General features: G+C 37.8%; 2 protein-coding genes across 6 annotated transcripts; one reads left to right on the forward strand and one right to left on the reverse strand.

Annotated features, from left to right (window-relative positions):
- Positions 1-19,551: 19,551 nt before the first annotated feature.
- RMP24 (ribonuclease MRP subunit p24) lies at positions 19,552-26,761 on the forward strand (the record flags this gene model as incomplete). Of its 3 annotated transcripts, none has more annotated exons than XM_079717248.1 (5): positions 19,552-19,628; positions 19,713-19,735; positions 22,014-22,213; positions 23,769-23,995; positions 26,540-26,761. In XM_079717248.1, the coding sequence occupies 5 exons, from the start codon at positions 19,552-19,554 to the stop codon at positions 26,691-26,693; spliced, it is 681 nt and encodes a 226-aa protein (XP_079573374.1). In that variant the 3' UTR covers positions 26,694-26,761. The 3 variants fall into 3 exon arrangements, with proteins under 3 accessions (XP_079573374.1, XP_079573376.1, XP_079573375.1); XM_079717250.1 differs by having other exon boundaries at positions 26,545-26,761; XM_079717249.1 differs by having other exon boundaries at positions 23,796-23,995.
- Positions 26,762-49,153: 22,392 nt separating this feature from the next.
- RPRD1A (regulation of nuclear pre-mRNA domain containing 1A) lies at positions 49,154-119,597 on the reverse strand (the record flags this gene model as incomplete). 3 transcript variants are annotated; one of them, XM_079717625.1, is made up of 7 exons in its annotated part: positions 49,154-49,303; positions 80,414-80,589; positions 80,699-80,825; positions 83,963-84,060; positions 84,140-84,246; positions 87,187-87,316; positions 119,447-119,597. In XM_079717625.1, 7 exons carry the CDS (start codon positions 119,595-119,597, stop codon positions 49,154-49,156), a joined length of 939 nt encoding a protein of 312 aa, XP_079573751.1. The 3 variants fall into 3 exon arrangements, with proteins under 3 accessions (XP_079573751.1, XP_079573753.1, XP_079573752.1); XM_079717627.1 differs by lacking the exon at positions 49,154-49,303 and adding an exon at positions 60,224-60,297; XM_079717626.1 differs by lacking the exon at positions 49,154-49,303 and adding an exon at positions 78,867-79,042.
- Between the last annotated feature and the right edge of the window lie 24,582 nt (positions 119,598-144,179).

Below are 144,179 nucleotides of genomic sequence, written 5' to 3' on the forward strand. Positions count from 1 at the left end.
CTTCTCCAATAATTGAGGCTGATTTATGAGCTTTTCCTCCCCATTCCAAATTTTCTTAAATGTCAAGCAAACAGGCAAGTTTTAAAACATAAGAATGTGATTTTTTTTTTTTTAACAGATGTGCATAGGAGGACCCTAGGACCGGTAAATTGAGAAGTGGGAAGGACAGTCAAGTATTGCAGGCCTAACTGGGGCACACAGACCGAATCTGCAGTAACAAATAGCCCCCAACACTCAAATACAAAGAGAGGGGAAATGGCTGCATTGTAGCATAATACATCTCTTCTGAAAAGTAGCTGAACTTGGCTATGTTATTATTTCACTCATTTTCGTGTAGGGTTTGGCAAATGTTTTATTTGATGTTTGCATATATTTCAAATGATTGGAATATTTTAGATTCCTGTCTATTTAAAACTAGTAATTAGCTATCTTAAAAAAGGACACATTCCTGAAATATTTTTTAAACATAATTAGAGTACTACTGCTGCTACATGCAGTATTATTAAGACCTAGAGTAATAAAAAAATTTGTTGTGCTGTTTTGCAACACTTTAATCCTAAAGTCTAATTATTTACACGAAAGGCTTTTCCAGAGATTCCTCTTTGAATGTTCATCAGGGTGTAGAAAAACAAAGCATCTGGCAATTTATCTCCTAATCCAATTAAATGTGTACATCTTATCATTTGACCATTTGTCAGAAGAAAACTTGCTGACATGGTGCACACGTTTCTATCCCTACCATGATAACCTTAAAATACCAGCGATAGCCAGTGGGTTCTGAAGCAATGACCTCCTTCCTCTGACTCCAACAATCTGCTTAGGGTCTGGCTCTCGACAGACAGACGTCAACCCGGACGCACTCCTGCTGCTAACCTGCGCGCCTCACCGAGCTGCGGGGTCCACCTGGCTGTTTCCACGCGGTTCCTTTTCTTGACTTCCCATATCTTTGCTTCTTATCTTTCTGTTCTTTGCTTTCCGTCTCCAATCTCTCTCGCTGCTTCAGCACCCACTGACTTTCCATCTTAAAGATCTCGAAAGTGGTGGCTGTTTCTTTCCAGCCGCAGCTCATCATTTGCCCACGCATTTACTCTGGGGCACAGACCCAGGCTCTACGACTGGTCACCAGATACAGAGTTTAGCCAAGATCCTGGAGGGAATAGTTAACATTCAGCGCTAATAAAATAACCACTCTCCCGCCCCTTTCACACACAGCATCTCAGGAGCATGGTTTATTTTTAAGGCTAATACTGTGAACACACTTGGCAGGAGAATGTCCTTTCCAATCTCCTGATCCCCGCCCTGGAAGACACAACTGTGCAGGCCGGTATCTTGACTCACCAGCCGGCTTCGCTGTCCGCTTCAACCCACTTTGCCCTCTGACTGCTTGAGTCCTATGACCCGACTCTGACCGGGACCCTAGAGTCGCTGGACGCGGGCTCACCTGGTCACCGGCCGACACGGGCGTACGCTCACCTGGCTCCCACTCGGACTCGGGCGCGGGCTCACCTGGTCACCCGCGGAGCGGCGCGCGGCCCCACCTGGGTCCCCCTCCTGCCCACGCCTCTGCGGCCGCTCTGGAGCAGGCTTTGCGCTGCTGCAGCCCTGCATGCAGGGCTGAGCAGTCAGCAGGGAGTTCCAGCCAACTTATCCCGTGTGCCTGGAAAGACAGGGCTGCTGGGACTATGTATATTCTGTTTCGCGGGTCCTTGCGTTCCGAGTGACCTCTCTAGGCCAGTTCCCTCCGTACACTGACCGAGATCTCCCCGGCGCTCTTCCCTTCTTTCCCTTTGGTGAGGGAATTGGCTGCGAGGCGCCGGGATCCATCGGAAACAGAAAACTACCTTTTCCCCCTGCTGGTGACTGTAAGGAACTGCATGTGGTGGATTAAACCCTCAAACAAGGCTTCCTAACCTCCTAGCAGTTAAGATTAGGGTTCTTGCCCACCCCCCACGCCTGCCATATCAAACTTTTGAAAACGTTCCTTTTTATTCATTTTACTGTATTTTAAGTGCCATATTAAAGGAAGGCAACTCATTTTTAGCCTTCGAATGAATGAGAATTAGAAAAATTAAGACAAAAAAAATTAAGACAAAATCCTGTGCAATCCATCTTTATTTCTTTTTGTAATTATAGAAAATTGCTGGGCTTCCCTGGTGGCCCAGTGGTTAAGAATCCGCCTGCCAATTCAGGGGACACAGGTTCGAGCCCTGGTGAGGGAAGATCCCACATGCCCAACTAAGGCCCTGCGCCAAAACTACCGGAGCCTGCGCACCTAGAGCCTGTGCTCTGCAACAAGAGAAGCCACCGCAATAAGAAGCCCATGCACCTCAACAGAGAGTAGCCCCCACTCGCCATAACTAGAGAAAGCCCGCGCGCAGCAACAAAGACCCAACGCAGCCAAAAATAAATAAATAAATTTATTTTTTAAAAAAAGGAAATTGCAAACATAAAAGTATGCAGAAGAGTGTAATAGATTCTAGCTTTTGGTAATGGTGGACTAATCTTCATGCAGATAAAATTTCTAAAATCTGAGCAAAACATTAAAAAAGTTATTGAAGGCCTTGGAGATTGACCAAAAGAAGGTAGAAGCTGGAGAGGAAACCATCCTTGAAAGATGAATGGAAATTGTTGAGATTTGTGAGGTTGTGGATTTTTATCTGAGGGCAACCCCCAATCCATGAGCAGCTCCAGCTGAAGAGAGCCACAGCCTGACTGGCTTGAAGGAGACACAAGGCCAATAGAAGAATGGGAAAGTTAGCAGGAAAATGCACGGAGGAATCTATGGAGAGGATGAACTCCAAAATGTGTTGTATTAGTTTTCTATTGCTGCCACAACAAATTACCACAAGCTTAGTGACTTAAAAACAACACAGATTTATTATCTTACAGTCCCGGAGGTCAGAAGTCCTGTGCAGGTCTCACTTGACCAAAATCAATGTGTTGACAGGCTACACTCTTTTCTAGAGGATGTAGGGGAGAATCCGTTTCTGGATCATTCCAGTGTTTGACAGAATTCAGTTCCTCGCAGTTGTAGGACTGAGTTTCCTGCCTTGTTGCTGGCTGTGAGCTATGGGTCATTCCCAGTTCCTACAGGCCTCTGCCACATTCCTGACTTGAGGCCTCCTTCCTCCATCTTCAAAGCCTACAACTGTAGGTTCAATCCCTTTCACACTCTTCACTGTCTCATCTCTCTGACCCAGCCCAGAAAGTTTCTCTGCTTCTAAAGAATCATGTAATTAGATTGGGCACACCCAGATTATGCAGGATAATCTTCCCATTTCAAGGTCAGTAAGCTTAATCCCATCCGTGAAATCTCTCTTGCCATGTAAAGTAACATATGGACATGTTCTGGGGATTAGGGCATGGACATCTTCAAGGGGCCATTATGTTGCCTATGACAGTCTGCCCTCTGATCCCTCAAAGATGTCACATCTTAATATCAATAATTACATTAAATATGAATACACTAGGCATGCCAATTAAATGACAGAGATTGTAAGACTGGATTAAAAACTAAAGAAGACAAGACCCAATTGTATACTATCTACCAAAAAAAAGGACTTTAACTACAAAGACACAAATAGATTGAAAGTAAAAGGATGGAAAGAGATACACCATGTAAACAGAAAGAATAAGAAATCTGAAGTGGAAAGTAAAAGGATGGAAAGAGATATGCCATGCAAACAGAAAGAATAAGAAATCTGAAGTAGCCAACGAGCACATACATGAAATGATGCTCAATATCACTAATAATAAGAGAAATGAAAGTCAAAACCGCAATGAGATATCATCTCACATCCATTAAGGTGGTCACTATTAAAAAACAAACAAACAAACAAAAACAGACAATGACAAGTGTTGGTAAAGATGTGGAGAAATTGGAACCCTTGCGTACTGTTTGTAGGACTTTAAAATGGCGCAACTGTATGGAAAACAGTGTGGAGGTAGAGCAAAACATTAAAAAAATTAAAAGTAGAATTACCGTATAATCCAGCAATCTCAAAAAACTAAAAGTAGAATAACCATATGATCCAGCAATCTCACTTCTTGGTATATATCCAAAAGAATTCAAAACAAGATCTCAAAGAGATATTTGCACACCCATGTTCATTGCAGGATTATTTAAAGTAGCCAAGAGGTGGAAGCTACCCAAGTGTCCATCGACAGACAAATGGTTAAAGAAAACCTGGTATATACATATGGTGGAATATTATGCAGCCTTTAAAAATAAGGAAACACTGTAACATGCTGTCACATGGATGAAACTCAAGGACATTATGCTCTGAAATAAGCCAGTCACAAAAGGGCAAAATATTGTATAATTGCACTCATACAAAATATCTAAAGCAGTCAAAACTCATAGAAACAGAAAGTAGATAGGTGGTTTCCAAGGGCTGAGGAGAGAGGGAGGGGAAATTAGTGTTTAATGGGTATAGAGTTTCAGTTTTTCAAGATGAAACTGTTCTAGAGATCTGTAGCACAATATGAATATACTTAACACTACTGAACTTAAAAGTTGTTAAGATGAGGCTTCCCTGGTGGCGCAGTGGTTGAGAGTCCACCTGCCAATGCAGGGGACACAGGTTCGTGCCCTGGTCCAGGAAGATCCCACATGCCACGGAGTAGCTAGGCCCATGAGCTATGGCCACTGAGCCTGTGCATCCAGAGCCTGTGCTCTGCAACGGGAGAGGCCACAACAGTGAGAGGCAAGTTGTTAAGATGATAAATTTAATGTTATGTGTTTTTACACCCCCCCACAAAAAAAAGAAATCAGAAGTGGCTATATTAATATTTGACAAAATAGACTTTAAGACAGAATATTATTAGAGATAAAAAGGGAAATTTCATAATTGTAAAAGGTCAATCCAGACAGAGAAAGACAAATACTGTATGATATCACTTACCTGTGGAATCTAAAAAATACATACTGAATATAACAAAAAATAAACAGATACAGAGAACAAACTAGTAGGGAGAGGGGCAATATAAGAAATTAAGAGATAACAAACAATTATGTATAAAATAAGCTACAAGGATATACCGTACAACACAGGGAATGGAATATAGCCAATATTTTATAATAACTATAAATGGAGTATAACCTTTAAAAATTGTGAATCACTATATTGTACACTTGTAACTTATATAATATTGTACATCAACTAAACTTCCAGCTTAAAAAGGGGTTAATCCATCAGAAAAACTTAACAATTATAAGTTTTTATGCACCTAAAGTCAGAGCTTCAAAATAACCTTAAGGAAAACTAACAGAACTGAAGGGAGAAATAAGCAAACCCACAATCACAGTGAAAGATTTTAAGACCCTGCTTTTGATAATTGATTGAATTAGACACAAAAACTCAGTAAATATATAGAATATCTTCAAAACACTATAGTCCAGGGATTGGTGAACTATGGTCTCTGACCAAATCCCATGAATAAAGTTTTATTGGAAAATACCTACATCCATTTGTTTATGTACTGTTTATGGCTATCTATGGCTGTTTTCATAGAACTGAGCAGATGAATCAGATCCAAATGGTTTGCAAAGCCTAAAAATATTTACTACCTAGCTCTTCATGGGACATTTTGCTGTCTTTCTACTTTTCAAGAGTGTTCTTGTTGAAGCATTTGTACTATAGGTACTTTAAAGTCTTTGTCAGATAATTCCAACATCTGTGTCAATCTCAGCTTTGATGTCTGTTGATTTTTTGGCCATGTGAGTTGAGAATTTCCTCGTTTTTCTTAATATATATACCAAGAATTTTTTTACTGTCTCCTGGAAAATTTTAATACTGTGCAATGAGACTCTAGGTCTTGTTTAAATTCTATGGAGAATGGACATATTTTTGTCTTAGGCAATAGACTTGCTTAGGTTTGGGCTACAAGTTCACCCTGCCTTCCGTGGGTTGTGGGTTCAAATGTAAATTCAGTTTTCAAAGCCCTTGCAGTACCATTTGGATAGATCCTGAACATGTGACACTCAGTCATCTGGAACCTGGTCGATTGTCTGTTAGTTCAGTTTTCAAAGTCACAGCTATCCTGATCAGACCCATGTGTGCAGAGCCTAGTGGTGAGCCCAGAAATTCATGTACAACTTTATGAGATTTTCCTATAAAATTAAGAAAGAGCACTTCTTTCTACACAATCTCCCCAGTACTGTGCCATTTTCTACAATTCCCCTTTTGGATCCTATGGCCAGAAAGTTACTTCACTCTGTGTACTCCTGTGACTGCTGCCATCTTTGGCCAAGTGGCAGAAGACAGAAAGAGAACAAAGAAGCAATAGGGGGCTTCCCTGGTGGCGCAGTGGTTGGGAATCTGCCTGCCAATGCAGGGGACACGGGTTCAAGCCTTGGTCTGGGAAGATCTCACATGCCGCGGAGCAACTAAGCCCGTGAGCCACAACTACTGAGCCTGCGTGTCTGGAGCCTGTGCTCTGCAACGGGAGAGGCCACGACAGTGAGAGGCCTGCGCACCGCGATGAAGAGTGGCCCCCACTCGTCGCAACTGGAGAAAGCCTTTGCACAGAAACGAAGACCCAACACAGACAAAAATAAATAAATAAATAAACAAACAAATAAATAAATAAAAAAGAAGCAGTAGGGCTTGGTCAAATTGGGGAGGAATGTTCCCCTTCCTCAGAGTTTTGGCTCCTGCTGGTTCTTGTTGTGGCCTTTGCTGCTGTCACCACAGGTAGGCTTGGGGGCTGGGGCTCCAGAAAATTGGGAGAAGAAAAAACATGGAGAATTCCACACACACTCTCTCTGAGTGTTAGGAGTTTCCTGATAATCAGCCAGAACTAAAAGGCATCCCCTGGAGCTCCCTCTACATGCATCCCAGGCTACATTGCATTCAGGTTAGTAAACACCAAAGGAATAAAAATGATAAACTCACATCTAGCTCACTGGTACTTCAAGTTGTCTTCCCATTTAGCCTGCTACTATTCGCTTTTCAGTCTTCCTGTAGGTGCCCTATGCATTCTGTCCAGGTTTTACAGTTACATTCAGTGGAGGGACAGAATGGAGTGTGCTCACTCAATCCTTACCCAGAACCACAATATCAAAGATTAAAGCAGGATATCACTACAGATTTTACAGACATGAAAAAGATAATAAGTTAGTATTATAAATAATTTTATGCCAATAAAGTTGACAGTTTAGATGAAACAGACAAATTGCTTAAAATAAAACTTACCTAAAGTAACACAAAAAGAAATGGAATATCTGAATAGCCTTATTTTTTTTAATTAAAGTATAATAAACTTCCAATATTATATTAGTTTCAGGTGTACAACATAGTGATTCGATATTTTTATGCTTACTAAATGATCACCACTATAAGTCTAATTACCATCTGTTACCAAATTGTCACAATATTATCAACTATATTCCTTATGCTGTACATTATGTGCCCATGATTTATTTATTTAATAACTAGACGTTTGTAACTCTCTTAGAACCCTTTACCTACTTCACCCATCTCCCCATTCCTTCCCCTCTGGCAACCACCAGTTTGTTCTCTGTAGCTATGGGTCTGTTTCTGTTTTATCTTTGTTCAGTTGTTGTTTTTTAGATTCCATATAAGTGAAATCATAAGGTATTTGTCTTTCTCTGTCTGACTTATTTCATTTAGCATAATACCCTCTAGGTCCATCCATGTTGTCACAAATGGCAAGATTTCATTCTTTTTATGGCTCCATAATGTTCCACTGTGTGTGTGTGTGTACCACATCTTCTTTATCCATTGATCTATTGATAGACACTTAGTCTGCTTACATATCTTGGCTATTGTAAATAATGCTACAATGAACATTGGGGTGCATTTATTTTTTTCCAATCAGTGTTTTTGTTTTCTTTGGATAAATACCCATAAGTGGAATTGCTGGATCATATAGTAGTTCTATTTTTAATTTTTTGAGGAAACTCCATATTTTTTTCCACAGTGGATGTACCAAATTACATTTCTACCAACAGTGCACAAGGGTTCCCTTTTCTCCACATCCTCACCAACATTTGCTACTTACCTTTTAGATAGTAGCCATTCTGACAGGTGTGAGATGATACCTCACTGTGTTTTTTATTTGCATTTGCCTGATGACTAGTGATGTTGAGCCTCTTTTCATATACCTGTTAGCCATCTGTATGTCTCCTTCGGAAATATGTCTATTCAGATCCTCTGCCCATTTTTTTAATTTGCTTGGGTTTATTTAGGTTGTTGTTGTTGAGTTGAATGAGTTCTTTATATATTTTGGATATTAACCCCTTATCAGACATATCAATTGCAAATATCTTCTCCCATTCAGTAGGTTGTCATAGATTAATATAAGCATGGGTTCACTTTGGGCTCTCTATTCTGTTTCATTGTGTGAAAGACACATCTGTGTCTATTTTTGTGCCATACCATACTGTTTTGATTATTAAAGCTTGGCAGTATAGTTTGAAATCAGGGAGCATAATACCTCCAGCTTTGTTCTTCTTTCTTAAAATTGCTTTGGCTATTTGGGGTCTGTTTTGGTTTCATATAAATTTTAGGATTGTTTGGTCCAGATCTGTTGAAAAATGCCTTTGGTATTTCAATAGGGATTGCACTGAATCTGTAGATGCCTTGGGTAATATGGTCATTTTAACAATATTAATGCTTCCAATGCATGAGCCTGGTATATCTTTCCATCTTCAAATTCTTTGCATCATCTTCAAATTCTTTCATCAATGTTTATAGTTTTCTGAGTACACATCTTTACCTCCTTAGGTAGGTATTTTGTTCTTTTTACTGCAATTGTAAATGGGACTGTTTTCTAATTTCTCCTTCTGATATTTTCTTATTAGTGTATAGAAATGCAACAGATTTCTGTATGTTAATTTTGTATGCTGCAATTTTACTGAATTAATTTATTATTTCTAATAGTTTTTTGGTGGAGTCTTTAGGGTTTCTATATATAGGATCATCATCTGCAAACAGTGACAATTTTACTTCTTCCTTTCTTATTTGGATGGTTTTTATTTCTTTTTCTTCTCTGATTGCTGTAACCAGGACTTCCAATCCTATGTTGAATAAAAGTGTCAAGAGTGGGCTTCCTTGTCTTGTTCCTGACCTTAGCAGAGATGATTTCCATTTTTGACCATTGGGTATGATGTGTGCTGTGGTTTTGTCATAAATGGCCTCTATTATTTTGAGATATGTTCCCTCTATGCCCACTTTATTGAGAGTTTTTACCATAAGTGGATGTTGAATTTTGTCAAATGATTTTTCTCCATCTATTGAAATGATCATATGATTTTTATCATCTTGTTAATGTGGTGTATCACACTGATTGATTTGCAGATACTGAACCATCCTTGCATCCCTGGAATAAATTCCACTTGGTCATGGAGTATGATCCTTTTAATGTATTATTGAATTCAGTTTGCTAATATTTTGTTAAGGATTTTTGCATCTATATTCATTAGGGATATTGCCCTGTAATTTTCTTTTTTTGTAGTGTCTTTGTCTGGCTTTGGCAATGCTGGCCTTGTAGAATGAGTTCAGAAGCATTCCTTCCTCTTCAATTTTTTGTAGTAGTTTGAGAAAGATAGGTGTTGACTCTTCTTTAAATGTTTAGTAGAATTCACTTCTGAAGCCATCTGATCCTGGGCTTTCTTTTGTTGGGAGTTTTTGGATTACTGATTCAATTTCATTACTTGTTTTTTGTTTTTAATTTATTTATTTTATTTATTTTTGGCTGCTTTGGGTCTTGTTGCTGGACACTGGCTTTCTCTAGTTGCAGAGAGTGGGGGCTACTCTTTGTTGTGGTGCACGGGCTTCTTCTTGTGGTGGCTTCTCTTGTTGCAGAGCACAGGCTCTAGGTGCACAGGCTTCAGTAGTTGTGGCTCATGGGCTCAGTAGTTGTGGCTCATGGGCTCAATAGTTGTGGCTCATGGGATCTAGAGTGCAGGCTCAGTAGTTGTGGCACATGGGCTTAGTTGCTCCGTGGCATGTGGGATCTTCCCCGACCAGGGCTTGAACCCATGTCCCCTGCATTGACAGGCAGACTCTTAACCACTGCACCACCAGGGAAGCCTCAATTTCATTACTTGTAATTGGTCTGTTCAGATTTTCAATTTCTTCCTGATTCAGTCTTGGAAGACTGTATGTTTCTAGGAATTTAGCTTTCTCTGGATTGTCCAATTTGTTGGCATATAATTGCTTATAGTAGTCCCATGATTCTTTGTATTTCTGTAGTATCAGTTGTAATTTCTCCTTCCAGTTCTGAATCTATTTAAGCCCTCTATCTCTCCCTCTTTTGATAAGTGTGGCTAAAAGTTTATTTTTTCATATTTTCAAAGAACCAGGTCTTAGTTTCATATATCTTTTCTATTATTTCTTAGTCTCTATTTCTGATCTTTATTATTGCCTTCATTCTACTAATTTTGCAGCTTTGTTTCTTCTTTATCTATTCCTTTAGGTGTAAAGTCCAGTTGTTTATTCAAGATTTTTCTTGTTTCTTGAGGTAGGTCTGTATCAGTAGGAACTTCCATCTGAGAACTGCTTTTGCTGTGTCCCATAGATTTTGGAAAAGTGTGTTTCCACTTTTATTTATCGCAAGGTATTTTTTATTTCCCCTTTGATTTCTTCATTGATTCATTGGTTGTTTAGCAGCATGTTATTAAGTCTCCACATATTTGTGGATTTTACAGTTTTCTTCTTGTAAGTGATTTCCAGTTTGATATCATTGTGGTCAGAAAAGATGCTTGATATGATTTCAATCTTCTTAAATTTTTTGAGACTTGTTTTGTGGCCTAACGTGTTCTATCCTGGAGAACATTTCATGTGCACTTGAAAAGAATGTGTATTCAGCAGTTTGGGGATGGAATGTTCTGTATATTCCATCTAGTATAATGTGTCATTTAAGGACAGTTTTCCTTATTGGATGAGTAGATGATCTCTCCATTGATGTAAGTGGGGTGTTAAAACTCCCCTTCTATTATTGTATTATTGTCAATTTCTCTCTTTATGTTTGTTAATATCTGCTGTATATATTTAGGCGCTCCTCTATTAGGTGCATATATGTTTACAAATATTATATCCCCTTCTTGTATTGATCCTTTATTATTATATAATGTCCTTCTTTGTCTTTTATTGTAGACTTTGTTTTAAAGTCTACCTTGTCTGAAATGAGTATTGCTACCCCAACTTTCTGTTCATTTCCATTTGCATGGAATATCTTTTTCCAACTCCTCACTTTCAGTCTCTGCGTGTCTTTAAATGTGAAGAGAGTCTCTTGTAGGCAGTATATAGATGGGTCTTCTTTTTTTATTCATTCAGCCACCCTACGTCTTTTGATGGGAACATTCAGTCCATTTACATTTAAAGTAATTATTGATAGGCGTGTACTTTTTGCCATCTTGTTAACTGTTTTTTTGTAGTTTTCATAGTTCTTCCCTGTTATTTTCTTCTCTTGGTCTCTCCCCTTTCTATTTGATGATTTTCTTTATTGTTATTTTTGGCTTCCTGTCTCTTCATTTTTGTGTATCTATTGTAGGTTTTTTGTTTGTGGTTACCATGAAGTTCCTAAATATTGACTTATATGTATAGTTGTTTATTTTAAGCTGATAGTCCTTAACTTTGAATGCATTCTAAAAGCACCTAAAGTTCTACTCCATCACCGCCACAGTGTTTTATTTTTGATGTCTTATTTTATATCTTTTAATTTTGAGTATCCCTTAACTACTTACTGTAGTTATAGTTGATTTTAGTACTTTTGTCATTTAACCTTCAAACTAGCTTTTTAAGTGGCTGGTCCATTCCCTTTACTGTATATTTGCCTTTACCAGTGAGATTTTTTTCTTTCACATATTTTCTTTTTTTTTTAAACATCTTTATTGGAATATAATTCATATATTTTCTTATTTCTACTTATGGCCTTTTCTTTTTTACTTAAAGAAGACTCTTTAACAAATAGCTTAAAAATACAACTTACCAAAACTAATACAAAAAGTAGAATATCTGAGTAACTTTATATTTATTAACGAAATTTAATTTATTACCAAAAACTCTCAGAGAAAACCTAAGCCTAAGATGGTTTCACTAGTAAATTCTATCAAACATTTAAGGAAGAAATAGTATCAATCTTAAACTCTTTCAGAACACAAAGGATAAAGGCACACTTTCCAACTTGTTTTATGAGATCAGCATAACCCTGATACCAAAGACCTTATAAGATATGAATACAAAAATTATTCACAAAATATCAGTAAATCAAACATAACAATACATAAATCCATCATGAAAAAGTAGGGTTTAATCCTAGGAATACAAAGTTTGTTTAGCATTCAGAGACCAATCAGTGTAACCCACCATATTTAGGTAATAAAGAAAAACATATGACTATCTCAACTGATGCAAAGAAAGCATCTGACAAAATTCAATACCTATTCATTATGAAAAAAATGTTTTTAACTCTCAGTAAACTGGGAACAAAAGAGAGTTTGTTTAATTCGATTGCAGATATCTGTGAAAAACCTACAACTAATTAATTCTTAATGGTGAAACACTAAACACACTTTCCCTAATAATAGAAAGAAAGTAAGGTTTTCTGCTCTTGCCAATTCTATTGTATTGGAGGTCTTTGCCAGCTCAATAAGGGAAGAAAAAAAACAGAAGGCACGTAGATTGAAAAAGAAGAACTATATATACCCCTATTTGCATGTGGCATGATCATTTGTATAGAAAATCCTAAGGAATCAACTATAAAACAAAACCTTCTAGATCTAACACATGAGTTTAACTAGGTTATTCGTAAACTAATGTGTGAGTTTAACTAAGTCAATATATTAAAATCAATAGTATGTCTATATTGGGAAAGTGGAATTAAAGAATAATCTTGGGGACTTCCCTGGTGGTCCAGTGGCTAAGATTCTGTGCTCCCAATGCAGGGGCCCTGGGTTCGATCCCTAGTCAGGGAACTAGATCTCACATGCGGCAACTAAAGATCCCACATGTCACAATGAAGATCCCACGTGCTGCAATGAAGATCCAGCATGCCGCAATGAAGATCCAGCATGCTGCAACTAAGACCCTGTGCAGCCAAATAAATGAGTAAATAAATAAATAAATAAATAAATAAATAAATAATCTCATTTACAATACTGCCAAAAGCATAAAGTATTTGGAATAAATTTCATAAAAGACATGTAAGCCCTATACACTGAAAACAACAAAACATTGCAAAGATAAATTAATGAAGACCTAAATAAATGGAGATATATACTACATTTATGGATTTAAATTCAACATTTTTTAGCTGTCAATTCTCCCCACAGTGGTCTCCCTACAATTCAAGTCAATAGGCTCCTTTTAGAAATTAGCAGGAAAATTCTAAAATGCATATGGAAAGGCAAAGGATGTGGAATAGCCAAAGCAATCTTGGGAAAGTAGAACAAAGCTGGAGCACTTATACTACCCGATTTCAAGGTTTATTACAAAATTATAGTAATTAAGACAGTATGGTATCTACATAAGGGTAGACAAATAGATCCATACAACAGACTAGAGAGTCCAGAAATAGACTCACAGTTAAGTGATCAACTGGTTTTGACAAAGGTGTTAGATAAATTCAATGGGGAAAGGCTAGTCTTTACAACAAATGTTGCTGGAACTACTAACACCCTGCCTTCACACTACACAAAAATTAATTTGAGATATCTCATTGACCTAAACATAAAAACAAAATTACCAAGCTTTTAGAAGACAATATAGGAGAATATCTTACAATCTGGGGCTAGATGAGCAATAACCATACAAGAAAAATAACAAAAATTAACAAATTAGATTTCATCAAAATTAAAACTTCTGCTCATCAAAAGACACCATTAAGAAAATGGGTAGTCAAGACTTTTATTAAAAATATATAATGGGGGGGCTTTCCTGGTGGCGCAGTGGTTGAGAATCTGCCTGCCAATGCAGGGGACATGGGTTTGAGCCCCGGTCTGGGAAGATCCCACATGCTGCGGAGCAACTGGGCCCATGAGCCATAACTACTGAGCCTGCACGTCTGGAGCCTGTGCTCTGCAACAAGAGAGGCCGCGATAGTGAGAGGCCCGCACACCGCGATGAAGAGTGGCCCCCGCTAGCCGCAACTAGAGAAAGCCCTCGCACAGAAACGAAGACCCAACACAGCCAAAAACAAATAAATAAATTTATTTTTAAAAAAAGAAGAATACATAATGGGAAATTCCCTGGTGGTCCAGTGGTTAGGACTCCACACACTCACTGCCAAGGGCCCAGGTTTAATCCCTGGTCAGGGAACTAAGATTCCATAAGCCGCGTGGTGCGGCAAAATGAAATGAAATGAAATAAAATAAAATAAACTCCTACAATTTGATAATAAAAACAAACACAATTTTTTAAATGGGCAAAAGACTTGAATAGACACTTCACAATGGAAGTCACACAAATGGCCAATAAGCACACGAAAAAGTGCTCAATATCATTATTCACCAGTCAAGTGAATATTGAAACCACAAAGAGATATCACTCCATACCATTACAATAGTTCAAAAGTTAAAAGACTGACAACACCAAATATTAGGAAAAATGTGGAGCAACTGGAACTCTCATACATTCTTGATGAGAATCCAAAGTGATCCAAATACCTTGGAAAAATATTTGCCCATTTCTTATAAAGTTAAACATGCTCATTTGACCAAGAAATTCTACTCTTATTTACCCAAGAAAAGTGAAAATATAGGTTACAAAAAGACTTGTGTAATAATGTTAATCACAGCTCTATTTAAAATAGACAAAAACTGGAAACAGTCCAAATGTTCATCAACAGGTGAATAAACTAAATGTAGTATAACCATAAAATGGAATGCCACCCAGCAATAAAAACAGTAAAAGAAGTACATACTATTTCAATCCATTAATGTGAAGTTCTAGAAAGTCATAACTAATTTATGTGAAAAGTGTATATCATATGATTCCACTTGTATGAAATTCTGGACAGATGAAACTAATATATGATAGAAGAAAAGAAGAAGGAGAAGGAGAAGAGAAGAAGGAGGGGGAAGAGGAGGAGGAGGGGGAGGAGGAGGAGAAGAAAAGTGGTGCCTCTTTGAGGGGCAGGTGACTGGGAAAGATCACTACGGGGACTTAGGGGATGAGGAAAATCTTGATAGAGTGTAGTTCCTCTTCCAGGGGGTTGGAAATGTTCTATATCTTGATAGGAGTATACTCACTTTTTAAATTGTACATTTAAGATTTGTACATTTCAACATAGGTACATTTTTCCTTAAAAATGTTTACAATTGTTATTATAATTGAAGGGGAGTAGGGAGAGTTAGAGATGAAACAAGAATGCCAGGATGCTGAGAGTTGCTGTGTGATGTATATATGAAGGTTCATTATATTATGGTGATTATTTTGTATATGTTTGAGATTTTTCATAATAAAATGTTTATAATAAATAAATAAGCATAACAAACTCACTGCCAACAACTGTCAACTCATGGCCAATCTAGTTTTATTTTCAACCCCTTCAACTTCCTTTCCTTCCAGTATGATTTTGCAGCTCCTTATTGAGCCCCTGCTCTGTTGCCAGGCCCTGGGCTGGGGTCCACGTAAAGAGCAACAAAAAGGACAGACCAAGTCCTGCTGCCAAGGCATTCAGGAGGAGAACAGGAGGAGAACAGGTAAACCATGAATGAATAAGGCAATTTCAGATAGTGAGGTTACTATGACAACAGTAACAACTAGTTACGGCAGAGAGTGACTTGGTGGGTGGGCCAGGAGCAGTTCTTTATTGGGTGGTCAAGGGACGCCTCTCTGAGAGAATAATATTTGAGCCAAGATTGAATGAGGAGGAAAAGTAGCCATGGAAAGGATCCTCATTCAAAGCCAAGGCCCTGGGGTGGGTCTGAGCAGGATATGTTGAGTGACAGAAAGAAGGATGGCAAGGCAGGAGCAGTATGAGTATAGGTAGGTGAGACAAGGTGAAGTCTGCGGTGGGGCAGTGACGAGCCACATGGGGCCCTGGAGAGCAGGGCAAGGAGCTTGTGTTCCAAGTGCAATGAGGAGCTTGCAGAGGACACTCCATGTCCCCCCAAATGATTTACATTTTAAGAATGCCACTTTGTCTGCCCTGTGAAGAATGGACTGGGAGAAAGGAAGCAGGAAAAGAATGTAGGAGCCAAGGTAGGGATGCAGGCAAAAGAAGAGAGGATGGCCAAGGTGTGAGGAGAAGTGAGCAGAGTCATGATTTCCCTCTGATTGGGAGCCCACAGAGCTTGTGGGTGGAGTGGCTACAAGGGGTGGGAAGCAGCAGCAGTAAAGACTCTTTGGTGGGGGAAGCCAAGGGTGCTATCTGGGCCCCACGGCATCTAACAAAACAAGTTGTGATGCAAGTAGTGGTGCTGACGAGGCATCTGGATATAGGAGTGCAGTGTTCAGAGCAGATAGAAGGAAACAGCTGAAGGAAAGTGTGCTGGGGGCCAGGGGAGTATGTACACATGTGTATACAATGCGTTTCTCCTCTTCTGCTTTGCTGGCTAGTGAAACAGAAAAAAAATCTAGAAGTAGATGCAACTTTATTTTAAAAAAACTTATATAGATAAACTGACATTTCACCTATGCCACAGGGTTATGAGGATGACGTGAATTAATACAAGTAAGACGCTTTAAAAAGTGCCTGGCACATATGCAGTGTTCAGTGCATATTTTTTTTAACTTCAATTCCAGTAGAAAAAGACTAGTTTAGCTAGTAAAGGATCTTTGCATAACTTGCTGTCCATCTGGAAAAAATTCCAATTATATGTTCTACCTCATATTTAAGTGAAAATACATTTCATATGGTTTAAAGATGTACATGGAAGAGGGACTTCCCTGGTGGTGCAGTGGTTGAGAATCCATCTGCCAATGCAGGGTACACGGGTTCAAGCCCTGGTCCAGGAGGATACCACATGTCATGGAGCAACTAAGCCCCATGACTACTGAGCCTGCGCTCTAGAGGCCATGAGCCACACCTACTGAGCCCACGTGCCACAGCTACTGAGATCCGTGCACCTAGAACCCGTGCTTGGCAACAAGAGAAGCCACCTCACTGAGAAGACCGCACACTGCAACGAAGAGTAGCCCCTGCTTGCCGCAACTAGAGAAAGCCCACACGCAGTAACGAAGACCCAACGCAGCCAAAAATAAATACATAAAATAAATAAATTTTTAAAAAAAGATGTATATGGAAGAAACCAGACTAGAAAAGTATGAGAAAAACATTTGGATGAATAGTCAGTTGTCTAGCTTCAGCATAAACGAGGACTTTTAACACTATACAGAAAACCCAGACCCAATCGTGCAGATTTTGACCCCATACAAAATCTTGTGTGGCAAAAATGCTATAAACCTTGCCAAGGATAAGAGTTAAGTAAGGAAACATTGTGTCATAAATGACAAGCAGAGGATGAATTTCACCAAAATACAAAGATTCCTAGAAATTGATAAACAACCCAGTGAAGATTTCTTTTCACAAAAGAAAATGCAAACCATCAAGAAATAATGAATAGAGGCTTTATCTCACTGGTATTTAAGTGAACTAATGACCTTCGCCTTTTCACTCATCCAGTTTGACCCAGCTCTCTCAGATATTGATGCTGGGAGTGTGAATTGCTACAAACTTTTTTGAATGATCTAGCAAATTAAAATATGGATATCATTCCACTCAGTGATTTCTCTTTTAGGAATTCAGACAAAAGAAATAAAAAGCATTAGCATATACAAGATATTTGCTGGTATACTAGTTGAACTAGCAAAGCACTGAAAAAAAATCGAATGTTCATCAATAGGAAAATAAATTATGGTTCATTACATTTTGTAATATTGTCAGCTATTAGAAAGTACATGTGAGAACTGTATATACTGGAGAGATGTTTGTGGCCTGTTGTTAAGGAAAAAGGCAAGTTATATCGTAAAGGACTAACATTCTATTTTTGGTTTTTGGTTTTTGTGTATGTCTTGGTTTTTTGTTGTTGTTGTTGTTTGTGTGGTGATAGCAATTGGGGATATTTATACATTCATACAAGTGTTTACATGTGTAAGGTCATAGAAGGAGAAGAGACCCAACCGCTAATGTTGATCACCTCACAGAAGCAGGATGGAAAGGTGGGAAGAGCAGACGTAATAACTTTTCTTCTGAAAAATTAAAATATGTCTATATAGGGGTAAATATATAGTTTCTCTTTACAAACTTTTGCATCATTTGACTCCTTCCTGAACTTAAAAATGAAGGATAAATAAGGGTCTAGTATCCAGAATATTTTTTTTAAAAACTCTTAACAACTCAACAACAAAAGGCAAATAATCCAATTTAAACATGGGCAAAGAAGTGGAACAGACATTTCTTCAAAGATATACAAATTGCCAACAACACATGAAAAGATGCTTGACATCATTAGCCATTAGACAAATGCAAATCAAAACCACAAAGAGATGCTACTTCACACTTACTAGGATGGTTAGAATTAAAAAAACAGAAAATGAGTGTTGGTGAGGATGTGGAGAAACTGGAATCCTTGCTAAAAATGGAATTACAGTATAACCCAGCAATTTCACTGCTAGGTATAAATCCAAAAGAATAGAAAACAGATACAGTAGCAAATACATGTTCAAGTTCATAGCAGCATTATCCACAATATCCAAAAGGTAAAACAACTCACATGTCTATCAATGGATGAATGGATAAACAATACATGGTACATACATACAACGTAATATTACTCAGCCATAAAAAGGTATGAAGTTCTGATATAGGCTTCAAAGTGGATGAACCTCAAAAACATTATACTAAATGGAAGAGCCTCACACAAGAGATTCCATGTATGATTCCATTTATATGATATGTTCAGAATAGGTAAATTCATATGGACAAAAAGCAGACTAGTGGTTGCCAGGGGCTGAGAGGGAGGGAAGAATGGGGAGTAACTGCTAATGGGGTACCGGTAGGCTGATAGAAATGTTTCCAAACTAGTAACAGTGGTGTTTGCACAACACTGCAATTGTACTAAACATCGCTGAGTTGTTCACCTAAAATTGGTTAACGTTATGTCATGTGAATTTCAGTGGAAGGAAGGAAGGAAGGAAGCTCGAGGCCTCGCTTCTCCCAGCTGCCCCCCTGCGGACCGCGCTTCCGTCCGCCGCGGCCCAAGTCAGTACCCCAGCCCGCAAATTTAGAGGGCGACGGGAGCTGATGAAATGACCACAGGGGTGTGGTAAAGGAGGCTACCAGACAAAGACGGAGAGGCGGGCGGCACCCTCGGCTGCTGACGCTGCCACCCCTGCCCAGTCAAGCTGCTCCGCCCAGACTATCGCCTGAGGTGATCGCCGGACCCGGGGCGGGGCCAACGGCGGGGGGAGGGTCGCCTGCGCGCCGGACCGGACGCGAAGGCACCGGAACCCTTCAGCCTAGGGCACCTGTTTCCGGAAGGAGCTTTTATCCCGACGTCAAAGTCCGCCACGTTGGGAAGCCGGTTTCCGGAGTCTCTTTTTGTCACCGGGTCTCAGCGGCGCAGAGGTGGCGGTGGCTATGAGGCAGAAGCACTACCTTGAGGCTGCGGCGCGGAAACTGCAAGATAGCTGCCCGGGCCAGGCCCGCTATCTCCTGTAAGAGAGGGAGGGAGGGGGAGCGGGAGGCTAGCCGCTAGGGGGTGTTTCCTCGTCCCTTATGAGTCTCTTTCTCTTTTGCAGGTGGGCCTACAGTTCGTCACACGGTAGGGAGGACGCCCGTTGGTTGTGGGTCAGGCTGTCGTCGCCCCGCTCGCCTTCATTCCCCACAACGCTCAGGATGATCCAAAAGAATCGGATCGACCCACTGCCATAATAAACCCCCTCTAGAGGCTTCTCAGTTTCGTAAAAAATCCAAATTCCTTAACGTGCCTTATCTTGCCTGCCCTATTAGCGGCATTTGACGCATTGATTAGTCTACTCGGAATAGTTTCCTCACTTGGCTTCCGGACCATCACAAAGTTCACCTCCTAGCTCTTTAGCCAGTACTTCTGTTTTGCTGTTTTTTTCTAATTTCCCCAACTTACAAATGTCGGAGTGTCCCAGGACTCATCCCTTGGACGTCTTTTCTAGCTACACTCAATTCCTTGGTGACAGTTTTTCAACCACTCTCATGGCCTTTAAATTCTGCATACTGAGGACTTGCAAATTTATATCCCCAGTCCAGACCACTCCCGCGAATCCTAGACTCATCCAGATACGTTGACAACTTTTTTTGAATATTATGTTAGGCGAAAATTCAAGCTTTATCCCCCAACACGACAACCCGCCTCCTCCAGTTATTCCCATTTCAGTAAATGGTAACCCCATCCTTAAGAATTAGCCCAAAAACCTAGGAGCCACTCTTGACTCACTAACAGCCTTCCTCCCCAAGCCAGTACGCCAGCATATCCCACTGGCTTTAAAATATATCCAATATCTAGCCACTTCTCTCCACATCCAACTTACCACCCAGGTCCAAGCCATCAGTTTCTCTCCTGGATTATTGGCAATAGCTCCCATGCATTTCTACAGTCCAGTCTCAATCCAGCAGCCAACGTGAGCCTAATAGAAACCTAAGCTAGATCATGTCACTTCTCTGCTACCAACTCTGAAATAACTGCCCATCTCAGAGTAAAAGTGAAAATCTTTTAAAGGGACTCCATGGCCCTATGTCACAGGTCTGCATTACCTCTCTGACCTGCTCTCCCTTTTGTTCACTGAACTCCAACCACTGCCAGGCCCCCGTGCTGTTTCACGGCCTTTTCACCTGCCCTTCCTTCTACCTGGAAATCTTACCTCACATATCTCCTTGGATTCCTCCTTCACTTCCTTCTGGTCTCTTGCAAATGTCACCCCACAAAGCCTTCCCTGGCTGCCCTATTTAAGATTATAGCAGCTCCATCGCTACGCCCCATTCCCCTTTTCCTGTATTTCTTTTTTCTCCCCAGCACTTAACATTTGGCATTGTTGTATTCATTGTCTCTCTGCATGAATTGTCCTTTGTTCACGGTGGTATTTCCCACACCCAGAACAGTGCTTGGCACTTAACTGTCACTCAGTAAATATGAATGAATTTTACATTTGGCAGAGCTAAGTTACAAACATGGTCTTTGGCTTTTTGTAGTGCTGTCTATCCCTAGCACTTAACACAGGGCTCACCAATAAATATTTATTGAATAACAGATAGTGTGCCCACCTTCCTTTCCAGCAGCATCACCTTCACACCTCACCTTTCCCTAAATAACCATGCTTGCTTTTTCACTGTACTTGTACCTGAAAGCCCATTACCAATAATAGATGCCATTTCCAAATACAGATAAGAGTTTACAGTCACCTGTGATGACTTTTTTGAAGCCTGTTGGAAGTGTTTCTGGCTAGTCTATGCAGAGTTTAATAATTTTCAGGGCATTTTAATCATATTCTGTTGCAGTTTTTACCAGTCTTATCTTTATTTGTTTAGGGATCCCCAAGAGCGTGAGTTATATAAAGATAGCAACTCCTTTACTTGCATATTTATGTCTCCACAGCCTAGCATGGTAGATGGTCAGTGAATGCTTTCTTGATTGCATAAAGGTCCTGGGACAAGTCTGTTGTCCTATTACCTTGTACTGCAGACAAAGCCCAGCTCACAACCACGAAATTGTGCTAATTGTTTAAAAAAGAAAAGTCACAATATAATTTGTTATTTTGTGATAAATGTGTTTGTAAAATTGATGAGACATACAGCCTTTTTTACTTGGTAGCAAGTAATGAACAGTGTAGCAAAGGGTGGGGACTTACCTATCTGTTGCTAAAAGGAGTGAATGGATAGAATTATAGTGTTTGTAAAATAAATTATTGCTGATTTATGTTTTTGTAAATTCTCATATTTTGAGTGTGCTTAAGGAAAATGTATATTTGCTTGTATTAAATAATATACTCTTTTGCATTTATAATATTGATAGTTTGCAGTAACAAAATATTCTGTTTGCTGACTCGTGAATTTCATTTGTATAATTTTAGATGATAAAAGCACTTTTGAAGGAACATGTCCATACTGTTTCCAGTTGCTGGTTCAGGATAAGTCTCGAGTACGTCTCAAACCCAAATCCAAACTGACACCCAAAATACAGAAACTTCGTAATCGAGAAGCAAGAAATTATACACTCAGTTTTAAAGAAGCAAAAATTTTGAAAAAGTACAAAGACTCCAAAAGTGTATTGGTAAGATTTCAATTCCAGTATGTATAAATAAACCAGAATTTTCTTTTCTTTCACTTAAGATGAGGTTAAGAATTAGCCTGAATATAACTCAGAGGTTTGTAGTAGTATATTTAGATTGTCAAAATATACATAGAATTTCTTTCTAGTGATTACTGTTTCATCAAGAGTACAGCTTATTTTTGTTTTTCACAATTACCTAAAACCAAACATCGTGAACTCTCAATTGCCCAGATCTTATTGCTGAGCACAGTTATTTTCACAAAGTTGAGAATTTGTTGAGCTCACCAGTGTGACTTCACCTGAACTGCAGTTACCACTAAATTATTTTTTCAGCTAATGGTTCTTTTCTTCGAACAGCAGTATGTATTAGGTATACATAAGGCTCTTGCCTTATGTATTAGGTACCAGTGTTACTTCTTCAGTCACCTCTGCTCCATGTCACAGTATGTATTTAAGTTTATGCCCAACAAAGGTAAGTGCATCTTATGTTCATTCATCATTTATTGAGGATCTATCTTATGCCAGACAATGCTGTGTATTGGGGATGTTAAGTGCAATAAAACAACCAAAAGCAAATTACTCTGGTTTACTGTATAGAGATCAGTATCAGATACACTTTATCTGCATGTTTTGTGTTAACATTTATCAACTATTCGAGTGCTTGCTTACTACCAGGCACTGTGCTGGGCATTCTGGACATTATGACAGATTATGTCTGGCCCAAGACTACAGTTGGTAATAACTTAGACTAGAACTGCCATATTTAGGAGTTTACCATAATTGGACAGGTAAATGAATTTTGCTTTGTCATAAAATTGATTGTTTATAGAAAGCATAAAGCACCTTAAATAGACCTCTGTAAATGCATTTTTACCTGCTCATGAACATCAGAGTATTTCTCAGCTAAACTAGTTTCTGTTAATTTTGTTGAGGCCTGGGCTGAACCCTGTGCCTTGTGAGTCAGATATGTAGAAGAAAGGCATTTAGCTATTATAATAAACTGAACCATGTGTTGAAAAATGAATCCTGAAAAGAAAGTCAACCTCTATCGCTAATGAAGTGAAGAAGTATGAGAATGTGAGGATTCATTTGATTGGTTTTATAAATTGCTTTAGACCTGTATTTACAGAATAAAGGTTTGAAGGAGTCAATTAAATTTTCAGTGATATTTTGCCATGTTTTATTGGGAAAAGGCTTGGAGTTTGTCTGCAAAAAAATGCTAAATGTCTACTATTGTTATAAAGAACAACTTTCCAGATGTTAAAGAGTATCATTCCCAGTCTCCTCCATTCCCCCCCGAACACAATTTTACATTGAGAAAGTAAAGACTTTATCATCTTTAAAAAGGTGTTTTAAATTATATACAGGTGTTTAGCCATTAACTTTTTATTGAAGATTTTCTTTTAAATTTGTGTCTTGTCTGATTCCTGCTGCTAGTTTACAAGCTTGCTGAGGGCAGCCTTTGTTACTCACCCTGTAGTACCTGGTTTAGTACCTTATGTATATGAATTTAATGAGCATGCAGTCTATTGGATTAAATTATAAGAGAAATCAGACCCACTATTTCTTCTTTTTATGGCAGTTGATTACTTGTAAAACATGCAACAGAACAGTTAAACATCATGGTGAAAGTAGAAGCTTTCTATCAACATTGAAGAGCAATCCTACCACTCCTGCAAGTAAACTCAGCCTAAAGACCCCAGAGAGAAAGACTCTAAGTTCTGCAAAGATAAATCATGATATGTCTGGTTCCAAAGCCAAGAGCCCATCATTGATTTTCAGGTATCAATCCATTCAGCTATTTAAATTACCAGTGTTAACCCATGAGTTCTAATTTCTCTGTTAATACACCCCCTGAAATTGCCATGCAGTTGAGGAAGTCATCACTGCACTGACTTCCAGGTGTGTCCCTCTACTTCAGTCTCTCCCTGGGCCTGTTCCCAGCTGCCTATTAAATATATCCACTTCCCACCCCTACATGTCCCCACAGGTAACTACTCAAACCTGCCCATCCTCCTAAGTTCCTTATTCTATAAATGAACGTGCCCTTCTAGACATTCTGACCTGAAATGCTGAGTATAGTTGACAATCCTACTCCCTCAGGCTTGGTCCAGTTAGTCGCCAGTTTCTATCCATCCTGCTTCCAAGGTGTCTGCAGCTATTCTTTCCTTTTTCTCCCTGCTGCTGCTATATGTTCAGGTCATTATTCACTCTTTGCCAGGACTACTACAATAATTCCCTGAGTCTTCCTGTTCCTAGTTTCAAGCCCTTCTAGTCTGATAGTTTTTATTTTTATTTTTTATAAATTTATTTATTTGTTTACTTATCTTTCACTGCATTGGGTCTTCATTGCTGCATGCAGGCTTTCTCTAGTTGTGGCGAGCAGGGGCTCCTCTTCGTTGTGATGCGCGGGCTTCTCCTTGCAGTGGCTTCTCTTGTTGTGGAGCATGGGCTCTAGGCTCACGGGGTTGCTTCTCTTGTTGCAGAGCACGGGCGCTGGGCGTGAGGGCTTCAGTAGTTGTGGCACATGGGCTCAGTAGTTGTGGCTCATGGGCTGTAGAGTGCAGGCTCAGTAGTTGTGGCATGTGGGCTCAGTAGTTGTGGCACGTGGGCTCTAGAACACAGGCTCAGTAGTTGTGGCGCACGGGCTTAGTTGCTCCACGGCATGTGGGATCTTCCCGGACCAGGGCACAAACGTGTGACGCCTGCATTGGCAGGCGGATTCTTAACCACCGTGCCACCAGGAAGTCCAAGTCTGATATTTTTTAAAAACACAGTTCTGATTAGAAGCGTTAGCACCTCACTCTGTAGCATATGGAACAAATACTCCAGCATGGATTTCCAGCCCCCACTACCTGGCATCAACCTGTCTGCCTCTCTTGCTTGCCTTAATTCATCTTATGTGTCAGCAAAACTGAACCACTCACAGTTTACTTTCCTGCTCTAAACCTTTGTTCTTGCTGTTTCCTGTATCAGAAATTCCTATGGAAATCTAACTGAATAGGGATTTGTGAAATGATACTAAGTTAACTGTGTGACTGGGCACATGTTTTATTTTTAGTAATCCTCAATACACTCTTCACTATGCTAATCAATAAATTTAACTCCATAGAAACTGTGAAAGGAATTTTTAAACAAACATTTTGTTACAAAAGAGTCTGGTAGTTTCTTGAAAATCAATAACAAAATTCAGCAAGGACTGGATTACTTGTTTTTACTGAATTGAGGTTTTTTATATTGGGTTTGACATTTAAATTTTCAAGTCCAGTTTTCTCTATATTCCTAGTTACTTTGATGTTTGGTACAATAGGAATTCATCATGGAAGTTTCTACTTTATTGGACATGTGCAGATAAAAGAACATTTGGCATATTTAAAATAATTCAGTTGCATTTAGACCAGACTCCTTCTTAGATATATGCAGGAAAGAGAAAGCTATTTCATATTTATCATGGATGGGGAGTCAGAAGAGGGATGAGACTGACAAACCCCAAATATTGTTTGGGGGGATGAACACAATTAGAAGGAAGGAAATAGAGCGAGGCATAAATACACACATACCAGATGGGGAATCATCTATTCAGTGGGTATTTTTAGAGGGCATCCTCTGTGCTTGGCACTGTTAAAAAGCACTGGAATATACAGCTAGTCGTACAAAGTGTCTGCCCCATGGAGCTTATATTGTAGGGGCGAAAATACAATGGAATGGTACCTATATGTGTAGGTTGATATTCTTCACTTTTGAGAAAGAAGTGGTCTTGAGCTTTGAAGAAAAAGTATGTTTTTAAAGTCCTTGCTTAGAATTGTCATGAATCTTGGTGTCAGACTTACAAGGAACTCAGACCTGATGACACTTTGCCTTTAGCTTTCTCTTTCAGGTGGTGATAGAAGCTTCCAGAACCACCCATTATACCTCCTAAATGTTGCCTGTAGCCTGTTTAGTGAGGAGATTTTTTTTTTTTTGCGGTACACGGGCCTCTCACTGTTGTGGCCTCTCCCATTGCGGAGCACAGGCTCCGGACGCACAGTCTCAGCAGCCATGGCTCACGGGCCTAGCTGCTCCGCGGCATGTGGGATCTTCCCAGACCGGGGCATGAACCTGTGTCCCCTGCATCGGCAGGCGGACTCTCAACCACTGCGCCACCAGGGAAGCCCGTGAGGAGATTTTTTAATAAAATGGGAATGACTTTGCTGGGTACAGCCACTGCTCATATATGGCCATAATTATGGAAGAGTAGAAAACGATTCTAGTAGCAGGTATCTAGGCTAAGAAGGAAGAACTGTTGTTTTTCAGTATACCTAAGTGTGGCTTTATGTTTCTTTTCAGAACAGCTACATCTGGACAGTCAACACCCATTTGCTCCTCAAGGAATGTGAGCAAAACAAAGAAACACTTCTCTCAACTAAAAATGTTGCTTAGTCAGAGTGAATCTGAAAAGAATCCAAAGGTGGACTTCAGAAATTTCTTATCTTCTTTGTAAAGGATGGACTATGAAAATAAGAAATGTTTAATGTAATTTCTGAAACTAAAGTTAGTCAGAAAACCTGCTTTTTTTTTTTTTTTTTTTTTTTTGCTGTACGCGAGCCTCTCACTGTTGTGGCCTCTCCCGTTGCGGAGCACAGGCTCCGGACGCGCAGGCCCAGCAGCCATGGCTCGCGGGCCCAGTCGCTCCACTGCATGTGGGATCTTCCCGGACCGGGGCACGAACCCGTGTCCCCTGCATCGGCAGGCGGACTCTCAACCACTGCGCCACCAGGGAAGCCCAGAAAACCTGCTTTTTAAAGAACTTATTTATTCTTAAAATACATGGAAACTAGGGTTCAAGAGCAAACTTTTCTTGGCATTCTTCAGTGTTTATGGGGAAAATACCTCATTAGAATGAAAAACTGAAACCTGCCTACCTTACCAGGTGATTGTGAGGATCAAAAATATATGAAAGATCCTTGTAAGTAGTAAAGATATATATGGAATTGAGTGGTTATATTATTATTTTTTCCTCCCTTAAGTTTTCATTATGTCATTTTCTTTCATAAGGAAATTGAGACCTTTATGAGAGGTGTGCTTACTCCTTTCTAGGTGTCTGTAACCTTATTGATAATTGAGAAAAACTATAAAGTATAATATTTCACCATAAGTGGCATTTCATTTGCTCTGGTGAAGACTTATTTTTAGGTTAAAATTTACATCAGAACATAACATGGGAAGGCAGAGTCAAGATGGCGGAGTAGGAGGACGCAGAGTCCGCGTCTCCTCACAACTAGGGCACCTACCAGATGCTGGTGGGGGACCTCGACACCCAAGGGTATGGGAGGAACCCCCAAAAGACAAGGCAGAACATGGGAGGTGGAGCGAGGGGGGAGGAGAAGTGGAGGTGGAATGAGACTGGCACCCCTGAGGGGTGGTGGTAGGGGAGGGGTTCCCACGCCTCGAGAGGCCCACTCACTGCGAGGGGATCAACAGGGATGCGGAGAGACCCTCGGGGGTTCAGAGGATCGGAGAGGAGCACAGCTAGCATTTCCCCTGCCCACTTGGGCCCCAGGGAGCCTGATGGGGTCACGGGCCTGGTCCTCCACCCTCAGGGGCCCCCTCTGGTTGCGTGGGGGCATTGGAGGATGGGGGAAGAAGACTAGAAGTGAATGGGGAGGGACCCTCGGGGGTATGAGGATTGGGGGGGAATGTAGCTAGCATTTCCCACACCCACTTGGGCCCTGGTGAGCCTGCTGAGGTCCTGGCCCTGATACTCTGCATTCCAAGGCTGGTGGCACTCCAGGGCCCCATCCACGCCCTGCCTAAGCCAAGGCCTTTTCTGGCCTTTTAATTTTTTTTTATTTTTTATTTTTTTTGCTATTGTGGCTCTGTTTTACCTTCCAGTTGTTTCATTTATACATTTATTGTTTCTAATATATCTGTTAGTTTTCTAATTTTATTTTATTTCTTATTCTTTGTTATTGTTCTGCGCCACATTGGTTTTTTTTTTTTTTTTTTTTTGCCACGTGGCTTGTGGGATCTTGGTTCACGGGCCAGGGGTCAGGCCTGAGCTCCTGTGGTGGGAGCACTGAGTCCAAACCACTGGACTAACAGACCACCTCAGACCCCAGGGAATATTCCTCGGAGTCAGGTCTCCCAGAGTTCCTCATCTGTGCACCAAGACCCAGCTCTACCCAACTGCCTGCAAACTCCAGTGCTGGAAGCCTCAGGCCAAACAACCAGTAAGACAGGAGCACAGTCCCACCCATCCAAAAAAATGAGATGACAAAAAAATATACTACAGATGAAGGAGCAAGGTTAAAAACCTACAAGACCAAATAAATGAAGAGGAAATAGGCAAACTACCTGAAAAAGAATTTAGAGTAATGATAGGAAAGATGATCCAAAATCTCAGAAATAGAATGGAGGCACAGACTGAGAAAATACAAGAAATGTTTAACAAAGACCTAGCAGAGCTAAAGAACAAACAAATAGAGATGGACAACACAATAACTGAAATGAAAAACACACTAGAAGGAATCAACAGGATTATAACAGGCAGAAGAACAAATAAGTGAGCTGGAAGATAGAATGGTGGAAATAACTGCCAAGGAGCACAGTAAAGAAAAAAGAATGAAAAGAATGGAAAACAGTCTCAGAGACCTCTGGGACAACACTAAACTCACCAACATTCAAATAACAGGGTCCCAGAAGAAGAAGAGAAATAGAAAGTGTCTGAGAAAATGTTCAAAGAGATTATAGTTGAAAATTTCCCTAAATTGGGAAAGGAAATAGCCACCCAAGTCCAGGAAGCTCAGAGAGTCTCATACAGGATAAACCATAGGAGAAACACACCAAGACACATATTAATCAAACTAACAAAAATTAAATTCAAAGAAAAAATATTAAAAGCAGCAAGGGAAAAGCAAAAAATAACATATAAGGGAATCCCCATAAGCTTATCAGCTGATTTTTCAGCAGAAACTGCAAGCCAAGAGGGAGGGGCAGGACATATCTAAAGTGATGAAAGGGAAATACCTACAACCAAGATTAGTCTTCCCAGCAAGGATCTCATTCAAATTTGATAGAGAAATCAAAAGCTTTACAAATAGGCAAAAGCTAAGAGAGTTCAGCACCACCAAACCAGCTTTACAACAAATGCTAAAGGAACTTCTCTAGGCAGGAAACACAAGAGAAGAAAAAGACCCACAAAAACAAACCCAAGACAATTAAGAAAATGGTAATAGGAACATACATATCGATAATTACCTCAAATGTAAATGGCTTAAATGCTCCAACCAAAAGACACAGACTGGCTGAATGCATACAAAAATAAGACCCATATATATGCTGTGTACAAGAGACCCACTTCAGACCTAGGGACACATACAAACTGAAAGTGAGGGGATGGCAAAAGATATTCTATGCAAACGGGAATCACAAGAAAGCTGGAGGGCTTCCCTGGTGGCACAGTGGTTGAGAGTCCGCCTGCCGATGCAGGGGACATGGGTTCATGCCCCAGTCCGGGAAGATCCCACATGCTGCGGAGCAGCTGGGCCCGTGAGCCATGGCCGCTGAGCGTGCGCGTCCGGAGCCTGTGCTCCGCAACGGGAGAGGCCACAACGGTGAGAGGCCCATGTACCGCAAAAAAAAAAAAAAAAAAAAAAAAAAAAGAAAGCTGGAGTAGCAATACTCATATCAGATAAAATAGACTTTAAAATAAAGCCTCTTACAAGAGATAAGGAAGGACACTACCTAATGATCAAGGGATCAATCCAAAAGAAGATATAACAATTATAAATATTTATGCACCCAAAATAGGAGCACCTCAATACATAAGGAAAGTGCTAACAGCTATAAAAGGGGAAATCGACAGTAACACAAAAATAGTGGGGGACCTTAACATCCCACTTACACCAATAGACAGATCATCCAGGCAGAAAATAAGGAAACACAAGCTTGAAATGACACAATAGACCAGATAGATTTAATTGATATTTATAAGACATTCCACCCAAAAGTGGCAGAACACACTTTCTTCTCAAGTGTACACAGCACATTCTCCAGGATAGATCACATCTTGGGTCACAAATCAATCCTCGGAAAATTTAAGAAAATTGAAATCATATCAAGTATCTTTTCTGACCACAATGCTATGAGATTAGAAATCAATTACAGGAAAAAAACTGTAAAAAAACCCCACAAACACATGGAGGCTAGACAGTGTGCTGCTAAATAATCAAGAGATCACTGAAGACATCAAAGAGGACATTTAAAAATACCTAGAAAAAAATGACAGTGAAAACACGACAACACAAAACCTATGGCATGCAGCAAAAGCAGTTCTAAGAGGGAAGTTTATAGCAATTCAATCTCACCTCAAGAAACAAGAAAAATCTCAAACAATCTAATCTTACACCTAAAGCACCTAGAAAAAGAACAAAAACAAAAAACCCCAAAGTCAGTAGAAGGAAAGAAATCATAAAGATAAGAGCAGAAATAAATGAAATAGAAACAGAGAAAAAAATAGCAAAGATCAATAAAACTAAAAGCTGGTTCTTTGAGAAGATAAACAAAATTGGTAAACCTTAGGCCAGACTCATCAAGAAAAAATGGGAGAGGATGCAAATCAATAAAATTAGAAACGAGAAAGGAAAAATTACAACTGACACTGCAGAAATAGAAAGGATCATAAGAGACTACTACAAGCAACTACATGCCAATAAAATGGACAACCTGGAAGAAACTGACAAATTCTTAGAAAGGTACAAATTTCCAAGACTGAATCAGGAAGAATTAGAAAATATAAATGGACAAATCACAAGTAATGAAATTGAAACTGTGATTAAAAATCTTCCAACAAACAAAAGTCCAGGACCACATGGCTTTACAGGAGAATTCTATCAAACATTCAGAGAAGAGCTAACACCTATCCTTCTGAAACTCTTCCCAAAAAATTGCAGAGGGAGGAACACTCCCACTTTCATTTTACAAGGCCACCATCACCTTGATACCAAAACCATAGAAAGATATCACAGAAAAAGAAAATTACAGACCAATAACACTGATGAACATAGACGCAAAAATAATCAACAAAATACTAGCAAACAGAATCCAACAACACATTAAAAGGATCATACATCATGATCAAGTGGGATTTATCCCAGGGATGCAAGGATTCTTCAATACATGCAAATCAATTTATATGATACAGCATATTAACAAATTGAAGAATAAAACCCATATGATCATCTCAATAGATGCAGGAAAAGCTTTTAACAAAATTCAACACCTATTTATGATAAAAACTCTCCAGATAGTTGGCATAGAGGAAACCTACCTCAACATAATAAAGGCCATATATGACAAACCCACAGCAAACATCATTCTCAATGGTGAAAAATGAAAGCATTTCCTCTAAGATCAGGAATAAGACAAGGGTGTCTACCCTCCACTATTACTCAACATAGTTTTGGAAGTCCTAGCCATGGCAATCAGAGAAGGAAAAGAAATAAAAGGAATCCAAATTGGAAAAGAAGTAAAACTCACTGTTTGCAGATGACATGATACTATACATAGAAAATCCTAAAGATGCCACCAGAAAACTACTAGAGCTAATCAATGAATTTGGTAAAGTTGCAGGATACAAAATTAATGCACAGAAATCTCTTGCATTCCTATACACTAACAATGAGAGATCAGAAAGAGAAATTAAGGAAACAATCCCATTTACCATTGCAACAAAAAGAATAAAATACCTAGAAATAAACCTACCTAAGGAGGCAAAAGACCCGTACTCAGAAAACTATATACTGTATAGCACAGGGAACTCTACTCAGTGCTTTGTGGTGACCTAAATGAGAAGGAAAACCAAAAAAGAGGGATATATTATATGTTTAGCTGATTCTCTTTGCTGTACATTATAAACTAACACAATATTGTAAAGCAGCTAGGCTCCAATTAAAAAAAAGAAAACTATAAAATACCAATGAAAGAAGTCAAAGATGACACAAACAGATGGAAAAATATACCATGTTCTTGGACTGGAGGAATCAATATTGTGAAAATGACTATACTACCCAAAGCAATCTACAGATTCAGTGCAATCCCTATCAAATTACCCATGGCATTCTTCACAGAATTAGAACAAAAAGTTTAATAATTTGTATGGAGACACAAAGGACCCCAAATAGCCAAAGCAATCTTGAGAAAGAAAAAGGAACTCGAGAAATCAGGCTCCCCAACTTCAAACTATTACACAAAGCTACAGTAATCAAGACAGTATGTACTAGCAAAAAACAGAAATACAGATCAATGGTACAGGATAGAAAGTCCAGAGATAAACCCACATACCTATGGTCACCAAATCTATGACAAAGGAGGCAAGAACATACAATGGAGAAAAGACAGCCTCTTCGGTAAGTGGTGCTGGGAAAACTGGACAGCTACATGTGAAAGAATGAAATTAGAACACTCCCTAACACCATACACAAAAATAAACTCAAAATGGATTAAAGACCTAAATGTAAGATCAGACACTATAAAACTCTTAGAGGAAAACATAGGAAAAACACTCTATGACATAAACCAGGGCAAGATCTTTTTTGACCCACCTCCTAGAGTAATGAAAATAAAAACAAAAATAAACAAATGGGACTTAAACTTAAAAGCTTTTGCACAGCAAAGGAAACCATAAACAAGACGAAAAGACAACCCTCAGAATGGGAGAAAATATTTGCAAAGAAAGCAAGGGACAAAGGATTAATCTCCAAAATATACAAACAGCTCATGGAGCTCAATATCAAAAAAACAAAAAAACCCAATCAAAAAATGGGCAAAAGACCTAAATAGACACTTCTCTAAAGAAGATATACAGAGGGCCAAGAGGGACATGAAAAGATGCTCAACATCACTAATTATTAGAGAAATGAAATCAAAACTACAACAAGGTATCACCTCACACTGGTCAGAATGGCCATCATCAAAATATCTATAAGCAATAAATGCTGGAGAGGGTGTGGAGAAAGGAACCCTCTTGCACTCTTGGTGGCAATATAAATTGATACAGCCACTGTGGAGAACGGTATGGAGGTTCCTTGAAAAACTAAAAATAGAACAACCATATGACCCAGCAATCCCACTCCTGGGCATATACCCTGAGAAAACTGTAATTCAAAAGGACATGTGCCTCAGTGTTCATTGCAACACTATTTACAATAGCCAGGATATGAAAACAACCTAAATGTCCAACGACAGATGAATGGAAAAAGAAGAGGTGGTACCTATATACAATGGAATATTACTCGGCCATAAAAAGGAACGAAATTGGGTCATTTGTAGAGACGTGGATGGACCTAGAGACTGTCATATGAGTAAAGTAAGTCAGAAAGAGAAAAACAAATATCGTATATTAACACATATATATGGAATCTAGAAAAATGGTACAGAGGAACATATTTCCAGGGCAGGAATAGAGACGCAGATGTAGAGAACAAACATGTGGATGCAGTCAGGGAAGGGGAGGGTGGGACCAACTTGGAGATTAGGATTGACATATATACACTACCATGTGTAAAATAGCTAGCTAGTGGGAACCTGCTATAAAGCACAGGAAGCTCAGCTCTGTGCTCTGTGATGACCTAGATGGGTGGGATGGGGGGGTGGGGTGGGAGGGAGGTCCAAGAGGGAGGTATGTATACATATAGCTGATTCACTTCATTGTACAGCAGAAACTAACACAACATTGTAAAGCAATTATACTCCAATTAAAAAAAAAACATAGTAACAGTTTATCTTAAGTCTTTCCTGGAACATAGATAAACATTTTTTAAATGATAGGCTAGGACTGTATTCAGCATTTTAAAAGCTCTTTAAATAAACAATTTAGATACTTTATAATACGTTTCCAAGCCTCTTTGCTGCTTAAAAGTTTAAAACTTAAATTTTCTTAAGAACATACAATGAAGAAAGGTTAGTTTCTTCAATAAATTGTGCTAGGAAAACTGGACAACCACATGCAAAAAAATGAAACTACCATTATCACACCATACATAAAAATGAACTCAAGGGCTTCCCTGGTGGCGCAGTGGTTGAGAGCCCGCCTGCTGATGCAGGGGACACGGGTTTGTGCCCCAGTCCGGGTAGATCCCACATGCTGCGGAGCGGCTAAGCCCGTGAGCCATGGCTGCTGAGCCTGCGCGTCCGGAACCTGTGCTCCGCAACGGGAGAGGCCACAACAGTGAGAGGCCCGCGTACCGCAAAAAAAAAAAAAAAAAAGAACTCAAAATGGATTAAAGACTTGAATGTTAAGACCTGAAACCACAAAACTCCTAGAAGAAATCATAGGCAATATGCTCTTTGACATCAGTCTTAGCATTATCTTTCTAGATATGTCTCCTCAGCCAAAGGAAACAAAAGCAAAAATAAATGGGATTACATCAAACTAAGAAGCTTCTACACAGCAAGGGAAACCATCACTAAAATGAAAAAACCTGAATGGGAGAAGATATTTGCAAATGATATATCTGATAAGGGATTAATATATAAAGGACTCATATAACTCAAATACAACAGCAAAAATAACCTGTTAAAAAATGGGCAGAGAAGCTGAATAGACATTTTTCCAAAGAAGACATACAGATGGTCAACAGACACATGAAAAGATGTTCAACATCACTAATTATTAGGGAAAGGCAAATCAAAACCACAATGAGATATCACTTCACACCTGTCAGAACTGTGAGTATCAAAAAAAGGCAACAAAGTGTTGGCAAGGCTGTGGAGAAAAGGAAAGACTTGTACACTGTTTGTTAGTAGGAATGTAAATTGGTGTAGACACTGTGGATGACAGTATAGAGATTTCTCCAAAAATTAAGAATAGAATTACCACAAGATCTCCCTATACCACTTCTTGGTATTTATCCAAAGAATACAAAAACACTGATCTGAAAAGATACCTGTACCCCCCATGTTCATCGCAGCATTATTTACAATAGTCAAGATATGGAAATAACCTAAGTGCCCATCAACAGATGAAGATAAAAAAGATGTGGTAAAGCTGTTATTTAAAAAATGAAAATTAAAAATTACCTAAAAATATTACAGCGTATGTTGACGGCAATGTAAATTGGTGCAGCCAGTATAGAAAAGGGTATGTAGGTTCCTTAAAAACCTAAAAACAGAACTACCATATAATCCAGCAATTCCACTCCTGGGTATCTTCTGGTAAAAATGAAAATACTAATTCGAAAAGATACATGCATCCCAATGCTCATAGCAGCACTATTTACAATAGCCAATACATGGCTATTGTAACATGGCATTGCACATTTGAGACATTGCTCTACTTTTAAGCTGAGTTCTCTCACTTTCTCACCAGTGCCTCTCTTGCTTCCCTCCTGTTCCAGAGGAGGCAGCTTTCCTCCTCCCCAGCAAGGCCAGTCTGGCCATCGATCCTGGATTTCGCCCCTTCTCTGAACCAGGGCCGTTGGCCAGTGGAATAGCCCTGCCTTCTTCATCTCCCTCTACTTGATCCTTACTCTCAGCCTTTTTAATTTGCTTTTAGTAAGCCGTTTATTGATGTATAACACAGAGAGAAATGCTCAAAGCCCCGATCACAAGCCTTTGCACAGCTCTTCCCACACAGGAGCCTGGTGAGACTTGTGCCTGTGTGCCTCCCAGTCTGAGCTGTGAGGGCTGTAACCCCTGGGTGTAACTCAGCTAGAAAGTGTTCAATATGCTTCCATCTGTCCTGGGACTAAACATACAATTAAATATAAATAGGAATTTTTATGAATAAAAATCAATTGTATATAATACTAGTTATTTGAAAAGAAAATCCCAATTTTTCTATAGACTACTTGTTTTAATTAAGTACAGTTTCTATTTTGTATTTTGATTCTTAAATTGTTACGTCTTGGCCAATGAGAGGCCCTTTTAAGCTGACTTCTTTTTTCTTTCAACCCCATCAGAACTTTGAAAGCATCTGCCTTGCTTTCTTGCAAAGAAAAGTTCCAGACTATCTTCATTCTCTCAGTCATAAGATGTGGAAGCAGTCCCTCTCCATGAAACGCTGCTACTTTTGAGCACAAATTAGTAGTGATGCCAGAAATAGGATGTTGGTGATACTTCTACTGAGGAATAGTAATAGTACCTAGACCACTGCAGAGGCAGAGCTGGAAAAGATAAATTCTTAAAAATCCTGAGTTCTTATACTTAAAATTTAATTCTAATATTACCAAATGCCTACTTGAATGTTTTAATGCTGCAACCAAATATAAGTATCTTTTCTTTTATAATCTGATAAGCCATATATTGTTCATTTAAATAAAATTAATTCTAAGAATTACTTGTTTGTTCTTAAAAACAAGTACGACCTTCTGGTTAAGACTGTAGTCTTTGTGGTCCTGCCTTGCAGAACCTGGCTGTGCCATTTATTAACTGTGTAATCTTTTGCAAATTCTTAATTTCTCTGAGTCTGTTTCCTAATATGTAAAATGAGGGTAACGATAGTACTTACCACATAAGGGTGCTGTGAGGACTCCATGAGATGGTACATGAAAAACACCTAAAAGGGTGGATGGCATGTTGAAAGTGCTCAAGAAATTTGTGGTATTATCATAATTGATCAAAAAAATTGAAAAACTATGAACACCAACAATAAAACCACTAGATGAATAACAAGATCTAGCATTACCCTGTGGTGGTTGTCCTTTGAAAGCATCTCGTTAATGATGTAGGCAAATTGTTTTGAGGTATTTGTAAACATTTTTTGGTTTTACTTATATGGACAAAGACCCTCTTCTTGACCAAACTTTAGACAAGATTCTCTGAGCCCTCTTTTTGACTAGACCTCATCCTTGGGCTTTGTATTTGGCCTGCCTAGCCCAGTTTTAGCAAAAATCCTGCTAACTCAGTTTAGCAAGAATTTCCCCATCCTCAACATCTCCTTTTAGTAATTTTCCATCCACCGATCCTCTTACTCTGCTCCTTGGCCATAAATCCCCAGCTGTCTTTAGCACAGAGTTGAGCTCCAACTTTCTCCCCTGTTGGAATAGTCTTGATACCTATCACAAAGGTCCTGAATAAAGTCTTTTAACAAGTGTTAGATTGTTTTTTTTCTTTAACAATATCAACACTTGTCTAATATATGGTGACTGCTTTCTTGAGGTGGCATGTAGGTAGTGGAGGTTAATGGAAGTCTGAACTATGAATTCATTTCATGAAATGCAGAAAATCCAAGTGGTTCTATCTCCAGAGTTATGTACAAGAGGTCCTTACAGCCTCAACTGGGTCTTCCTGTAATGGCTCTATCCAAAGTTGTAAATACAAGATTTATATACATGTCTCCTTGGAATAATTGCAAATCATCTTTTACTTTTCTCAAGGACAGAAATTGTAGCAACACTTGTGGAATCAACATATTCTTTTATATATTGTGCACCCCAAAATGTTGGTTATAAATCTTGAGGTCAATTATCAATTGTCATTAAAGTTAACAGACAAAAGAGAACGCAGTGGTACAGGTGTTTAAAGTATATAGTTTTTGATATATTCAATTCAACCTAAGTCTTTTTAACCTTTTCTTGATATGAAATATTTAAAGTTTATCTTTTTAGAACTATTAACTTTTTAGAGAATATTTTCTTACTATTTTAATATGCAATCACACACATATATCAAATATACATATAATTTACACTATTTAAAGTATGTCTTTGAATCCTTAACTTTTAAAAATGTAAAATCACCAGTCATAGCATTAGATCTTATTCATTTCAGATTAGTTATTCCAAAATATCACTCTGAATTTAGGGAAACTTCGCACAAAGATTGGGTAGTGGTTGGAATCTTAAATATCTGTATTTGGGATTTTCATTTCAGTATCTTGGAATTACATTTACAGTGTATGGATCTAAATAATTCTCCCTGTATAACTAGCTAGCTATAGTACCAGCTACTTTTTTTCATATACCCTCAGGGGCACACCAGGCACGATACCTGGTATTTAAATATAATTGATAATTATACGATTAATGAAAAGAGATGAAAGTTTTTTAGGTAGGTAAAATTTAACTTTTTAATTTTGTGGCCAAAAGCAGGACTATTTATTTAATAGTGACAGTTTTGGGGAGGTTTAAAGCAGTTTTTGTTGAACTCCCAAGTAAATACAGGCAATGCTTCTGAATTTTAAATATCTCCTAAACTTCTGCTGTTGTCTTGATGAAATACATGACTGTTTGACAAATGGAATATAAAGGAGCAGTTGGGTGGCAGTATAGCTGACTTCAAACTTCTGTTTAAAAATCTAACTTGGGGGAGTTCCTGGTGGCCTAGTGGTTGGGATTCCAGGCTTTCACTACTGTGGCCTGGGTTCAGTCCCTGGTCAGGGAACTGGGATCCTGCAAACCGTATGGTGTGGCCAAAAAATTAAAAAATAAAAATAAAAATCTAACTTGACTTTTGGGTTATGGGGAGAGCACGCTCCACGGCTAAGATTCCAATCAGTGCTGTGTTGCTCCCTCACATCAATTCAGTAAGAATTTCACGATTCCCCTGAGCTTCAAGTATCTCTCTCTAAGGTGCAGCATCTTGCCTAGGATAAAAGTGCTCAGAGAGGATGGTCTACCTAAACTATTGCTGGCATACCAATTCTATTCTAAAGAATTTACAAACTTTCTAACCACAGTCTTATATACACACATCAAATATGATAATACTCCCTCTAGGCACTTTCTTGAAAATTATAGTACCTAAATTCTGACAAGAGAAAAACACTTACTTACTCAGATCAGTAAGCCTAATGAAACCTGAGGCTATGAAACCTGGGGGAGTTTCATAACCTCAATTAAATATGTAAGCCTTTAGGCTCATGCAGGGGAATTATTAATTCAATAAAAGCAGAAAAATATAGTAGATTCCAACAAATCAGTCCTTAGATTAATCGGTGAACAGAACTCTCACTTGAGTCTTTAACTTAAAGGTCCAGGTCTGAGAGATACAGCCAAAGCTGGATGAGGGATGCTCCTCCAAGGAGAATTCAAGTATTTTACCTCAGCCAGTACGTAGTTCTGGCTGTTGCCTCAAATCCTTTACACAGTCAGAAACGGCATCCCTCAAATTATGTGGTTAAACAAACTAGCTGCTGCATTTACCCAAGAGTAAATCTAGCTAGTTAGCAGCAAGAACAAGTGGCATGCTCCTTGGTCTACAGTTCAGACAGATAGCTGCAATCTGTCCCACTCTCCCTGTCAGATAGTCAATCCCAGTCATGACAATATAGTGAAAGAAATCAGACTGCACATCATGTTTCATTTTTATATGCTAGAGTCTTTATTTTACTGGTCCATACTTTAAAAATTGTTGCAATTCAGTTCAGACACAGAGTTGGGTTTTATGAAACTAAACATCATGTTCTATCTATTACAGAATTTCCAACAACATGAATAGAATACAAAAACTGAATCACCTTTTTAGCCACAGAGAAATGTGTGTGTGTATATATACATACACACATAGGTGTACTTACACATATAGCTGTGGCTTGGGGTAGGGGCTGGGGGGCAAGGAACAATCCTCAAGACAGCTTCTGTCATTTGGCCCATGCAGCACATGTTTGAAATCAGGTAACTATGTTCTTCCTTAAAATCTTACCCTTCTTTCTAGTAGACCTACCCTAAACTTAGCCATGTTATTCAACATGAGTAAGATCTAATGCCTTCAGATTTCCACTGAGCAAAAGGTATGTTTATATATACTATTTCATTTAGTTTAATTTTCATTTAATTCATCAGTATTGTTGTGTTCAGGTACAGAACACATTTAAAAAAATCTTTTTCATTGCTTATTTGACCCATGGTTAGTTGACAGAGATGAATTCAAATGTCCTTCATCTTTTCTATTAAGCTCTAGCCAACGGTTCCCCATAGACATCAACCATTCTTTTCTCAGTGTTCCACAACATTTTTCATACCACTTGTGTAGAACTTATGACATTATAATATAGTCAGTATCTGTTTCCCACATTAGATTCTGAGTTCTGTAAGGGCAGAGCTGCATCTTACTCATGTTTGAATTCTCTCAGCTTCTGGTATGGTAATTTCCATATATTAAAGGCTCAACACATAGCAACTACATTTGCTGTATTAAATGGAAAGGAGGTATTTATTTAGACACTATGCATCCCTATTAATTGGGCTTCTGACAACTTAGGTCAATGAAATCTTGAAAAGCTGGACTGGGAATTTTGGACTGGGAAACTACAGTTTTCTTGGGAATCTACAAACTCTGAGACCACCTTCCTCTTACTAGTCACTGCAGTTTAGTTGGCGCCATTTTTGAAACTGTAAAGAACTCATTACACTTCTTCCTAGCCAGCAAAGAAACGTATTTCAATCGCTGTTCCAACTCCAGCTGAATTTTGTTGGCTCTTGATAGTATGTCTTTCGAAATAGAAAGTAAGACTGCTTAATTTTTTTAATCTGAAGACCTCTGCAAACAATTACTGACAGTTTTCATCCTTTAGAAAAGTACACTGTGCATTCTTAGAGGACATAAAATACAAATTACAATTTCACTAAGTGACATACAATGAAACAAGTCTATATATCCTTAATACTATACTTTAACAACAAATGAGATTTCTACTACAGTACCAAGAAATTATAAAGTGCCTACAGAATGCTATCATATCCATGTAGTGTACTCAGTAATATAACAAAAATGGAAACCAAATCAATGTTCAAAAACAAATATGAAATAGAGGAATATTTTAACCAAATGGTGCTTAACACTGCCTCTAACTTTTTATAATGAAAGTAACTGTTTAGAATTTCTAAAATGACAGCAAACAAGCACTTGGGAAATCTCTTCATTATATCTAACCTCATCAAAGTATTCAAAGGTAATTATTAAGCTGCAAAATATATATCTAGTGAACATTTAATTTCATATATGACTATGATTAAGTAACATCTAAAAATAAAATTGCATACCTATTGCCCTGGGTTATTTGAAGTACCAATTGTTACATTGTATAACTACAAGGATTTTTAAACTAATTTAAATAATATGGAGATTTTTAAAAATGACCTTGGGGCTTCCCTGGTGGCGCAGTGGTTGAGAGTCCGCCTGCCGATACAGGGGACACGGGTTCGTGCCCCGGTCTGGGAAGATCCCACATGCCGTGGAGCAGCTGGGCCCGTGAGCCACGGCCGCTGAGCCTGAGCGTCCGGAGCCTGTGCTCCGCAACGGGAGAGGCCACAACAGTGAGAGGCCCGCGTACCGCAAATAACACTTCCACTATATTAAAATAATTAGGTTTTCTGTTTAAATATTATTTCTAAGTCATACATTTTGAAAAACATACTAGCCTTAAAAAAAAAAAAGCTCTAAGCCATGTTGCAAAACCTGCTGGTTAAGAAAAAATTATATTTTAACCAATCAATAAGCTCCATCATTAGTAGTTTGCTTCTTATTGGTTCCTGGTGGGAAAATTACACCCAACTAGAAAAAGAGCTTTATTCTGTTGATGTAAAACTTTACCACAATTGTAATTGCTCTGTCCATCAATGGACATAAAAGCAAGGAAGAAAAAACAAAGGAAGTAGAAAGAAGTTAGTCTTTCTTCCTCATGCTAGCCAAGGTAGGGAGAGACTAGTAACTCTAACAGGGAGAATGCTAAGCACTAAAGACTAGGATAGGGTATCAAGAGCTATCAATTAGATAAAGGTACAAGGAACTGGACATGGACATGAAGTGTGCCCGAGGTCCTGCAGAGCTCAAATACCAGCTCAAAAAGAGGAATGAAAACTGAATTTCCCTCTGTTAAGCACACTTCAGCTGCAGTCTAACAGTTCAAATCACAAAACCACAACCAAAACCACAACCACCTTATGGCAGTTATCACTAAATTATGCAAAGACCCTTAAGAATCAAGTAGCATTGTGAGCTCTCTGCTAGTAACTCGATCCCATAAAAGTACTACAAGATTTTATAACATAAATATCAAGAGCTGGAAAAAGGAGACACTAAATACTCGTGTAATAATGTATTAATATATGATTTAAACCTCTTAGAATTTCTTGTTTAACTTGTATTTCCATAAATAAACACGTTTTATTCTAAAAAAATATTTCTTTGTATATTTGAAATATGACTTTAAGACAATCAACCAAACTAAACAATACCAATACAACTGAGTTTATCTAGATACATCTGAATAAGCTAGTGGCTCTGCATAACAATTTCACTTAAATTAATTCAAAATTTCAATTTTTTACCTTTTCCATGATGCATAGAATTCAAATGTGAAATGTGTAATTCTAAAATTCACTTTAGTCATTCCATTTTAGTCAGTGATCCATTTATAAAAAGGGCAGTAAAATACAGTTTTCATTTTTGATGGCATCCAACAAGTTGGAAATAAAATCACAGGGACTTCAGCAATTAAAATGGCTAAACCTGTGGCGGTGTAATTATACCAAGGGCTAATCAGTCTTTTAGATAAGGCAGATGATGGTCAGAGCCCAGACTGCATTACTGTTTCTCCTTCACTCTACCACCCTCAGAAGAATGACAAGAGATGCACTAGACAGAGAAATGATATAAGAAAATATGGAGAAATTTGCCAGGGTGGACAGAGTGGGGCTCCTAAGAGTAGAAATAAGGCAGATAAAAAGCATTCCTTGGCCTGTCAGGAAAAGCACACTTTTTTACAATTGCTTTTGTTGGACCAAGTCCTTTTATTCCCTCTAAAGTTTTCCCATACTTGAGAATAAAGTGTTGAGGTAAGGTGTTGGATGCCTAGAACAGTGGTACACAAAACAAACCTGGAACTTGCGTGTGCATTAGAATTACCTACAGGGCTTGTTTAAAAGATACATTGCTGGTCCCCAACCTTAGATTTTCTAATTCAGTAGGTCTGGAGCCTGAGTCTTCAGCACTTCAAAGAAGTTCCCAGCTGAGGCTAATAATGCTGGCCTATGGAACCACTGGCTTGGAAGAAATATGCTAGTTTAAAAATAAAACCAAGCTTTGGTCAATTCTAAAAATTGTTACTGTATCCATTCCCACTAGATTGTAAATTTTTTGAGAGCAGCCATGCAGTTGAATAATCTCTGTATATCTCACAAGATTTAACACCATGCCTTAAACATAGTAGGTATTTATTAAAATGTTGTCTAGACTATCCCTATCAAGAGTTCATTCTAACTCTACTTCGTTGATACGAATACAAATAACTGCTTTGAAAAAACCAATTGGAAATCAAAGCAGGGACTTGCACAGATACTTGTACACCCATGTTTATAGTTGTATTATTCACAATAGTCAAAAGGTGGAAGCAATCCAGGGTCCATCAACAGACGAATGGATAAACAAAATGTGGATAAACAAAATATCCATTGGATAAACAACATATTCCATTCTATATCTAAACAATGGAATACTACTGAGCCTTAAAAAGGGAAATTCAAGGACTTAACCACTGCTGGTGACGCAGTGGTTAAGAATCTGCCTGCCACTGCAGGGGACACGGGTTCGAGCCCTGGTCCGGGAAGATCCCACATGCCGCGAAGCAACTAAGCCCGTGAGTCACATGTACTGATTCTGCGCTCTAGAGCCCACGCGCCACAACTACTGAGCCCGTGTGCCTCAACTACTGAAGCCCGCGCGCCTAGAGCCCGTGCTCCGCAACAAGAGAAGCCACCTCAATGAGAGGCCCGTGCACTGCCACGAAGAGTAGCCCCGCTCGATGCAACTAAAGAAAGCTCGAACAGCAACAAAGACCCAACGCAGCCAAAACTAAATAAATTAATTAATTAAAAAAAATGTCTGTGGTGAGAAACTTTAAAAAAAAAAAAAGGAAATCCTGACACATGATACAACATGAACGAACCTAGAGGAGATTATGCTAAGTTTAATAAGCCAAGCACAAAAGAACAAATATTTTATAATTCCACTTATATGACGTACCTGGAGAAGTCAAATTCATAGAGACAGAAAGTAAAATGGTTGCAAGGGGCTGGAGGGATGGGGGCTATAGTTTAATGGGTAGAGTTTTAAATGGGGAAGATGAAAATGTTCTAAAGATGGATGGTGGTGATGGTTGCACAACAGTGTTAATCATCAATGTATTGAATGCCAGAGTACACTTTAAAATGGTGAATTTTATGTTACATACATTTTACCTCAATAAAAACAACACACAACTGCGTATAATATCTTTTCATGAGCCCCTCTCCTTCCCCACACTTCTAGCTAAGATGTTACTTTTTAATTTGAATATTTGCATGTTATAATTTCACTGTAACTTCACATGTTATGCAAAATGTGGATATGGTGATGATGGAGCTGCTACACAACATATCAGTATAACAGGCAGCACTATGTAGTGGTTCAGAAGCACAGGCTCAGAGTCAAACTTGGAGCTGGGTCTGAATCCCAGCTTCACCATTTGACTTGCTCAGGGTCACACAGAATTTACACTGTGCCTTAGCTTCCCCATATGTAAAACTAGAATAATCAGAGTATCTATCGCAAAGGATATGTGAAGTGCTTGGAGAAGCCCTGGTGTACAGTAAGTACCATAAATGCGTGACCTACCATCATTGTATGTTATAGACCATAATTTGCTTTGCAGGGCATTGTTTCTCAAAGTGCAGTCAAGAATAACCTGCGTCAGAATCATCTTGGTAGCTTGTTTAAAATGCAGATTTCCAAATCTATCCCAAATCTTCTGAAACAGAATCCCTGGATACAGGTCCCACTGTATAAAACCTACTGCTGCAAGGGGGGGAAATTGGAATGGGAATGGGAAGCACCCAGATTCAGATAAAGTGACCAGAGGCCATCCAGGAATGGAGAACCAGGGGCACTAGCCTAAGGACTAGACCTCCCAGACTTTCTAGATAAGAATCACAGAGAATTCTGATTCAGGAGGTATGTGCCCTTTTTGCAAATGTCCCAAGTGAGTCTTATAAAAGGAGTTTGGCAAACACTGCCCTAGAGATTCCCTCAGATTTCTAGTATTTTCCAATTCTGCTTTAAATTCAAGATGTGGTGAGAGGACCTGTACTCCAGGGATTTCAAGGTACCAAGTGAATCTGTTCACTCAAAAGCACTACTTCTGTGCAGTAGGTCACAAAACAAGATATGGTCTCGTTCTCTGCCCAAAGGAACCTGCTATATACGGAACTGTAAAACCCATACTTTATTATCTTATTACTTGGAATTGCCTGAAATTACCTGGAATTTTAAATCATGAAGCAAGTCACGGACTTGTAAGTTACTCTAGAGTAGTGGTTGTCAAAATGTGGTCCCTAAACTCAGTGGCATTAGCATCAAGTTGTTAGAAATGTAAACTATCAGCCCTTATCCCAGAACCTCTGGGGGTGGGGCCCAGCAACCTATAATTTAATAAGCCCTCCAGGTGATTCAGATGTTCGCTCAAGTTTGGTTCCCATTGACCGAGCAAATAGAATCTCCTTTGGCAGTTTCTCCACGGTAACATTGCTGGACACTTCCAGTACTTTGTTTCCCTCCCAGTCCACCAATGTCTCCTTCCCCACCCCATATCCAATTAAACAAATTCACAAAAATAATCTACACATCTCAAAAAGAACATAAAACTTTATTAAGAACATCTTATATTGTCATCAGATACCACCAAAGAAAAAGGGGTAAAGAAATAGGGAAACTTCATCTTCCCGTGTGCTACTGCCGCCTCAGAACAGACTCATGTGTGGCTGGCTGGAATTACAGATGGCAACAAATGCTCTGTATAAATAAATTCAGTAAGTAACACAATGCTCCCTTTCTATACAGAGAAGAACTGGATTTACACTTTAAAAAGCTTTGATACAGTGCAACAACTATTAAACAAGACTACATCTTAGGAGCTACTTCTTAATAGAATACAAAGCAGTATAGAGCTTTATGTTATTTCATATAATATAAATTTTTTGAATGGAAAATTCAGAAAGGACATTCTAACTTTCCTAATTAATTTGTACTTTTGAGTGTTTTCTTTCTAAAGATTTCTCAGAACCAGTTCAATAATGATAATAGATGAGTTGCTCATCTACAGTGACAATTGACAACCTAGGTTTGTTATTTTAATTTTGCAAATCAGGATGACAAGGTCATCCCAGCTGTTGCTGATCCTGAAGGAGTTCTTACAGAAAAACCCTGATTCAGAGTGCATGTGAGAAGAGGTGCCAAAATAGCTGCACCTGGACTGGTTTTCCTAGAAAGGGAGGTTGGCTATTAAGCACAGCTCATTCTCTCGGACTCCCGGGTTCCCCCATGTGGTTCTTTTACTTACTGTAATGATGGAAGGAGCAGAGGGAACACCAGGGAATCTGTTCTGCCACTCCAGACAGCTCTCTGCGCTGTGTGTGGAGAAAAGAGTGATGATATCCATTCAAACCAAAATGCCCCTACTGCAAGTATGGTGACGTGCTTTTCTCTTGAGGGGCCAGGCCAAGCTGCACTCAAAAATGCGTGATTTGCCTCACGTACACAGTGAAGAAAATGCTCATGATTCAGAATCTGGTATTATAATACCCCCAGCTAGCCCCATTTCTCGAGAAAATGTAGTCTCCCTTTTAGAAAGGAAAGCTATTTACTGCTAAGGCTTACCATGTTAATTATCATAAGGCTGAAAACATAACTTCTAAACCAGACCATACCATTTGTGTTTACAGTCAGTCAATCAACCAACAACTGAAGGCTTGTGGAGGATTGGTCAAAGGGTGAAATTGGGAGTAGGATTCAGGTTGAGTACTATCTCTTATCACAAATCGCATCAAGCTCTCTAAAAAATAATGCGTTTTTATCATAAATATTTAGAGCAGATACTGGCATTAAAATCAGTATCTAAGTCAGAAGTCTGTCTTAAACGGTGAAAATATTTCAACAAACTTCTAATAGGTTTCAAATCTTCCCAGGAGTACATAGTTTATAAATTAGTTTTAAATGGAAAAAAAATGCATTCTGAATAGATAAATCAACACTTCAGCAGATCATAAATAAGGTCAAGATGCTGAAAATAAATTAATACACAAGTTTTTGCTTTCACTTTAACAAAAATTAACTTATGTGGCATACTTTTACAACAGGTATAACCAGGTTTTAATAATTGTGCATTGGTTACACCCTCCACCACCATGCTGAATCTTTTTCTTACAAATCCTACACCTAGGGACAGAAGTACACAAGACAGACATACACTCCAATGTGTAAGTCTGGCTACTACACACCATTTTCTTAGTGACGTTACAAATGTTGGTCAGGATCTACTACCAGTAATTTGTCAACCACATTACAAGTTAAGTACATTCATGGTTAAGTGGATTAGATTCCTGGGTGAGCTTTCTGTGGTAGTGTTCACAGGGAATTTAATTACTACCATTCCTGTGAAAAAATGTGCCCCGAGTCCCAAAAGTTGACTAAAAAACTTTGGAATATAAGCCATATGTGGGAACTACTTCTCTGTGTGTCTGTTTCGGAGAGGTCAAACTGTTAAAAGCACTGTTCCCAGAACTACTGGCTACTAAAAATAAATATTTGTCTTCTCCTTCACATATAAATTCATTTTAGCTATAATCTCTAATACTGAGAAAGAGTGAAGCCATTCAGACTAGTGAGACATAACTGGCTTGTGGGATCTAAAAGATGTTTTATTGACTATCTAAGTTGAATCTTCTTACAACGAAAAGAAAAATGTCTAATATGTAAAGTAATGAATGAAAAAAATGTTCATCCTAAGTCATCACTGAGTACAAAATCCACAGCTTAACAATGTGATTTAAAGAGAAAGCAGGAGAGCATGCAACTGCTCTAACACACAGGGTTAGAAATAAAAGGTAAAAAAAAAGTACATTTGTTTTGGTAATTCTAAATATACAAATATAATATTTATCAGATCTACCCTGTAGTGTAGCACTGCTTAATTTCCAAATATACAGTCATTCAAAAACCTTAAGGAAACATTAAAAATGTTCCAGGCTACTTTACTGAACATTAATGAATATTGTGTTCTTGAGATATTAAAGCTAAAAATACTATTGTTTTTAAAGTTAAATGGCTAAGAGAATAATAAAGTATCATTATTTTACACTTCTTTTAATCCCACAGATGGCTTTATGTTAAAGGGATCAATTATGTTAAAAGGAGCCTGATTTGACAACTAGAAATCAGTTCTAGAATCAGAGTTGCTCTCTTGGTACAATGTCAAAATTTATAACATTTCCAAAGCATTTTCATATTAATCTATCCAAATAATAATAAACAGTTTATTCAAGGGGGTCCCTATTTTACACTCCTTTTATTCTACACTGTGGCAGTTGGAATGGAACCCCTATAGTGCTATTGTGGAAAAGTTCTCTAGGTTCTGATCTGACTCTCAAAATGACATCCATGTTTACTGTTAAATTACTGACCTCTAGGAAACAGGAACCAAAGGCATTGAGAGGCACAGAACTGATACTTTGGTTGGGGAGAAGGGTGAAAATTAAGTTGGAACACTTAGTCCCTTCTACAATCAAGTCCTAACTATACCATAATAAATTCTCAACGAACTCCTGATTAGTTCTTACTCTTTAGGAATTACATACTATACAGTGATTAGATACTGAAGAAAATAAAGAAAATCATTTGAAAATACATGAAGAAATAGAAACATGGAATTTCTCACAAGGCCCTGAATCAAAAAAATTTACAAAAAGATCTTTTGAAAATAATCAGTATTTGTGAGCTCATTAATACACAGAGATTCACTTTGTTTAAACTAAGTCATGTTAACTTACCAATAAAATAGTAAACAAACCAACATTTTAAACAATTTTATAAATTACTTATTTCTTTCTGTTAATGTCACTCTCTCAACAATATACAAAAATAACACTACAGGACTATCCACCTAACCTGTCTCCATCTCTTACAAAGTCCTGGGCCCTGGAAAGAGACTGGTCATCAATCTTCACTGTAGATGTCCCCCGCAAAGGGCAGGTGCATGTGGCTGCCAGTGACATTGGGCAATCGAGATAAGTCCGGCAGGCTCTGGATCCGGGACCTGAGTTCTTTTCGCACCAGGGAAACTCTGGCTAACTTGCGCTTGTATTCCTGTAACATCAAACCACTCTCATTAGCATTCTGGGAGTTCAGAGAAGAGCTATCTAGCTTATCTAGCTAATGCTCTACATTAAATCTGGTAAAACATTCAGTTTATGCTGAATAACGAGATTATAATGTGAGCTTTAGGATCAAAAGAGGGACTTGGGAAATACTCAAGTAGGTAAACTCATTATTATTATTATTATGAAAAACCACAATCGTAAGCTCTTGTTTCACATTTGTAAAGAGAAGACTAAAATATTAATATTCTTAACTGCAGCATATAAGATTTTCAGGTATACAGGAGCTTGGATATGAAAAAGTATATATTTATTTTCACAAACTTAAACTGAAATTTAGCACTGTTTTCAATTCTGAATGTTGGCAGCAGACCACAGGAGCATTATCAGTATCTGTGAGTTTAATAGAAACCAGTTGCTTCAATATTACTTTACAGTTTTTCACATCTATCTTAAAATATTGTTTATATTTATGACTACTTTGAAATTATTAGACCAACTGCTACATGTAATTTAATATATCAGTAAAGAAGCATATATTACTGTACAAATTTTATCATTTCAATAACTCTACTTCAATATAACTTGTTTCCATTGTAATGCTATGCATTTTATTTTCTACATTTAAAATATTTAACTTGAGAAGGGGTCCAAGGCTTCGCCAGATCACCAAAGGATTACAATGGCACCCAAAAAAAGTCAGGAAACCCTGCAAACAGCAGCCTAAGGAGTCAGAGACTGGAAACTAATTAAGATCATGTTTTGCTTAGGGGGGAAACAGCCCATTCTCTGTAGTGGAAATATCTTTTAACTGAAGTTTCCAGACTTCAACAAGGAGAGAGGAACCTTCTTTACTCCATCACCTAGTAGAGGTGGGATGTGAAGAGGGGAACCTAGAAAGTGGGTATTATTCCCTCTATAAAGCCTACAACCCTCTCCTTCCCTCTGACCAAGGGTGATCTCAAACAAGACAGACCAGGTGAGTGATAAGCTTTCATCTGGGGTAGCAGGTCTATCCACAAAGAGCCCTTCTTCTTTAGCTGTTTCTCTGACTGAATCACCTAGGAAATTTTTGAAGAAACTCAGAATTTTCAAGAGAACTCCAGCCTCACTATCTATCAATTAAATGAGAATCTCTGGCAGTGGATCCAGAGCTCTCAAATTTTGTAAAAGCTCCCCCAAAGGATGCTAATACACAGCCAACTTGTGAGCTACTTCTCTACGGTTTTTCTGTCTAAAATGAAATCAGTTAGCGAACTTTCTTTGTGTTACTGAGCCTCCTCTTTTAAAGAATAACTACACCTGGGGAAAGGAGTTTGTCAGAATTACTATATCCCAACTGCTCTAAGGGAATGGGGGAAAGGAGAAGATTTCTGAAGCATGGGGAACTGGGCACAATGGCAGACAAAGCAGACAAGGTTGAAAGCTGGACATGTTCTAGGATAGCTTTGGGCACATAAGAGAGGGGTCAATCTTTGCCATATCTGCTTGTTCCTGAATTTCTAATCCATCATGAAGATCAAGGTTGAGTAAAAGAGAGTTTAATTGGGATCTATAACCTCAAGGTAAGATTTTCCTGTTCCCTTTTCCCCTTTGCCAGTGACACACTGGAACACCAGGTAGGTTTCAGCATAACAGCTCAGAGTGGCAAACAAAAGAGAAGCACCAGAGTATTTCATTCTAGATGCATACTTTTCAGTCGGATCTCCACACACATCTCATTTAGCACACGTGTCTTCCTCAGAACATGCTGATAGGGGGGCAAACACATATTTCCATCTGTCCCTCTGTTCTTACTAAATCATTCTTTAATAAGTAACACCTAAAGTACTCTAGGGTCAGCATGACATATCCAGATGCTGTTCAAACATGCTCAAAACTAATTATTCTCTGCTCCTCTCGAGGCTAGATGTTTTGAGAAATGTCTTATGTGCCTTTAGTGGTCATTACTGCTCACCCTAATTTCTAGTTTCTAGCATCCAGATAGGCTGTACTTCAATTATTAAGGTTTATATTAATCCTTTGATGCAAAGGATCTGTGGCAATTATTGATAAAAGCCTTCTACCAATTGGCAACACTGCATACAAAAAAATTGGTAAACATAATCAAAAGCTGCCATTTATTGAATGCCCATAATATGCCAGGCATTAAAGTATGAATTCATTTAATCCTCTCAATAATCCTGTGAGAAGAGTGATTATCCTTCATAAGCGAGTAAAATCGTGCTTTACTATATTAGGAACAAAAGTAGTAATCAAAAGCTTTCTGCTGCTGTCAAAGGCAGACTTTCATCTGAAAGACAAAAGATTTAAGTAGCTCTGGTTAACTATTTGATGTTAGCCTGAAGAAAAAACCAGATGAAACCTGACGAACTACCCAATTCTATGATCCAGGCCATAGTCCCAAAATTTTTCAATTGCCTCACTGGTGGTCTAGAAAGAGGCTCCAAGATTCCACAAGTTGGCTTCCTATGGCAACGATGCTTACAATAAGATGTGTATATTGTTTTGATTCTGATGTACAATAATGATAGTAATTCTCTTAGGTCAGAATCATCACAGCACCACGAATGCACTCTCCTCTTTCACAGCACCTTTAGAAAAATGTTGTTGACTGTCTATTTACAATCCTCCTCTCTGCCTTACAAGACTGCGAGTGTTGTGATGGCGGTCCCCAGCATATGGCCAGTATATATTTATTAAGCACTGGAGGTAACAGTGTTAAACAAAACAGATGAGGTCTCTTGCCTTTACAAAGCTAACATTTCAGGGGGAAGGAGGCATAAAATTACATAAATATCAATATTATTTCAGGTATAAATACAATGAAGAAAATAAAGTTGGGCAATAGGAGAATAAATACGGCAATGTGGGGGGGAAGTCAAGGCTACTTTACAAGTAAACAAAAAAAGAAAGGATTAAGTGTTCAAAAATTTTAAGTTTAAGAGCCTGAGGGCGCCCTTCTTCTGCTCAGCCCCACTCCGTGAAACACAGGCTCTACCTTAGATGCAGAAGCTGAGAATACTGGGGCACGGATAACCCTTGCCCCCGATTCAGGAGGTGGTGGTCTTCACGAGAAGAGGCAAGCCAAGAGGAACACAGGCTCCTGCACCCCTTCCCTTCACCAACAGCTCAGCTCCTATAGCAGGGGCATCACTTAAAGAAAAGCTTGCCATTGTCCCACTCCTAGTTCCACAGACCTGACTCAAAGATTTTGCATGAGAAAGAAACAGGTAATAAAACAGCGCCCTCCTGGTGTCAAAACAAATATCTAACACTGACCTCAAAACAAAATCAGTGTCTGGAAGAGATATCTGCACTCCCATGTTCATCGCAGCATTATTCACAATAGCTAAGATATGGAAACAACCCAACTCTTTGTCAACAGGTGAATGGATAAAGACATGGTACATATATACAGTGGAATATTCAGCTATGAGAATGAAGGAAATTCTGTCATTTGCAACAACCTGGACAAACCTAGAAGACATTACGTTAACTGAAATTAGCCAGACAGAGAAAGACAAATACTATATAATCTCACTTATATGTGGACCCTTAAAGAAAAGATGAACTCACAGAAATAGAATAGAATGATGGTGACCAGGGACTGGGGTAGAGGCGGGGTGGGAGATGGGGAGACACTGGTCAAAAGGTACAAGCCTTCAGTTATAAAATGAATATGCTCTGGGGATCTAATGTACAGATGGTGATTATAGTTAATAATACTGTGTTGTACACTTGATAATCTGCTAAGAGAGTAGACCTTGTGCTCTCATCACCAAAGTAATCATGTGAAGTGATGAATATATTAATTAACCCGATTGTGGTAATTATTTCACAAATACATGTGTTAAATCATCCCGTCGTAGACTTTAAATATATACAACTTTATGTGCCAATTTTACTTCAATAAAGCTGGAGTGGGAGAAAAGAAATATCTTTTTATTCTCAGTAAACCAAAAAAATTACCCTAAGCATGAAAGAGAAAACACAAACGTGGATCCAGTGGCATGCATGTATCAGGGAAAGTCTAAGGTGTGGTAGTCTAATCTGATAAACGCATCAATAGGTAAGGCCACTACGTAAGTCCCTTTCAGTTTTCTCATTCTTTTTTTAACTAAACCTGCATCTTGCAAAAACAGCTTTCAAAAGACTTATTTTGTTTTAACGTAAATAACCTTTTTTTTCCCTAAAAGAATTTAGCTCTGTTCCAGCCCCAAAGAAGGGGAAGGACCTGAATTTTAAATAAAAAAAAAAAAAAACTGCTGAAAAGCCAAAGCATTAAAAAATTAAGCCCCTTCCCTCAGCAATAAATACTGAACTGCTTTTACTGCAAAGGTATAGTGTTCTGACTATTCTGTGTATTTAAGTCTTTTTTTAATTTTTATTTTTAAATTGTAGTTGATTTACAATGTTTCAGATGTACAGCAAGTGGTTCAGTTATATACAATATATAGATATTTAAAGAATATATCTATATATATTCTTTTAGATTCTTTTCCACTATAGGTTATTACAAGATATTGAATATAGTTCCCTGTGCCATACAGTAGGTCCTTGTTATCTATTTTATATATAGTCTGTATCTGTTAGTCTCGAATTCCAAATTTATCCCTCCCACCCTGTCCCCTTTGGTCTCTTTCTTCTTTTGTTCTCTTCTCCTGTGACCGGATGACTATTTTTAGTATTGTTTGGACTCCTTCTTTTTTGTGTTTATATCTATTATAGATTTTCTGGTTTGTGGTTACCTTGAGGTTTTGGAATAGCAGTCTTATATATATACGTGATTGCTCTAAGTTGCTGATCTCTTAATTTCAAATGCATTTAAAATACCCTGCATTTGTACTCTCCTCCCCTCACAATTACTGTTTTTGATATAATATCTTACATCTTGTTTTGTGCATCCCTTACCTCCTTATTGTGGACAGATAATTTTACTACTTTTGTCTAACTTCCCTACTAGCTTTGTGTATGGATGATTTCCTACCTTTACTGTATGTTCGCCTTTATCTGTGAGCTTTTTCATTCTGTAATTTTGTTTCTAGTTGTGGCCTTTTCTTTTTTACCCAGAGTTCCATTAACAGCCGTAAAGCTGGTTTGGTGGTGCTGAAATCTTTTACCTGTTACTTGTCTGTAAAGCTTTTGATTTCTCCATCAAATCTGAATGAGCGTCTTGCTGGGTAGAGTATTCTTGGTTGTAGGTTCTTCCCTTTTGTCACTTTACATGCATCATGCCACTCCTTTCTGGCCTGCAGAATTTCTGTTGAAAGATCAGCTGCCACTTTGGAGCCAATGCTTCACCTCATTTCCTGTTGACTGTTTACATGAGTCATTTTACTTCTCCCTCACTATTCCCTCCATTCAACAAGGTCTGTATTTTTGTTCTTAATTTACTTGCCAGTATCACCACCACCATCACCCTAAAACCGCAAACCCTCGTCTGACTATATTTCAACATTAATGAATCAGGAGGTGTTATCTATCTTGTGTGCAGTTAGAGCTAGGTTGAAATCTGAACCACCACTAGAAAAGCTTTTCTTTACAGCTAATGTTGAGTATATATTGTGTCCAAATCTCCATTTTACAGGACCTATTTTAAGACCAAACTTTGCCATAGAAACTTTTCCCACTTTAGTTTCACACTAACTTCCTATGATCTGCTACTATTCAAGTTATTTCTGAACTTAAATACTACTATACTGTTTTCTAGTTTTCATAATTAGGGGGAAACACACAGCAGAGCACTGGGTGTGAACAGGTCCCCTGTCGATTCTCCTGGGCATTAGGTCAAAAGATCTGGATACAAGTACCACCTCCTCAATTTACTACCTGTAATCTTAGGCAAGGGCACCCTAAGATTATCTAAGCCTCAGCTGCTTCATTTGTAAAATATGGGTATCTACTTTATTGGGCTGTGAGGCTTAAATAAGTTAATGTGGAAGTTTTCAAATTATGAAGTGCCATAGAACTGCAGTTATCATTCTGGGATGGTATCAGAACCATCTTGTACCAAAAACAGCTAAGAGGATAAATTTCCTAAAATTTGGAGTTCTTATTCATTTTAGGGCTGATCCAGATACAGTTGTTCTAATATTTCAGCTGCTTAAAATAAATAGCTTAACTATTTCTGAATTTAAATATATAGGGCTTCCCTGGTGGCGCAGTGGTTGAGAGTCCCCCTGCCGATGCGGGGGACACGGGTTTGTGCCCCGGTCCGGGAAGATAGCACATGCCGCGGAGCGGCTGGGTCCGTGAGCCATGGCCGCTGGGCCTGCGCGTCCGGAGCCTGTGCTCCGCAACGGGAGAGGCCACAACAGTGAGAGGCCCGTGTACCGCAAAAAAAAAATAATATATATATATAATATATATATATAATATATATATAATATATATATATATATGGGCTGCCTTTATCTTGCAAATGCTACTAATAATTCTGCTCTCTTCCTTCACACATGACTCTGACTTAAAAAAAAAATTGGAGTTCAACTGTACCCACATGTGCATCTTTAGTGGCCATTAAGGGCTGTGGTCAACAATTTCAAGCATCATGCCTACCATATTACAGCCCCTTCCTTCCTACCCACTTCCTGAGAGACAGCTGCTGCAGCAGAAAAAGGAATATATCAAGTTAGGAAGCCCAATCCTGATTCTAGTGAGTAAGCTGTGTAGCTTTTGTAGGAATCAAGTTTGAGTGTAATCCAGATTCCAGAATGCTCTGAAAACAAGGCTTTGATAATGCATTCTCTCTCTTTTCATTTGTGAAATCAATGTTTAGGGTGCCTTTCAAGTATAACAATATGGGCTGGACAACCCCCAGTTTTAAAAGACCTATGAGGATATTTTTTTCAGCCAAAAAAAATGGACATCCTAGCATTAAAGACTTTCTCCACAATAGCATTTCTTAAAGATGGAGAGAGTGATGTAGTATTTCCATACGACATCTTATTTCCATAGTATTCCACAAGCTGTACGTATTCAAACACCTAAGCAATTTAATTTCTCCCTTTATATCTCACTGTATGTATTCTTAGTCTGAAATCTGGTTGATTCAGTTTTGGCTACTTAAAATTTACCTGTTACATCATTTTTAATCAGTCGTCATAGTAACTACATATTTGAGAATAAAATAAGTTGATCCTTGGGTCACAAAAGCACAAATTAACGTTGAAGGTGGAGCTAGTTATCTTCATTCAAAATAGTATCAAGACATAATCTTCAGAACATATTATAGAACCCCTTAGGTTGATGGTAATCTTCATAATCCTGGTCCCTTTTATTTGTTCTTCTGCAGACCCCTAAATGGTTTTGTTCTTTGATATGTATTTCATTACGTCTTCTGCCTCTCTTTAAATGTTAACAAGTCTTTCTTAAGTGACTTTCTTCAATATAACTATTTAGAAGCTCTGATTCTCATTTTTCACTATCCACCATAATTTACTTCATTTTGCATACCCTGGGGTTGGGGCTCTTTGCTAGATTAGACAGGAAAAGTTAATTGAAGTATCAATCAATATTTTTAAAATACCTCTTAAAGGCGGCCAAGAAATTCCATGATGTCGGGGAGATGTCAAGGCTGTTGCCATCTCCAGGTAACAGTGTAAAGCAAGTAAAGATCTCAGTGGTTTGCCCTAATTTGTCTTCTAGAAAACAAATACCCAAACTTAGCTTGGGAATCTAGTCCTGCAATTGTTAAAAACTATTGTATATATAATTAAAATATTTTTAAAGTAAAATATCAAATCCTTTCTCATCTCTTTTCACATTATCCCACACATCTCTGATGGAACCATTTTTCCTTGACCATCTGCAGAAAAGTTACCTTTTAGTGGGAAATACTTTAGTGTAAATGAATGTCATCTAACAGACTGTCTTATATCTTGCAGTTCCTTTGAGGGCTTACTATCATTCTCTTAAATAAGTATTCTACAATAAAAGCAGATTTTACTTTTAAAATATTCTTGGAATAGGTAATTCCCACCTGTTAATAAATTATAATTCTATTACCATGAAGGCTCATTAGCCTTCTGGATTAACAAGCAGAAAAAAGATTTAATATTTTCTCAGGGACTTAGTTTTCTGCAAGGAACCCAATGCCTACCTGGCTATCGACTGGGTTTGAAAAAATAAAAAATGTTAAATTGTAATGAGGGTAGATACTTTTATAAATAAGCTTTATACATTTCTAGATTGTGACCCTAACCAAGATTTTGATGTGCTTACTAAATGCCAAATGCTGTTCTAAGTGGTCCATTTAATCTTCATAGGTAGAGACTCTTATTATCCATGCATTACAGATAATAAAACTAAAGCACAATTAACCACTAATTAAGAAACTTCCTCTTAAGTCAAAAGACAAGGTCAAAAAAGCTTGAAACCTAGACAGTCTGGCTTCAGAGTCCTCATGCTTAACCATTATGCTATCCTGTCTCTCGTATCTTGGAATTGTTATTGGGATGGGTATTCTTTAGAAGTGTGTTATCCAACTGAAATCTACCTTACATGAAATATAGGATCACCACAGTCACAGGACTAACAGCTATGTCCCTAAAACTCAAAATCCAACATGTTTAGGAAACAAACTGTGACTTGTATTAGGTAGTCTAATTCTGCCATTAAAACATTTCTGAAATCCCCAGTAATGGAGAGGAGCTGTCATTTTCTCATGAATAACAGCATATGGGCCTAGAGACTTAAAAAAAAAAAAAAGACTAATAATAATAGCAGCAACATACAGAAGACACAAGGGAAAAGAAACAAGAAAAGGCAAGGGGCTAGTCCAATCAGGAACGATGACCAATATTCCAGGAAAATTGAACCTATCACTAATCATCAGTTTTGACCTTGGAGAGGGAGGGGGAGCCAGGAGCTGATAGGCAGCTTATAACTGAGGTCATTTATCTGTAAGCAACTTCAAAATCAAGTGGGAAGAAGGAATTTAAGGAAGTGAGATATAACAAATTAATTTTTCTACTTGTCTGATATTTAAATTAGGAAGTAGACTTAATTATGCTTTCTATAAATTTTCATTTTGTGTGACCTTTTAGCCTAAATTATTTTCATTTTCTGTGTGACCTTCTAGTCTCACTCCCTTAGTATGTATTATTACTCAGTTACTAAAGAATCACACTATTTCAGGGTCATGGAGGTCAGCCAATTTGATATTTCCCAAATTAGGTGTCCCATGGAACACTGTTACACAAGGCTTTAACAGGCAGGCCATAAATCAGAGGTTCTGGGCTGTTTGGAGGCACACATAGTTTCTCTGCTACATCCCTGCTCCAATCTCCAATATGCTCATGTCCAGAGTGAAGGTCCAAGAAGGGAATCTGGCTTGTAACACTCCTCAAAAACCTGAAATACATGTTTGCTGAATATATACTACCATCTCCCAGAGCCAGTTTATATATAGAATACAGTGAGGCAAACATTAGACCCAACATTTCTCTTGTCCTTGTCATTCAACCTCTTCTTGACCACCTTCAGTAACAGCAAACACTACTTTATCCTTCACTTTTAAAGAACAGTTTCACTGGATATAGAATTTTAGGTTGGTGTTTTTCCTTGAACACTTTTCACCCCACTCCCTTCTTGCTTGTGTGATTCTACTGAGAAGTGTACTGTAATTCTTAGCCTACACGTAAGATGTTTTTCCCCTCTGGCTTTTTTCAAGGTTTTCTCTTTGCCTTTTGTTTTCTGCAGTTTGAATATGACACGCCTCAGTGCAGACTAGATTTTTTGATATCCTGTGTTTGTTCTGCGTTTCCTGGGTCAGTGGTTTGATGTCTGTCATTAACTCTGGAATTTCTTGGCCATTATTACTTCAAATATTTCTTCTGCTTCATTTGTTCTTCTGGTATTCCAAGCACATGTATGTTACACTTTTCCAAACTGTCCCACAATTCTTGAATGCTCTGTTTGGTTTTTGTTTTGTTTGGGAGGGGAGGTTGCTGCTTGTTGTTGTTCTATTTTCTTTTTGCATTTCAGTTTGGAAAGTTTCTACTATCAAGCTCATTGATTTTTTCCTCAGCAGTGTCCAGTCTACTGAGGTGATCATCAAAGGCACTTTTCATTTGTCAGTGTTTATTTCTAACATTTAAATTTTGCTTTTGATTCTTTCTTAAGCATGTTCACCTCTACTTAGATCTGTTCTTGAACGTTGTCTACTTTTCATTAGAGCTGTTAACATATTAATCAGTTATTTTAAATTCCTGAACTGGTGATTCCAGAATTTGTGTCATACAAGAATTTGTTTCTGATCCTTGTTTTGTCTCTTCAGGCTGTTTCTTGCCTTTGGCATGCTTTGTAATTTTTTCAAAAGCTGAATGTGATTACCAGGCAATAAAAACTGAGGTAAATAAATCTTTATTGTGAGGTTTTACAATAATCTGGCCAGGATTGGGGCTGTATTTAAGGTTTGCTGTAGATGTAGGTAGCTGAGGCTGAAACATTAAGTAATCCTTTCACATTGGGCCAGTTCTAATTGCCAGAATGGTCTTGTCACCTGGAACATATCCACTGGTCCTAGGTTCTGCCTTCTTATGTAAACCCAACTCTTCTCTTCGGATAGCTTTCAAAGCATCTGAAGACAGGTAGCACATAAATTATGCCTGTCCTCAAGTCTGATCTCTGATATCCCCATTTGTTCAACTGTTCTCCCATGTATTTTGTTTCCATTTCCTTTGCCATCCTGGCCTCTGCCTCTGAGTAAACACTGTGGTCAGTTAATTCCCTTTGCTAACGCAGAATCCAGCCTGAGTTCAATACATAAATCTGGCTGTTGTTTAACCAGCATCCAATAAAATAGAATGTACTTTCCATGTTCTGAATTTAGTGTAGCTTAACAGTGTTTATGTTACCACAGCTGTATCACCATGCTGACTAACAGCTACATGACCGCTGCTTTCTTCCATGAAGTGATGCCAAGCCAGGTCCTGATCATGTTGATGCAGTTAGCTTAGAGGAATCTAAATGAAGGAACTGACAGTAGAAATTTTTAAGCAGAGAAAAGTGATAATGAAAGCAATGCAAGATTCACACTGATTCCCATTCAATTTGCACTAGTTATGGACCAATGGTTATTAAACTGTGAGCCAAAGATGCATATTAGAGGCAGCCCTAATTCAACTGAAGTTGTAAGCAAATTTGTGCGCGTGTGCATTTTTCAAACCTGTTGGCAACTCAAAAATGATTTAAAAGGGCCATGTTCTCATATTCCTGCAATCTTTCTGATGTTTCATGAATACACCTTTTTAATCAAAGAAAACTGAACACATTTAGCTATGGTCTCAAAAGTCAAAAGGTAACTTAAATCTCATTAGGAATTAGAATATAAAGCACATTACTGTAGCATAATGTGTTTAGCATCTAATAAGTTATCAAAATTTATCAAATTTACTGATAATGACCTAAGGTAATATATGTGCATTTTCATTGTATGTAAATTACCTCAATTTTAAAATGTACTAAGTTTACTAATCCTAAAAAACACCCAAGACTATTACTTTATATTGGAATAAGATCACTGATATTAGAAAGATTCCAAGAATGGAACTGGCTTTACTTTGAAGCAGTGCCTTTCTCCATAACCTGATCTAAGCATGACCAAATTTGGCAGATGCTTTACAAAGAATTTTTGCTTTAGGAAGTTATGCCTGACAGAATTCTTTCTGTGAGATTATTAGTGTGAATGACATAAGGCCCTCCTTAAAATTTTGATTAACTATCTAAGAGGTTCACATTTTATTTTATCAAATCTTACGTGTGCAATGATATCAAAATTACCAAGATAAATTCTAGTTCTAACATGAATCTTACTTCAAAAGTAAGGAGTGGATAAATTAGAAGGTATAGCTATCAAAAATACCACTCCCCCAATAAATTACAATGGTGTACTGAAGGACTGAACTTAGAGAGGCAATGAGGACTTGTAGTAGATAACTTCCAATATTCTTGATAGTAAATATCCCCCCCACCCCAATCTGTCACATGGACCTAGTTCTTTCAGTAAATCCAGTAAGTACAACTTATTTATCCTGATGTGGATAAATGGACCTTTTTTAAAGTTCCACCCCTGTTTGAAATAAAGGAAACAAAAGATACAATAAATGCTAGCCACCTACAATGTTGTTAAAAAATCACTTCCACATTTTTTAAAAGATGAGACTGAATATACACAATTATTTAAAACAAACAAAAAACCCAGAGTGGAGTGAAATACATTAAAATATTAATAATAAGTGTTTTCAGAGGTTGGTGTAAACTTTTGAGTTGGGTTTTTTTTTCAGTATTTTCCAAATTTTCTATAATAAACATGTATTGTTTTTATGATGGGAAAGTGTTTTAGGAATAAAAGGCAAGGAAAAAAATTTAAACTCTGCATATTGCTTTCAAAAGATGAATTTCTAAAGTACTCAGAAGTTTCTAACTATAAGAAGGGAATAGGGGAAAAGTCAAAAGCACTGAATTTTAGAACTTAAATAGATCTCACAAATCATTAGGTTTGATATCTACATTTTGAAAAAAAGGGCCTGATATTGCACAATTTCTTCAAGTTCACAATTTAAGTTCTAGAACCCATAACTCTCAGTTCATTATTCTAATCCATACTCCATACTCACTGAAGACTAACCAAGATAAATACCTGAGTTGGATGTAAATTTGTACATACAGTATGGCTACAACTCTTTTAACATTTTTTATAATTATGCTTACAATGGTGTTTTTAATCTATGATTTTTATAAGATTAAGGAAATACATTGAAGTGTTATCAGGAGCTAAGTGGTTTTAATGTATTCATTTTAATGTAATTAATGTATTTTTCAAATTTCCTTTGAAGATAATGTTAATACTTCTGTGCCTCAGTGTTCTCATTCATAAAACAGGTATAGTAATAGTAATCCACCTCATATAGTCACAAATAAAAATACGATCAGTACCTAGAATGGTACCTTCACACAGAGTAAATGCTAAGTATCAGTTATTATTTTATGATAAAAATTTAAATTATCTCCCTTACAATGGAGTTTAAGTGCAATAGCAGGTATCAGGTTAGGCACTGGTAATTTTTCACCCACATAATGTATGGAAATGTTTCCCTTATGCAGGATTGGGATATTGCATTCAAGAGGCCAAAGAATTCTGGGAATCTAAAAACTAATCATCTCTAAGAGGCTTCAAGAGCAGGGTTTCTTGATGAATAGGAGTTTTTGTTTTGTTTTCATTATGAGTGTAGACACTCAAATGAAGGAAAATGGTGCTGATGAGTCAGGAAGGAGTAACACCATGGGATTGCAGAGAGAATGAAATCTAGCAGGCAGAGCCCAAGCTGACGTCCTAAAAGTCAATCTACCTCACTAGCACTAGTCATCCAGATGCTCCACTCCTTCCTACAGATAAATTCTCGGACAGGTCTAGGTAGCAAGCTGAGGAAAAACAGTCATCTGGCAATACCAGCTGCTGGATGAGAACCAACATTAAATTCTGGCAGGTGTGAAGAAAGCTGTACTCTTTGTTCCTATCTTCTTTCTTTTTCCCAGTTTTCCTTCTTTCCATCTTTTTTTCTCTCCTCTGTTTTTGTTCCTTTGCCTCATGCTGAGTTCTACTGTCAAAGGAAACTCTTAACTCTGTTATCATTTACAATACAAAGTTCATTTTGTGTGAAATGTATATATACTATATACCAGTAAACCTAATACTCACTATGTATATACACTATATACAGATAATCCTAAACAGCTTTTGTGACACCAAATTCAGATTTTCACACATTCGTTAGCAAACAGGTCAAAGCTACCCTATCATGATACTACTGTCAACATTTCAGTTTTGTACAGCAGTCTGAGGAGGTACGTGGGTGCTAATACTTGTGATAAAAACAAACAAAAAAATACAAGGATAGAAATCAGACATGCTATGAGTGGCAAATACTTGCCACACAGATACTCCCTGGACTTTAGCTGGCTTGCTGTATGTTCCATGCTAAAAGATAATGAAAACAGAATTTTACTATTCTGAATTGGGATTCAACATCAAAAACTCCAGTAATCTAAAAGTAAAGGGAATTTCACAAATCCAAAGAGAGGACGATAATGCTTCTTTACATTTCATAAGAAAGCAAGAGAAGATGGCAAATTGTTACACATCTTTTGCTTGACAGATTGAAGTTGATGAGACTGCTGTCAAAATGTCAAAATCAGCACTGCAATATCCAGTTCAATAAAAACTAAATCCTTCAACCTGAAGATCAGTTCTTCCTGACTATATTATTTTTAAATTGCATTGTCTATAATAATTAATTAATGTCCTTACTAACTCTATATCTCAAATAATACATGGGGGCTTAAAAAATCAGTAACTACAGCAAGGAAGTTTGTAATTTAAAAAAATCTCTGGGCAAAAATTGTCCCTCTTAATATATGCTTTTGTTGCTAAAATTTAGTATAATTTATTTTTATTCACATTTTTAGGAATGCATCATGTGCCAACAATGGAGCACTGACTTACTAAACTACGTTTAAACTTCATCAGCACAATTTTAGTTTTTCAAAAACTCACAAAGTATCTCACTTGTTCGACTGTTCCACTCTCACCTACTCTCATTTCATAGCCATTGAGGTTTTTATGTCATTGCTTACATTGTTTCCTTGCTTACTTGCCTAGAATTCCCAAACATTCCTTTGTTGATCAGAATAAAACAGTACAGAGCTTTTCATAACATGGTTGTGAGGACACCCTGTTTTCTGATGAATACCAATTAGGGATGGGACAGGATCTCGAGGTGTTTAGGCATTTTCAGTAGTTTACATTACTGTGCTGAATTCTCTATCAACTATTTCCTAGGGGAAAAGTTCTTCCCTCTGAATCTGCTGTCTTAAGTACTGTCCTTTCAAAAATGTTTGATGGTTCCAGTGATGTTACTATCTTTATGTAATTAGACTGTATGTACAACCTACTTGGGTTGTCAGTAAAGTGGACAAGATCCAACATGAATTATCCCAGGGAATGGTTTTCCAGATACAGATGATCCCCATCACTCCTGGGCTTCACCAGCCTGGAGGAGACACTACCCGTTTCCCCTGTTCCAAGCTCCTACAAAGACACAGACACCTCACCACTGCTACCTGGCCCAGGAAGGGGGAATGCACAGGAGTCGACCTTCCTGATTGTTTCCACTGCAACACCCTTAGCCACTGTGTGTTATTCCAACCTCCTTCTTCCCGGTGTTCCACTTCTGAGCATAGAGCATTTGTGTAAATGAGATGCTCCCACCTTTAAGAGGGCACATGCCAGGATGTGGTTTATTTCTTCAATTCCTGTCAGTAATCCACCTTCTAAGAAGACTGCCATTTGAGGGAGGGGGTCACCTACAGCATTCCTTCTCTTATTAGAGTGGAGTTATTACATACCTCATATGTAATAAATATAATTTCCCCACTTTATCTACATCTATTTTTTAAACTATCTTTGTCAATCATTATGAATAGAACTGTGACAATGGAAATGTTCTACATCTGCACTATCCAACAGAGTAGCCAAGAGCCACATGTGGCTACTAAGCATCTGAAATATGGCTAGTGCTGATAATTTAAATTTTACTTAATTGTAATTAATTTAAATATCACTGTGGCTAGTGGCCACCTATTGAACAGTGCAGCTCCTTATCTCTCTACATTTCAACTCAACCCTCCCATTTCATCTCTCTCCTTCCATTTCATTTCTCTTCCTGTTTCATCTCCCTCTCTTCATTATATCTTTATATTTATGTAATATATATGTAACATAAGATGTATACATCTTTATTATATAATTATATGATAAAGACAGACTACACTAGGTTTTATAATTTATTTATTTTAATATATATTATCTTTTCTATAAGTTCTAGGAGGTGGGAAAAGCTGCCACTCAGTCTAACATCGTAAAAAGAAATCTATTCTGCTTTTGTTTTCTCTACAGAATAGAGTGAAAATCTAAATCAGGCAAGGAAATAATGTGAACACCACACTTTAATTATGTCCAAGTCTTAACAGAATCAATTACATTCCAGAACGCTGGGGTAAAAGGTAAAAAACACTTCAGACCAACTTGATTTCTGAGACAATTACATCTCAGATGTCATGAAGAACTACCAAGAAGGTACACACCAGCAAATACTGTACCTAATTCTGAAAAGAGGTAGACTCTATAAACAACAGAGAGGTAGGCCTGGTGCAGATTAAGTCAGAATCTTAGAAAATGATTCAACGTATTGTTTAAAAGAACTTAGGAATCCAGCTGCAATCACTGAGATGCTAAGAATATAACTAGGAATATAAACACTTCTTGAGAGGACTATAAACGCTTTTTGAGAGGACTATAGATATAAAAACATTGCAGACATCTTATACTCTTTTTAGAGTATCCCTATAAATAAAACATAAATTCACTGGTTAAATGACAGAACAGATATAAACTAGTTAGAAAACCTCCAAGTCTTTTTGTTTTGGGCTGAAACTTCTGAGGTACTTCCTATATGCTGGGCAGTTTAGCACCCAACTCATTTAAATCTAATAACCATATAAAGCAGGTGTAATTTTTATTATCTCTATTTTACAGACAAGGAAACTGAGGTACAGAGAGGTCAAACGCTTTGCCAAATGTCACTCAGCTAGTAAGTGGTGAAGCCAGAATCTAATCTCAGGTAATCCAGTTCCAGAGTCCTTACTCTTCAACACAAGGCTAAGCTGCCTCTCGATGTGTTCACTAATCAAAGACCAAGTCAATTAACGGAGAAAAATTTCTAACCACAGGCATGTTTTTAGCTTTATCTCTTGAACACATAAAAAAGATTTTTATCTATAATTTAGAATATATCCTTAAGAAATCTGAAGTAGAAACAAAACCAAGAGAACCAAAACAAGAAATAACAAAAGTCAAGTTTAAAAAAAAACTCTACAGGCTTAAACACTGACTCAGTTAATTAATATAGACATACATATTTTAAAAACTAATTACATAAGAATCTGACAAACAACTCCAAGATTAAGAATGGCTGACGTGGGGCTTCCCTGGTGGCACAGTGGTTGAGGGTCTGCCTGCCGATGCAGGGGACATGGGTTCGAGCCCTGGTCCGGGAGGGTCCCACGTGCCGCAGAGCAACTAGGCCCGTGAGCCACAACTGCTGAGCCTGCGCGTCTGGAGCCTGTGCTCCGCAACAAGAGAAGCCACAGCAGTGAGAGGCCCGCGCACCGCAACGAAGAGTGGCCCCCGCTCACCGTAACTGGAGAAAGCCTGCGTGCAGCAACAAAGACCCAATGCGGCCAAAAATAAATAAGTAAATAAATTTATTAAAAAAAAAAAAAGAATGGCTGACGTGGACTTCCCTGGTGGCGCAGTTGGTTAAGAATCCACCTGCCCTGCAGGGGACACAGGTTCAAGCCCTGGTCCATGAAGATCCTACATGCTACGGAGCAACTAAGCCCGTGGGCCACAACTACTGAGCCTGTGCTCTAGAGCCTGCGAGTCACAACTACTGACCCCGTGTGCCACAACTACTGAGGCCCACATGACTAGAGCCTGTGCTCCACAACAAGAAAAGCTAACACAATGAGAAGCCCATGCACCACAACGAAGAGCAGCCCCTGCTTGCCGCAACTAGAGAAAGCCGGCCAGTGCCCAGCAACAAAGTCCCAATGCAGCCGAAAATAAATTAATTAATTTTTTAAAAAAATTAAAAAAAAAAAAAAAAGAATGGCTGACGTTTAAGAAGTTAGAGGTAGTCCCAAAATTAGCATGAGCAAAAAAATGCCAGTGCTACATTGTCAAAAATATATGCCACCAAAAAAAAAAAAAACCCTCAGAACCTAGAAAAAAGTTTATATGCAGCCAAAAAAGCTCTACATTATTTATGTTGTAATAAATATTTTATTTACCGGAAATAACTTAAATATTCTTTACTTAAAGAATAAAAAATATAAAGACTCATTATATATTTACTTTGCTTACTGAAATGATCCTTAAGATCCTTTCTCAGAGCCCATTATTTTCACCAAACATATACTTTCAAATACCTATTTACTTGCACAATTCCTAAACCCATGGATTAGGAAAAGTAATCTAAAAGCAGGGAGAGATTGACCCACCTCCCAGAATAACGGAAATAAAAACAAAAATAAACAAATGGGACCCAATGAAAATTAAAAGCTTTTGCACAGCAAAGGAAACTATAAATGATGAAAACACAACCCTCAGAATGGGAGAAAATATTTGCAAACAAATCAATGGACAAAGGATTAACCTCCAAAATATATAAACAGCTCATGCAGCTCAATATAAAAAAACAAACAACCCAATCAAAAGATGGGCAGAAGACCTAAATAGACATTTCTCCAAAGAAGACATACAGATGGCCAAGAGGCACGTAAAAAGCTGCTCAACATTACTAATTATTAGAGAAATGCAAATCAAAACTACAATCAGGTATCACCTCACACCAGTTAGAATGGGCATCATCAGAAATCTACAAACAACAAATGCTGGAGAGGGTGTGGAGAAAAGGGAACCCTCCTGCACTGTTGGTGGGAATGTAAATTGATACAGCCACTATGGAGAACAGTATGGAGGTTCCTTAAAAAACTAAAAATAGAATTACCATATGACCCAGCAATCCCACTACTGGGCATATACCCAGAGAAGACCATAATTCAAAAAGACACATGCACCCCAACGTTCACTGCAGCACTATTTACAATAGCCAGGTCATGAAAGCAACTTAAATGCCCATCGACAGACGAATGGATAAAGAAGATGTGGTACATATATACAATGGAGTATTACTCAGACACGAAAAGGAATGAAATTGAGTCATTTGTAGAGACGTGGATGGACCTAGAGACTGTCATATGAGTAAAGTAAGTTAGAAAGAGAAAAACAAATATCGCATATTAACACATATATATGGAATCTAGAAAAATGGTACAGATGAACTGGTTTGCAGGGCAGAAATAGAGACACAGACGTAGAGAACAAACGTATGGACACCAAAGGGGAAAAGTGAGGGGCCGGTGGTGGTGGGATGAATTGGGAGATTGGGATTGACATATATACACTAATATGTATAAAATAGACAACTAATAAGAAGCTGCTGTATAAAAAAATAAATAAATAGGGACTCCCCTGGTGGCACAGTGGTTAAGAATCCACCTGCCAATGCAGGGGACACAGGTTCCAGCCCTGGTCTGGGACGATCCCAAATGCCGCGGAGGAACTAAGCCAGTGAGCCACTGGTGGCTCAGTGAGCCACTACCGAGCCTGCACTCTAGAGCCCGCGAGCCACAAGTACTGAAGCCCATGCACCTAGAACCTGTGCTCCACAGCAAGAGAAGCTACTGCAATGAGAAGCCCGCACATCGCAACGAAGAGTAGCCCCCACTCACTGCAACCAGAGAAAGCCTGTGCGCGGCAACAAAGACCCAATGCAGCCAAAAATAAACAAAATTCAAATAAAAAATGAATTTTGCTAGAAAAATAAAAGTAGGGAGAGAAAATGCTTTAAGCACTCATTGCTAGCAATAAAAAATATAAGAAGCTAACCTACAAAGAAACACATATGAAGGTTTATAAAAAAGTAGACAGCAAATTAAGCAGTATTTTACATTTACATTGAATAGGTCCAAACACTCCTGTAGACTTCACCAAGCTCTGGAGGCAGGACTATTTTACAGTCGTTACAGATATTTATACTGCAGACTCTCGTATGTGTCACTTTAACAAAGCAACCTGCGCCCATGAGGACTCAAGCAGCACGGAGGGGGTCCAAGGACCACAATGACTAAAGACGTACTGGATGGTGCAGCTGGTGGGCTGGCAAAAGAGAGGCAAAGCTCCAGTGAGGTCTGGGCTGACTGGGCAAACTCACAAAACTCTGGCCCTAACATCTCCTCTGACTCTGATTTCCTATGCACTTGCCTCAGAGTTGCAGAATCTGTGAACTGGCCAAGTAAAAAGCTGTAATAAATCTTTTTTTCAATAGAGACCGATAAAAAACTGACAAAACTCTCCACTCCCACCATTAGACAAGCATGCTGCGAGGAAGGACAACTACAACAAAAACAACAGCAACATCAACAAAAACTCATGGGAAAAACTGAAGGAAAATAACAGAAAGGAGAAAAAATGATGAAAAAAGATAAGCAATGTGGAATAAAGATTAGCAATGTGGAATAAAGATTCAAAAGATTCAATACATATGTAATAGGAATTTAAAGAGAAACTATAAAAAATTAACAAAAATAAAAGGCAACATGCATTTTTCCAATAAATGGGCATATCAGTGTCAAGCCAAATTAATGAAAGGCCAAATCCTAGACATATGATAGTCAAACTGTTAAATGTGTATGAGAAAGGAAAAAATACAGTAATTAGGCCAAAAGAAAAAAAGTGACCCAAGAATTCTATATTCAGCCAAGCAGACATTCACAGGTGAGCAGAAAGGAGAGGCACTCTCAGACACGCCAGGACTTGCACTATTTTGTTATTCTTCATGACTTCCACATCTCTGTCCTTTATTTTGACATAGTTGACTGGAATAGCTTTTCAAGTAAATTTTTTAATGACAAATAATATATGAATCATGTAATAAAATCTAAAAATAAGAAAAATATGATTCTATATAGACCACTAAAAGGATCTAGGATTCTATAAATAAAACTGGTCGGTAAGGAAGAAAAAGAAGAGAGGGAGAAACTAAAAGAGGGCTACTATTTCAAATTATGCAATTTCAATATCAGTAGTAGGTTGTGGTTTTTATCTACCATTCTGGATTTCTGGTATATTCCACGTTTTCCCCAACGAATAAATGTGAATGTAGACACACACACACACACACACACACACACACACACACACAGGTGAACAAATACTTTTGTGAAATTTCATAAATAAAAGTATATAATAAATTTCTAGCAACTGTCCAGAAAATGGAGAAGACTGCTCTCAAAACCGTATGCTCCCTTCACATCAGAAACATTCAAGCAGATAGATTAATCTATCTTTTGGGAAGAAAGGTTAATCTATCTTCTGGGAAGAAAGATTAATCTATCTTTCAGGAAGTATGCTAGAATAATTTCCAGCACTGGGTAGGTTAGATGATCTCCCAACTATTTTGAGTAACAAATATCAATCTAAGACTATAACCATCACTTTTCAATGAATATTGAAAAGTGATGTCGTTTAAAAAATGGACAAAGGGGGCTTCCCTGGTGGCGCAGTGGTTGAGAGTCCGCCTGCCGATGTGGGGGACAAGAGTTCGTGCCTCGGTCCGGGAAGATCCCACATGCCGCAGAGCGGCTGGGCCCGTGAGCCATGGCCACTGAGCCTGCGCGCCTGGAGCCTGTGCTCCGCAACAGGGGAGGCCACAACAGTGAGAGGCCCGCGTACCGCAAAAAAAAAAAAAAAAAAAATGGACAAAGGATTTCTCCAAAGGTGGTAAACAAATGGCCAACAATAGGAAAGTGCAAAGCAAAACCACAGTGAGATACCGCCTCACATCCATTAGGATGGCTACTGACCAACAAAAACAGAAACAAGTGTTGGCAAGGATGTGGAGAAACTGGAACCCTGTGCATTGTTGGTGGGAATCTAAAATAGTTGTCATTATAGATGGTATAGTATGGTAATAACATTTTCCCAGAAAAATGGAAAACAGAATTACCATAATATCCAACAAGCCCTTTTGGGTATACACCCAAAAGATGTGAAGCAAGGACTCAAAGAGATATCTGCTATGAACCCATGTTCATAGCAGCATCATTCACAATAGCCAAAAGGTGGAAGCTACTCAAGTGTCCACTGATGGATAACTGGGAAAACAAAATGTGGTATTATACATATTATGAAATATTATTCAGCCTTAAAAAAGAAAATTCTGGCACATGGTATGACATGGATGAACCTAGAGAACATAATGCTAAGTGAAATAAGCCAGTCACAAAAGGACAAATACTGTATGATTCCACATATATTAGATACCTAGCATAGATAAATTCATACAGACAGGCAGCCGGGACAGTAGGGAATGGGGAGTTGATTAATGGGTATAGTTTCAGTTTTGCAACATGAAAAGAGTTCTGGAGACTGGTTACACAAGAACATGAATATACTTAACACAACTGAACTGTACACTTTTAAAAATGGTTAATATGATCAATTGTATGTCTACCTTAACTACAATTTTTTTTAATGTAAAAGAAAAAAAAACTATACCATCACTTTAAGTGCTCCCAGAATTTTTCCCACTAACTACTTTTAGAGTACTATGCAATTTAAAATGATCTGGTAGAAGGCCAAAAGCAGAAAAAAATCATTATGTAAAATAAGGGCTCTGTCCTTCACATAGAATGGGTGATATACGAATTATTTATTTATTTATTTATTTATTTTTGCGGTACGCGGGCCTCTCACTGTTGTGGCCTCTCCCGTTGCGGAGCACAGGCTCCGGACGCGCAGGCTCAGCGGCCATGGCTCACGGGCCCAGCCGCTCCGCGGCATGTGGGATCCCCCCAGACCGGGGCACGAACCCGTGTCCCCTGCATCGGCAGGCGGACTCTCAACCACTGAGCCACGAGGGAAGCCCTGATATACGAATTTATATCAATGCAAGAGTCCCCACTTCCACCTTCCCTTGCCATCGCAGAGGACGTTCATTTCATTTTCTTAAACTGTAGCTGACTTGAGCATGAAAATCACATCGCTTACTTTTTCTTGTTTTCCCCTACTAGGAATTAGAGAAAATTATCACAGATAAGCAAAGATTTTTAGCTAAAAGGTGATTCAAAACAATGTTTTTCAATGGCAAGAAACTGGAAAATACAAATGCTAACAGGTAGCTGGCTAAAGAAATACTTCTTTAAAGCAGAATATGATCTAGCTATTAAAATGAGAGTATCTGTAATCATGGGAAAACGTTTACAGTAAATGTGTAAAAAGAATAATGTGTAAAAATGTCATTAGATGCTCACATAATAACTGATTCCATCTTCCAAATCTTGTCAAGGGTTATTTAAGGGGTAATGAGACTTTTGGGGGCCTCTGTGCTCACCAATGGTTTCTAAACCATGAGGAGCACATACTACTTCTACACTTTTTTAAAAAGAACTAAAATTTATTGACCTACTTAAAACCAAAACCATCCTCCCCCCCCAAACTAGTTCCCTAGTTTAATACCCTCTTAGTCAGTGCCAGAATTATGTGCCCCACCGTTTTCAGTATCTCATTTATCACTGATTCCTCCTAGTTCTCAGACTCAATTAACAAATTATGGTGATTTAATTGTTCCCCATACCTGCCCATTCCTTTATTTTCTCACTGCTATCATCAACTATGGTTCAGGCCTTCATTACACACAATATAAAATTTACCAGTCAAGTCATATCTTGGTCTCCCTACTGTAAGTAAATCTCTCGCCATTCTAATCCACTTAGCAACTATAACCAGGTCTCCGAACACTACTACTACCAGTCCTCTTTGTCCTCTGGACTATTATAACCATCTGCTCGGCCAGCCATTCACTGCCCTTCACAATTTGGTTCCAACCTACTTATCAATCTCATCTCATTCCTAGTAATTCTCAGCTGCTACAGCAATAACAAATAATTATAGTAGCTGTCAGTTACTGAGCACTTACTTTGCCTCACACAGGGTGCTAACTGCTTTATATGCATAAATTCCTTAATCACAATGCCTCTCTTGAAGGATATTACTATTATGAGTTCTATTCCACGAAGGAGTTAACAAGCAGAGAGCAATTAGAGCCTAGTGAACAAACACAGGCTTAAGGACTGATTTTATTTGTAGCTCCAGTTCTTCCACCAGGAAGCACTGTGACGCTTACAAATTCTGCACTCATGGACTCATGAGTACTACTGTTCATTTGTCATTCGTGTTTTCTAACATGTTGTTAATGTGTTATTCTACTAAAGGAAAAAAAAGGGCAAACTGGTAAAATAATTTTAAAATTTCAAAATGGTCATTCATTCTTTTGTTCAAAATGCTCAGCTGCAATTCTAGAATTCACAGTCCTTGAACACACAACCATTTTTTTTAAAGTACTGGGCTATACTAATATGACTTAAAATTAGTTAACCTATTTTGTGTTGGATACGACTTTCTTCAAAAACCTCAAGTATCTTTAATCATTTTATCAAAGCATCATTCTTTTGTAATTACAAAAGAAATCACCAATTTAAAATATAAACATTACATACTCCTTGCAAACTACATTTGTACTAGCATTCATTCATTCATTCATCATTCGATGGCCAACTATCATTTACTCACTCAACAAAAACACCTGCCTACCAGGACAAAAGTACTGCTCCAAGCACTTAGGATATAGCAATAAACATGAAAAATAAAACAAAGTTCTTCTTCTCATGGTGCTCACATTCCAGGCAGGTAGAGATGATAACTAAGTATACAAAGTTTTAAATTTCAAACAGTGGTAAGTTCCATGAAGAAAAAATTTAAAAAAACAAAAATGACAATGTAATACAGTGGTATGGAGCAATGTATTGGCATGAATCAGCAATGTAATACAGGAGAAGAGTACGTGGAATCAAATGAAATGGATAGAGAAGGGCTCTAAAGAGGTGACAGAGGAACTTAAACCTGAATGAAAAAAGGAACCAGCTAAGTAAAGATTAGGAGAGAGCACTCCAGCCACCTTGTTAGCAATCAGCAAAGCAAAAGCTCTGCTGTGAGAACTTGCTTCATCTGCTTAAAGAGCAAAATGGATGCCTTTGAGATGGTTACAAGATGAGGTTAAATGGAGACTCAAGACTAGTGATCTCATAGGCCATATATGGAGTTTAAAATAATATCCAAAAGTGTAATGGGAAGCATTGGAGAGTTTTACATAGGGGAATGATGAGACCTGTTTTCTTAAAAGATCTATCTGGCTCCAGTGATGTAGATAGTTAAGAGAGGGAATAGGAATATCAGTTGTTAACAATCCAGGCAACAGACAAGAGTAATTTGGCAGGAGTTATGAAACATATTATTAGTTCTATTTAATTAGACACAAAAGGTCTTCCATTTATATAACAAACTGAACTCATGTTTATCTCTACTCCTCCCAAAAAGTCACTAAAATAATAAAACAATTTATAAGGGCAGAAACCCACAAAGACAGAGAAGAGGGAACCACAGTACACAAATGTCCTGAAATTTTTGGAAAATGGAAAAAAATGAAACAGGGACAATGACCAAAAATAACGTAATTCATCCTGAGTCATTTTGGATACTCTCAGGACTTTGGGGCATCAACCGCCTTGAAACGTAATGGTGAGTCTTAAGGTTGACAATGAAGATCAAATAGATATCTTTACATCAATCTGTTAAAACTCATCCCATAGAGCCAAAAAATGAGGGATAAGAAACTAAGCCAAAGATCTGCATTTGGAGATTCAAATCACACAGATAAGAGGTGAGGCACTGTTCTGAACACACATGCCCCATGTTAGCTACCCAGCAAATTTAAAACATTTTCTCTAGAGAAAAGGAATGGCTCAGAAGAGAAGACCTATATAGATAACGATTATCTGGGAATCACTGAAGACAATGATCTAGAATAATCTTATTGAAAGTCTTTAACATGAATCAGCAATTTCATCTTTAGGGATTTATCATGAGATGATATAAGTGAGTAAAGGGGGCTTCCCTGGTGGCGCAGTGGTTAAGAATCTGCCTGTCAATGCAAGGGACACGGGTTCGAACCCTGGCCCGGGAAGATCCCACATGCCACGGAGCAACTAAGCCCGTACACCACAACTACTGAGCCTGAGTCTAGAGCCCACAAGCCGCAACTACTGAGCCCAAGTGCCACAACTACTGAAGCCTGCATGCCTAGAGCCCATGCTCCACAACAAGAGAAGCCACAATGAGAAGCCTCCACTCGCCACTAGAGAAAGCCTGCACTCAGCAATGAAGACCCAACACAGCCATAAATAAACAAATAAATAAATAAATTTATTTATTTAAAAAAAATAAGTGAGTAAAGGGTTAATAAAAGAGACATTCACTGGGAATTCCCTGGCGGTCCAGTGGTTAGGACTCGGTGCTTTCACTGTTGAGAGCATGGGTTCAATCCCCGGTCAGGGAACTTAGATCCCACAGGCCGTGTGGCATGGCCAAAACAAACAAAAAAAACCCCAAAAGATGTTCACTGCAATACTGTTTATAATATCAAACCAATGAAAGCAATTAGTCATAAAGAACAGATAGCTATGATACATCCATACATTAAAAAGGAAAACACTGACATGATAAGATGAACATAAAATATTACATGAAAAGGACAATATGCAAAATAATACATGGACCCAATACATGGCGCTAAGCCTTTTGCGTATGTAGCTTTTTTCCTATGATGAAAATAGCTTATTTGTATAATTAATAAAAATAATTAAAAGATTACATGATTCTTGAATAATGGATAAATTAACCATAAAAAGTTTTTAGACTTAATGATATTTCGATCTCAAAAAATTATCTAAGAAATCATTAAGAAACTAGTAACATTTGCTTCTTTAAAAAATCCATATAGCTCCATCTTATCAAATTTTAAATTTAAATGAAACCAATATGATTTCAATGGAAAAACAAAGTAAAATATAAAGAAATAACTGAACCACAGATGAAAGATTCCATAAGCAGTTCTCCATATTCTTCCTACTATCCCCTTGAATGATACTTGTAATTTGATAAATCAATAACCATCAGAAAAGCTACATGAAAACAACACCTTCAGCAACAGACTTTAAATTTGCATTTTCAGTGCTATATATTTCAAACATTCTTATATCCTATATTGGGAGATGACATTAAGCATTTCTAATCACTAATGTCTCAGGCAAAACAAAATTGATCTTTAAGCATTTTTAAAAAATGGTAATTAAACTTTTTGGAAAACAAAATTTTATAAAAGCAAGCAGTCTTGAAAAGACCAATTAAGAAATGTCTACTGGGCTTCCCTGGTGGTGCAGTGGTTGAGAGTCCGCCTGCCGATGCAGGGGACGTGGGTTCGTGCCCCGGTCCGGGAAGATCCCACATGCCGTGGAGCGGCCGGGCCCGTGAGCCATGGCCGCTGAGCCTGCGCGTCTGGAGCCTGTGCTCCGCAACGGGAGAGGCCACAACAGTGAGAGGCCCGTGTACCACACACACACACACAAAAATTTCTCCTTAGCAAAATGTCATTTAAAATATTAATTATGAAGGCAAATATATACAAGATAATAAGTGGGAAGAAAATAAAATTCATATGCACAATAATCATGATTAGCTAAAATTACAGACACGAAAAATACTGAAAATAAAAACAAAAATCTACCAAGTAGCTAAATGTGGGTAAGACAAATGAGCCAGTAGAACAGAAAACTGACCACAATCATGTATACACATGTATATATAGAAATAAATATGACAAAAATGGCATTTTACAATATAGTAAAATATAGACTGTCATTAATTGACTAATCGTTAATCAATAAATGACGGGACATTTACCATCACTTTCAGATAATTAGTTATATCCCTACATCATATATACCATGAACAAAAAAATCCTAATGGATAAAATTATTAGGAAAAAAACTATAGAAAACTTGTATTTTTGTAGTTATGAATTGAGAAGGTGACCTTAACTGTATCCAAAAAATCTAGAATTATAAAGGCAAAGACAAATATTAATTTGTCTTAGAACCATAAACTTAGAACCAAACAGAAAAGTAGCCAAAGGATATAGGAAATTTGCAGCAGAAATAAAAAGGCTAATAAATATTTTTAAATGACCAACCTGAGTGAATAAAAAAATTTTTTTTTAACCTATCAGATATGCAAAAATTTTAAAGATCACTGACATTCAGTGTTGGGTGAGGTTGTGCAGGAAAAGATGCACTTATACTTCAAGGAGTTTAAAAAGGCAAAACCTTTTGGAGGGCTTGAGTACATTATCAACATTTAAACAGACATTCTTTTTGACCCACCTATTCTACTTCTGAGAATCAATCCAACAGATATACTAGCACAGCTGTACAAACCTGCATCACCAGGACGTTCTCTCTGGTACTACCTATAATGCACAAAACTTAAAGCAACTCAATGGATGCAACCTGACACCATGAGAAGGGACTGACTTAAACAAACAACATTCATACATTGATTATGCCCTCTTTTTTTTTTTAATGAGGTAAATTTGAATATACTGATGTAAGACTACAAAAGATAAACACTATCCTTTCTGACAGCTTTCCCATCCTGACTTCTAGAACTTGGAACTATGATTTGATTTCTCCTTTTAAGAGCCATCAAACTTTTCCAATTTTCTATGTAAGTCTAAATTGGGATTTTATAAAAGCATATTTTCTTATACCAATTGTATCATGAAAATAAGTATTAAAAATTGAGCAACGAAGATGTTATCATGGCGAATGATTCCCATAGCAATCTATGAAATAGATTTTTAAACATAAATTAGGTTTATTAATTAGGTTTATTAGTCTATTTTAAGTTATCTGCTTTAATAACCAGCTGAAGGTAGTTACAAGTTTAAAAAATGATTAATAATTTTCAAAAAATTTTAAAACACTTCATGTTTTCATTCATTACAAATGCTTTAACAGTGGCTTCCTTAAGAAATATGAAATAGCCAATTCCTGAACTGATACTTTAAATTTACGTCCTTTTATTTTTTTTAAAGAGCAATTAATGACATGTCAATACCTAGTCAGTCACAGTTGATGTTCAAAGATGCCTGCTAAGTGAAAACTATGTGATGCTATCACAGCTGATATGGTAAGTATAAATCCTGACCTCTCAGCCTCAACTTCAAAGGGATGCCACCTACTTGGTACAAAAAAGTGTCTAAATAACTCATTTTCACATCTTCTGACACAAGAATCACGTAGTTATAAATGATAATTTATGAAGAGTTCTATGGAATAACTTCCTAGTTTATTAGAAATCTAAATATTTTTTACTTGTAAGAAACGTTTGACATAATTTAGGTGGTTTATTTATAATATGAAAATCCAGTCATCCTAAAAAACAACAAAAAAGTTCCTAGAACACTTTAGTTTGAGAAAGTGATTACCTCCGAGGAGGGAGGAAACAGAGTTGGAGAGAGGGCTTTAGCTGTTGCTGTAATCTTACATTTAAGCAAAAACTGAAAGCAAAATTGTCATTTTGCAGGCAGACTCCCTAGGTTCTAAACAACTCACTAACTCTTTGTGACCTTTAGCAAGTTATTTAATCTCCCAGTACCTCAGTTTCCTTTATCTGTAAAATCTGGATAATAACATTTCCTGCTACATAGGATTAAATGAGTTGATATATGTGAAGTGCTTAGAATAGTACCTGACACATGGTAAATTTTACTGCCATTATTATCATCAGCCTCACCACCTATAATTACCAATCATGAACTCTGGCTGGAAGGCACTGGGAAAAGAGGGGGTTAAGGTGGGATGGTATCTGATCTTTTTTCTACACGTTTCAAACATAAATGCTATTTTTGTAACGAGTGATAAACAGTTTAAGTGAGAAAGCAGTATGCAGTAGAATAACAAAGCTTCAGTCTTCAGTTTTCAAAAACATGAGACAATTCAGGCTTTGGATTTTGATGTTTATTTTTAGCAGGAAGAATATGCTAATGATGATGACATCGTTAGAAGATACGCCCATGTCCAATACCTGCAACAGAAGCTCAATAGAAGTTAAAGAAACCATACCAAAGACTAAAGACAAAAATTGTATGACATTACTTACCCTTAATTCTGCTAACAATAAAACAAGTAACAGTATGTTTAGGATTGAAGTTCCATCACAAGATCAAAAACTGGCAAGTTAACTATGAAGTGTATTTTTTTTGAAAAATTCTATCTTTTCCTTTCTATGTAAAATTGGGCAGCCTCTCTAAAGGTAGAGTACAATGCCAACAACTATGAGTGTGTATACGTGAGCAGAGTGGGGGCAGACTGAAAAGGTGCAATGCTAAACAGTGCTACAATTTGGGGTGGGAGAGCTCTGCTGCTGATACTAATTAACTGCTACCACAGGTAGAGATGGCAATCATCTTTGGCACAATTAGAGACTGCTGAAACAAGAACTAAACTCTAATAAATAAAAGCAACTTAACAGAGGCAGCATCATAACATACCTACAAATTTAAAGAGAACTGTCTTAAAAAAGGGATCCAGACATATGAGAAATTCTCCTACATATTATTAGAAAAAGAAATTGCTACAGCAGCAAACAATTTAAACAAGAACTAATCAAATGAAAGATTCTTTTAAATAAAACCAAATCTGGTTCATCCACCCCTGACAATGGCTACTCTGCTCAAAGGAAATTTGAGAGTGTTTCTTTTTTTAACCCCTGCACCTTCCAGGGGTGTCCAGACTTCCACCTGTCCAGGTAGAAGTCCACTTGTCCAGACTTCTCATCAACAGTATCAATCATCATTCAATTTAAAGAAGCAACAATAACTTTCTACCTAAGGGTGTGTCTGAGCCAAGAGTGGGGTAGGAATATGTTAAGTATCTGAATCAGGGATGGGAATAAAGGAGTAACGTGAAGACTGCCTTCCCAAACAAAAATGATGTTAAGGAACAGGGAGACTGGGGATACTCATAACAAAAAGTCTTTATTTCATAACTGTATACCCAAAAGACTGCATGTACGCAGACAGAAATTAAGTAAGTCCAACCATAATTTACTGTAGTTGACACCAGACTTTATACCAACTGCTATTTTCCCATTATTTTTGTTCTTGAAGATAAAGGTTTAAGCTCAGAAGACGAAATACTATTACTGGAATTTCACGTGAATAATTTTAAAATGCAACCAATTTTGCTAATTCCAAACTTCTAAATTTACTTAGGCAGATTGATTTGGTTCAAATAAAAAGAAACCAATTAATGCAAGGAGTAGCTTACCTGGGCCATTGTCTAAAAACGTCTAGGTCCAAAAAATGCAAAACGTTCAGGAATATTAAGCTATTTTTAAATTCCTACCAAAAATAAATTAAATAAATAAGCACTAAATAAGGAAAAGGTTACGCACTTCCAATTTATGCTCTTTCTCTGCAAGGGCTTCCTTTTGACAACGAAGAAAATCTGCTAACATTCGAGTGAGCTGCCTCCTATCATCTATTTCAGCCGCCAATCTGCCATTGTAATCTGCCAGCAACATACAAGCATCCTCTACCATTTTAGAAAGTCTTTCTCCAGATTCTTTATCTAAGAAAAGCACAGAATAACAAAATTATTACACCACAAAAACAATGCCATATGTGGTTTCCTTACTCCAACTCCCAAAAAAGTTCCAGATCCCATTTTCTTTTCTTACCTGTTATTTTATCTAGTAGGGATACTTCTTGAACTTCAACAGGCAAAGAAGCTATCCTTTGATGAACTGCTGCATCACCAGAAGCTGCATTTTCTAGATCTTGTAATGCTCTAACGAGATCTAGAGTCTAAAAAGTTATACAACTTTAGAACCAAAATTAGTGAAGCTTAAACAAATATAAAAGACTTGAAATTTATTTCATATTCCTTAATCCTTATGGGCTATTTATTAGTTTAAACTGCTTTCAGAGACAGTCCAATTCTTTCATATGTAAGAAAAAAGCTACACTATATTAGGTATTGGAAATATATAAATTGGAAACATATAGATATTTCTAGTGGTGGAGACAGATAGTATAAAAATAATTATCTATTAAAATGATGTGATTCATTTATAAGCCAAATACATACAGTGGTAAAAGGCAGGCTATAATTTCAACCTGGAGAATACAAGTTTTATGTATGCTATAGTCATTGTATTATCATTATACATAAGAATTTTTTGTATTAAATTGGATATTGGGGGATGCGGGATACAAATCATCATCTACCACAACATACAAGAGCCCCCCAAATTCCATTTCTCAATAAAGTAGTTAAAGCATAAGAGAAATGTAATTTTGGAATATGTATGTTCAAATATGGCACCTTAACTATTCTATGGTTTGTTACTAAGATCACTAAAATATTACAAAGTTCCATATATTTGGTGACTAATATTTATATAATGCTTAACCAGTATTTTATCATCAGAATATTTTAGTTGCACTGTTTTCATACCAGCTATAATTAGGACGGAAGGGCAAGTCTCTGCTGATGATTTCATAATTCTTAATATATCTAAAGTTATTCCAAAGAAAATGGAGTAAATTTTCTTCTTGCTAGTCTCCATTCCCATCCCACCTCCCTTTTTCTTTTTTTCTTTCTTTTTTTCATCTCTAAGCCTAGATCCTAGAACACTAGGAAATTACAAGCATACATGAAAAATACAGGATATTCAAATTCTGTGTATATTATTTAGATGACATTGACAGCCAGTAACTAATTTTTCTTTAAGCTATTCCCTTATAAAAAATGCTATCACTGGGGTCTAGCACATAGCAAATGATCAAACATGGTAAGAATGAATGGAACCTAATAAGAAGTATACTATCCCAAGTGTGCTTTTAATTCACCACCACATGTTTAAAATCCCAATATTAAAAAAAATAATTTTGTTGTATTTCCCCTCTACAATGAAAGTGAGCTTAAGAGCAATGACAATTACCGGGAAGCTTGTTTCTCATGGTGCCCCAAATAACTTACATATTTTTATTTTTTAATCAGTCTTAGAAAGTTCTAAAATTTTCTGGAGTTCTAAGAAATCTGGCTTTACGGTTTTGACAATGTACGCATGCTTTAATTACAACCTGCTCTCATCGCACCTTTACACTCCTACACAAGCTAATTCTCCCAATGCTCAGTCAAGGATCCAGATAAGAAAGCAAAGTTGTCTGAAACAACACTAGCCTAGGACTTCCTGATAGAGGAGAATGAAATGAGTTCAACTACATTCTATAAAGAGAAATTTTAGCCATTCTTATAAAGAATGATATATATAAAATGGTAACTATAAAGCTGAACCACTGAGAATTAAGCAGTACAACTAATCTGAAAATGGTCATTATAAAACAAAACATGATAGCATTTTACACAACAAGTACTAGGGAAGAGTCAGGTGGTTACTCAGAAACTCCTAGGAAGTACAACTTAGGTTACTCTTTCATGAGGTAGAATAGGAGAGGGTAAGATCCTATATTTAGAACTGGGGTGAAATACTGTTCATGGAGTCATTACGGGGCTCTTAGCAAAAAGTGATTCCTTGTCTTGAATTATTACCAAACAGAGAGAAATATAAGCCTTATTTAGTGTTTGGTTGTTCCAAACATTATGTTCCTATTACATTTATTTTCAAGCTCTTATCCATGGTGACCATATGGGCTTTAGCATTCCTGTCATTAAGCCCCAACAGGGGCTTGACTCAGGTACTAGCTGAGACCTTCAGTCAAATTCTTTCTGCCTCCTGAGTACTAACACTGATATAAATCCACAATTCCAGGCAGTAATTGGTTGTATCTTTATTTCAAGCTCTTTTCATGGCAGAAAGAGCTCCATCCACCTTCAGGTTTCACACAGTGAGTTCTGGTCCAGGTCTCCAACTCCTTAAGTTCTTGTTACTCTACAGGATACTAATTTCTGCAAACCATGTCTGCTTCCAGACAAAAGCTCAGCAGGAACCATACTCTGGCTCACATTTTGAGTTATGTGTCTGTACCATTTGTAGCCCATGGCAATATTTACCTTGTTTTAAGAATATGGCTATGTCTTCATTTTCTCCTTTAAAATTTTATCTGTCCCTCCTATATGTTTGAAACATAGAAGCAGGAAGCTTTAAGACTCAATGCCCACATAATTAAGGTAAAAATGTCTTTTTAGAATCATCTGATGGTTAGAAAATGCTATATTGTATCAACCTGGAGGACATGGAGTATTAAGGTAATGATTCTGATTCATCTTATTTTATTACCATGGAACTACATGGTTTTATATAGTTACATAGAACTGTATGAATACATACTCGTTAACTCTAACATGCATTTTTACATGTTTAAAAGCAAAAATAGGGCTTCCCTGTGGCGCAGTGGTTGCGAGTCCGCCTGCCGATGCAGGGCACGCGGGTTCGTGCCCCGGTCTGGGAGGATCCCATGTGCCGCGGAGCGGCTGGGCCCGTGGGCCATGGCCACTGGGCCTGCGCGTCCGGAGCCTGTGCTCCGCAGCGGGAGAGGCCACAGCAGTGAGAAGCCCGCGTACCGCCAAAAAAAAAAAAAAAAAAAAAAAAAACCCAAAAATACTTAAGAGTGGTGCTTAGCTCTAGGCATAGAATTTTTAGCATACTTAAATCAAACAAAATAGTCTTATCATATAATGTTTTATTTATTTAAAAGGAAATTGTTTAAATGGTAGATATCTCATCAGACCTAATCATACTTAGCAATCAAATACTCTTTCTACACAAAATGTAAGCGCCTAATATACAATATACAGCACACTACATTAACATAAGCAATGTATTAATCAGAAAATAAGACTTATTCACATAGCTTCTTTCCTGTACCCAGAATTATAATAGAAGTCAATTTACAGAAGTAAAACATTGAAATTAGTAAAGCTTGATGGCTACATGAAGTACTAGCAATTAACTCCCTTAACAGAGAAAAACCACTACCTGTGGTGGTTCACTTGGAGATCCTAGAGAGGAACAGTTTTCATTCTCATCCACCTTTATCTGTTCATATGTTCGCTTCCTAGGCTTCTTATCGCCATCTGAATTGAAAGAACATTTAAGTTTTAATGACAGAATACATTTTAATGAAGAGATAATGATAAAAGATTATATACTTACACAGAGCTTGCTTAAGTTGTTCTAATACATCATTTTCATAAACAGACCTTTCTTCCCAAATAGATAACACTCTTCCAAGGTGCTTCTTACAACTTTCGTCAGTTTCACTAAAGAAAGATAAAAATATTAACAGTAAAATGCATAGTGCTATTGCAAAGACAATGGTGATTTTAAATACAATGACACTCATTCCCTGAAAAAAGCTGCCCAAATGTTTACTGAGTTCCACTATGTGACCAGCAGTTCAGAGGTGAAGTGACCAAGATAGACATATTCCCTGCTTCTCTTAAAGAGCTTAGAGACATATTATTAAACAAAAAATGATGAAAGTGTTAGTACTGGTGACTAGGGGTTATCAAGAAGGTACCCCTAACCTAATGGGGGATGAACATAAAGCTAAGGAAGATTTCTAATGGGTGATTTTTAAACTTATTTAACAAATATTTATTGATCAAGGTACTATCTCTGACACTGGAGATACAAATGGAGCTTTATGGCAGCTGTATTTTTATAAGTGCCACAAAAGAGAACAGGGTGTTCAAAACAGGCTTAACAGAGAGACACGGTCCACTTCAAGAGAGATCAGGAAGGGTATGTGAGGAAGGGTATTTGAGGAATGATGCATTCAATCTGAGTTCTAAAGACTGGATATACAGGGAAGTGGGAAACAGACTACTTCCAACCACTTCCCACCGCCTTCATCACTACCACTGTAGAGTGAGCCACTATCATCTCTTGCCTGGATTGTTTTTTTAAGATTTATTATTTATTTATTTATTTTATTTGTTCTTGGCTGCGGCACGCAGGATCTTCGTTGATCTTGCCTGGGTTTTGGTAACAGTTTTCTCATTGGTCTCCCAGGTTCTACTCCTTCATTCTATTCTCTACTAAAGTAAATCATATCATACTGCTCTCAGTTCTCTAAGAACCACCAATCATACCAAGAATAAAGGCGAAATTCTTATCCTGGGCCACAAAGTGGACACATTCTGCTTCCTGGCTACCTCTCAGTCCACATTTCCTAAATACAAATCTCCTTGCTGATCCTCAAACATGCCCAGCATATGGCTATCTCACTGTTTCTGCCAAGTTTTTTCTCTACCTAGGATCCTTTCCTCCTAGAGTCAAATGGCTCGTTTCATCCCTCCCTTTAGTCTCTGTTCAAATGCTACCTCCCCAAAGCAGTCAATCTTTATCTCATAAAACTGAGCACCATCACACTCTCTAGCTCCTTCCCTGCTTTACGTTTCTTCACAGTACTTATCTTTTGACATTTTAATATATATTCACTTGTCTATTACTTTGTCATCCACTGAAATGTAAGCTCTACTATAACAGAACTTTGTCTCTTTCACTACTGTATCCTCGCTGACTAGCACATAGTAGGTGGTCAGTAAATATTTTATTGAATTCTAGGGAGAAGCAACATATATTAAAAAGCCTAAGGCAGAAAGAACTAAAAGAGATTCAGTTAGCTTAAACTGTATAGTGTATAGAGTGTGTGTGAGAGAGTGTGGTGGTGGGGGAATGGCCATGGGGAATGTGAGACAGGAGACTGAACAGGTAGCCTGAGCCATGAAGGAACACCTGAAGTCTTACTCAGGACCTGAGACTTGATGTCTAGGACAAACGAGAACCACTCAAAGGCAAGAGAGTGTTGTATCAGCTCTGCAACTCTGGCTACAGCTTCCTAAATGGATTAAACAATACTGGAGGCTACTGTAATTATACAGAAATGACATTATGGTAACTGGAATGGAAAGAAATCTAAAGAACTGAGGGAACTATATGTACTATAAGGGATAAGGGGTGTGAAGGAGAAAGGACAGTTGATGTATTATAAATCACTATATCACAGAGAGTTCAAGATAACACCTAGTTTCTCACATGGGCATCTGGATAGATGGAGTTGCCATTCATCAACAGAGAGAACCCAGAGAGGAAGCAAGTTTGACAGGGAGGAAGGACATAGTGAGTTCAGTAACAGACACAGTGAGTCTGAGATGTTTGGAGGCATACGACTAGAAATCAGTAGGCAATTGGATATACAGGACTAAAAGGAAAAACATCTGGACTGAAGCATAAGATTGCCAGCTTTTAGGGTATGGATAATAACTAAATACTTGTAATGTATGAAATCACCCAGAGGGCTAGTAAAGAATATGACACCAGAAGAAGGCCCAGGACTAAACTCTAAGAAACACCAGCACCTGAAAAGATGGTAAGAGTATCTAAATTGAAGGATAAATAATATTAATTTAAGAAAGCAATATACTGCAGTGTTTCACACTCTGTAATTTTTTTTTCCACACTCTATAATTTTTTTTAAAAATGCATCTACTGTGACTAAACCTGCAGGGCATGTGGTAAGTATATTTTCATCCTTAAATCATTCAACACAGATCATCATTCACCACTGAATTCTATAATTTAGATTGATTTAATCGCCCACCCCAATAATGTTTACCCAGTAATCTACCAAATATTTGCATATAATGTTTGGAAATAAGCATTTTAAAAGTACAGATTTCTACCTTCAGAATTTTTCTGTAGCAAAATTTTCAACAGGCTTATGATTATTTTAAATATTCTGTATTTCCAAAGCATTTAAAAATGTTATGACATACACCCACACACTAGAAAACCTTAAAATCATTATAAGCAATATGAGAGAAAGGGTACTAAGTTTTTCCAGAAATATTAGTTGGAAGATTGATAGTTTTATTAGCACACAAATTTTCAATTCAACACATTCATTCATTCTTAATGAATTTCATTCCAAAATGGCAGTTGCTTTTGGTTACTTAAGGAAAAGGTGAAATTCAAGTACTCCAAATGCCCACCTTAGTAACAGCTCAAAAAATGTTTCCTTCACAGCAAGTATTTAACACATTTACAAATGCCATTACAGGTAAGTCTTTTCAAGTGAAAACTTCAAAGAAATATATACTTTGTTTTTTTATTTTAATGTCTTAAGGCAAGTTTTAGCAAAAGGACACATTAGGCATTTACAACAGGTTACCTAGTACCCAAAACAATTATCATACCTTGAAACATGCTTAAAAGCCTCCACTATAACTGGTGCAAAATCTTTTGTAAACTCTGGCCCCTTCCTTTTGCTGTTCTGAATGACATCATTAGCTAGGTAGAGAAAAGTAAGCTTCCTGTTTGGTTTGGCTGAAAAAAAAAAAAAAATTTAACCTAATTAAAATATCCTCACTTAACTTAGACAAACTTTCTCAATACCTGAATTAAGCAGTTTGAGAACTACGACAAACTTACTAACCTTTGTGTATTATGTTCAACCCTAGCTTCTCATTCTACTACCAAACTTAGCAAGTCATTATTCTTTAAAAGATAACTACTCTGGTTTCTGAAGATCACTCATGTGAGGAAAAAAGAGAACTGAAGAGGCAGAGATAGTCAATGAAATATCTGTTTCCTTACAGTTCTAAGTCACCCAAACCACTTATCCTTGATTAGTCTTTTTTTTCCCAAAACAGAATTATTTATTTACTCCAAATTATTTATTTAATCCAAAATTAAAAAGAAATCGGTGGTAAGGAAATAGACTGTTACATGACACAAGATAAAAAGCCTAATTCTATATTTAAAAAAAAAAATCAAACCTTAAAAATAAAAATACTACCACCTCGTGTCGTGCACACGAGCACCATAGGGCCAGGGATGGACCAGCTGTCAGGTGGGCAGGCGGGCGGGGAGGAAGCCAAGGCCACAGCTTGAGGGAGGCCCTGGCCCCTCCTAGCCTGTGTCTGGCAGAGTCGGTGTGAGATGAAGAGACTGTTAAAGGAAACACTGACCAAAACCTCCCGCCCTGTCCAGGCAAGATAGTAACCACTTGCATGAGTTATCTTATAACAGAGGGCCCTGGTTCAGAACGTGGAACTAACAAGTTACCACAAACCAGAAGAATTTGGGAAAGGGCAAAAGACAGAGGAGATGCCAGTCCATATGTCCTGCCAACCTCCCAGAATCCTTCTCACTGGAATCCATCTTGGCTGAGCGATCCTTGATTGATAGTCTTAATTGTTTCCAAACTAATAGTTTTATACACAGAAATCCTCACATCTGACTATCCTGTACTAAATTTTATTAAAACTATTAAACACTACATGAAATACAGCCACTTAAGGTGGTGATTGGTCATGTTATTAAAATGGTACCCTAAATCTTAACTGAATTTATGACTATTTTAATACCCATGTTGATTTAAAACTCAATATTATTGTCAAACAAAATACAAAATGTAAAATAGGTTGAAAGAGATATCACTTCAATCAATTACATATTTTTTGTTTATGAAATAAATATTTGCCAAGCTAATAGAGTAAATGTTAGGGAAACCAAATGGACAAAGTTTAGATTTTTTCCCCCCTTTGGATTACATGGCCTTAAATAACTGATTCATCTTGAAAAAAATATGCCCTTACTCACTATATTCTGTGGGTATAGTCATACTCCTAAAAGAGCAGATAAGATTTCACTAATTGCTGACCAGAATCCATTTTTTACTGGTTACAATAAGTGGCATAGTAGTATTGAATATGACTTAAGATTCATATATAAAAGGAAAACCTATTAGTTGAACACAATCTTTTATATTGACTATTTTCATAATACAATTTTACTAGAATTAAAATTGAATCATTCAAAGTTGTACAATTATATTCAGAAACAATATACTTTGTGGCATCCACATTACGATGGTGTAGGGGACTTATGATCAGGACTGATAATCCAGTGCACTATTCATGTGGGCCAGTTTATTGGATTTAAGACAAATATTTGGGCCAGGTGCATCTGGTCCTCAAGATTTGAGTATTCAATTTAAAATTTAACCCACTTTTGAGTTCACATTTTTCTTTTAGGGGAAACTAGCATCCCAACCTTCTTATAAGAAACTGTAAAATACTGAGTCACAACTGATCAGACCTTACAAACCTGTGCCGCCCACTGCATAACCTGGTTTGCCTGTCTAAAGTTGCAGCCCACCAATTTTCGTGCTCTTGAAAGTTGCTGGCATAGAATAAAGATAAGGGAGAGATGGCAATAACAGAGATCAATTTCTGATTCTTCTGGCTTGTCTGGTTAGTCAAGCCATAGAGTATAACTGGTTAAGATACTAGGACCCTTTCCCATGAAAATGATAATAATGGTAACTTTCCCAGTATTCAACCCTATCTTTTTTTTTTTTTTTTGTACCTACCCCTGCCTCTGCCCACAAAAACCTCACACAAAGAAAAGGGCTTATTTAATCCAAGTATTAGAAGTATTATTTAATCCAAGTATTTGCCTTCTTAGCATCAAAATGAGTTTAAATACTCAAATCTGTTCTAAGCACTTTATATATATACATATATAACCTAATTTAATCCATATAATGTAAGGTACCATTATTATCTGCATTTGGCAGTTGAATAAAAATAGACATCAAAATGGTTATCTGCCCACAGTGAAATAGACAGAAAGGGATCAGCCATGATTTGAATCCTAAAAGTCCAACTCCAAAGCATTCCCTCTTTACAACTGGACTATGCCTACTGTCATAAATGCAAGAGGATACTACCTTTAGAGAAGATTTAGTAGCAACTAAACCAAAATATTTTAGAATGTTAGCAGTATTATTCACAACAGCCAAAAACTGGAAGCAATCCAAGTGTCTGTCAAAAGATGAATGGATAAGCAAAAGGTGGTATATACATACAAATAGAATACTACTCAGCCTTAAAAAGAAAGGACATTCTGACACATGCTACAATATGAATGAACCCAGAGGACATCAAGTTAAATGAAACAAGCCAGTCACAGAAAGACATATATGTATGATTCCATTTATATCAGGTGCCTAGAATAGTCAAATTCAAAGAAAAAGTAGAATGGTGATTGCCAGGGGCTAGGGTGAGGGAGATATGGAGAGTTACTGTTTAATGGGTATAGAGTTCCAGTTTTATAAGAGGAAAAGAGTTCTGGAGATGGATGCTAATATAGTTGCATAACAGGATAAATGTACTTAATACCATTAAACTTCACACTTAAAAATGATTAAGGCAGTCAGTTTTTTGTTATGTTTATTTTACCACAAATATTTAAAAGTATACATTTTACACTGTTTTTTAAAATTTGTGAGCTAATAATCTCTTGAAAATAATTCAGAATCATTTCTGCAATGTACACTAAAGTAAAAATTTTCAAGATTTCAACATACATTTCCCAGTATATTCCAAAGAATGAACTCTGTACCAGGAGCACGGCTTTAGTATGGAATCCAAATACCAAAGCATCATTTTCATTTCTTTCCTTGTGGAACCCAGGCTAAAATATGAGAAAAACTAGAAACTGCCATAAATTATTTTCAGGGAAATTTTCAGGGAAAAAAGTTTACTTCCATTTAAAACTTTATGTAGAATAATAAACTAATGCAACAAATCACAACAAGCAATTCCAGAAGAAAATCACAAAAATGATTTTCAAATAAATTTTTATAAATTATATATAACAGAGCCATAAATTGTTACTAAGACATGCGAAGTTAACAGAAAGGGCAAACAAGCCATTTCATAATTTCCTAAAGAAATAACTCTATTGGCAACAGAATATAAGGCTAAATAATGGGTCTGATGTAATCAACTTCTACGTTTTTACAGTTCACAGTTTCCTTATAAAGACACCTATCTTCTCAATCTTCCATTCAATTTAACTAGCGTTTATTTAATGTTTGCTATGTGCCAGGGACCATGCTGGGCACAGACCAAAAATAACCTTTCCTGTTCAATCAGGAGTTTGCAAGCACCATACAAACTGGCACATGATAGGTGACATGACTAAGTATGTTAGTTCTCTTTTTTTAATTCTTTCTCTTCACTAATATATGACACCACCTGAGAAAGCAACCATAAATTCAATACTATACCCCCATTAGTCTGTGTGTATACTGCTATGTTTGTACCAATATAAGCCAAGTAAGGACTACTCAACGTATTGTGAGAAACCATTTTCTTATATCTCACCTCACTGAACTAAATCTTAAGCTCCTGTATGTACTAAGTATAGCCCTTTTCCAGGGGCCTTGTATATGAATAGGTACATCAAAACAAATAATAATAATAAAATCCGGCTGGCTAATATAAGAGAACATAGTATTACCTAAAAAGTTGAGCATACTCCCCAAAAAGGGCAATACAAGTTTAGTTCATCACACAAGTAAGAAATGGATACGCAATAATTCACAAACAATTCAAATAAGGATCAATTACAAAGCTTCAGAAAGAAGAATCCAGACTAGTAAACAATAGGAAACAAACTTACTCAAAGGATTACAGAAATGCCATCTAGTCTCACTAATTCATACTGAGGTCATAATCTAGTTTTACTTCTTCATAATCAGAAAGTGATAGGTTCATTACTTATTTTCTTACACTGTTCAGACCATATGCCTACTTGTTTTGATATGATACAGAATATCATAATCTAATTTAATCACTGTGTTTTTATGTAGATTGAAATTTACAACCACAGTAGATGATAATGCTCATAAATATACAAATAGCTAAAAAAATTTTGTTTTATCTGTAAATACAGGAACCTTTCCAAGGGAAGCATTCTATGTAGAGAAGCAGCAAAAAAATTTAATAAACAAATATATATATATATACACACATTCACGTATACACACACACCAATGAGCATTACTGCAGTTCTTGTAGGACATCAAAAGAAAAGCCATTATCTTGAAACAAAAATCTATTAAGGATTTATTAACAACTGTTGGACAGCCTTATTTATTTATTTCGCTGATAAACTGAATCACAGACTAGAAAACATGTTCATATGGATGGATAGGTGGCTGTAAGGCAGAAACTGCTTTAACTTAGTAATATTCTTTGCCACAGAAAATGCATAATCAACAGATGGTTCTTGAATGGATCCTATCGATCCCAGACAGGACAAACAGTTCAGTCAGACACAGATGGCTGCTTCTTAATGGCTGAGGTGGGTGAAAAATGGATAGAGCTGGCATACTCCTGTATCACTGCCAGGATGCCTCACACTTTTGGTAGCCCATTCCTTGCTTAAAATCCTTCAAAGATTTTCTACTGTTCTCCAGATAACATTTTAAATCCTTAACATGAACCAAAGGCCCAAAAAGGTCTGTCTCCACCTCTACACTACTCTCTCTTCATGCCCAACACTACTACTCCTCCAATTTCCCCAACTCCTACCCATGCTTTAGACCGCAGTTAAATGGTTTCCTCTAATTTTTCCCTGACCACCCACTACACATAAGTTAGGCAGCCCTGATATGCTCTCATACCACCTCATATTTTTCCTATGGAGCATTCACTCCAACTACAATTGTTTTTATTTAATCTGGTGCTTCCCAACTAAATTCCATCTAAAGCAACAATTGTCAGTCTCATCTACCAATCTATGGAATCAAGGCCAGCAGCCGATTCATAATTTGCTCAACATTTACTAAATCAATAAATTTTGGCCTAAACCTATGTCTTTAATTATCTGTTCTACTAACTTAGCTTCTGGTCTTAACCTCACCCAGCAGCTGAAAGGAGAACACATGTAAAATTACACTACTTTCAGAAACCTCAACTTCAAATTCTGATCACGGAAGACAAACTTTCTTACAGATCTAGCACTCTTTTTTATTTTCAGTGTATTGAGTTCAAATATTTTCCTTTCCCCTCCTCCATTCTAGAGTTCTCACAAATCAAAACCCCATTGAAAAATACGCAAGTAGTGTGAAGGGGAAGGTCAGAAAGTACAAATGTTAAGCAATTAAAACCAACTATTATTTTCTACCTGTTATATTGATCAAGATGAACGTCTGACACTAACTAAAGTTGGCAAGAATATGGGTAAGATTATCACCTTTAGATACCTTCAGACATTGTAATTAAAATATAAATTAGTGCAACTGCTTAGAAAAATAATTTGGCAATATCTATGAAAAATGTAAATGCACAAATCCCTTGACTCTGCAAATTTCACTTCTAGAAATTTATCCTATGGGTATCTTCTCATAAATGCACAAAGAAATCACTAAGGATATTAATGATAAAACACAAAAGAGAGAACTAATTAAATCATGGTACATTCATACAATCCAATCCTCTATAGCTGTTAAAAAATGAGATAGATTTATATACAAATATAGAAAGATATCTAATAGTACTGAATTACACACATCCAAACAAACACACACATAGTAGATAGCTTTACTCTGGGGGAAGATCAAGAAAGAATTTGAGGGGGATCAAGAGTTACCAACAAAGAAGTCATAACATGGAAACATATGAGCTATATATTAAATGATTAACTTGAGCCTCCATGCTGAAAAGAGCTTCTGAGTAGTACTGACTTGGTGCTCCACCAACTGACTTTGTCCTGCAAGGGCATTTACCCATGATCTCTCCTGTCTCAACGTCTGGTTAAAAAAAAACTCCACCTAGGCCCAGACAAATGGACACCTTTCCCATTCTAAAAGGCCCAAGGCAATTCTGCTTCCTCAAATTTTAAAAACCTTCATTTTGGTATACACAACAAATGAATTCTTAAAATCTTTTTTTTTTTTTTTTTTTTGCAGTACGCGGGCCTCTCACTGTTGTGGCCTCTCCCGTTGTGGAGCACAGGCTCCGGACGCACAGGCTCAGCTGCCGTGGCTCACGGGCCCAGCCGCTCCGTGGCATGTGGGATCTTCCCAGACCGGGGCACGAACCCGTGTCCCCTGCATTGGCAGGCGGACTCTCAACCACTGTGCCACCAGGGAAGCCCGAATTCTTAAAATCTTGAAAAGCACAAACTTCATCCTGGACCATTACACCACTATAAGAGACACTGTGAACTGGAAGAGTTCTAAAGAATACACATCACAATGTATATTCATATTATGCTTGTAGAGTGGAACTGAAACTAAAACTTTTTGGCCTATTAGGAATATCTTTAAAATAATATTGACTAGTTTCTTATGACCTAGGCACTGTTCTAGAAGTTTATTACGTATCTCATTTAGTCTTCAAAACAACCCTACAGGGCTTCCCTGGTGGCGCAGTGGTTGAGAGTCCGCCTGCCGATGCAGGGGACGCGGGTTCGTGCCCCGGTCTGGGAGGATCCCATGTGCCACGGAGCGGCTGGGCCCGTGAGCCATGGCCGCTGAGCCTGCGCGTCCGGAGCCTGTGCTCCGCAACGGGAGAGGCCACAACAGTGAGAGGCCCGCGTACCGCAAAAAAGACAAAAACAAAAACAAAAAAAACAACCCTACAGAATAAGTTATTATCCCCATTTACCAATGAAAGAAGTATTAAAGTAATTAAATGCACTCAAAGAAATGCACTGAAATCAATCAACACATACTACAGTCTCTAAATAACATTTTATTAATAAAAGCAGGAACTACATAAGATGAGCCTGTAACGTCTCGTCATGATAGAAAGTAAGAAAGTTATTTTAAAAACAACCAAGGTTGTATCCAAAGGACACAAGCAATGCCCCAAGATGCTGCCACTGGCAAAACAGTATCAAAAAGAACGACTACAATGGTCTGAAACACAAACAGCTAAAAATCCATAAGTTCATAAAAAATACTTTAAAAAAAAAGGTTGCTAAAGAACTAATTCAGCTGACAAGGGGGAAAAAATAAGCCATTTATCCTCCTTTTCCTGGATGAACTGTATTTCAGAGTCAACAATGGCTGATGAAGAAAGTTCTTATGCAACAAATGCTCAAACTGCAGCATGCCTCAGAACCACTTAGAGGGCTTGTTAACACGCAGATAACTGGTTCCTACCAATAGTTTCTGATGTAGGTCTGGGACAGGACCCAAGATTTTGCATTTCCAACAAATTCCCAGGTGATACTGATGCTGCAGAGGCCTACACTTTTTGAGAACCACTGTTAGAAAAGAATTCTGCATAATAAACACAGAAAGAATAAAAGAACTAGAAATTCATAATTTTGCAACTCCTGGTAAATTAAAATAAGGAGTCTAACCAACCACCATCAGAAGCTGCTAAAATCACTGGGTGAAAGGCGATGAGGAACTTCATAATGGATTCATAATGATAACAACTGAATCCACTGATCAATCTCATCCCTAAATATAGAACAACTTGACATTAGGTATCTCTTAATGTGATGCAGCAGGAAGTGCATAACACAGGCAATGCAGTATTCTTTGGGAATGACACCATAAGGATGGAATTACCCAAATGCCTAAGGAGGGAAATTCTATAGTCCATGTGACACAGTCTCCTCAACAAGTAAACTACATGAAAAAAATGTGGGGGGAGAGGGGACACAAATTAAAGAGAACTGTTAACCAAATGTCATGAGTGGATCTTTTTGGATTCTACTTTGAACATTAACTATAAAGAGACATTTTTCAAGGAATCTAGAATACTGAACATGGACTAGGTTCAAAAAAAAAATCAAAAATCAAAGTTAAGGGCTTTCCTCGTGGCACAGTGGTTGAGAGTCCGCCTGAGATCGATGCAGGGGACACGGTTTCGTGCCCCGGTCGGCGAAGATCCCACAGGCTGCGGAGCGGCTAGGCCCGTGAGCCATGGCCGCTGAGTCTGCACGTCTGGAGCCTGTGCTCTACAACGGGAGAGGCCACAACAGTGAGAGGCCTGCATACCGCAATTAAAAAAAAAAAACAAAAAAAATTTTAATATAAGGCTTAATTTACCTATTATAAATATATACTGACATATCTGTTTTAAATGGTTTGAAGTCTGGGTTTTGCTTTAAAAAAACAAAACAAAATAGGAAAAACAGTAGGTATCAGGGTAGGAAAGATTTAGGTAGATGAAACCAGAAAAGTGTAACGTTAGTAACAATGCAGCTGGGTGATGGGTTCATGGAAGTTCAAAATCTTATTGTCTTTACTTATTTTTGTATATAATTTTAAGTCTATCATGAACAGTTAATTTAAAAATTAAATAAAAATTGAGCATAAAAAGTGAAATCTCCTTTCATCTCCACACCCTCACCATGAATGAGTTAATTATTTAGTATGTGTATCCTTTTCAGACCATTTAATGTGCCTTTGCAAATACTATATACTTATTCACAGATACACACATACACAGAATTTTTTCTTCAGCAAGATCATGTTACACATAATGTTTTATAAACAGTTTTCTTCACACTTCATATATCCGAAGTATTTTTGTGTTCATAAACAGATCTGTTACAAACTCTCTTTAAGAGCCTCATTCTTTTTAATAACTACTTAGTCACATTATATATATATATAAATATATATATATAAATATATATATATATATATATATAAATATATATATATATAAATTGTTTCAAATCTTTAATACCTTTTATGTTTGTAAACCTGAGCAAGTATTTCTATGGGATAGATTCTGACAGGCAGAGGTGATAGGCTAAAAGGTATGCAGTTTAAATTTTGACAGATATTGTCAAGTTGCCCATCAAAAAGGCCAACTGTTTGAACTCCTACCACATGAAAATGCTCATTTCCCAACATCAACATAATACTATTAATATTTAAGATCTTTGCCAACCTCTCGGGAGTAAAATGATCCTGTTTTTATTTGCAATTCCCTATATATTACTAAAGCTGATTTCTCAGTCATTTATATTCCTTCTTTTGTAAATTGAAGGAATTCAATTCAAGTTCCCCACTCACATCATTTTCCCCATTTTCCTACTGAGCTGTTTGTTTTTTATCAACTCACAGGAGCATTCTATATGTTATGCATATTAGTTTTTTCCTGTTTTAGGTAGTGCAAATATTTTCTCCAAATCTGTTGCTTAAATTAAAATTTGATATTTTCTGCATTCAGGGATTTTATAACTTTATGTAGCCAAATCTATTTCCTATATGACTCATGGCCTATATTGTATTTAGAAAGTCCTTTCATGATCCAAAACTAGAAATGATTATAAATATGTATTTTTCTTACATGACTCCATAGTTGATTCTTTTCAATGTTATGTCTTTAATTCAACTGGATTAATTCCATATGATATTAGTTAGGAATCTAAGAATCATTTATTAATATTCCATCTCTCATCACATGAGTTTCAAGTGTCTAATTTACCAAATGCCCACATAAAATAGGTCTTCTCACAAATCTCTACTCTGTTCCTTTCATATATATATTTCTCTTCCTCTACCAACATCATACTCTTCTAATTTCAATGTCTTTACAGTCTGCGTGGATACCTAAAAGGGCACACAACTTCCATTATTGTTTTCCCTTCAAAACTGTCAAAATTCACAAGACAAAGATTGCCTTGGCTCTTCCTCCGCATTCACTTTTCCCAATGATCTATAGAATTAGTTTTAAATTTCCTACAGACTGACCTGAATTTACAGATTAATCTGGGAATAACTGACCTCTCTGCAATCAATTTTTACTTAGCAGTTTTACATACTACTGTACTTTAAAACACATACAACAAATGTATGTTTTAAACCGATAAGAAGTAAAATTTAGTGTTTAGCATACACTTACATTAAAATAAACTTGCTAAAATACTAACACAACAGGCAAACCTGAAAATATCCTATAATATCAAAGACAAGAAAATAATGGTAGAAAACACTAGTCTCAGAGTTCCAAATGATGTGTACCAATTCCAATATAAAGCCCAATTTGTAGAGGACTTCTGCTTCTGAGAAGATAGAGCTGACATACTTTTCCCTATTCCTCCTGCAAAGCACAACTACAAATCCTAGACATTATAAATAAACCAAACATAGGAAAAGAAAAGGCAGCAGACTGGCTAGGGACCTTGGGAGTTCAACACGAGGTGAGTTCCCAGAGTTTTCATTTTGCCTCATATATCTCAGATTCAAAGTTGAAGAGGCCAGCAACCCAGAAATCCTAACAGGTGCAGATATAAAAAGTTCCAACAAAAGCCTTCTCACTCTTGTCAAAGGAGCAGGAAAAGGGCAGCCTAGCAAGACAGAAAACTTTTAGAAAATACCCTATCTACTCCAACCAAACACACTGCAGAAAGGAAAAGAGAAAAAAGAAAAATGTCACCCCACTCACATCCATGCCAGCAAAGGCTGTAATGTGGAACCCCAACACCTCTCCAGAGTAGTGTCAGAGAAGGCAAAGGAGGGAGCCTGGACTTCCACCCCACTCAGCAGTAAGGAGGCACTCCTCACTGGGATGGTGTCACAGAACGCCTAGTGGAAAGTCAGCACCTCCACCGTGGCCCAGCAACTCTGTGGTATCAATGGAAGTCTCGTGGGGAGCCAGAACTCCCACTCACACCCAACAGTAACAAAGAACACCTCCTTCCCCTGATGGGGTAGTGTCAGAGAAACCCAGCTTAAACAGGATTAAGTAAGGTCCAGAGTCTCATAACATAATACAAAAAAATCTATGGATAAAGCAAAATTTCCATCATACCAAGTACCAGGAGGCTCTCAAACTGAACGAAAAAAGTCAGTCAATAGATGCCAACACTAAGATGACAGAGATTTGAGAATTACTGACAAGGATTTTAAGGTAGCCATCATAAAAATGCTTCAACTAGCATATGCAAATATGTTGAAAATACAAAATTTGTGGGATAAAGCTGAAGCAGTGCTGAGAGAAACTTGCAGCACTAAATGCACACACTAGAAAAGATGAACAAGTCTAAAATCAATAATCTAAGCTCCCACCTCAAAAACCTAGAATAAGAACAAAATAAACACAAGGAAGCATGAGGAAATAATAAAAGTAAAAAAAAAAATGAAATTGACACATAAAAATTAAAAAAAAGCTGCTTCCCCCACCCCAGTTTTTTGAGATATAATTGACATACAGCACTATATCAGTTTAAGGTGTACAGCATAACGGTTTGGTTTACATACACTGTGAACTGATTACCACAGTAAGTTAACTATCATCCCATATAGACTCAAAAACAAAAAGATAAAAAAATTTTCTTCTTGTGATGAGACCTCTTAGGCTTTATTTTCTTAACACTGTCATATATATCATACAACAGTGTTAATTATAGTCATCCTGTTGTACATTACATCCCTACTACTTATTTATCTCAGAACTGTTAGTTTGTACCTTTTGACTACCTTCTTCCAATTCCCCCTCCTACACCTCAACCTCTGGCAACCACAAATCTGATTTCTTTTTCTGAGTTTGGGTTTGTGGCTTTTTTTTTTTTTTTTTTTTAAGATTCAACATATAAGTGAGATTGTACAGTATTTCCTTCTCTGATTTATTTCACATAGCATTATATCCTCAAGGTCCATCCACATTGTTAAAAATGGCAGCATTTCCTCACTTCTTTAAGGCTGAATGATATTCTGCTGTGTGTGTGTGTGTGTGTGTGTGTATATATATACCTCACAACTTCTTTATCCATTCATCTCTCGATAGACACTCAGGTTGTTTCCATGTCTTGGCTATTATATCAGTTGTATTTCAATATATTAGGAATAAATATGAGAAAAATAAAATTAAAAATACAATATCCCTTTAAATTGCTCAAAATAATTGAAATACTTAAGTGTAAATAAAACAAAACACGTACAGGACTTGTATGCTGAAAGCTACATAATACTGATAAAGTCAAAGAAGATCTAAATAAATGGAGAAATATACCATGTTCATGGATTAGAAGATGTTACATAATAAAGAGGTCAATTTTCCCTAAACTGATATGCAGGATTAATGCAACTCTTATCAAAATCCCAGCAAAATAATTTTTATTGATATAGACCAGATTATTCTAAAGTCTATAGACACAGGCAAAAGAACCAGAGTAGCTAAAACAATTCTGCAAAGGAATACAGTGGAAGGAATCAATCTACCCAATTTCAAGACTTATCATATAGCTATCAAGATTACCTGTGGCATTGGTGGAGGGAGACACACATGGATCAAGGGAATAGGACAGAGAACCCAGAAACAGACTCACACAAATACGCTCAAGTCAATTTTGACAAAGGAGCAAAGTAATTCAATAAAGGAAAGACAGCCTGCCTTTTCAACAAATGGTGCTGGAGCATTTGAACCTTGACCTTCACACCTGATATAAAAATTAACTCAAAATGGATCATGGACTTAAATGCAAAACTATAAGTATTTTAGAACAAAACACAGGGAAAAAAATCTTTGGAATCCAGGGCTAAGCAGAGTTCTTAAACTTGACACTAAAAGCATAATGCATAAAAGAAAAATTCAATAAACTAGGGTTAAGTAGGGGTGTGCCGGGATTGAGGTGGATGTGGCTATTAAAAGGCAACATGAGGGTTCCTCGTGGTGATGGAAATGTTCCATATTTTGACTATATCAATGTCAATATCACAGTTATGATGTTTTGCAATGTCTATAATGATAGAGATTTTATTTTAAACTAGTTTTCCATGATGCCATAATTGGGGGAAGCTGGAAATGGGTAAACAGGACCTCTCTGTATTATTTCTTACAACTGAATGTGAATCTGTATTTATAGAAAAATAAACAGTATTTTCAAAAATCTCATGTTAAGTCCTCTAGTTTTGAAGCTAAAAAATCACTACAAAAGCACTCCCAGAAGAGGGTGGTTGAAACAAAATCCAGTGTTCACTCTACATATTTATTTATAAACATTAATATCAATTTCAGTGACTTAACTCCAAAAGAATATGAAAGCTAAAGCTTTAAAAACGAAAACAATTACTACATTAAACTAGGCAAGATAGAGATGAACTAAAAGAAAATTAATGCAAAGCACCCATGGTCTCTGTTAAGCTGAGAACAGCTCTCAAACTTTCTGGTTTCAGGACCCCTTCATACTCTTACAAATTCTTGAGAACCCCAAAAAACTTCTGTTTATCCACCAATACTTACCTTATTAAAAATTAAAACAGAGGAATTCTTAAGACATGCGCTAGTTCATTTAAAAGCAATTTTTAAAATTATATGTTAAGATAAATAACATTTGTTTAAAAAATATATTTCCACCAAAAGAATTTTAAGTGAGAGGAGTCATACTGTTTTACGTTTTTGCAAATCTCCAGTTCAGCAGAATACAGCTGGATTCTCATATCTGCTTCCCTATTAAACATACCACAATATATTGTTTTAGTAAAAGTAATGTAAAAAAAAAAGCAGACCACACCCAAATATAAACTTGGTAAGAGAAAAGTGTTTTAACAGTCTTTACAGATAATTGTGGATATTCTTTGAAACTACACCAAAATCCAACAAGTTTTAGTTTTTAAAAAGATTCTAAATTGTAATATGGAATCTGAAAACATATCAATGAACTGCTAAAACCCTCTTACATTAAAATACTTTAAGCTACCATGCTCTTTGAATGGATCTTTGACTCCTGTATAATTTTGTAACATCATGCATAAGTCTTTTGAAAAATACTGGTTTGCTGAGTTACACAAACATTCCAACTGCTGAAACATTTTATTAGGCAATATAAAAAAATCACATTTGTAAGTATCACTATTGATTTCACTGGAAAAGTGTTTAAAAGCATTGGGAAGTTGTCAGGCTCATGAAGGCACATTTGAGTTTTTCAAAATTCTAATTTTTGCTGGAAAACTTGGATTTTATAATGGGCAACAAATACTGTCAGTTGTCTTCCTTGATGAAACAGGTTCATGATATTCATTTTTTGAGAAAACATCTGCCAAATATCCGTGTCTGAATAATCACAGTTTCTCCTGTCATTTTTTCAAATAAAATGGTGCTCTGTGAAAAAAGCATCTGGTTTAGCTCACAACTCAATCACACAAGCGTATTTCCTCCAGAATGTTCAGTATACGGTACTTTACGTAGACTTCTCATTTTGTCACACAGATTATTAAAAAGATATGTAATCACCTCTAATGCAATACTCAATAGTCAAAGACTGACAGCTTTCCCCCTAAGATCAGGAAAACGAGAAGGATGTTCACTTTTACCACTTTAATTCAACACAGTATTGGCACTTCCAGCCATAGCAATTAGGTAAGAAAAAGAAATAAGACATCCAAATTAGAAAGGAAGAGGTAAACTTATCTCTGTTCACAGATGTTACTTGTATAAAACCCTAATGAGTCCAAAAAAACTGTTAGAGCTAATAAATGAATTCAGCAAAGTTGCAGAATACAAAACATTCAAAAATGAATTGCATTTCTATAGATTAACAATGAATGATCCAAAAAAGAAACTGAGAATTCTACTTACCATTATATCAAAAAGAATAAAATATTTAGGAATAAGTTTAACCAAAGAGGTGTAAGATTTGTACACTGAAAACTATAATAAGAAATAAAAGAAGATACAAATAAATTGAAATTCATCCCATTTTCACGGATTGGAAGACTTAATATTGCTAAGATAACACTGCTCAAAGCAACCTACAAATTAAATGCAATCCCTATCAAACGCCCAGTGGCATTTTCGTAGAAATCGAAAAACCCATCTTAAAATTCATATAGATTCCCAAATGATCCCAAATAGCCAAAACAATATTTAAAAAGAAAATTAAAATTGAAAGACTCATACTTACTGATCTCAATACTTACTAGAAAACTATCGTAATCAGAATAGTGTAGTATAGGCATAAGGACAGACATATAGACCAATAAAATAGAAGAGCGAGCCTAGCAAAAAACTCTTGCATATATAGTCATCACTAGTCATTATGGAACCGCAAATTAAAACCACAGATAACCACTCCATTACGATTAGAATGTCTTTTTTCAAAACAAAAAAGAAAAAAACAGAAAATAACAGGCACTGATGAAAACGTGCAGAAATTGGAATCCTGGTGCACTGCAAGTAGGATGTAAAATGGCACAGCTAGTATGGAAAACAGTACAGTTGTTCCTCAAAAAATTAAATACAGAGAGCTTTCCTGGTGGCACAGTGGTTAAGAATCTGCCCGCCTGTGCAGGGTACATGGGTTCGAGCCCTGGTCCAGGAAGATCCCACATGCCGCAGAGCAACTAAGCCCATGCGCCACAACTACTGAGCCTGCCTGCGTTCTAGAGCCTGTGAGCCACAACTACTGAGCCCATGTGTAGCAACTACTGAAGCCCACGCACCTAGAGCCCGTGCTCTGCAACAAGAGAAGCCACTGCAATGAGGAGCCCGAGCACCACAACAAAGAGTAGCTCCCACTCGCTGCAACTAGAGAAAGCCCGCGCGCAGCAATGAAAGACCCAATGCAGCCAAAAATAAATAAGTAAAATAAATTTATTAAAAAAAAATTAACATCGAATTACCATATGATTTACCAACTCCACTTCTCGGTACATGCTCAAAAGAAGAAGGGACTCAAACAGATATTTGTACAACCATGTTCATACCAGCATTATTCACAATAGCCAAAAAGTGGAAGCAACCCTAATGTCATCAACAGACAAATAAATAAAATGTGGTATATACATACAAGAGTATTATTCAGCCTTTTAAAAGGAAAGAAATTCTGACACATGCTACAGCCTGGATGAACCTTGAATATATTATGCTAAGTTAAATAAGCCAGTCACAAAAGAATAAACTGTATGATTTCACTTAAATGAGGCAACTAGAGTAGCTGAATTCAAACTGACAGGAAGTAGGTGGGTGGTTGCCAGGTGCTGGGAGAGAAAAGGGAATTATTGTTTAATGGGAATGGAGTTTCAGTTTGGGAAAATGAAAAAAGTTCTGGAGGTGGATGGTGATGACAGTTCCAAAACAATGTGAATGGACTTAACTGCACTGAACTGTACACTTAAAAAATGGTTAAAACAGTAAATTTATATTATGTATATTTTACCACAATAAAGAGAAAGAAAAAAAAGGTTAAAACGTTAAATTTTATGTTATGTATATTTTACACAATGAAAGAAGTGCACGTGCACACACACACACAGAGACACATGCACTCAAGGGTCAAGATTTAACAAAATTAGTCATCTGAGCTACGGTGATGAGCACTGTCAGGTAAGTGATATATTTTTTAAGCTGTGAACGTGTAGTGTGAAAAATACAATGATTACTGGTACAGTCTGGTGTCTCTGCCTTGACTACCGATTAGACACTACCAGTTTTCACCCACCTTTGCTTTTACACCACCACAGAACATGCCAACACAGTGAAAAGGGCCAGGGGAGAGAGAACATCTTAGTAGTACTATGAAAACACTTTTTACCTTGTCCCATATGCCTCTTAAAAGGGTCTTGGTGATCCACCAAGGGGGATCCAGTTACCACACTTTACGAACCACTACTCTAAAGATGAATATGGCAAGAGCAGAACAATATGATAAGAGTGAAAAAGCTGGAAATTTTTCAAGTCTTTCTCTCAATCAGGTAAATGTTTATAAACGTAGTTCAATATTTGCCTTAAGATGTCAGAAGTTCCAAATTCAGGCACTACGCTTAAAAAAAACAGCAAAACATTCTGTAATACTCCTTCTAGCTCTAAAAGTCTCAGATTCTATATACTTTGCAACATTCATTTAGTAACTCACTCAACACACACTTACTGTGTATCTACTGTATGCTACATTGAGGAAACAAAGGAATAGGCTCAGTCCTCCAGTAATAAGAAACTCAACACAGAACCACTAAAATACTATATGTTAAATGCTATAATAATAGCAATAAAAAGTACATGGCAGTGACACCAGATAAAATGTCAAGAATAAAGAGAACTGACAAATATGAAGATAAGACCATTGAAATGGAGTCTGGGGAGCAGAAAGAAAAAGAATAAAGGCAAGAGAACAGAGTGAAATGGACCTGTGGGACACCACCAAGCTAACAAACACATATTATAGGAGTCTGAGAAACAGAAGAGGGTGCATAAAGAATATTTGGAGAAATAATGGCCAAAAACTCCCCAAATTTTAAAAAAGGCATGAATCTACGAATCTAAGAAGCTCAATGAACTCCAGGTAGGAATAACTCAGAGACCCACACTGAGAAACATTATAATCAAACTGTCCAAAGACAAAGACAAAGAATTTTTGAAAGCAGCAATTAGCGACTCATTGTCATGTAAACACAAGGGAGCCTCAATAAAATTAACAATTTCTCATCAAACTGTGGAGGCCAGAAGGCTATGAGATGCCATATTTAAACCCCTGGGGGTGGGGGTGAGGTGGGGAATGTCGACCAAGAATTTTAAATCTGGCAAAACTACCCTTCAATACTGAAGAAGAAATTAAGACATTTCAAGGTAAACAAAACCTGAAGGACTTTATTGGTAGTAGATGTCTCCTACAAGAAATGCTAAAGAGAGTTCTTCAGACTGACATGAAAGGACACTAGATCGTAACTAGAAGCCATATAAAGAAATAACGAACATCAGTAAAGTATCTATGTAAGTAAATATAAAAGCCAGTATGACTTTATATTTTGGTTGGTAACTTCTCTTTTTGTTTCCTATGTGAATTAAAATAGAAATGTATAAAATAAGTCTGATGATGGGCACACAACATATATAAGATGTAGTTTGTGGGATTTCCCTGGTGGTCCAGTGGTTAAGACTCTGCGTTTCCAATGCAGGGGGCCCAGGTTCAATCTCTGGTCAGGGAACTAAGACCCCGCATGCTGCATACCGCACATGGTGCACCACGCAGCCAAAAAAAACAAAAAACAAAAAATGTAGTTTGTGACAACAACAATATAAAGACACATAAAAGTGCAATGTGTTTATATCACCTTTTTTTATTTTTATATTTATATTTATTTATTTATTTATTTATTTTTTTGGCCACACTGTGAGGCTTGTGGGATTTTAGTTCCCCAATGAGGGATCGAACCTGTGCCCTTGGCAATGAAAGCCTGGAGTCTCAACCACTGGACCGCTGAGTAATTCTCTATATCATCTTTTTTTTAATTGAGAGAAAGTTCACATTACATTAAATTAACCATATTAAAGTGTATAATCCAGGAGCATTTACCATATGGTTGTGCAACTATCACCTACATCTATTTCCAAAACACGTCTGTTACCTCCAAAGACAACCTCATACCCATTAAACAGTCATTCATTTCCCATTACTCTTCTCCCCCCAGTCTCTGGCAATGACTTTCTCTCTTTGTGGATTCATCTATTCTATTGGTATTCAACAGATATTTCATATAAAATGAAATCCTACGATATGTGACCTTTTGTGTCTGGCTTCTTTCTCTTCATTTTTTCTTTTTGGCTGCTGTTGGGCCTTTGTTGCTGCACACAGGCTTCCTCTAGTTGCAGCAAGCAGGGGCTACTCTTCGTTGTGGTGCTCGGGCTCCTCATTGCAGTGGCTTCTCTTGTTACGGAGCATGGGCTCTAGGTGTGCAGGCTTCAGTAGTTGCGGTGCGTAGGCTCAGTAGTTGCAGCTCATGGGCTCTAGAGCATGGGCTCAGTAGTTGTGGCACACTGGCTTAGTTGCCCCGCAGCACATGGGATCTTCCTGGAGCAGGGATCGAACCCATGTCTCCTGCACTGGCAGGAGGATTCTTAACCATTGGACCACCAGGTAAGTCCTCACTTCATATGTTTTTGAGGTTCGTCCACATTGTACCATGAATCAGTATTTCATTCCTTTCTATGGCTGAATAATATTCCATTGCATGGATATACTACATAAATCTATTCATCCACTAATGGACGTTCAGGTTGTTTCCACCTTTTGAGTACTGTGAATAACACTGCTATGAACATTCTTGTATAGTATTTGTTTGAATACCTACTTTCAATTCTTCTGAATATATACCTAGGAGTAGGATTACTGCAAGAGTGCTAGTAAAAGATGAGGAGCTGGGCAGTGGGATGGGATAGCAGAGACAAACAGAATACTGCTAAAATAGCAATAAAAAAGCTGCAGGGCTCCCCTGGTGGTGCAGTGGTTGGGAGTCTGCCTGCCGGTGCAGGGGACGCGGGTTCGTGTCCCGGTCCGGGAGGATCCCACATGCCGCAGAGCGGCTGGGCCCGTGAGCCGTGGCCGCTGAGCCTGCGCGTCCAGAGCCTGTGCTCCGCAACGGGAGAAGCCAGAGTGGTGAGAGGCCCACGTACCGCAAAAAAAAAAAAAAAAAAAAAAAGCTGCAGGTGAGGCATGTATAAAGAGAGGGGTCAAGATAATCTTGAAGTTCTGAAATTAGGCAACTGGTAGACAGTAATCCCTTTCACTCAGATAGGAAATACAGGAAGAGTAACAGGGAAGTAGGACAAGAGTGGGGAAAGATGACAAAGTGTTGCATCGTACATGCTGAGTTTGAGGTGCTCAAGAAATACAGTGACATTGAGACTGCTAAAAAAAAAAGAATATTGAATCATCAGCATATTAATGGAAGAAAGCAAAAATTACACCTAAAGTGTCAATTATAAATATATAAAGTAGGACTTCCCTGGCGGCACAGTGGTTAAGAATCCACCTGCCAATGCAGGGGACACAGGTTCAATCCCTGATCCGGGAAGATCCCACATGCTGCGGAGCAACCAAGCCCATGCGCCACAACTACTGAGCCTGTGCTCTAGAACCTGTGAGCCACAACTACTGAAGCCCGCGTGCTACAACTACTGAAGCCCACGCGCCTAGAGCCCGTGCTCCTCAAAGAGAAGCCACTGCAATGAGAAGCCTGTGCACTGCAACGAAGAGTAGCCCCCACTCGCTGCAACTAGAGAAAGCCCGCGCACAGCAATGAACACCCAACGCAGCCAAAAAAATAAATAAAAGTAAATTAAAAAAAATTAAAATAAAATAAATATATAAAGTGAAATTATTCTTAATCATTAAGTGTTTTCTATGTGCTAGTTATAGCATATCAACTGCATTTTAAAAATTCTAAAACAATAACTTGGATTAAATCCACATTAAGTATTAGTTGATTTACTAATTAAATTGTTGTAAATCTGGATTATGTATACATTACTCAGGGTTTTCCAGAGAAACAGAACTAATAAGGTGTGTGTGCATGCACAAAGATATTATAAGGAGCTGGTTCATGTGATTATAGAGGCTGTCAAGTCCCAAGATCTGCAATCAGCAAACTGGAGACCCACGAGAGCTGATGGCATAGCACTTGTCAGAAAGCAGACTCAAGATCCAGGAAGAGCCCATGTTTCACTTTAAGTCCAAAGGCAGGAAAGAAGGCAGTCAGGCAGGACAAGTTTCCCTCTTACTCACAGAAGCGTCAGCCTTTTTGTTCTATTCCAGCCTTCAACTGACTGAAAGAGGCCCGTCAACATTAAGAAGGCCAACCTGCTTTACTCACTCTACAGATTAAAATGTTTTATCTCAGCCAGAAACATCTTCACAGACATACCCAAAATACTGTTTGACCAAATATCTAAAGCCACCTGTGGCCCAATCAATTTGACACATAAAATTAACCATCACAAGTGCTCTTCAAGATAACTCATGATTTTCTACTAAGAAAACTGAATTTTTTGATAGTTCAGGAAAAATATGGTCCTTAACTACCCAGACCTCCTTGTTTAAAAGAATAATCTATAAAATAGAGTACCGTACACATTATGATTTATTCCAATACTAAAGAGATGAAAACAGCATGTTGAATTAAATAGACAAGGGTTTTTTTTTAATTGTCATGTAGTTGATTTGCAATGTTGTGTTAATTTTTGCTATACAGCAAGGTGATTCAGTTATACATATATATACATTCTTTTTTATATTCTTTTCCATTATGGTTTATCACAGGATAGTGAATATAGTCCCTGTGCCATACAGTAGGGCCTTGTTGTTTATCCATTCCATATATAATAGTTTGCATATACTAACCCTAAACTCCCAGTCCATCCCTCCCCTGCCCCCCTTAGCAACCACAAGTCTATTCTCTAGGTCTGTGAGTCTGTTTCTGTTTCACAGATAGGTTCATTTGTGTTATGTTTTAGATTCCACATACAAGTGATATCATACGGCATTTGTCATTCTCTTTCTGACTTACTTCACTTAGTATGACAATCTCTAAGTCCATCCATGTTGCTGCAAATGGCATTATTTCTTCTTTTTTATGGCTGAGTAGTATTCCATTGCATATATGTACCACATCTTCTTCAACCATTCATAAATAAATATGGTTTTTAAACCACGCTCTTGAAGAAGAATATTCCTTGAACTGGACCAAAATGTCATCACAAAAATCAACCAATGCAAACCATTTTCCCAATTTACAAAAAAACTAAAAACAAACAAAAACTTAATGAATGTAAATGTTTTCAGTTTTAAGTGCTTTTGCATAACATGACAATCCTTTGACACTTTCTTCTATTAGCCTGTACTAGAATTAAATGAGATACATTTAGTGCAAAGTTATACAGTTACTGTAAACTTAAATGTGCATTTTGTGATGGTCTTCACAGGGCTTTACAAGGCATCATGAACTAATACCTGAACAAGTTTGAGAACCACTTACTTAAACAATTACAACAAATACATTTAGAATAAGACTGCACGGTTCTCAGCCTAAGAAGATTAGCCATCATAAAGATGTAAATTCTCGGGAATTTCCTGGCAGTCCAGTGGTTAAGACTCTGAGCTTCCACTGCAGGGGGTACGGGTTCAATCCCTGGTCAGGGAACTAAGATCCCACATGCCATGCAGAAAGGAAAAAAAAAAAAAAAAAAGATGTGAATTCTCTTTGAGCTAATAAAATACCAAAATAATTTTTTTCTTGCAAATGACAAGTTGATTCTAGCGTTTATATGGAAAAACAAAACAAGAAGACACAAGAAAACTCTGGGAAAAAAAAAAAAGAAGAGCAATTTGCAGGCCGGCGGGGGGTTGGAGCGGGATGTCCTACTAGATGTGAAAACATAATAAAGAGTGTGACAGTGATACATGAGCAGACCGATGAATGGAGCAGAGTGACAGCCTACAAATATGCCAAATATATATGAAAGCTGAGTGTATGTTAAAGAAGGCATTTCAAATGGGTGGAGGTAAAAAGAACTTTAAAAAAATGGTGTGATAAACCAATGCCTACCACTTCTATCAGCTGAAACCGTTAAGAAAATAACAAGAATATTTAGTAACATAAATTAATACTTATAAACTGTAAGATAAACTGACACATCCTAAATGTTCATCAATAGAGAAACAGTTATATAAATGTTGGTGCATCCATAAAATGGAATACAGTGTAGTCATTTTTTTAATTGAGGCAACATCATATATATAAATACACCATAGGGGCTTCCCTGGTGGCGCAGTGGTTGGGAGTCCGCCTGCCGATGCAGGGGACGTGGGTTCGTGCCCCGGTCCGGGAGGATCCCACGTGCCGCGGAGCGGCTGGGCCCGTGTGCCATGCCCATTGGGCCTGCGCGTCCGGAGCCTGTGCACCGCAGCGGGAGAGGCCACAACGGTGAGAGGCCCACGTACCGAAAAAAAAATTAAATAAATAAATAAATAAATAGATAAATACACCATAATCTGAAAGATATATTAAAAAGAAAAAAAAAGAAAAAGCACAGAGGAATCTATATAATATCCAACCATTTGTCTAAACAGGAAAGAGAGAAAGAAATTGTAACATATGTAGATGACTATATATGCATAGAAAATTCTGGAAGAATAAACTTAACAGATTGATTCTGGGTAAGGAAAATGGGTGGGGGGGGAGAAGAGTGGAAAGGAGCCTTTGTGACTTTTCAATTTCGTATTACATGCATGTTATTACCTACTAAAATATACTGTATTTTAAAAAATACACGTGGAAACTATATAGAATGGTAATTTTTTTCTTAGTTTCTCAGTTATTATAGATATAAAAGGGACTAAGGAAAAGCTATAAAAAGAAGAACAAGAGGGCTTCCCTGGTGGTGCAGTGGTTGAGAGTCCGTCTGCCGATGCAGGGGACGCGGGTTCGTGCCCCGGTCTGGGAAGATCCCACATGCCGCGGAGTGGCTGGGCCCGTGAGCCATGGCCACTGAGCCTGAGCGTCCAGAGCCTGTGCTCCGCAACGGGAGAGGCCACAACAGTGAGAGGCCCGCGTACCGCAAAAAAAAAAAAAAAAAAAAAAAAGAAGAACAAGACTAACAGGTACCTGATAAAAGCCAAGAGTTAAGCTACAGAACCAAAAATGACCAAATAACCTAGATGACTGCAAGGTGACTACATAAATAATTCATTATTATAATCCTCTTCATACATTTTTACAAACAAAAGGATTTTAAAAACCTTAAATCACTTAAAGTTCTTTGCAGACATAAAACATTAAAAGTCTACCTAAAATATTTACTTTATTATCCTGTCTAGTTCCAAAAAGGAGTTGTGAACTGAAATGTTACATTTAAAATGTCAAATAACCTTTGTTTGACATAAAACCACATTCAAACGATTAAAGCAACAGTAAAAACTATGTCTACATACTTTGTACAGCTCCTAGTAAATTCTTTACTTCAAATCTCAAATCAAAGAAGCCTTCCTTGATTGCCTAAACTAAGCTAGTTTCCCAATTATATTGATATTTCTCTTTTGTATCACTATGAGTTACTAATTTAGCAGAGTCTGTTGCCCTGACTGATATGTAAGCTATGTCTCCCTTATCCACTGAATCATCCTTTGTCTAGCAACAGAGCAGGAGCTAAATAGGTATATGCTGAGTAAAGGAAACCAACAGGAGAAACTTTTACATATCAAATGAAACTTTCATTTTATTCAAAAACATACTTGTAAAATTATGAACTATAATTATGTTTGTTTAATGTAGGCACACACCTTTATTTTTATTAGAAATTTAAGGATAATTTCCTTAAATTTTGGAGCCATAAAAACAACATCAAATCATCGATTTTTTAAAAAGCTGTATGTTATAGGAAAGAGAACCTAAAGAAAATTATATTATAACCCAAAGGGAAATTTCATAAATTTGGTTTAAGTTCACACTGAGTAGGAATTAACATTTTGGAGGGAATATGTCTGCTTAAGGCAAAGCATGTGTGCTAGCCTCTTGATCTAACTACCAATAATAGGAAATGGCCTAGTTCTTAGTACCTGGTTTGTGAATTGTTGGCAGGTCCTCAAAACCCTTTCATGGAGTCCATGAACTCAGAACTATTTTCACAATAATACCAAGACATTATTTGTCTTTTTCGCTCTCATCCTCTCACCTGTGTACAGTGGTATATTCCTGAGGTTATGTGATATACATCATAAGAAGACTGAATGCAAAAGCTGACATGAGAATTCAGCTGTCTTTAATTAAGACAGACATAAAGATTTGCAAAAATGTAAAACAATCACTCCTTTCTCTAATATTTTTAACAGTTTTCATTAAAAATGTCATTTTATGTTAACATAAAATCAATTTAAATAATTTTCAATGTTTCACTTTCTAATATAACTCCCAATAAATATAAACCACATAAATAAAAGATCTGGGGCCTTTAATAATTTATACAAAAATAAAGGGATCCTTTAATCATACAGTCGATAATCCCTGGTCTAGACCCTGAGAATATCTATGGAACAACCAATGTGATTTTTTCAAAGAATAAATTTAAACTAAAAGAGGGAATCCATAGATGTAAAGGAACTTAAATATAATAATCAAATGCAATGAAGAAACTTTAATTGCATCCTGATTCAAATAACTGGCTAAAATAAAAAAAATGTGAGACAATCAAGGAAACAAATACTAGCTGGATATTTGATGATATTTTAAGAAATAAGCTTTTTTAAAGTTGTTAACAAAGAATATAATTGTTACAGCTGGATGATGACTACACTGAGGTGCATAAAAGTCACACAGATTTGAGAAAAACAAATTCTTAGTGTAATTAACAAATATAAACACTGTCTAACTTACTTGTTTAATTCTAACTACAAAAAAGTATAATAGTATTGTCCAAAATAACAGTATTAGACAATATAAAAGCCAGTGAACTGTCAATTCAAAAACAGAATCTCTTCGTTTTAAGGATTTATATGGCTACATGCTTTTAAAGAGGATGAAAAATTTTTTTAACCTTTTGTATTTTTCTAAAACCAAATAAGAGTATCTAAGAATATACTTATTTTAGCACCACTTGCAAACCTAAAGCCATATTCATGAATATAAATGTTAATTCGACATATTTAAGAACCTTTATCAAAGGCAATATGTTGAGATTATGCAGGCTAAAACTTGGAAAACAACCACCTATAGGAACCCACTATCTACTTCATAACCAACACATAACCCCCCAGTCTATAATACAATATAAAGTGATAATTAGTTCCCTGAAAGATGTCTAATACAGTTTATTGATAAAAAAAAAAGTACTGATTTTAACAAGTGATTACAAATAGAAGGAAAATCTAAACTTTAGGCATTTTAATATTTTAATTGTTGCCAGTTGGGGAAAAACAGTAACAAGCACTCAAGGGCTGAACGTTCCCAGGTTTGGCTCTTTGCATTCCAAGCTATTTCTTGCCTCAGCATCTTCACATATCCCAGTAGCTGAATACCTCCTCCCCACTTATGGCATAGCTGGTTCAGAGAGGTCTTTAATTGAAGGTCACCTTACAGAGATCATTTCCCTCACCATCTAACTGCTTAAGGTTCTCCTCCCTTAAATGCACTTAATACAAAATTTATATTTACAATTTTCTTGTTCATTGTTTGCCCTCCTCATGAGACTACAAATTCTATGAGGGCAGGGACCAACTTTCTTTCTTTGTATTTATTTTTTTAATTGAAATATATTTGATATATAAATATATCCCTGCCGGTCCAGTGGTTAGGACCTGGCACTTTCACTGCTGTGGCCCGGGTTCAATCCCTGGTCAGGGAACTAAGATCCCGCAAGCCATGCGGCATGGCCAAAACAAAACCAAAAAAACACGTTGTTTTATTACTGGAATATATCCAATGTTAGACATATATAAGATAATAAATACAGGGTGAATTAACATACTCTAAAGGGCTGAGGCAATTATGATTTTGTTAAGACTCAAATATGAATAACATACAAGAGGCAAGTGTAAAGGACTCAATCAACTAGACTACTGAAAGCAGCAACTCTAATCAACTGCAAAGAACTTCCTCCTATCTATTCTCTTTCTACAACTCTTGCCAAGATTTGTTGTTCCTGTACTTGCATGTAGGAAAGAGCCTAGTGTTTGCATGTAGGAAAGAGCCTGTCAGTGTTGGTCCGTAAATTCTGGTACATTCATGGATGATATTTCTACAGCAATTAATGCAACATATAATTTAATTAGTGGGCTAATTTATAATTTAGTCCACTACTGAGAAGTTCATAGTTTAAAACAATCACCTTCAAAAGACAGTATTAAGAAAGTGAAAAGACAACCCAATGAATGGGAGAAAATATTTGCAAGTCATGGATCTGATAACAGACTTGTATGTAAAATACATAAAGATATATGTATATGTATAGCTGATTCACTTTGTTATAAAGCAGAAACTAACACACCATTGTAAAGCAATTATACTTCAATAAAGATGTAAAAATAAACTTTAAAAAATAATTTAATAAAATACATAAAGAACACTTAATAATAAAAGACAACTAATAAGAACCTGCTGTATAAAAAAAATAAAATTCTAAAATTAAAAAAAAAAGACAGGGCTTCCCTGGTGGCGCAGTGGTTGCGAGTCCGCCTGCCGATGCAGGGGACGTGGGTTCGTGCCCCGGTCTGGGAGGATCCCACATGCCGCGGAGCGGCTGGGCCCGTGAGCCATGGCCGCTGAGCCTGCGCGTCCGGAGCCTGTGCTCCGCAACGGGAGAGGCCACAGCAGTGAGAAGCCCGCGTACCGCAAAAAAAAAAAAAGACAGTGCAATTTTAAAATGGGTAAGGATCTGAACAGACAGTTCTCCAAAGATGACATACAAATGGCCAATAAGCAAATGAAAATATGCTCAACATCATTAGTCATCAGGGAAACACAAATCAAAACCACAAAACACTTTACACCCAACAGGGTGGTTATAATCAAAAAGACAGATAATAGTAAGTGTTGTTAAAGATGTGGAAAAATTGGACCCTCATACACTGCAGGCAAGAATGTATAATGATGCAGTCACTGTGGAAAACAGTCTGGCAACTCCCCAAAACGTTAAATGTAGAGCTCATATATGACCTAGCAATTCTATTCCTAGGTATATATCCAAGAAAAATTAAAACACATCCACACAAAAACTTGTACACAAATATTCATAGCAGTATTGTTCATAATAGCCAAAAAGTGGAATCAACCCAAATGTCTATCAACTGATGAATGGATAAATGCAAACAATGGATTATTATTTGGCCATAAAAAGGGATGAAGTACTAAATACATGCTACAACAAGAATGAGCCTAAAGGATATTATCCTAACCAAAGGAAGCCTAGTCACAAAAGACTATATATCATATGATTCCATTTAAGGCAAATCTATAGAAACAAAGTAAATTAGTGGTTGCCTAGAGGTGGGGAAGCGGGAATGATGGCTAAAAGGCATGCGTTATGAAAATGTTCTACAATTTATTGTGGTGATGGTTTTACAATATATGATATACAAAAAACCAAATGGGTAAATTGTATGGTATCTTAATTATAACTCAATAGAGCTGTTACAAAACAACAAAATGGTCACTTATGTTTTTGGTTACACTCTATTGCATTTATCAGGGAAATTATAGCTACTTTGGTCTTCATAAGGGCCATGGGGTATATCCCTCCAAAAAGAAATTATCTTTCTTTAAAGGAGACAAAAACAAGAAAAGTAGACCAAGGGGAAATCTTCACAACTTCATGATTACCATATCTGATGTATCATTTTACCTACTCATTCTCATATTTTGAGCAGTAATTTTTCCTACCAATGTCACATTTTTGTCTTCTTTAAACACTTCAAGCAACTAAAGAATGCCTAGCTTAATACAAAATGTTCAACTAATTTTCCTTAGTTTATTTCTTGACATTTCAAATTTGATCAATTCCTTTCAAAAATACTTACTTTGCAGAGATAATGTGAGGAGTCAAGATATCACAGTAAGATGTCTAAAACAATGCCTTGTACTCAGTAAATTTCTGTCACTATCATTATGCTAAAGGAAACAGAGGATCCTAAAGTTGATGAGCAAAACTGCAGAGAATGGGGAGGACATAATGGCTACACCCTACAAAGGCACAATCATGTGTCAAGGAAAGGAAACCCATGGCAGAAAAGCCCAGAGCACACTGAGAACTGCAGCAGCAGCAGCAGCAGCAGCAGCAGCAGCAGCAGCAGCAGCAGCAGCAGCACAATCATCACCTCCACTATTACCACCATTTCTATCATCACCATCATCACCCAACACTACTCTCCTCCTAAAGCATCTATTTATATATGCCTTTAATTCTATTTATTAAACATTTTAACATATGAAAACATCCCCAAACTCAGCTAATAGAACATCTTATCATTTTCCATTTGTTTCAAAAAATGTTTCATATATATGTACTATAAGCTAACACAGATCCATTTTCATTCCCTCTCTTCCTTATGGTAGCCACTATCTTGGACTATGATGTTAATCATTTCTATGCATGTTCTAGCTACAGATATCTGTTAACAATATAGAGTATTGTTCTGCATGTTTTCAAACTTTCACTATATAGCATATTGGTCTGCACCTTGCTTTCTTAGCCCAACATTCATGTCATGTTGTTTCATGCAGCTCTAGTTCATTCACAAAAACTGTTGGACAGTATTATATTGTATGAAAGACAAAATATATTTGTCCATACTCTAACTAATGAGATGTTTAAAGTGTTTATCTAATTTTGTTATTAAGAGGCTACAATAAACATAATTTCTTGAGTTTCCAGGATATATTCATGGAACTGGTAGGCCAAAGGACATATACCTTCAAGTTCTTTAGAGGTTGCTAAGTTCATCTCCTTTTTTACACTACAATCAGCAGTGTAAGAGAGTTCTTGTTTCCTGTCATCCTCACCAATCCTTGGTACTGTCACACCTTTTTTACTTTGGCTGTACCCCATGGGATCTTACTTCTCCAACCAGAAATCGAACTGGGGCCCCAGGCAGTGAAAACGCCGGGTCCTAACCACTGGACTGGCAGGGCATTTCCTATTATAATTTTAATTTTGCAAACCAAAGGGTCTAAAGTGGTACTTCATTGATTTATTTTTTCTTGATTAGTAAGATTGAGTATCATTTATTGGCCTTTCAGGTTTCCGCTTATGTAAAATGCCTTTAACAGTATGGCCATTTTTCTACTGATTTATGGTAGTTCTTAAGAACAATTTGGGTACCAATCCTTATGCTCTTTCTTCCCTCCCCACCCCATTCCCAAATATAAACCTGTTGCTGGTTTTCATATCTAGTAAGGTAGAAAAAGCAAAGAGAGTTCCTGCCTTCTCAAAGTCCACAGCTATTTGCCAGACATTTATATCTGTGTTTTTCAAACCTTTTCGGCCACTCACAGGTGAATTCCTCCATGAGAGCCAATACACATACACTTACATATGAAGTGAAAAACAGGGCTCTACATCAACTTATTCTAAGGCAGGGTCCCCAACTGTTGGGCCACAGACCGGTACTGGTCCATGGCATGTTAGGAACTGGGCTGCACAGGAGAAGGTGAGCAGTGGGCAAGTGAGCGAAGCTTCATCTGTATTTACAGCCGCTCCCCGTCACTCGCGTTACCACCTGAGCTCCACCTCCTGTCAGATCAGCAGCAGCATTGAATTCTCATAGGAGCATGAACCCTACTGTGAACTGCGCATGCTAGGGATCTAGGTTGCATGCTCCTTATGAGAATCTAATGCCTGATGATCTGAGGTGGAGCTGAGGCGGTGATGCTAGCGCTGGGGAGCGGCTGCAAATACAGGTTATCATTAGCAGAGAGGTTTGACTGCATAGAGACCATAATAAATCAACTGCTTGCAGACTCATCAAAACCCTATCAGTGAGTGGCAAGTGACAATTAAGCTGCATCTTACCGAGTAGACTGGACATAAGCAACACACTTAGGGTATCAATGTCTCCCATCACCCCCAGATGGGACCATCTAGTTGCAGGAAAACAAGCTCAGGGCTCCCACTGATTCTGCATTATAGTGAGTTGTACAATTATTTCATTATGTATTACAACGTAATAATAATAGAAATAAAGTGCACAATAAATGTAATGCTCTTGAATCATCCCCAAACCATCCCGCTCCCCCCCAGGTCCGTGGAAAAACTGTCTTCCATGAAACCAGTCTCTGGTGTCAAAAAGGTTGGGGACCACTGTTCTAAGGGATTAACCACAAGCAAATACACAAGAAAACATACAGAATGTCTCCATTCTATATAGCCAATGCCACATTTTGGCTCTGATATTAATACATCATGTGGCTTTCATATGGATCAGTACACAAGCATCTACTTGATTAATAACGGCTTGTTCAAACAATTAATAAATAACCATCATATCAGGTACATCAGGATGTCTGAAACAACAATTAAGAGTGCCCATTCTCTTTATCCAATGAAATAAGAATTAAGGTACAAATTCAGACTAAGCAAATGAAATATTTTAATTTTCAGTCGTACCATCATACAATCAGTTCTTACGGATAAATCTGCTCTGCAGTAGTGAAATGATTCTTCTAGATATTTTAGTGACAGCAGACTACAGCTGAAAAAAGTTAACTTCATTTACAGGAGCACTATAGAATGCTTTGTAAAATAAAGACGCTTCCCTAGAGGCATATAATCATAGAGCAAGAAAGGACCTTAGATCAACTTAATCTAATTCCCTCATTTTCAGGTGAGGCACTTGCAATCCAGAAATTAAGAAATCTCCCTAATCCATCTCCTCTAAAATCTACAAATTCAGAGTTCTTTCCATTGCATCACGCATCTTCTTATTTTACACTCCCCAGCTCTAAAACTATGATTCCCCTTAATTTTACAAGTTTGAGTTGATGTGTTATAGAAATAATGGCAGTATCTCCCCATACCAATCTTTTCCCTCCTCTATCCTCCATTATAATGTACCCAACGAAAAAAACCTGACTGCCTAAATTTCTGACTGTAATTAGGTGCGGAGTGCTGAGCCCCTAGCTACTGTTTCCGCGTTAAACCAATAGAAATGTTAATCCTTTATACAATACCTTCTTCAACAACACCTACTAAACGTCGACTCTGCAGGAAGCGCAGTACACGCCGCTCCTCCTGGCCCGCAGACCACCGACGCCAGGGAGCCCGGGGCGCTGGGGAGGCGGGGGTGCGGGGCAGGCGGGAGTTGGGGTTGCTAGGGGGAGTGGGGCTCCTAAGGAGGGGCGTGGTCCCGGGGATGCCAGGGAACCGGCCGGGTGGCGGGGAGCGGCAGGGAGTGGCGGGGAGAGGCCGAGAGACGCGGCCGACTCACCTTTCCGCAGCTCCCGCTCCCACACTGTGACGATGGGCCGCGAGTGCTTGCGGTGGTGGATGAGCCACAGGGACAGGGTCTGCACGCTCTGCTGCGAGTTGCTCAACTCCGACAGCTTCTTCTCCAGCGCCGCCTCAGAGAAGGCGGACATCCCTCCGATACCGCACTCACGCCGTCCCACGCGGTGGGGCTGAAGAGGAGGAGAGTTTCACCGCCCCCGCCGCGGCCTCGCCCCCTCACCCCACCCTTCCCCACGCCCTCACCACCGCTGCCGCCACATCCAAGATCGGCCGCAAACCAGCAAGATGGCGTCCAGCCGGCAGTGACGTCACAGACTACCAACGCCCCGCCCACCGAACAGGCTCTGCCGAGGCCGAGCGGAAGGGGCGGGGAAGAGACGCGCCCTGGAGAGGCGGTCGGGGGGCGTGACCCCTGGGTCTGGGCCGGAGGCGGGGCGGGGTTTGCCAGGCTTACAACCCTCCTCCTGGGAGAAGCTGTCTTTACCAAGGGGTAATTAAAAATCCCTCAAACACCAGCGTGTTTGCACAAAGCGCCAAATGCTACTTGTGTGGTCCAGCTCAGTAACAGTGAACAGTTGGGACTTTCTTCATGTAAATGGCTAAATCAATTGTGATACTTAATCTTACAGAATACATGCAGCAGTTTAAAAGATTCATAAATCCAATGGTGGATTGTTTTTTTTTAAGTTGCAAAAAATAAGTACAGTATAACGTTTGTTTTATAAAAGTATATATTTTATAAGAATTCATAAGTATGCAAATAAGAGAGGATAAGAATTGGTGCCCTTAAGCTGTGTCTGAATTGTTTTCATTTTTTACAAGAACATATTCATATATTACATAGTTAAAAATTAATTTCAGAAATCTCATAATTAATTCAGCACATCTGAACATAGCACTTGTCTTAACTATGATAATTCACAAAAGAAACAGAAGACAGATGCTGTCATATTCTAAATATTAATACAAGAAATTTCAAGAAAGTTATACAAGAAACCACAGGAATTCCTAAGCCATCTTTTGGGAAACACTGTTCAAGAACTTTGCCTATTTATTTGTTTGTTTGATTATAAGTATAGCTTCTCTTTCCCATTTTTAATGTCACTACAGCTTGAGGTTCAGAGATACCTCAAGAGGTGAGGTAACTCTCCTTCCTCTTCCTCTCACTCCAATATCAATTCCTATCTCTACATTCTTCTCTTTCCCTCATTTTACATCCTTTTCTTTATCCAATCTGCTTAGTCTAGTTCTAAGCCTTAACTTAGTCCAACTTTAACCTGTCTCCCAAGACCTAACAGTATCTTCAACACTATTCCCTGAGCCCTGAAGCCACCAAAATTGCTTCATATCTTCTCCCAAATTGTCTTCACCTGAGATTCCAACTCTTCCCACTCCCTTCTTCTCTATCTCATCTACCTTAACTTTATTTTTTTAATTAATTTATTTTATTTTTGGCTGTGTTGGGTCTCTGTTGCTGTGTGCGGGCTTTCTCTAGTTGCAGCAAGTGGAGGCTACTCTCCGTTGTGGTGCATGGGCTTCTCACTGTGGTGCCCTCTCTCTGTTTCGGAGCACGGGCTCCAGGTGCGTGGGCCCCAGCAGCTGTGGCACGCGGGCTCCAGTCATTGTGGCACACAGGCTTCAGCAATTGTGGTGCACAGGCTCCGTAGTTGTGGCGCACGGGCCCAGCCACCCCGCAGCATGTGGAATCCTCCTGGACCAGGGCTCGAGCCCATGTCCCCTGCATTGGCAAGTGGATTCTTAACCACTGTGCCACCAGGGAAGCCCCAAGTCTACCTTAACTTTAAAGACCACCTTAAATTCTACCTTCTTTTCTTTCCCAACCAGTCCAATACGTGTAAGAATTTCCTTTCTATGTCATTAACTGACTTGAATGACTTATTTAGTACTTACACCACGAGTCTATGTTATTTATAATTATACATATCTACATATATGTCACTGAGAGCAAAATCTAGCTGCGGAGAGAATATATATAATTCATATGTCCACTTTATTGGGAACGGACACCCGGGTGGAGAGCAGCAGGGTAAGGGAACCCAGGGGAAGTGCTCTGCCACGTGGCTCACAGTCTCAGGCTTTATGGTAACTGGGTTAGTTTCCGGATTGTCTCTGGCCAATCATTCTGACTCAGGGTCCTTCCTAATGGTTTGCGCATCATTCAGCCAAGATGGATTCCAGCAAGGATTCTAGGAGGCTGTTAGGACATATGGACTGACGTCTCCTCTCTCCTTTTGACCTTTCCCAAATTCTTCCAGCTGGTGGTAGCTTGTTAATTCCGTGTTCCTTAGTAGGACCCCCTGCTGTAATATAACTCATGCAAGTGATTACTATCGGCCTGGCTAAGGCGGGCAGTTTTAGTCAGTGGTTCCCCTAACAAGTATACCATGGCTTTCCACACCATGCAGTTAGATCTGTATTTATTGACATTGTTAATTATTGCTGTGTTTTCAAAATAGTGATTGTAACTGTTTATGCCCTTAGATAATTATGACTTATTTTCATATCTTGGGTCCTCTGACCATATTTCTCAATTTGTCTTCCCAAATACAGGCCTCAAATTTAGAACAATGCATTTTTTTCCATAAACTATCTTTGGCTTTCTTGGAATGGCCACCAAGTAACAAGAAGATATGCCCCTTCAACTTAAAAAAGAAAGACTATCACAAGAAGACACTGTAGACCAATAGCACTTATGAATAGGTGGTATACAAGGAATACAAAATCCTTAACAAAATACTAGCAAACCAAATCCAGCATCATATTGAAAGATTATACATGAAAACCAAGTGGGATTTATCCCAAGAATGAAAGGGTGGTTCAAATACAAAAATCAATCAATATAATACACCATGTAAATAGAATGAAGAAGAAACACATGATCATCTCAATTAGTGGGGAAAAAAAAGCATATGACAAAATCCAGCATCCTTATATGATAAGAAAAAAAAAACCCTCATCAAAGTAGGAATATTTTTATTCTCAACATAATAAAGAACATGTATGGAAAAACCTACAGCTAACACTATATTTAATGGTGAAAGACTGAAAGCTTTCCCCCTAAGATCAGGAAAGACAAGGATACCTACTTTTGCCCCTTCTTTTCAACATTATACTGGAAGTTCTAGCCATAGAAATTAGGCAAGGAAAAAGAAATACAAGGTATCAAAATTGGAAAGGAGGAGGTAAATGTATAACTTTTTGCAGAAGATATGATCTTATATATAGAAAATTGTATATATAAGGAATCCATAAAAAATAATTAGAGCTAATAAATTAATTCAGCAAAATTACAAGATACCAGATGAACACACAAAAATCAGTTGTATTTCTATACACCAGCAATGAAAAATTTGCCAATTAATTTAGGAAAACAGTCCCATTTATAGTAACATCAAAAATAATAAAATACCTAGGAATGCATTTAACCAAGAGGATTTTCAGGTATACACTGAAAACTATAAAATACTGTTGAAAGAAATTAAAGACCTAAATAAGTAGAAAGACAAATCTTATTTATGGATAGGAAGACATAATGTTAATATGGAAATACTACCCGAAGCAATTTTCAGGTTCAGTGCAACTCATTAAAACCCCAATGGTCTTTTGTGCAGAAATAGAAAAGCTGATCCTAAAATTCATATGGTATTGCAAGGGACACTGAATGACCAAAACAATCTTGAAAAAGGAAAGCAAAGTTGGAGAGCTCACAGTTTCTGATTTCAAAACTTCCTACAAAGCTACAATAATAAAAACAGTGTAGCATGTTATTCAGCCATAAAAATGAATGAAATAGTAATGCATGCTAGAAGATAGATGAACCTCAAAAACATTATACTAAGTGAAAGAAGCCAGACACAAAAGATCACATATTTATGATTCCATTTATATGTAAATATCCGGAATAGGTAAATCTAGAGACAGAAAGTGGTTGCTAGGGTACATGGGGGGTGGGGGACAGGAGTGAATGTTTAATGTGGATTTTCCTTTGGGGTGATAAAAATGTTTTGGTACTAGAAGTGGTGGCTGCAACACATTGCACATGTACTAAATACCATTAAATTGTATGTTTTCAAAAGTTAATTCTATGTAATTAAGATGTTAATTCTATGCATCTTATTTCAGTACAAAAAAAAAAAAGGAAACCTAATAGAAATAATTAAGTTTATTTCACATTCTCCACATTATAATGGAGCCAAAACTGCTCTGAGAGCTCTTATGTTTATCAAACTTAGGATAAAAGAAAACTTACAAGCTAAAAGATTTCAGTTTTTCTAAGTTAAACTTTGTGTAAGTTATTTTTTTTACTTAAAAAATTTTTTAATTTTTAAGTATAAGTGATTTACAATATTGTATTAGTTTCAGATGTACAGCATAGTGACTCGGCATTTTTGCAGATTATACTCCATTATAAGTTATTAGAAGATGATAGCTATAATTCCCTGTGCTATGTATAAGTAAGTCATTAATATACATATGTTTCTTTTTTTAAATATTTATTTATTTATTTATTTTGGCTGCACTGGGTCTTTGTTGCTGCTCACAGGATCTTTGTTGCGACATGCGGGCTTCTTAGTTGTGGCATGAGAACACTTGGTTACGGCATGCATACAGGATCTAGTTCTCTGACCAGGGATCGAAGCTGGGCTCCCTGCATTGGGAGACTGGAGCCTTACCCACTGTACCACCAGGGAAGTCCCTACATATGTTTCAATAATGTATTTCTCAGGTTTAAAAAAAGCATACTAATGTTCATATACAAAGACTGTACTAAAACAGTCTACAAAAGATTTTACTTACAGATTTCAGGTTTAAATGTTCTTGTCCACTGATAGCATGTGTAATACATTTTATGAACTAAATTAAAGACTATGGAGTTTTTTTCAATGCTCTCAGGATAATTATGAATTAATCCTCAGTAGAGTATACTACTCTCCTCTATTCTGATAATGGTACTAAATATAATAAATTAGGGAAAGCTGTTTAGTCTTGCTACCAAAAGGTATGCATGGCCATTGTCCTCACCAGTCACCTAATCAGCTTCTACATAATCTTTTAGAACCAGGAGCTTTTAGATTATGAAGAAGATCAGAGAACAATTTCAATAGAAAGGACCTTAGCAAGTGCTATTATCAAGTTACATGACAGTAAAATTCCAAGGTACTGATCCCTGGATTCAAGTTTCTCAATTAGATGGACACAAGCCATCATCAATTCATTGTGTTCTGGTAGTCTCTTGGAGCATAACAAACCACCCTAAAAGAGCGACTTCAAACAATAACAACCATTTTATTTTGCTCAAAAATCTGGGGAATTGGCCATCCAAAAACAACAGAATACACATTTTTCTCAAGTGCTCATGGAACATTCTCCAGGATAGATCATATCTTGGGTCACAAATCAAGCCTTGGTAAATTTAAGAAAATTGAAATTGTATCAAGTATCTTTTCCGACCACAATGCTATGAGACTAGACATCAATTACAGGAAAAGATCTGTAAAAAATACAAACACATGGAGGCTAAACAATACACTACTCAATAACGAAGTGATCACTGAAGAAATCAAAGAGGAAATTAAAAAATACCTAGAAACAAATGACAATGGAGACATGACGACCCAAAACCTATGGGACGCAGCAAAAGCAGTTCTAAGGGGGAAGTTTATAGCAATACAATCCCACCTTAAGAAACAGGAAACATTTCGAGTAAACAACCTGACACTGCACCTAAAGCAATTAGAGAAAGAAGAACAAAAAACCCCCAAAGTTAGCAGAAGGAAAGAAATCATAAAGATCAGATCAGAAATAAATGAAAAAGAAATGAAGGAAACAATAGCAAAGATCAATAAAACTAAAAGCTGGTTCTTTGAGAAGATAAACAAAATTGACAAACCATTAGCCAGGCTCATCAAGAAAAGAAGGGAGAAGACTCAAATCAATAGAATTAGAAATGAAAAAGGAGAAGTAACAACTGACACTGCAGAAATACAAAAGATCATGAGAGATTACTATAAGCAACTCTATGCCAATAAAATGGACAACCTGGAAGAAATGGACAAATTCTTAGAAATGCACAACCTACCAAGACTGACTCAGGAAGAAATAGAAAATATGAACAGACCAATCACAAGCACTGAAATTGAAACTGTGATTAAAAATCTTCCATCAAACAAAAGCCCAGGACCAGATGGCTTCACAGGCGAATTCTATCAAACATTTAGAGAAGAGCTAACACCCATCCTTCTCAAACTCTTCCAAACAATATCAGAGGAAGGAACACTCCCAAACTCATTCTACGAGGCCACCATCACCTTGATACCAAAACCAGGCAAGGATGTCACAAAGAAAGAAAACTACAGGCCAATATCACTGATGAACATAGATGCAAAAATCCTCAACAAAATACTAGCAAACAGAATCCAACAGCACATTAAAAGGATCATGCACCATGATCAAGTGGGGTTTATTCCAGGAATGCAAGGATTCTTCAATATACGCAAATCAATCAATGTGATACACCATATTAACAAGTTGAAGGAGAAAAACCATATGATCATCTCAATAGATGCAGAGAAAGCTTTCGACAAAATTCAACACCCATTTATGATAAAAACCCTGCAGAAAGTAGGCATAGAGGGAACTTTCCTCAACATAATAAAGGCCATATATGACAAACCCACAGCCAACATTGTCCTCAATGGTGAAAAACTGAAACCATTTCCACTAAGATCAGGAACAAGACAAGGCTGCCCACTCTCACCACTCTTATTCAACCTAGTTTTGGAAGTTTTAGCCACAGCAATCAGAGAAGAAAAGGAAATAAAAGGAATCCAAATTGGAAAAGAAGAAGTAAAGCTGTCACTGTTTGCAGATGACATGATACTATACATAGAGAATCCTAAAGATGCTACCGAAAAACTACTAGAGCTAATCAATGAATTTGGTAAAGTAGCAGGATACAAAATTAATGCACAGAAATCTCTGGCATTCCTGTACACTAATGATGAAAAATCTGAAAATGAAATCAAGAAAACACTCCCATTTACCATTGCAACAAAAAGAATAAAATATCTAGGAATAAACCTACCTAAGGAGACAAAAGACCTGTATGCAGAAAATTATAAGACACTGATGAAAGAAATTAAAGAGGATACAAATAGATGGAGAGATATACCATGCTCCTGGATTGGAAGAATCAATATTGTGAAAATGACTCTACTACCCAAAGCAATCTACAGATTCAATGCAATCCCTATCAAACTACCACTGGCATTTTTCACAGAACTAGAACAAAAAATTTCAAAATTTGTTTGGAAAAACAAAAGACCCCGAATAGCCAAAGCAATCTTGAGAACGAAAAACGGAGCTGGAGGAATCAGGCTCCCTGACTTCAGACTATACTACAAAGCTACAGTAATTAAGACAGTGTGGTACTGGCATAAAAACAGAAAGATAGATCAGTGGATCAGGATAGAAAGCCCAGAGATAAACCCACGCACATATGGCCAACTTATCTTTGATAAAGGAGGCAGGAATGTACAGTGGAGAAAGGACAGCCTCTTCAATAAGTGGTGCTGGGAAAACTGGACAGGGACATGTAAAAGTATGAGATTAGATCATTCCCTAACACCATACACAAAAATAAGCTCAAAATGGATTAAAGACCTAAATGTAAGGCCAGAAACTATCAAACTCTTAGAGGAAAACATAGGTAGAACACTCTATGACATAAATCACAGCAAGATCCTTTTGGACCCACCTCCTAGAGAAATGGAACTAAAAACAAAGATAAACAAATGGGACCTAATGAAACTTCAAAGCTTTTGCACAGCAAAGGAAACCATAAACAAGACCAAAAGACAACCCTCAGAATGGGAGAAAATATTTGCAAATGAAGCAACTGACAAAGGATTAATCTCCAAAATTTATAAACAGCTCAGGCAGCTCAATAGCAAAAAAACAAACAACCCAATCCAAAAATGGGCAGAAGACTTAAATAGGCATTTCTCCAAAGAAGATATACAGACTGCCAACAAACACATGAAAGAATGCTCAACATCATTAATCATTAGAGAAATGCAAATCAAAACTACAATGAGATATCATCTCACACCAGTCAGAATGGCCATCGTCAAGAAATCTAGAAACAATAAATGCTGGAGAGGGTGTGGAGAAAAGGGAACACTCTTGCACTGCTGGTGGGAATGTGAATTGGTACAGCCACTATGGAGAACAGTATGGAGGTTCCTTAAAAAACTAAAAATAGAACTACCATATGACCCAGCAATACCACTACTAGGCATATACCCTGAGAAGACCATAATTCAAAAAGAGGCATGTACCAAAATGTTCATTGCAGCTCTATTCACAATAGCCCGGAGCTGGAAACAACCTAAGTGTCCATCATCGGATGAATGGATAAAGAAGATGTGGCACATATATACAATGGAATATTACTCAGCCATAAAAAGAAATGAAACTGAGCTATTTGTAATGAGGTGGATAGACCTAGAGTCTGTCATACAGAGTGAAGTAAGTCAGAAAGAGAAAGACAAATACCGTATGCTAACACATATATATGGAATTAAAAAAAAAAAAAAGTCATGAAGAACCTAGGGGTAAAACTGGAATAAAGACACAGACCTACTTGAGAACGGACTTGAGGATATGGGGAGGGTGAAGGGTAAGCTGTGACAAAGCGAAAGAGAGGCATGGACATATATACACTACCAAACGTAAGGTAGATAGATAGTGGGAAGCAGCCGCAGAGCACAGGGAGATCAGCTCGGTGCTTTGTGACCGCCTGGAGGGGTGGGATGGGGAGGGTGGGAGGGAGGGAGACGCAATAGGGAAGGGATGTGGGAACAGATGTGTATGTATGACTGATTCACTTTGTTATAAAGCAGAAACTAATAAAAAAAAAAAAAATCTGGGGAATTGGGCTTCCCTGGCGGCACAGTGGTTAAGAATCCGCCTGCCAGTGCATGGGGCATGGGCTCGAGCCCTGGTCCGGGAAGATCCCACATGTCGCGGAGCAACGAAGCCCGTGTGCCATAACTACTGAGCCTGTGCTCTAGAGCCCGCGAGCCACAACTACTGAGCCTGCACACCACAACTACTGAAGCCTGCGCACCTAGAGCCCGTGCTCTGCAACAAGAGAAGCCACTGCAATGAGAAGCCCGTGCACCACAATGAAGAGTAGCCACTGCTTGCTGCAACTAGAGGAAGCCCGTGCACAGCAGCGAAGACCCAACGCAGCCAAAAATAAATAAATAAAATAAATAAAATTTTTTAAAAATCTGGGGAATTAACTGAGCTCAGCTAGGCAGTTAGCATTTAGAGTCTCATATGAGGTCACAGCCAGATTGTGGCTAGTGTCATCCCAAAGGCTTCTTCACTCATGTTTGGTCCCTGGGCTGGGAAGACTCAAACAACTGGGAGTTGAGAGAGCTAGGACCCTCAGACCCATCTCTTCTCCCCTTCCCTTCCCTGTCCTCCCCTCCCCTCCCCTTTCTTTCCTTCCCCTCTCATCTCTCCCCCTCCTCCCCCTCCCATTCTTCTTCTCCTTCTTCTTTTTCTTCTTCTTCTTCTTTTTCTCCTCCTCCTCCTCCTTCTTCTTCTTTTCCTCATCTCTCTCTCTCCTCCCCTCCTTCTCATCTTCACATGATCTCTCCACATGGCAGCCCCAGGATAAGCAGATCGCTTAGAGAACTGCAGAAGCCTCCTAGAGTGAGTGCCCCAGGGGCAACTGGAAGTCATGCAACATTGCTTCTATCTTATTCTATTAGACAAGATAGTCAAAGCCCACCCCAGTTCATGGGTGTAGGGACATAGACTCCACCTCTTGATGGAAGGAGCGCCAACAACTCACAGACATGTTTTGGAACCACCACACTGGAAAACTGTTACAGGCAAAGACCTTCATCTGAGGAGTCTTAGGAATCCGCAGAAGTAGAAAACTCCAGATAGGAGAAACATCCTCCCAAGCCCTTCAGACCAAGTTAAAAACTGCATGAAGTAAACAGCTCCTACTCAAGACCCACAGAACTAGACCCAAATACCAAGAACCACAGATTATCATGCTTTAATATGTATGCTCTTGTTCTTTATTTTTCTAGTTATTTTTCTTCTTCTCTTTTGGTTTAAGACTCTGGGTACCTCTTGACCACAATACTTGTAAGTAATATTGCTCTTTTTATCTTCAGTTAGTCCTTGGTATGAGTCTAATACCTAATGTGATTTTCTTGTGATTTAGCTAAAACATATAATAAAACTAACTGTTGGGTTTGTATCCACTTTCCTTTGAGTGCTACCCAGTTCCCTCTAGTATCTTTCCCTTGTAAAAAATCAGTTGATTCCCTGGTTAATTAGATTCAATTACTAACAACTTTTTTTGGCTGCGCCTTGTGGCTTACAGGATGTAAGTTCCCCAACCAGGGGCTGAACCCATGCCCCCTGCAGTGGAAGTGTGGAGTCCTAACCACTGGACCACCAGGGAATGCCCCACTAACAACTTATTATATGGCTTACACCACAACAGTCAAGACATTCAAAAGTCTAAAATCCCTATCATTTCACACCTAGGAAGGGATGTTTCTGTCTCCACCAAAAAGTAGGAGGGGGGATGCTATGTGTTAGGGTAGGGAAGTGGCAAGAAAGGTAAACGAATACCACCAGTCATAGAACCCCTCTTTCAAAATTTCATAAGCTTGGATAGGCAGTGATCAAAATAGAGTTGCTCTAGATATAATATTGACCCCTCAAGGTGGAATATATGTTATCTTAAAAGAAAAATGTACTTACATTCCTACAGACTTCTCTGAAATCTTTAATAGTACCAAAAAGTTTCAGGAAACGAGAAATTAGGTAAGGTACTTTGGCTGATTTTCCCCTATATGTAGACACTGCCATGCAGCCATTGTCACCTCAGATGATTCAACAGCTCATCTTCTGACAAAATATGAAGTACTGACTTTAATTCAACAACAGATAGAGTCCTCTAAACAACATTTTGATGAATGGAATCTTAACAGCGGATCTGAATTTCACAGAATAAAATATCCTGCAGGCTGACTTCATCTGCCCTTGATTAAAACAGGGAACTGAGAAAGTAAAAAGATAATCCTGGAAGCTGATAGCTAGTGTTAACCTAAAACTATAGGTTTTATAAAACATCCAGTTATTTTTAGTGGCAAAATGAGTTTATGTGGGAACAGCAAAGAAGTACAATTCAGGACATGCGACTTTGGCAAACCACAGGCAAGCCCAGTAAAACAAAAGAGAGAAAACTCTTTCATAGAGGAGAAGAAGTTGGGAGGGGCTGTTAGAAACAAGAAGTCCATTGGAGGGAACTGGGAGTTTGAAGTATAGTGGCTTTTTCATTGGCTGGGCTGTTGCCAGGCAAGGAGAAATTATTTCTTTTCCTCCTGCTGGTGGTAGTAATGTCACTTCTGCTGGAGTGATAGGGTTTGTCTCTTCCTTTTGGGATCTGTATTGAGGTCTAGTGGTAAGTGTGTGAGAGCTCCCCCTTTTGACCTCCCGACTCCATTTTGGTGACTTTTCCCTTTATTAATTTTCACACTAATCTATAATGTTCCTAACAAAACATCAGCTAGGCCTCGCAAGATATAAACAATAATCAGAAAAGGCTATTCTGAGACTGTCGTAGAACAACACAGCGTCAAGGCCACCCTGAAACTGTGAAAATGGCTAATATCTTTTTCTTATATTGTAAATACATAAATAATTACAGCTCCTTTACCAGTGGTATCTCTAGCCCAATCTTAATCCTTTGGCATTTCAGATAAAAATTACCAAAGATCTACTCAGTCACCAAACTGCCCCTGCTTCCTGCAGTGCCCAATCCAGAACAGGATCCTGCTTTCCCTAAAACCTCCTTAAAATCAGCACAAGATCAAGTCTTGTAATAAACACTTTCTAATTCCTTTTTTTTTTTTTTTTTTTTTTGGCCATGCCACGAGGCTTGCAGGATCTTAGTTCCCAAACCAGGGACTGAACCTGGGCCTCACGGCAGTAAAACTGCCAGGGAATTCCCCCCAATTCCTTCTTAATGATCAATCCCCACAGTTTCTCTGGCATGTGCTCTTCCTTGCTGCAGCAAGCTAAATAAACCAAACTTTAACTTTAGGTGGTTCTTGTGGTCTTCAGCTGGTGAATTTTGATAATGAATATACATCAAACTTTTAATAGTGGTTAGCTGTATGGATAAGAAAATAGTGATTTCTTCTTTCCAATGTTTATATTTCAGTATGGTTTGAATTTTTGACTACAAGCATGTATTAACTGTATAATGAGAAAAAATAATAAATATATTTTGACTGGGGCAGGGGAGGGAACTCCATTGATTCTCCCTTGCCTATAAGAAAAATGTCATAGCCTTAGTATGGCATACAAGACTCATATTAACTCAGTTCTAGCATTCTCAGCAGCCCCATCAGCCACAGTTCCCCTCTTTGTGTTCTTGAGCCCCCAGCAGTGACAAACTTCTCTATTTCCCCAATCCTATACAATTCCATTTTCCACTGCTTTAAAAAATATTTATTTATTTTCTTTATTTATTTACTTTATTATTATTATTTTTTTGGCTGTGTCGGGTCTTAGGTGCAGCATGAGGGATCATCGTTGAGGCATGTGGGATCTTTCACTGCAGCACTCAGTCTTCTCTCTAGCTGTGGCATGTAGGTTTTCTTTCTTTAGTTGTAGTGAGTGGGCTCCAGGGCACGTGGGCTCTGTAGTTTGCAGCGCATGAGCTCAGTAGTTGTGGCGCGTGGGCTTAGTTGCCCTGCGGCATGTGGAATCTTAGTTCCCAGACCAGGGATCGAACCTGCATCCCCTGCATTTGGAGGCGGATTCTTTACTACTGGACCACCAGGTAAGTCCCTCCACTGCTTTCTATCCATTTAAACATGCAAACAATATCCCTCCTGCAACCACCTGCCCCCACCTCCCCCAAATAAAGAATTTCCTTTTAAAATTGGTTTAAATCAACAGATGAATGGACAAACAAAATGTAGTATATGCAAACAATGTGATATTGTTCAGCCATAAAAGGGAATGAAATTCTGATACATGTTACAACATGGGTAAACTTTGAAAACACGCTTAGTGAAATAAGCCTGACACAAAAGGACAAATATATGATTTCAACTATATGAAGTACCTAGAATAGGCAAATCCATAGAGTCACAAAGTACAACAGAGGTTACCGAAGTTGGGGGGAGTAGGGAATGGGGAGTTATTGTTTAACGGGTACAGAATTTCTGTTTGGGATGGTGAGAAAGTTCTGGAAATAGATAGTGGTGATGGTTGTTCAACATTGTGAATGTATTTAATGCCACTGAATTGTACACTTTAAAAAATGGTTCAAATGGTAAATCTTATGCTATGTGTATTTTACCACAATATAAAAAGAAAAAACTTGATTGGAATTTTTGTTACAGAAAATTTCAAGAACATAAAAAAATGAAGAATATTATGAACCTCCACGTATCCATCCATAGTTTCAACAATGTTCAACTCCTGGCCAAACTTTGACTCTTTCTCACACCACCCCTACACCCACACTAAATTATTTGCAGTGAATTATGCATTTTTTTTCTTTTTTTTTGCCAAGCTGCTTGCAGGATCTTAGTTCCCCAACCAGGGATTGAACCCAGGCCCTCGGCAGTGAAAGTGTGAAGTCCTAACCACTGGACTGCCAGGGAGTTCACAGACATCATATCATTTATCAATAAATATTTCAGATTGTTTCTCTAAAATAATTAGGCACTTCTTTTTTAACCAAGGAATCCCTATCCCATCTTCAAAACCCAGCTCAGTTATGACCTCCTCTGTAAAACCTTTCCTTATGTTCCCTAGAGCTAGCATGACCCATTCCTCCCTCTATGTATCTTTCATTTTTTTCCCCTCCCTCTAGAACAGGGTTTCTCAACACTGGCACTGTTGACATTCTGAGACGAATGACAGATCCTTTGATGTGGGGCTGACCTGTGCACTGTAGGATGCTTGGCAACATCCATGGCCTCTATCAACTAGATGTAAGTAGTACCGCTCCAACCTTCCCCACCTTGGTGACGATCAGAAATGTCTCCAGACATTGCCAGATGTCCCATGGGGGGTGAAATTGCCTCCAGTGAGAACTATTCTTCAGAACTGCCCTTAAGAACTACACTGCACATGTTTGCTTCCATGTCTGTCTCCACTTCTAGACTGTGAAATCCTAAAAGGCCCTAGACAGCTTTTTCTTCATCTTAGTGGAGCCAGTGTCTGATTCTTACTGGGAACTCCATAAGAAGAATGCTGGAAGGCCAAGCAGGTTTTGGGAGATCATCCCAGAACTGCACAAAAATCTGAGGCTTATTAGTCCAGCCTTCCATTCAGTGTCTTAGTCACATCTATAATCTCCCAATCCATTAACTCTCCAGTCACCACTGAGAAGTCAAATCATTGGAATTCATCTTCCTGTTGAGGGGCTCATTTTGTTAAAGTCTTTACAGTGAGTGGAAGCTTGCTCACTCTGTGACTTTCTCCAGTGTCCCAACTCTACCCTCTGAATTCTTATAAAATGAGCCTATTTCATGGGACAGCCCTTCAGGTATATGAAGACCACCATTATATTCATTCATTCAATCATTAAAAAATATATACTTGAACAAGATAAAAGCAACCACTGACCTTGGGAACTAGCTTGGTCCTATCAGGCAGGTCTAGGTGGCATTAGCCTTTAGCCTGGCATTCACAGATAGACACGTATTTTCCCTAGTGGACATAAACAATTTCACAGAACACCTACCTCAATCAAGACCACTCTATGACCTTGGTAAAGTAGGATAAAACAAAGCAAAAACAAGACCACTTCATAAATCTTATCTAAGCAGAGATAAAAAATGAGGTCACTGTGTAAACCACAAAAATGCTGAGCATCCGCCTCTCCCTGCTAATATAACTGCTGCTGCTTTACCTACAGTTTTTCGCCTTGCACTCTTCCCTCTATCCAGAAAATTCATTACGATACCCAACCAGGGAATTATTACTGTTTCCTGACAGCATCCAATCCAGAGCAAAGTCCCACTTCCTTGAAACCTCCCCCCAGATCACCTAATATACGCAAGCCTTATTGCTCTAAGTCAGTGCTAACATCTGCTGAGTCGCTCCATGGTTCCCCTTGGTGTGCGTTTTCCCTCATCGCAACAAGCCAACAACCCAACTGTTCACCAGTGGGTGTGTGACTGGTGGTCTGGCTGGTGGACGTTGACATACTGAACACCTAATATGAGCCAGGCCCTAGGGATACAGTAATGAATAAAGTGGACAAAAATCCCTGCCCCTGGGCTTCCCTGGTGGCGCAGTGGTTGAGAGTCCGCCTGCCGATGCCCTGGGGTTCGTGCCCCTGTCCGGGAACATCCCACATGCCGCGGAGCGGCTGGGCCCGTGAGCCATGGCCGCCGAGCCTGAGCGTCCGGAGCCTGTGCTCCGCAACGGGAGAGGCCACAACAGTGAGAGGCCTGCGTACAGCCAAAAAAAAAAATCCCTGCCCCTCATAGAACTTACATAGAGGTGAAGAATGAATCATGTATGTAAATGTTATATGGTGTTAGGTTAAGTGCCATCGGGAAAAGTAAAGGGCGGGGGTGGGGTGGGGTGGGGTTTGATGTGACTTGGAAGTTTTAAATTGGTTAGCCAGGGAAAGCCTCACCGAGATGACACTTTAGAATCTGAAGGAGTGGAAGCATGAGTCAAGCAGTTATTTCAGGGTGAACCAAGCAGAGGGAAGAGCAAATGCAAAGGTCCTAAGATGGGAGTGTGTCTGTTGTGGCTCAAGAAACAGCAAGAACTCATGTGGCTGGAGTGGGGTTATCAGAGAGGAGAGAATAGGAGACAGAGAGTAAGACAGGGCCGGGGAGGGAAGAATGCTCATATACAGCCTTACGGACCACTGTAAGGACTTGCACTTGGCTTTTACTCTGAGATAGAAAGTTGTTGAGAAGTGTTGAACAGAAAAAGGACATGATCTTATTTACATTTTAATTAAAAAAGCAAACACTCTAGCTGCCATTTTAAGAAAAGATTGAGGGAGTGGGGACGAAGGTGTTAGAAGGGAGACCAGGTACAGGTTTGCCCTGCTCTCCGAAAGCAGAGCGATCCTATGAAACTTTTTCTAAGCCGAAATGGCGGAAGGCGAAAAAGCAATTGCCTTAGGACACATCTTGCTAACAGATGAACAAAATAAATCGAGATAAAGTGCAGATGCTCACAGACACAGTGCAAAGCTCTGGCGGCTTGATGCTGAGATGCTGAGTGTATTTCCGGAGGAAGGAGCTTGGCGGTGTCATTCTCCAAGCTTCGGGGGCAGCCTCTATAACCAGCTAGCTGTAAAACAAATATGAACACTATTTTCACTTTTTTTTTTGTGTGTGTGTGTGAAAGTGAAAATCCTCTTTGGATTTTTTTCAGTTAGCGAAAATAGGGACTAATGTAGGTTTTTCCAAGAAGTGAAGTGGCAAAACTAGAAGTTTTTGAAAAGCAGAGGAAACCTGTACCTGTGATAATCCAGTAAGAGATGATGGTAATTTGAACTAGGCTGGAAATATCGAAGGTGAGAAGCTGGCAGATTCTGGATATATTTGGCAAGTACAACAGGCCAAATTTACTGGTAAGAAGGCAGGGGTGAAAGAGAAAAGTCAAGGAAGACATTAGGGTTTGCAGCCCGAGCTGAAACTAGAAGGCTGACAGTTGCCATGAACTGTGGGAAGACAGTGGGGAGGGCAGGTTTCTTAGGAGGAAAGAACAGAAATTCGTATTAAATTTGCAATTACAAGTGGAGACATTGGGTAAGCAATTGAATAGCTTACAATTCAGAGGAGGGGTCTGGGCTGTAGCTATAATTTTGGAGTTTGGCAATATACAGTATTTAAATCATGAGACTGGATGAGATCACCAAGCAAGGGAGTGCAGACTGACAGAGAAGGTCTCAGGGCACTACTATGTTTAGAGGTTGGGGAAATGAGAAGAAATAACCTAAAAACAGCCAAAGGATCTCAGCCACTGAGATAGGAGGAAAGCAGCAGTGTGGAATCCTGGAACCCAGAATGCATTTGAAGAAGGGAATGACAAACTATGTCAAATGCTGCTAATTGACCAACATGAGGATGAGAATTAACTAGAAATTTTGTTATGTTGACTAGCAAGATTTAGCAACATTTTCCTTTGGCCTTTTCTTTTCAGGAGAAACATCTGATTCTGTAATCCTTTTTTTAAAGTATCACTTTCCAATGCATGCCATAATTTACCTATTTATCTTATTGCCTGCCTATTCTTACTAGAATGAAAGCTCTATTAGGGCAGGGATTTTTGTCTGTTCTGATACTTAACAAAATATTACATAGAACAGTCATAGTAGGAACTCAGTAAGTATTTGTTGACTGTATGGTTTTCCGATCCATAACTATGTTGGCCTGACATCTATGAACATGCCCATTTGGCAATGTTTCTCTAAAACTATTAGAATATGTCCTAGCCAAGTCCTGGAATACTAGGATGGTTCCCCTTTGTTCAAAGCCTGGCATTTTTTGGTGCAGCCCAGCAAGCTCAGCCTGTTTAGCAGGCAGCCACCCTGCTATATCACGCCTCCCTGTTCAGCACCATATACTTTCCTGTGAACTGGGGAAAATAATCCACAACGAGCCAGCCCCGCAGAGCTTGGGATATGAGCCACATCTCTAATGTGGAACCATGTGTTTCAAAGGAAATGGAGAAAAAGGACATCAGACAACAGATTGGGAAATCCCTTTTAAGGTGAGGTGCCCAATGGGAACTCCCCAGTGTTTCAGCTTTGGAAACTGACAGGACTTAAAGCCCTTTCTGTGGCATGAAGTGGTGCTGAGACTTTTGTCATACCAATGAATTTTATTGAGCTTCATTTTCCTCATCTGCAATATGTAACTAATCAGGTCTATATTGCAGGGTTGTTATGAGGATTGAGAGAATTATGTTCTGGCCTACAACAGACTTTAATAAATGCTATTATTCTTACTTCATAACTCCTTCCCATTTGCTAAATGTTTTCAGGTAAGATAAAGTGGAAGTAAAGAGCTTATTTATTTATTTTTTAAAATTTTATTTATTTATTTATTTTTGGCTGCGTTCCGTCTTCGTTGCTGTGTGCGGGCTTTCTCTAGTTGCGGTGAGCAGGGGCTACTCTTTGTTGCGTTGCGCAGGCTTTTCATTGCGGTGGCTTCTCTTGTTGCGGAGCACGGACTCCAGGCGTGCGGGGTTCAGTAGCTGTGGCTCATGGGCTATAGAGCTCAGGCTCAGTAGTTGTGGCGTACGGGCTTAGTTGCTCTGTGGCATGTGGGATCTTCCCAGACCAGGGCTCGAACCCGTTTCTCCTGCATTGGCAGGCGGATTCTTAACCATTGCGCCCCCAGGAAGCCCAAGAGTTTATTTTGTAATGGTAACTCCATACAATAAAAAAGGACAAATACAATATTTGTCCTCTTGTGTCTGGCTTATTTCACTTTAGCATAATGTTTTCAAGGTTCATACAAGTTGTAAACAATTTTCTTTTTAAATTGCATTTTTTCTTAAGAGTGAGAAGTTTTGCAATATGCAATCTTTTATATGGTAAAAAGCGATTTGAATCTTTTTCCATGACCACTCAATGCATGTGTTTTGTGTATTCCTCCTAGACAAGAACATAAAATACCTTTACATTTATTCAAATATTTGTGTCCATTAGCAACACTTTAAGTTATCCTCATATAGATCTTGCATAGATATGTTAAATAAAACTGGTTCTTTAAATTGACGCTGGAAAAACACTTAATGGTTAAACACAAGTGGCATCATTTCTAAATTGCAGCCATCCTCTCAATTTGTAAAATTGGAAGTTGCATTAAAATTCCACAAGGCGGCAGACTGGTTCCATTAAATCAGGTTTACTGCACTGATTTAAATACAGTCTAGATATTTATACTTGACATCCCCAAGTATAAAAAACTTTCTAAGCCAACACAAGGGATCTATGAAGGCATATTCTACCAGAAGCAACTTTACAAATGATGGTTAATTTTGTAAATCAGTTCACGAATCTTACTTACCATTAAATTAGTTGTAAAAGAATCATAGAATTTTACACTTAAACTTAAAAATAATTTAATTATATAATTCTTGCCCCAATGCAAATATACTTATTCTTGGCTTTAAAAAAAACATGGCAGTTCTATTGTATAGCACAGGGAACTCTACTCAATATTCTGTAATAACCTAAATGGGAAAAGAATCTGAAAAAAGAATAGATATATGTTTATGTAGAACTGAATCCCTTTGCTGTACACCTGAAACTAATGCAACATTGTAAATCAACTATACTACAATATAAAAGTTTTAAAAAAAGGACCCTTAGATTTACCTTTCCTCTAAAAAAAATAATTTAAAAAAACCACACAAAGAAACATGACATTGGAAGTTTAAAATTGTACGGTTTGCTGTGGAAAACAGTATGGCAGGTCCTCAAAATATTAAACATATAATTATGATTCAGCAATTCCACTTCTGGGCATATACCCAGAAGAATGGAAGCAGAGGCTCAAACAGATATCAATGTTTGTGCACCTATGTTCATAGCAGCATTGTTCACAATAGCCAAAATGTGGAAGCAATCCTACATCACTGGATGAATGGATAAATACAGTATGGTACATAGATATAGTGGATATTATCCAGCCTTAAAAAGGAAGGACATTCTGACACATGCTACAACATGGATGAACCTTTAAGGTTCATTATACTAAGTAAAATAAGCCAGACTCAAAAGGACAGATATTGTATGATTCCATTTATATGGTGCACCTAGAATAGTTAAATACATGGAAACAGAAAGTAGGACTATGGTTTCCAAGGACTGGGGGTAGGGAGAATAGGGAATTATTCTTTAATGGATACAGAGTTCCCCAAAATAGGATGGTGAAAAGGTTTTGGAGATGGGTGGTGACGATGCTTTCACAACAATATAAATGTATTTAATGTCAGTGAACTGTTCACTTAAAAATGGTTGAACAGTACCATTTATGAGAGGTATATTTTATCCCCAAAATAAGGCCTGGTAAAGAAAATAAAATTCAAGTAGAGAAAATTTATAAAGAATAATAAATGGGAGTCCCCTGCACGGCCAAAAAAAAAAAAAGAATACTAAACTCTCCCACTTTACTGTATATACTTCCAAAATCTATAAGCACACATCCACACTCTTGCATAAATAACTTGATATTATTCACTGTATAACTAAATCAACAAAAGTTTTACAGGAAAATTACTTTTTAAATTTTCAGTAGAGTTCTATAAGTTTTATTACATGTATAGATTTGTGTAATCATCATCAGAATCAGGATACAGAGTGGTTCCATCACCTCAAAAAAAAAAACTCTGTGTGTTAACACTTTATGGTCACACCCTCCCCACAACACTAACCCTGGGAAACTACTGGCCTGTTCTCCCTCTGTTTTTTTTTTTTTTTAATTTTTATTTATTTATTTATTTTTGGCTGCGTTTGGTCTTCGTTGCTGCGTGCGGGGTTTCTCTAGCTGCGGCGAGCGGGGGCTACTCCTCGTTGTGGTGCGTGGGCTTCTCATTGAGGTGGCTTCTCTTGTTGTGGAGCACGGGCTCTAGGCGCATGGGCTTCAGTAGTTGTGGCACACAGGCTCAGTAGTTGTGGTGTGTGGGCTCTAGAGCACAGGCTCAGTAGTTGTGGTGCACGGGCTTAGTTGCTCTGCGGCATGTGGGATCTTCCCAGACCAGGGCTCGAACTCATGTGCCCTACATTGGCAGGCCGATTCTTAACCATTGCGCCACCAGGGAAGTCCCTCCCTCTCATATTATCTCCTCCAGAATGTCGTATAAATGGAAACATCTAATATGTAACCTTTTGTATCTTTTTCCACTTAGCACAGTGCCTTTGATATTGATGGAAGTTGCTATATATATCAATTGTCCATTCCTTTTAATACTGAATAGTATTGCATTGAGCAAATACACCAGAGTATGATGTATCCAACTGTTGAGGATATTTGGGTAGTTTCCAGTTTCTGGCAATTACGTATAGAACTGTTATACAAGTTTTTGTGTAAATGTAAGTTTTAATTAGGGTACATACACAGAGAGGGATTGCTGGGTCATAATATAGGTGTATGTTTACTTTTATAAGAAATTGCCAAATAGTTTTTCATAGTGGCTGTACCATTTTGCACACCTGCCAGCAGCGTATGAAAGTCCCAGTTGTTCTACATCCTTGCCATTAATTGGTATTGTCAGTGTTTTTCATTTTAGCCATTCTAGTAGGTGAGTAGTGATATCTTATCATGGTTTGAATTTGCATTTTTCTAATGGTTAATGATGTTGAACATCTTTTCATGTGCTTATTTACCACCATGTGTCCTATTTGGTGACATATCTATTCAAGTTTTTTGCCCATTTAAAAAAATTGGGTTGTTTTATTAGTGTTTGATTTCTTTATATGTTCTAGATATTAGACCTTTGTTGAACATGTGATTTGCAAATATTTTTCTTCCAGCCTGTAGCATCTCTTGCATCCCCAAAGAACAAAATTTTTCAATTTTGATGAAGTTCAAATTATCAATTTGTTCTTTATAGACTGTGTTTTTGGTGTCATGCCTAAAAACTCTTTGCCTAACCCCAGGTGCTGAAGATTTTCTCCTGTGTTTTTTTCCTAAAAGTTGTATGGTTTTATACTTATATTTATTATCTATTTTGGGTAAAATTTTGTACAAGTTGTAAGGTTTAGGTAGATAATGTTCAATTGTCCCTACACCATTTGTTGGAAACTACTGAGTTCTCCATTGAATTGCCTTTTCACATTTGTAAAAAATTAAGTTGGCCAGGACTTCCCTGGTGGTGCAGTGGTTAAGACTCCACACTCCCAATGCAGGGTTTGATCCCTGGTTGGGGAACTAAGATCCCACATGCAGTGCAGCCAAAAAAAAAAAAAAAGCAAAAAAGTTGGCCATATTTGTGTATATCTATTTCTGGGCTCTCTGTTCTGCTCCATTTAATTTATATATTAATCCCTTGGCCAATACCACAGATTCTGGATTATAGTAGGTTTATAGTTAGCCTTAAAGTCAGATAATATGATTCAATCAACTTTACTCATCTTCATATTTGTTTTGGTTATTCTAGTTCCTTTGCCTTTCTATACAACTTTTATAATCAGTTTTTCTATCTAAAATGATCCTGCTGGGATTTTGATTGAAATGGACATATTTACTATATTGAGCTTTCCAATCCATGAACATGGGCTGGCTCTCATTTAGCTTTCCTTCCTCCCTCTCTCCCTCCCTCCCTTCCTCCCTTCCTTCCTTCCTTCCTTCCTTCATTTCTATCAGCATTTTGTAGCTTTCAGCATAAAAATTCTGTACATGTTTTGTTAGATTTATACCTAAAGGTTGCATTTTGGCGGGAGTTATTGTAAACAGAATTTTATTTTAAAATTTCAGTTTCCAACTGTCCACTGCCAAAAAATAGAATCACGATTGACTTGTGTTGTTGACACACACTGTAACCTTGCTAAAATCACTTATTAGTGCTAGGAGGGTTTTTTTTGTAGATTCCTTGGGATTTTATATGTAGACAATCATGTCATATGTGATTAGGAACAATTTTATATTTTCTTTTCCAATCTTTATGCATTTTAATTGTTTTCTCCCCTTATTGTACTAGCTAGGATTTCCAGTAAGCTGTTGAAAATGAGTAGTAAGAGTGGAAATCCTTGCTTTATATCTGATTTTAGGGGAAAGCATTTGGTCTTTCACCAATAAGTATGATGTAAGGCATAGTCTGCTGAATTGTTTTTTCTTAATCATAAATGGCTAATATTTGTCAAATATTTTTTCTGCATCAATTGATATGATCATGTGATTTTTCTTATAGTTTTCTTGTACTGACATTTTTTTTTTTTTTTTTTTTTGCGATACTCGGGCCTCTCACTGTTGTGGCCTCTCCCGTTGTGGAGCACAGGCTCCGGACGCACAGGCTCAGTGGCCATGGCTCACGGTCCCAGCTGCTCCGTGGCATGTGGGATCCTCCCGGACCGGGGCACGAACCCCTGTCCCCTGCATTGGCAGGCGGACTCTCAACCACTGCGCCACCAGGGAAGCCCCTGTTTTTGTTTTTTTTTTTCACTTTGGCTGCACCACATGGTTTGTGGGATGGTAGTTCCCCAACCAGGGATTGAACCTTGGCCCACAGCACTGAAAGTGCTGCGTCCTAACCACTGGACCACTAGGGAATTCCTGGACATGTCTGTTTGATATCAGTAATGTTGGTCTCATAAGATGAGTTGGGAAGTGTTCCCTCCTATTTTCTAAGAGACATCATTTACTTTTGGTATTATTCTTCTTTATATATTTGGTAGAATTCACCAATGAAACCATCTCAGCCTGTAAATCTCTTTTTCAGAAGGTTTTAACTACAAATTCAATTTCTTTAATCGTTACAATACTATTTAGGTTGCTTATTTATCTTGGGTGAGTTTTGGTAATTTGTGGTTTTTGAGGAATTGATCCATTTGATCTAAGTTGCCAAATTTATGTCAGTATGGTATTCTTTTATCCTTTTATTTTTAACTGAAGAAAAACGAAAATGCAATGTATCAAAATTTGTAGGATGCAGTTAAAGCAATAGCTAGAGGGAAATTTATAGCATTAAATGTTTATATTAGAAAAGAAGAAAGATTTCAAATCAATGATCTAAGGCTTCCACTTTAATAAGTTAGGGAACAAAAAAACAAAATAAACCGGAAACAAGGAGAATGAAGGAAATAATAAACTATAGAAATTAATGCAATTGAAAACAGATAAACAATAGAGAAAATCAATGAAACCAAAAGTTTGTTTTTTGAGAAAATCACTAAGATTGACAAACCTGTAGTCTGACTGATCAAGAAAAAAGAAGACACACATTACCAATAGTAGGAATGATATCATTACAGACCTACTGTTGTTGTTAAGAGGATAAATGAATACTATAAACAACTTTATGCCTATAAATATGGCAACTTAGATAAAATGGACCAGTTTCTTGAAAGACATAAATAAATTACCAAAACTCATTCAAGATGAAATAGATGAACTGAATATTCCTATATCTATTAAAGGAATTGAATAGATAGATTAAAAACCTTGAAAGAAAACTCTAGGCCCAGATTGTTTCAGTGGTGAGTTCTAACAAAAACTTAAGGAAGAAATAATACCAATTCAATACACAATCATTTCCAGAAGATAAAAAAGGAGGAAACACTTCCCTATTCATTTTATGCAGTCAGCATTATTCTGACACTAACATCAGACAAGGGCAAAAAGCTGCAGACCAATATCCATCATGAACATAACAGAAACAAAAATACTCAACAAAATATTTGTACACTGAATCCAGCAATATACAAAAAGGATAACATATCATGTACAATGAGATTTATCCTTGGAAGGCAAGGTTAGTTCATCATTTGAAAATTAATTAATGTAGTCTATCATATTAGAACCACACACATCATATTAATTGATACCAAGAAAGCATTTGACAAAATTTAACATTCATTCATGATAAAAATTCTGAGCAAACTATGAGTGAAAGAGAATTTCCTCAAGCTGATAAAAGGGATCTAC

The sequence above is a fragment of the Hyperoodon ampullatus genome (genome assembly GCF_949752795.1).
Source record: "Hyperoodon ampullatus genome assembly, chromosome: 13".
Taxonomy (NCBI): Eukaryota; Metazoa; Chordata; class Mammalia; order Artiodactyla; family Ziphiidae; genus Hyperoodon; species Hyperoodon ampullatus.